General features: G+C 46.4%; 1 protein-coding gene across 1 annotated transcript; it reads left to right on the top strand.

Annotated features, from left to right (window-relative positions):
* The first annotated feature begins 28,386 nt into the window (after positions 1–28,386).
* LOC138282987 (ly6/PLAUR domain-containing protein 2-like) lies at positions 28,387–126,143 on the top strand. The gene is made up of 4 exons (XM_069221079.1): positions 28,387–28,504; positions 45,480–45,599; positions 94,385–94,569; positions 125,960–126,143. The coding sequence occupies exons 1-3, from the start codon at positions 28,453–28,455 to the stop codon at positions 94,522–94,524; spliced, it is 312 nt and encodes a 103-aa protein (XP_069077180.1). The 5' UTR covers positions 28,387–28,452; the 3' UTR covers positions 94,525–94,569; positions 125,960–126,143.
* The last annotated feature ends 18,036 nt before the right edge of the window (positions 126,144–144,179 follow it).

Raw genomic sequence — 144,179 nt, 5'->3', positions numbered from 1 at the left:
AGGGGCAAGGATGAGAGACCACATTCCACCCCCGACCTCGTAAATAACAATGCCGGACCGGTGATTGAGGGAGCTGCATTGGCTTCCACCTTCCTTGCAGTATTTTCAAGGATTTCCAGCTGCAGTACATGCTCACATCAGCGTCTGAGTAAAAGGAGGACAGAATGCTCAGTGTTCCATGTCAGCCCATCCTTAGGCAGGTCAGGAAACAGGAGATGTTTTATCTGGGGGTGGGGGCATTGTTCCTCCATCCATTCCCTGACTTGAGAACAGTCATCGCCCTCTGGCCAATCACAGGCTCTTAGGTATATTTCCACGTGGTTGGGATTTGTCTTTGGAACACTGATTGGCTGGGAACATCAGGCTTCCATAGCTCTTTTTTTTTGGTTTCGCCTGCACATCTCTTACGCTTGTGGAATCTATTGTGTTGAATAAAAATAGCAAAAGGAGCTTACATTCCACCCTTACATTTATTGGTTCATGTGCTTGTTACTTAGTTTTACTCCATTTCTATTGTCTGTTGCACACTATTTCCTGTTGTTGTTCTATGTGTGTTTGCTCTTATCAGTGTCCCGAGGTCCAAGTCAGTGCATAATTTGTAAATAAAAAGGTGCTGGTGCTAAAAGCTCTCCTCTTAAACACGCGGCTGCTGCAATTAAATGTGCGAGCACATAATACCGAGGCAGCGTCATCCTGAAACCATCTCGGGCCTCTTCAATCCATTAACAGCCACTCCCCGCCCTTTCAGCTCTCTCTCGCAGCTTCCTGCTTTTCCCTTTCTGACGCTTCTTCTTTTTTCTCTTCCTCCATCTTTCCCACGTGTCTTTTGCTCGCAGCAAATGCTTGAGGCAGAAAACTAAGCGCCGGCCCTCAGAAATAAGTGCCGGTGCTCAGCACCGGAAACAACAAGCACAAATTAAGCACTGGTCCAAGTACTCCTTTTCATCTGCCAAACTGTTTGTGAGGCTGCTCTCTTAAAAGTGGTTGTACAGGATGTTCAGCTGATGCTGAGACTCAAACCCAGCTCCCAAGTTCCAAGGGGGGCAGTTCTGGCTGTTACGCAACATCTTCTGTCCTGCCCTTTCTGTTCTATTTTTGGTACTCTTGTTAAGCAATCGTGGCCACTTTGCGGCCACTCTTCGCAAACCCCCCTCATTTTGACCCTCCTCTCAGTCTACGGCTCTTGTTCTGACTGCCCCCCTAGAATCCGCTGCTGTTGTTACAGATAAACTATTTTATTTTTTGTTGCAGTCTAAAGCTCTCTTATATCTTAATTTTGGCTTGAGTGCCACACAAAATTGGGAAATATACACATAAATAAATATTGAAGCTCATCGTGTCTTGTTCTCCTTGGAGGAGGTAGAGCCAGCTGCACTTCAGAAACCTCCCTTATTGCAGCCCCCCTTCCTTCAGCATCAGAGCTGGGTCACTTTGCCACTGCTCGTCGTAAACCCCCCTCAAAACAGCCCCCCTCTCAGGCTACAGCTGCTGGAGGTGCTGGAGGTGTCTGGTGCTCCTCGTTGTGATACAGCCAGCCAGTGGGGCAGGGCCCAGAAGTTGTGCTGTGGGACACCAATCATTGCAGTGGTTAAATTTCAGTTTACAGGGCTTGTATGTCTGTGATTGGTGGATTGCTTGGACTATGTTTTCCCTACTATTTGTAGTTTTTCTATGTTGTCTTGTATGCTGCTGTTATACATTTAGCAGGAAAAGAAAGCAGAATGGAAGCCTCCGGCCTTGAAATAAAATTTCTATACCAATGCTAACTCGAGAATACTTCAAAGTTACTCTCTGACCTGGCAGATGAGGCCTATCCTCAGTGGCAGGAAGCTTTTCACATGTTTCTGTTTAACCAGACTGTTAAGCAGCACTTATTTATATGTAACCTTTTGCTGAACCTACTCTAACTCCTGCCCTTGCTAACCTGTGAATATAGTGCTCGCAGGTCTTGAACCAAGACTACCAGAAGTTGCCATTAATAAATACTATAGCTTCTGTTATGGGGCTTCGCATCCCCTACTGTTCCTACAGTTAGGACCATATTTCCATATAAACATAGAAAAAACATTTTTTGACTAGCCTATATCCTTGCCACCATTTCACGAATCTTCCCAAAAGTTTCCAAAGTGGCCCGGTGATCCTTGTTGCGCATGGGAAGTTTTGTGGGATCCATCAAGCGGGGACCAAGAAAAAGGGGGCTCAAAAACATTATGTTTCCCATGTTAATTCCCACAGTACTTATTAACGTGTCTTCAGCCCGAACCGCTGGACGGGATTACACCAAATGTGTCAGAATGCTAGATGCCAGTACACAGATTGTGCTTTTTGTTATTTGGTGTAAATCTATCCTGTAGTTTATGAAATATTTAAGGGCTAATACGTTTCTATATCTCTGGTTGCGAATAATTCACACATTTCATGAATTTTCACAAATACCCATGCGAAAAGAAGCATTGCAACTAGCTGACTGCAACCTGACTAGAAAGTTGCGTGTGCCACTTTATTTCACTGGACAAGGTGGAATTGTGAAAATTCCAATTGAAAGTGGCATAAGTGGTCAGGATGAAGGTAACCTGACCCTATGGCTGTGTTTAGGGGAAAATTATAGGTTTAATATAAATTTGCATCACAGGGCACGATATTCACAAAAATGCACACATTTTCGCAAATGTTGTGAATTATTCGCAAAAATATTCACCATAGCGGAAAACTTTGAAAGAAAAAAACACAGACTCATTCATACACTAATTAATTTGCTCACAGAGACACTCGGACACTCATGCACCCACTCAGACTATAACTCGTATCCTTTCCATGCACAGTTTCTCTCCTTCTATCCAAAATTCTGGAAGCATATATCATCCTGGAGCTGTATAATTATTTCCATGGTTCTAATTTCTTGCACCCGCTTCAATCCAGTTTTTGACCAGGCCACATAAACTGAGAAGTGATGCTGTTGGTAATTGATAATCACCAATTGATGTGGGTCACAGCTTTGCTCCATGCGATTTTGGTGTACCGTGTGGAGGTAGTCAGGCTTTTTAGGACTGGTATTGAAGTGGATATCTTCATTCTTGAGGGGTGTCACATAGGAAGTTCAGCTTGGCCCGTTCACATCCTTCAGTTCTCAACTTACCTTAAGGTTTGTCCCTTTCAACATTGCTGTTTAATATTCACATTTTACCTTTAATTCAAGGTCTCCCCCAGTGCAACTGGAGGCTCCATCATTACACTGATGATTCTTAGCTTCCAAACTGCTATAAAGTTAATTGTGAAGTGGATGGGTAGTTGTAGAAAGTTGGCTCTGTATATACTATCTCAAAGTGAGAGATAGTGTGCACAGAGTCCAAGGGTTCCCTTTAGAGGTTGATAGTGGGAAAATTAGATAATGCTAATAATAATGCTCTATTTTGTGGTAGTGTGGTTGAGCAGTAGGCTTATCAGAGGGTAGTGTTCAGCATTTGTTTTACACACACAGGCAATACATGAGAACACGCACTCAAAGACTTAACTCCAGGCCAATAGGTTTTTATATAGAAAAATATTATTTTCTTAATTTATTTTAGAACCACAAGATTCAGAATTCAAGTAAGTACATAAATTGTAAGGTACTTGGCATAGGTAAATATGGAACTTTGAATTAATACAGTAGTGTACACAGTTTTGGCAAAAATGGCAATAAGTTATTTTAAAAGTGGACACTGCAAAAATCAACAGTTCATGGGGGTGGTAAGCACAAGTTAGTTTATCAGGTAAGTAAAGCACTTACAAGTTCAGTCTCCGGGGTGTAGGCAGCCCACCGTTGGGGTTTCAAGTAAACCCCAAACACCCAGCACCAGCAACACAGGGCTGGTCAGGCGCAGAGGTCAAAATAGGGTCCAAATAACATAGGCGCCTATGGAGACTAGTGGTGCTCCGGTTCCAGTCTGCTAGCAGGTAAGTACCTGCGTCCTCGGGAAGCATACCAGGGGAGTTTTGTAGAGCACAGGGGGGGTCACTAGCAGGCACACAAAATACACTTTCAGTGGCACAAAGGGGGTCCGGGTGCAGTGTGCTAAGTAGGTGTCGGGTTTTAGGTCGAAATCAATGGAGAGACCCAGGGGTCACTCTGGGGATGCAGGCAGGGCACAGGGGTCTTCTCGGGCCAGCCACCAACTGGGCAAGGATGAGGGCTGCCTGCTGGTCACTCCTGCACCGGTAGTTGGTTTCTCTTTCGGGGCTGGTGGCTGCGCTTGCAGTGCTTCTTCCAGGCGTTGGGTTCTTTGTTACCGGGCAGTCGGGTTCAGGGGGAGCCTCTGAATTCTCTCTTCAGGCATCGCTGTGGGGGTGCAGGGAGGTCGTCTCAGGGTGTCCATGTAATTGGAGTCACCTGGGGTCCTCTCTGCAGTGTTGGGTCTTCTGGACACAAGCCTGGGGCGTCGGGTGCCGAGTGCTGAGGACTCATGCTTCCGGAGTGAGGCTGGAGGTCCTTTAAAGATGGTTGCTTCTTTGTTGGTTGAACAGAGCCGCTGCCTCTGGAGTTTCTTGGTCCTTTGGGTTGCAAGGCAGTCTTCTGAGTCGGCAGAGGTCGCTGGTCCCGCTGGATGCGCCCTGTGCAGGTTCTTTGAGTCTGGAGACAGGCAGGTAGGGCTGGGGCCAAGTCTGTTGTCGTCTCCGTCGTCTCGGTGGGGCTTTCAGGTCAGCAGTCCTTCTTATTGTTGTAGGTCATCAGGTATCTGGTTTCCTGGGTTTAGGGTCACCCCTAAATACTCAATTTAGGGGTGTGTTTAGGTCTGGGGGCAGTTGCCAATGGCTACTGTCCTTGAGGGTGGCTACACCGTCTTTTTGCCTCCTCCCTGTGGGGACGGGGGCACATCCCTATTCCTATTGGGGGTAATCCTCCAAAGCAAGATGGAGGATTTCCTAAGGCAGGGGTCACCTCAGCTCAGGACACTTTAGGGGCTGTCCTGGCTGGAGGGGGACTCCTCCATGTTTTTCTCATGATCTCCTCTGGACTTGCCACCAAAAGTGGGGGCTGTGTCCCGGGGGCTGGCATCTCCAGTAGCTGGAGTGCCCAGGGGCGCTGTAACACCAGGCTTGAGCCTTTGAGGCTCACCGCCAGGTGTTACAGTTCCTGCAAGGGGAGGTGTGAAGCACCTCCACCCAGAGCAGGCTTTGCTCCTGGCCACAGAGTGCACAAAGGCACTCACCTCATGTGACCAGAAACCCACCTGGATGTGGCAGGCTGGCAGAAACTAGTCAGCCTAGCACTAGTAGTTGGGCTGGTACACAGGGGGCATCTCTAAGGTGCCTTCTGTGTGCATTTCTCAATAAATCCCACACTGGCATTAGTGTGGGTTTATTGTGCTGAGATGTTTGATACCAAACTTCCCAGTATTCACTGTAGCCATTATGGAACTGTGGAGATCATGTTTGACATACGCCCAGACCATATACTCTTTATGGCTACCCTGCACTGACAATGTCTAAGAATTGGCTTAGACACTGTAGGGGCATAGTGCTCATGCAGCTATGCCCTCACCTGTGGTATAGTGCATCCTGCCTTAGGGCTGTAAGGCCTAATAGAGGGGTGACTTACCTATGCCACAGGCAAGTGGGTTGTGGGCATGGCACTCTGAGGGGAGTGCCATGTCGACTTCGTCTTTTTCTCCCCACCAGCACAAACAAGCTGTGAGGCAGTGTGCATGTGCTGAGTTAGGGGTCCCTAGGGTGGCTTAATACATGCTGCAGCCCTTAGAGACCTTCCCAGGTCACAGGGCCCTTGGTACCAAGGGTATCATTTACAGGGGACTTATCTATGTGCCAGGGCTGTGTCAATTGTGGAGACAAAGGTACTTTTTAGGGAAAGAACACTGGTGCTGGGGTCTGGCTAGCAGGGTCCCAGCACACTTTCACTCATAACTAGCATCAACAAAAAGCAAAAAGTTAGGGGGTAACCATGCCAACAGTGGCATTTTCCGACAGTAGTAACTACCTCAAACTCAATGTGGATAAAACCTGATCTTGACATTCTGAAAAACTAGGCAGACCTCTGGGCAAGTACCTACTGACCTCTAGAGATTGGTGTCCACTTCTCTGAAGTCATTGGCTAACAGGTTGGGGATAGTGAAAGATATTCAGCTTTCCATAGCCTCCAAGATTGAGGCTGTCACTTCTAAGTGTATCAGACTTCTAAAACCCATCAGGAAACTGGCCTCTTTGCTGTCCTTAGAGGCATCAAAGGCCATTATTTCAGAAGTTCTATTGGCTCACCTGGACTACACCAACTCAATATATCTGATTCTCCCAGCGACCCCTCTGCACAAACTACAGGCACATCGGGTACTATATACTGATACGTAGGTTAACTTATGCCAATTGTGGGTGAGCCAATCAGATGTATGTCTTTTAGGGGTCAGAGCAATGGCACTTAGGTGCAATTGGCAGAACTCAGTGCACCTTCAGATAAGAACAAGATGCATTTCCTTACACTTCCCCTTCCACTCAGCCAGTATTTTCTCTGCCTACCTAATTATGTGCCTGATTTAGAACTCGGCGGGTGGGTTACTCTGTCACAATGGTGGGGGATATCCTGTCTGCCGAAATCAAAAATCTATTATATTCAAGGGAATTTAGATTTTGGCGGACGGGATATATGTCACCGTTGTGACAGAGTAACCTGTCCGCTGAGTTCTAAATCAGGCCCCTTGTTGTTATATTTTTAGAAGTGTTGGGGGTCGCACTTATTGACTCTACCTCTGCAATCTACTACTTTTAAAACACTTATTTTACTTCTGTGCAATGTCTTCTTATAATAATGGACACACTTGGATAGAAGGTCTGTTTCAGGAGCACTATGGCTTAGATTCATCAAGGATTCAATATATAACACGCGTCACCCCGATTTATTTGAACACATGCATGCCATCACTATGAGGGATTTGACTTGGGTGAAGGAGCATTTTCTCTTTACCGGGGGCTCAGAAAGTGAGGTGTTGGAACTCTCTAAACCTATGTTTTGGTCATATATTATGTTAAAAATGTGTCGATCCCTGGAGCCTTATCTTTTGTATAGTTAAGTCAGCAATCACATTATAGGCATTAATAATTTTAGAAATGTATAGAAATCCACGTTTTTTTATTGCAATTCTACAAAGGAGATGAGGGAGTTTTGAGGTCCCAAAGCCTCCATTGTTGAAATGCTAGCTTTGTGCCATTTAACCCCAAAGCCACCACATGCATCAGTTCTGATCCTTTTGTTATGGATCAAGGCATTTTAGTGGGTAGATTTTATTACTTTTTAATAATGACTTGGGAGGATCATGTAAGATATGTTTGGAATGGATGATTTAATTGCAGGTGGAATTTGTGTGGTTTACTGTGAGATTTCTTACAATATAACCATTCGACGGTGGAATGGAAACATCGTTTTGGGGTTAGCGAGCTACTTGTTGTATCAGATATAATGTTTGGTATGAGAAAACGTTCCCCATGTTTACACCTCCAGTGCCTTGCCGAGACTTAGTTTGCATAGAGATACACACAGCTTTTACCATTTCCAAAGGAACTTCAAAATGTATTTGTCAATTAATCTGGAAAATGCATTCAGTAGTTGGATCTGTATGACACTGAGGAGGCTCTTGACCATTATAGTGACCATCCTTTTAATAGTTTCCATTCTACCCCAGTAGCATAAACACTAGGGTGACCAAGAGTCCAGAAAAGCAATAATCTTGCCAGTCAGTATAATTTAATTATTAGCGGCTGATTTGTACCTGTCATTGTTGGGCCAAACTCCTAGGTATTTCAGATAGGAGTGTTGCCAGGATGGCTTTTGTGATTTCCAATACATCGAAGTGCTTTTGCAATTGTTGTTTACCTTCACATAAAACCGATTGAAGGCTCACCTTACACAGGTAAGAGGGATCAACTCTGGTTGGCGGTAGATCCAAGTGAGCACAAAGAATCGCAGTGGGCTTGGAATATTGAACTTACATTATCATCTTTCGTGCTCATAGTGACAGACTTAATATTTCATTTATGCACCCTACAATTCGCACGGCTGGCAAGAACCTTGCACTTTTGTTTATTCACATAAGTGTTCAGTTTGTTGAATTTGATTCCAAATCCTGGCAGTAGTGCTGGAACAATTGTCTGAGTGGGGGGTGCTGGTCTTTGGCGACCACGCGAATAGCATAAGCATTATTGCACTGAAGACAGCAACTTGTTAAAAGAGAAGGCGTTCTAGTTCTTCAAAACCATGTAGATCGCAATTACACACATTACTAGATACACAATTGCACAATATTTACCAACAGAAAGTGTGAAACAGAAACATTGTGCAATAACCGAAATATAAACTTTCAAGGTTAACAAACACGTAAAGTATGCTGTGCCCAGCTGAAAGTTGCATATCTTCTCCATTATTTTACCCATAATGCTCTCAAGGATTTTGAGTGATTCTTTCAAGTAGTTTAGTCTGTTTTCTACTTTCACCCTTGTGCACTCTGTGGGTTTTTCTCAAAGTCTATTGACAGTGCAAGAATAAAGAAAGGAAGCAGCTTGTTGTCAGAAGAGAGAGGAAGTTGGGCGAGCTCGTGCATTGTTCAGCCAGAGCAGGGCCCAGAGCAATGCCAATTGGCCAATATTCTAAAGACACGGCTCGTACTTATATGTAACGTCCGATTAAAAAATTGGGGAAATCAGCAAAACATGGTATTATTACCTTTTTCAAATTAAAACTTAAAATATAAAACTCAACAATAAGTTATTTGATTGTATTTTAGAACTTTATGAACTGTATTAAGTAACCCTAACTTTTTACAGACTGGAGGGAAAAAAGTCACAGAAGATTTTAATCACAATATGATTCCAATGACCACTACAGGCAATGACAGAATTCTGAAACAGGAACAAAGGCCCAGTATTATTCTAAGAAGAATGTGCAAATAAAGTTGAAATAAAACTTGAAGTATAAAACCTTTCAACAGATTTATATTTATTCTTGCAATTAATTCTTCCCCCTGACTAAAGCGAGCTTGTACCTTTCTCCACACCCATCGATATAGCCAATTTATCACTGCCTGACATATGTTAAAAGCTCTACCTTCCTCCTGAAAGGCACACAACATTTTTCACTGAAAGGTAATCTAAGAGCCAGAGAACTTGCCTCTCCCAGGTGCCTACAATATGGTAGACCATGCAATTTTGATGTACTGTGTGGAGGTGTCAGGCTTTTTAGGACTGGTTTTGAAGTGAATATCTTCATTCTTGAGGGGTGTCACATAGGAAGTTCAGCTTGGCCTGTTCACATTCTCCAGTTTTCAACTTACCTTAAGGTTTGTCCCTTTCAACATTGCTTTTGCTTTTTAATGTTCACATTTGAACTTTAATTCAAGGTCTCCCCCAGTGCAAATGAAGGCTCCATCATTACACTGATGATTCTTAGCTTCCAAACCGCTATAAAGTTCACTGTGAAGTGGATGGGAGGTTGTAAAAAGCTGGCTCTGTATATACTTTCTCAAAGTGAGAGATAGTGTGCACAGAGTCTAAGGGTTCCCTTTAGAGGTTGATAGTGGGAAAATTAGATAATACTAATACTAATGCTTTATTTTGTGGTAGTGTGGTCAAGCAGTAGGCTTATCAGAGGGTAGTGTTCAGCATTTGTTGTTCACACACAGGCAATAAATGAGAACACGCACTCAAAGACTTAACTCCAGGCCAATAGGTTTTTATATAGAAAAATATTATTTTCTTAATTTATTTTAGAACCACAAGATTCAGAATTCAAGTAAGTGCATAAATTGTAAGGTACTTGGCATAGGTAAATATGTAACTTTGAATTAATACAGTAATGTACACAGTTTGGGCAAAAATGGCAATAAGCTATTTTAAAAGTGGACAATGCAAAAATCAACAGTTCATGGGGGTGGTAAGCACAAGTTAGTTTATCAGGTAAGTAAAGCACTTACAAGTTCAGTCTCCGGGGCGTAGGCAGCCCACCGTTGGGGTTTCAAGTCAACCTCAAACACCCAGCACCAGCAACACAGGTGCAGAGGTCAAAATAGGGTCCAAATAACATAGGCGCCTATGGAGACTAGTGGTGCTCCGGTTCCAGTCTGCTAGCAGGTAAGTACCTGCGTCCTCGGGAAGCATACCAGGGGAGTTTTGTAGAGCACTGGGGGGGTCGCTAACAGGCACACAAAATACACTTTCAGTGGCACAAAAGGGGGCCGGGTGCAGTGTGCTAAGTAGTTGTCGGGTTTTAGGTCGAAATCAATGGAGAGACCCCGGGTCACTTTGGGGATGCAAGCAGGGCACAGGGGTTTTCTCGGGCCAGCCACCAACTGGGCAAGGATAAGGGCCGCCTGTAATTGGTTTCTCTCGGGCTTTAGGGCTGCGCGTGCAGTGCTTCTTCCAGGCGTTGGGTTCTTTGCTACCGGGCAGTCGCGGTCAGGGGGAGCCTTGAATTCTCTCTTCAGGCATTGCTGTGGGGGTGCAGGGAGGTCGTCTCAGGGTGTCCATGTAATTGGAGTCACCTGGGGTACTCTCTGCAGTGTTGGGTCTTCTGGACACAAGCCTGGGGCGTCGGGTGCCTCTTGTTATGGATCAAGGCATTTCAGTGGGTAGACTTTATCAATTGTTAGTAATGGCTTGGGAGGATCTTGTAAGATATGTTTAGAATGGAGGATTTAAGTGCAGGTGGAGTTTATATGGTTTACTATGAGATATCTTACAATTTAGCCATTCGACGGTGGAATGGAAACATCGTTTTGGAGTTAGCGAGCTACTTGTTGTATCAGATATAATGTATGGTATGAGAAAATGTTTACCATGTTTACACCTCCAGTGCATTGCCGAGACTTAGGGGGTCATTACAACCCTAGCGGACGGTGTTAAAGTTGCGGTAAGACCGCCAACAGGCCGGCGGTAAAAATTTTGCAATTACGACCGTGGCGGAAACCGCCAACAAAGACAGCCACTTTAACACTCCGACCGCCACGGCGGTACAAACAGCGTGGCAGTCACCGCCAACAGACAGGCGGGAGACAATGTACCGCCCACACTATTATGACAGGCCAATCCGCCACCTTTTCCGGGGCGGATTCACCGCGGATAAAAACACGGCAGAAACAGGCATTTCGAATGTAAAACGCTCACCTCTACACACTCCACGAGGAAGGAGAACAGCATGGACCAGGAACTTTATATTCTCCCAGCACTAGTCTACGTGCTCTTCTACGAGGAGCACCAACGCCGGCGGCGAGGACCACGGTGAGTACTGCACCTACGACATAGGGGAGGAGGGAGGCAAAAAACAGGGACACACACACTCAACACCCCAGCCCCCACCCCAACCCTCACCCACTACAACACACACACCAATGCATATCTATACATTACAGTAACACCCCCCAACTCCCCTGGAAGAATGCAAAGACAAAAGGAAATGAGTGTAACTATTGTAATATATCAAAAATCAGTAAGCAAAAATATACATTAATATATACACTATAAACAAAATATATACCACAATTAGTAGTCCAGGTTTTGCATCATTCATAGTCCGTGGACCACTGGGCCCAAAATGCATGGGCGAGGCCCACACAAGATACCCGAACATGACGGAGAGAACACTGCAGGGGCATCAGATAGAAATACTACAGGCACCTCAGGGGGAAGGGAAGGGGGGGCACCTCAGCCGGATGAGTGCACGACGCCAGATCCAAGAGGGGGCTCCATGCCCACTGATCAATCCTGGGGAGTGCAAAGCCACAGTCTCTCAAGTCTCTACAGTGGGTGGGTTGCCCACTGTACCATCCTGGGGAGTGCAAAGCCACAGTCTCTCAAGTCTCTACAGTGGGTAGTTTGCCCACTGTACCATCCTGGGGAGTGCAAAGCCACAGTCTCTCAAGTCTCTACAGTGGGTGGTTTGCCCACTGTACCATCCTGGGGAGTGCAAAGCCACAGACTCTCAAGTCTCTACAGTGGGTGGGGTGCCCACTGTACAATCCTGGGGACTGCAAAGCCATAGTCTCTCAAGTGGATAACAGTCTCCACTGGTTCTGGAGGGGGACTGGTGCCCAGAGTGCTTCAGCCTGCGCAGGACAAACGGAGTGGATGCTGTTCTCCACTGGTTCTGGAGGGGGACTGGTGCCCAGAGTGCAGTACTCACCTCGTGATGGTCCCAGTTGCGTCACTGCCCCTGCCGCTAATGGGCTAGCGGTGCATGCCATGGTGGTCTTTGCCCTGTTCAGCGGTGCTTGCCCTGTTCAGCGGTGCTTGCCATGGCGGTCTTTGCCCTGTTCAGTGGTGCTTGCCATGGCGGTCTTTGCCCTGTTCAGCGGTGCTTGAGTTGGCAGTCTCTGACCTGTTCAGCGGTGCTTGCCGTGGCGGTCTTTGCCCTGTTCAGCTGTCCATGCCCTGTTCAAAGGTGCTTGCCATGGCGGTCTTTGCCCTGTTCAGTGGTGCTTGAGTTGGCAGTCTCTGACCTGTTCAGCGGTGCTTGCCCTGTTCAGCACTGCTTGCCATGGCGGTCTTTGCCCTGTTCAGCGGTGCTTGCCATGACGGTCTTTGCCCTGCTCAGCGGTCCTTGCCCTGTTCAGCGGTGCTTGCCATGGCGGTCTTTGCCCTGTTCAGGGGTGCTTGAGTTGGCAGTCTCTGACCTGTTCAGCGGTGCTTGCCCTGTTTAGCGGTGCTTGCTATGGCGGTATTTGCCCTGTTCAGCGGTGCTTGCCCTGTTCAGCGGTGCTTGAGTTGGCAGTCTCTGACCTGTTCAGCGGTGCTTGCCCTGTTCAGCGGTGCTTGCCATGGCGGTCTTTGCCCTGTTCAGCGGTCCTTGCCCTGGCGGTCCGTCATTGCCCAGCTGGGCTGTGGCTGGCGGTCCTTCATGGGTCAGCTGGGATGTGTCTTGCGGGGCCCTCCTGGGCTGCTGGGCTGTGGCTTGCGGGCCCTCCTGGACAGCTGGGTTGTGGCTTGCTGGCCCTCCTGGGCAGCTGGGCTGTGGCTTGCGGGGCCCCCCTGGGCAGCTGGGCTGTGGCTTGCGGGGCCCTCATGGGCAGCTGGGCTGAGGCTTACAGGGCCCTCCTGGGCAGCTGGGCTGTGGCTTGCGGGGCCCTCCTGGGCAGCAACGATAGGGCTGGCGGTGGCCTCCTGGGCAGCGACAATGGGGCTGGCGGTGGCCTCCTGGCCAGCGGGGATGGTGGCGGTCTTCTCCGCCATGCTGCTCCTCACTGACTTTGCAGGTTTGTTCTGCCCCTTTCCCACCTTGGGAGGAGTCACAGCTGAGTCCCCACTCCCCCCGGGACCCCTGTGAGTGGCTTGGCTGGCTGGAGTCTTCCCCCTCTCCCGCTGGGCACTGTCCAACTTCTGGTGCTTCACAGGGGGGGGACTGGTTGTGCTGTGGCTCCGTGACAGACTGGCTGGCCTGGTGGCTGGTGCACTCCACATACCTGTAACAACAGGCACCATTGGTCCCGGAGATTTTTTGGCTGAGGTGCTAGTACGGGCCCTATGAGTAGGAGGGGGGGATGGTGGGAAATAGGTTAAGGGAGGACAGGAAAAGTTGTTTGGACACACTGGGACGGGTAGCTGGAGGAGGTTTGGGAGTGGAGGAAGAGGTGGTGGTTGTAGGAGGTGTAACTTTTGTGGATTTGGGTGCAGGTGCATGCGCTGGAGGCTGTCGTGAGGTGGATGGCTGTTGGGTGGGTGTGTGCCTGCGTTTGTTTATCTTCGGAAGGAGCGTCACAGACACACTGGTAGAGGACACAGGGGATGTGCAAATGGTAGTGGGGGTGGTGACGGCACGTGAGCGGGGTATGGTGGTGGGTGTGCTGGTGCGGGACGTAGTGGCTGTAGTGGTAGTGCATGCAGGTGCAAGTGTAGACGAGACTGGGAGGGAGGAGGGAGACGACAAGGAGGGGGACACAGTGGAGGCAGTGGATGTTGGTGTGTCTGTATGTGTGTGATGCTTGCGTGAGTGCCTGTGGGATGTGTGGTGCTTATGTTTGCCTGAATTTCCCTTGTGTGGTGAGGTGTGTGCAGGCTGGTCTGTAGGTGTGCGTTCGATATGCAGAGGTACAGGGGTTTGGGTCTGGGTGAAGGAAGTTCAAGGGGGGAGGCTAGACACAGGGACAATGGCTGCCATCAGTGCTGAGGCCAGAGTTTGAAGGGTTCGATGAACGGCAGCCTGACCAAAATGAATTCCCTCCAGGAATGCATTTGTGTGTTGCAACTCCCTTTCTACACCCTGGATGGCATTCAAAATGGTAGACTGCCCAACAGTGAGTGACCTGAGGAGGTCAGTGGCCTCCTCACTGAGGGCAGCAGAGGTGACAGGGCAGGGGCTGAGGTGCCTGGGGCGAAGGTGATGCCCACCCTCCTGGGTGAGCGGGCACGGGCGAAGGCTGAGCGGCTGCTGGGAGGGCGGTGCTGGTGGGGGGGGTGGCGGCTGTACCTGTTGAAGTGGGGGGCACAGATGTTGCCGCCACCACAAGGGAGCTCCCATCGGAGGACGAGTCCGTGTCGCTGGTTGCAGATCCTGTGACCGCCGTGGTGCTCCCCTCGCCCTCCGTCCCACTGGTGTATTCAGAGTCCGTAGTGTGGGCCTCCACGCCCATGTGGGATGCAGCTCCCTCGTGCTCCGGTGCCACTGTACCACTGCCTGATGATGCTAATGCACACAAGAACAGGGAGACCGCAAAAAAGGGGGGGGAACAGAAGAAAGACAGGTTGAGTGCATGGCTTTCTGCTACCGTTGGGGGACAATACAGACACAGCAGCCCCCTGCACTACGTCGCGCTTTTGGGCTCTACAGTGCAATTCCTGGGAAATGGCCTACAAGGCTATGGAGGACATCTGCACACATAGATGACCCTGGGGCATGAATTGCTGTACTTGGCACCCTACAGAGGTAGTGTGGGGGGCCACAGGGCACAGCAAGCCATTGTCTCTTTGGCCTACAAGGCTATGGAGGACATCTGCACACATAGATGACCCTGGGGCATGAATTGCTGTACTTGGCACCCTACAGAGGTAGTGTGGGGGGCCACAGGGCACAGCAAGCCATTGTCTCTTCCAGACCGAGGTCACAGCAGCAATTGCAGTGTAGGTCCTCTCCTGTCGAAGATCAGGTATCAAGTGATTAAACAGTTAGAAAATGGCGGTCACGTCCGCGGCCGTCATGTCCGGGGCGGTGTGTACCATCACCGCCAGCGTACATCGTCACTGGCTCCTGGGACCCATAGGGTCCCATGTTAACCAATGCAGCATTGCGCTGCGGTCTTCGACTGCGTACCGCGACGGTGTACAATGCCAGCGCAGTTACCTCACATCCCATTGTCCCGCTTTAGAGGTCAGGCAGCCGCCATTTCAGGGGCCCACATGGCCTAATTACCAACTGCGTCACACATACCTAGGCCTACTCTCAACACACATACAGGCCAGATTTTGTGTATGATTGGTGTTCTGTGTAGACTGTGGGTACATACCTCTGAGTTGTTTGACTCTGTGCTTGCTGTTGTCCTTCATAGGCACCGTCCGCTGGGACATGTGAGGAGATGGCGGAATCCTCCGGTGTACGGACCGCTGGTGGACCTGTCGACATTGGAGGAAAGACATTTGATCATCACCTACAGGTTTGACCATGCCACAATCCAGGAACTGTGTCCCTAGTTGGAGCCAGACCTGATGTCTGCAATCCGCCATCCGACTGGAATCCCCCCTCAAGTGCAGGTGCTATCAGTGCTCCATTTCCTTGCAAGTGGATCTTTTCAAACAACTGTGGCAATGGCATCAGGGATATCCCAGCCGATGTTCTCCAACTTTTGTCCAGAGTGTTGTCTGCCCTGCTGAAACACATGCGGAGCTACATCGTTTTCCCTCAGGTGGAAGACTTGCCTACAGTGAAAGGTGACTTCTATGCCCTTGGACATATCCCCAACATCATAGGTGCCATTGATGGGACGCACGTGGCTTTGGTCCCCCCCACAGGAGTGAACAGGTGTACAGGAACCGGAAGAGTTATCATTCCATGAATGTACAGATGGTATGTTTGGCAGACCAGTACATCTCCCATGTGAATGCCATGTTCCCTGGCTCAGTGCATGACGCCTACATCATGCGGAATAGCAGCATCCCTTATGTGATAGGTCAACTACAGAGGCACCGGGTGTGGCTATTAGGGGACTCTGGTTACCTCAACCTGTCATGGCTACTGACCCCCGTGAGGAATCCCAGGACCAGGGCAGAGGAACGCTACAATGAGGCCCACGGGCGGACTAGGAGGGTGATCGAACGCACCTTCGGCCTCCTGAAGGCCAGGTTTAGGTGCCTCCATATGACAGGTGGATCCCTATTCTACTCACCAAAGAAGGTGGGTCAGATCATCGTGGCCTGCTGTATGCTTCATAATTTGGCTTTGCGACGACAGGTGCCTTTTCTGCAGGAGGATGGTCCAGATGTCGGTGTTGTGGCAGCTGTGGAGCCTGTGGACAGTGATGAGGAGGACGCAGAGGAAGAAGACATTGACAACAGGGACTCAGTCATCCAGCAATATTTCCAGTGAAACACAGGTGAGAATACATTCCTTCCTACTACAAGTACTTTTACACTTCTACCTCTATCCTGTCTGTCGATTTCACCCAGTGTATGGTCACTGAGTTGTCACTTTCCCATATGGTTTCACAGGTGTGGGTTCCAACGTGTGTCATCTGTTTAGATTCCTTATGGACTAGAGCTGTGTGACATAGGTATGTTGACATTACTATTTCCTGGAAATTTTGTCACTGTAATTGTAAATACACTATTTCAAAATCACAGACAGACTCCAGATCTGTTGGTGCTTTAGGTGTGCTTATTTACATACAAATTATTTGAAGGGGAAGTTAAATGGGGAGGGGTGATGGCGGAGGAGTGTCCATGGCAGAGTCCAGTCTATTTGTCTCATAGGTGCATTGCCCATATGGGCATAGGAAGTGGAGCTGGGGCAGTTCCAATATGGACAGGGTGACGAAGTGGGACAGTGGGTTGACAATCAGGGTGGTCTCATTTTTTGGTGGGGATCTTGGCATTGTGCTCTGTCTTGTTCCTGGATCTCAGGGACCGCTTGCGGGTGGTTCTCCATCTGCAGGGGGTGGGGTGCTGGTGCAGTGGTCCTGTGGCGGTGCCTCCTGTCCACTAGCACCGGCGGAGGTGGTGGGCAGTTCATCATCCATGCTAGTGTCAGGGTCCCTTGGAGTGCCACAGTGTCCCTCCTGGTATTGAGTATTTCCTTCAGCACCCCTACGATGGTGCCCAGGGGGGAGCTGATTGTTCTGAGTTCCTCCCTGAACCCCAAATACTGTTCCTCCTGCATGCGCTGGGTCTCCTGAAACTTGGCCAGGACCGTTGCCATCGTCTCCTGGGAGTGGTGGTATGCTCCCATGATGGAGAAGAGGGCCTCGTGGAGAGTGGGTTCCCTTGGCCTGTCCGCCCCCTGTCGCACAGCAGCCCTCCCAGTTCCCCTGTGTTCCTGTGCCTCCGTCCCCTGGACCGTGTGCCCACTGCCACTGCCCCCAGGTCCCTGTTGTTGTTGGGGTGGTGGGTTATCCTGGGTTCCCTGTTTTGGTGGACACACAGCTGATTGACGTGTCCTGGGGATGGAGGTATGGGCCCGCTGGGTGGGTGCTGTGCTGGTGTTACCAGAGGGTGGAAGGCCTGTGGTGGGCTGTGCCTGTGTGAGGGGAACTGACTGTCCCGAGGCCCACGATGGTCCGGGCTGGTCATCTGGATCCAGTTGGACAGAGGTACTGTCATCACTGTGGGCCTCTTCGGTTGGTGGGGTGGACATGTCTGGACCCTCCTGTCTGGTGATGTTGGTTAGTGGTCCTTCAGGGGTGTAAAAGCTTCATTATTGCATCTGTGTGTGTCATGGTGGGCAATGGGTGGGTGACCGTGTACCCCAGTGCTTGCATTCCTATGTGGGGACTTGTGTGATGATGGTTTAGGGGGGTGTATGGGTTTGTGCATTGGGCATGCTTTAGTGATGGGCGTCCATGCGTTAGTGTTGCATGCAGGGCTTAGTGTTGGGATGGGTGGTTTGTGATAGTGGGGTATATGTATATAGGTGGTGGAGTGAGGGTACCGGTAGGAGTTTGTGATGGCATGCAGGAAGGGTGGGGGATATAGTAATAAAGATTTGACTTACCAGAGTCCATTCCTCCACCGACTCCTGCGAGGCCCTCAGGATGCAGAATCGGCAAGACCTGCTACTCCCATGTTGTTAGTTGTGGGGGAGGAAGTGGAGGTCCGCCGCCAGTCCGCTGAACCTCCAGGTGGTGTCTGGAGACCACGGAACGCACCTTCCCCAGTAGGTCGTTCCACCTCTTCCTGATGTTGTCCCGATTTCTTGGGTGCTGTCCCACTGCGTTGACCCTGTCGACTATTCTTCTCCATAGCTCCATCTTCCTTGCAATTGAGGTGTGCTGCACCTGTGCTCCTAATAGCTGTGGCTCTACCCGGACGATTTCCTCCACCATGACCCTGAGCTCCTCCTCCTAGAACCTGGGGTGTCTTTGCCGTGCCATGGGGTGGTGTAGGTGATGTGAGGGGTGGTGTGTGTGGTGATAAGTGGGGTGATATGTAGTGGTGTGTGGTGTTTTGCACGTGGAAGTTGTGTGGGTGATGGTGTTGAGTGCCTGTGGATGCTAGTTTGTGGATGGTGGTGTCTCTCTCTGGCCTTCTTTCAAGATTTATTGTCGTAGGGGTTTGTGGGTGATGTAGGTGTGTGTTTTATATTGTAATGGGTGTGTGGGAGTGGTGTGTGTATGTGTATCAGGTGTGTGTATTTTGAATTGTCCAATGTGGCTGTGTTTTGTAGAAGTGTGTGTATTTTGAGTGCTGCGGTGTGTACCGCAATGGAATACCGCGGTTGAAAGACCGCCGCATGGATTCGTGGGTCGTGATAGCGTGGGCGTATTTCTGTTGGCGTGACGGTGGAGGTTTTGTTTTCGCCAGTTTATCACTGACCTTTGGTGTGGCGGACTTGTGTGGATGTCTGACTTTTGTCGGATTTCGAGATATGGGTCATAATAGCTGTGGCGGAATTCCGCGGCTGCGGCGGTATGTTGGCGGTCTTCTGCGCGGCAGTAAGCGGCTTTTACCGCCAATGTTGTAATGACCACCTTAGTTTGCATAGAGATACACACAGCTTTTACCATTTCCAAAGGAACTTCAAAATGTATTTGTCAATTAATCTGGAAAATGCATTCAGTATTTAGATATGTAAGACACTGAGGAGGCTCTACACCATTATAGTGACCATCCTTTTAATAGTTTCCATTCTACCTCAGTTGCATAAACACTAGGGTGACCAAGAGTCCAGAAAAGCAATACTCTTGCCAGTCTGTATTATTTCATTATTAGTGGCTGATTCGTACCTGTCATTGTTGGGCCAAACTCCTAGGTATTTCAGATAGGAGTGTTGCCAGGATGGCTTTTGTGATTTCCAATACATCGAAGTGCTTTTGCAATTGTTGTTTACCTTCACATAAAACCGATTGAAGGCTCACGTTACACAGGTAAGAGGGATCAATTCTGGTTGGACGGTAGATCCAAGTGAGCACAAAGAATCGCAGTGGGCTTGGAATATTGAACTTACATTATCATTTTTTGTGCTCATAGTGACAGACTTAATATTTCATTTAAGCACCCTACAATTCGCACGGCTGGCAAGAACTTTGCACTTTTGTTTATTCACATAAGTATTCAGTTTGTTGAATTCTATTCCAAATCCTGGCAGTAATGCTGGAACAATTGTCTGAGTGGGGGGTGCTGGTCTTTGGCGACACCACGCGAATAACATATGCATTATTGCACTGAAGACAGCAACTTGTTAAAAGAGAAGGCGTTCTAGTTTTTCAAAACGATGTAGATCGCAATTACACACATTACTAGATACACAATTGCACAATATTTACCAACAGAAAGTGTGAAACAGAAACATTGTGCAATAACCGAGGTATAAACTTTCAAAGTTAACAAACACATAAAGGATGCTGTGCCCAGCTGAAAGTTGCATATCTTCTCCATTATTTTACCCATAATGCTCTCAAGGATTTTGAGTGATTCTTTCAAGTAGTTTAGTCTGTTTTCTACTTTAACCCTTGTGCACTCTGTGGGTTTTTCTCAAAGTCTATTCACAGTGCAAGAATGAAGAAAGGAAGCAGCTTGTTGTCAGAAGGCCATCGGAGAGAGGAAGTTGGGCGAGCTTGTGCATTGTTCAGCCAGAGCAGGGCCCACAGCAATGCCAATTGGCCAATATTCTAAAGACACGACTCGTACTTATATGTAATGGCCGATTAAAGAATTGGGGAAATCAGCAAAACATGGTATTATTCCCTTTTTCAAATTAAAACTTAAAATATAAAACTCAACAATAAGTTATTTGATTGTATTTTAGAACTTTATGAACTTTATTAAGTAACCCTAACTTTTTACAGACTGGAGGGAAAAAAGTCACAGAAGATTTTAATCACAATATGATTCCAATGACCGCTACAGGCAATGACAGAATTCTGAAACAGGAACAAAGGCCCAGTATTATTCTAAGAAGAATGTGCAAATAAGGTTGAAATATAACTTGAAGTATAAAACCTTTCAACAGATTTATATTTATTATTGCAATTTATTGTTCTCCCTGTCTAAAGCGAGCTTGTACCTTTCTCCACGCCCATCGATATAGCCAATTTATCACTGCCTGACATATGTTAAAAGCTCTACCTGCCTCCTGAAAGGCACACAACATTCTTCACTGAAAGGTAATCTAAGAGCCAGAGAACTTGCCTCTCCCAGGTGCCTACCATATGGTAGACCATGCGATTTTGGTGTACCGTGTGGAGGTGTCAGGCTTTTAGGATTGGTTTTGAAGTGGATATCTTCATTCTTGAGGGGTTTTACATAGGAAGTTCAGCTTGGCCTGTTCACATCCTCCAGTTCTCAACTTACCTTACGGTTTGTCCCTTTCAACATTGCTTTTTAATGTTCACATTTGAACTTTAATTCAAGGTCTCCCCCAGTGCAAATGAAGGCTCCATCATTACACTGATGATTCTTAGCTTTCAAACCGCTATAAAGTTCACTGTATAATGGATGGGAGGTTGTAGAAAGTTGGCTCTGTATATACTGTCTCAAAGTGAGAGATAGTGTGCACGGAGTACAACTTTAGAGGTTGATAGTGGGAAAATTAGATAATACCAATACTAATGCTCTATTTTGTGGGAGTGTGGTCAAGCAGTAGGCTTGTCAGAGGGTAGTGTTCAGCATTTGTTGTACACACACAGGCAATAAATGAGAATAAGCACTCAAAGACTTAACTCCAGGCCAATGGGTTTTTATATAGAAAAATATTATTTTCTTAATTTATTTTAGAACCACAAGAATCAGAATTCAAGTAAGTGCATAAATTGTAAGGTACTTGGCATAGGTAAATATGGAACTTTGAATTAATACAGTAATGTACACAGTTTTGGCAAAAATGGCAATAAGCTATTTTAAAAGTGGACACTGCAAAAATCAACAGTTCATGGGGGTGGTAAACACAAGTTAGTTTATCAGGTAAGTAAAGCACTTACAAGTTCAGTCTCCGGGGCGTAGGCAGCCCACCGTTGGGGTTTCAAGTCAACCTCAAACACCCAGCACCAGCAACACATGTGCAGAGGTCAAAATAGGGTCCAAATAACATAGGCGCCTATGGAGACTAGTGGTGCTCCGGTTCCAGTCTGCTAGCAGGTAAGTACCTGCGTCCTCGGGAAGCATACCAGGGGAGTTTTGTAGAGCACTGGGGGGGTCACTAACAGGCACATAAAATACACTTTCAGTGGCAAAAAGGGGGGCCGGGTGCAGTGCGCTAAGAAGGTGTTGGGTTTTAGGTTGAAATCAATGGAGAGACCCGGGGGTCACTCTGGGGATGCAGGCAGGGCACAGGGGTCTTCTCGGGCCAGCCACCAACTGGGCAAGGATGAGGGCTGCCTGCTGGTCACTCCTGCACTGGTAGTTGGTTTCTCTCTGGCTTGGGGGCTGCTTGTGCAGTGCTTCTTCCAGACGTTGGGTTCTTTCTTACCGGGCAGTCGCGGTCAGGGGGAGCCTCTGAATTCTCTCTTCCGGCATCGCTGTGCGTGTGCAGGGAGGCCATCTCAGGGTGTCCATGTAATTGGAGTCACCTGGGGTCCTCTCTGCAGTGTTGGGTCTTCTGGACACAAGCCTGGGGCGTTGGGTGCCAAGTGTTGAGGACTCATGCTTCCGGAGTGAGGCTGGAGGTCCTCAAAAGATGGTTGCTTCTTTGTTGGTTTAACAGAGCCGTTGTCCTCTGGAGTTTCTTTGTCCTTTGGGTTGCAGGGCAGTCCTCTGAGTTGGCAGAGGTCGCTGGTCCCACTGGATGCGTCCTGTGCAGGTTCTTTGAGTCTGGAGACAGGCGGGTAGGGCTAGGGCCAAGTCAGTTGTCGTCTCTGTCATCTCGGGGGGGCTTTCAGGTCATCATCCCTTCTTCTTCTTGTAGGTAATCAGGTATCTGGTTTCCTGGGTTTAGGGTCACCCCTAAATACTCAATTTAGGGGTGTGTTTAGGTCTGGGGGCAGTAGCCAATGGCTACTGTCCTTGAGGGTAGCTACACCCTCTTTTTGCCTCCTCCCTGTGGGGACGGGGGCACATCCTTATTCCTATTGGGGGGAATCCTCCAAAGCAAGATGGAGGATTTCCTAAGGCAGGGGTCACCTCTGCTGGCAGAAACTAGTCAGGGCTGTCCTGGCTGGAGGGGGACTCCTCCTTGTTTTTCTCATGATCTCCTCTGGACTTGCCGCCAAAAGTGGGGGTTGGGTCCGGGGGGCTGGCATCTCCACTAGCTGGAGTGCCTTGTGGCGCTGTAACACCAGGCTTGAGCCTTTGAGGCTCACCGCCAGGTGTTACAGTTCCTGCAAGGGGAGGTGTGAAGCACCTCCACCCAGTGCAGGCTTTGTTCCTGGCCACAGAGTGCACAAAGGCACTCACCTCATGTGACCAGAAACCCGTCTGGATGTGGCGGGCTGGCAGAAACTAGTCAGCCTAGCACTAGTAGTTGGGCTGGTATCTCTAAGGTGCCTTCTGTGTGCATTTCTCAATACTCAACACTGTAGGGGCATAGTGCTCATGCAGCTATGCCCTCACCTGTGGTATAGTGAATCCTGCCTTAGGGCTGTAAGGCCTACTAGAGGGGTGACTTACCTATGCCACAGGCAAGTGGATTGTGGGCATGGCACTCTGAGGGGAGTGCCATGTTGACTTAGTCTTTTTCTCCCCACCAGCACACACAAGCTGTGAGGCAGTGTGCATGTGCTGAGTGAGGGGTCCCTAGGGTGGCATAATACATGCTGCAGCCCTTAGAGACCTTCCCAGGCCACAGGGCCCTTGGTACCAAGGGTATCATTTACAGAGGACTTATCTATGTGCCAGGGCTGTGTCAATTGTGGAGACAAAGGTACTTTTTAGGGAAAGAACACTGGTGCTGGGGTCTGGCTAGCAGGGTCCCAGCACACTTTCACTCATAACTAGCATCAACAAAAAGGCAAAAAGTTAGGGGGTAACCATGCCAACAGTGGCATTTTCCGACAGTAGTAACTACCTCAAACTCAATGTGGATAAAACTGATGTTGACATTCTGAAAAACTAGGCAGACCTATGGGCCAGTACCTACTGACCTCTAGAGATTGGTGTCCACTTCTCGGAAGTCATTGGCTAACAGGTTGGGGATAGTGAAAGATATTCAGCTTTCCATAGCCTCCCAGATTGAGGCTGTCACTTCTAAGTGTATCAGACTTCCAAAGCCCATCAGGAAACTGGCCTCTTTGCTGTCCTTAGAGGCATCAAAGCCCATTATCTCAGAAGTTCTATTGGCTCACCTGGACTACACCAACTCAATATATCTGATTCTCCCAGCAACCCCTCTGCACAAACTGCAGGCACTTCGGGTATTATATACTGATACGTATGTTAACTTATGCCAATTGCGGGTGAGCCAATCAGATTAATGTCTTTTAGGGGTCTGAGCAATGGCACTTAGGTGCAATTGGCAGAACTCAGTGCACCTTCAGATAAGAACAAGATGCATTTCCTTACACTTCACCTTCCACTCAGCCAGTATTTTCTCTATCTACCAAATTATGTGCCTGATTTAGAACTCGGCGGGTGGGTTACTCTGTCACAATGGTGACGGATATCCTGTCTGCCGAAATCAAAAATCAATTATATTCAAGGGAATTTAGATTTTGGCGGATGGGATATCTGTCACCGTTGTGACCGAGTAACCTGTCCGCTGAGTTCTAAATCAGGCACCTTGTTGTTATGTTTTTAGAAGTGTTGGGGGTCATACTTATTGACTCTACCCCTGCAATCTCCTACTTTCTAAACACTTATTTTATTTATGTGCAATGTCTTCTTATAATAATGGACACACTTAGATAGAACGTTTCAGGAGCACTAAGTCTTAGATTCATCAAGGATTCAATATACAACACGCGTCACCCCGATTTATTTGAACACATGCATGCCATCACTATGAGGGATTTGACTTGGGGGAAGGAGCATTTTCTCTATACCGGGGGCTTAGAAAGTGAGGTGTTGGAACTCTCTAAACCTATGTTTCAGTCATATATTATGTTAAAAACGTGTCCATCCCTGGAGCCTTATCTTTTCTATAGTTAAGTCAGCAATCACATTATAGGCATTAATCATTTTAGAAATGTATAGAAATCCACGTTTCTGATTGCAATTCTGCAAAGGAGATGAGGGAGTTTTGAGGTCCCAAAGCCTCCATTATTGAAATGCTAGATTTGTGCCATTTAACCCCAAAGCCACCACATGCATCAGTTCTGATCCTTTTGTTATGGATCAAGGCATTTCAGTGTGTAGATTTTATCAATTTTTAGTAATGACTTGGGAGGATCATGTAAGATATGTTTAGAATGGATGATTTAATTGCAAGTGGAGTTTGTGTGGTTTACTATGAGATTCTTACAATATAGCCATTCGACGGTGGAATGGAAACATCGTTTTGGGGTTAGCGAGCTACTTGTTGTATCAGATATAATGTTTGGTATGAGAAAACGTTCACCATGTTTACACCTCCAGTGCCTTGCCGAGACTTAGGGGCATATTTATACTCTGTTTGCGCCGGATTTGCGTCGTTTTTTTTTTACGCAAATCCGACACAAAGCTAACTCCATATTTATACTTTGGCGTTAGACCCGTCTAGCGCCAAAGATCTTGGAGTTTGCGTCATTTTTTAGCGTGGACACCTACCTTGCGTTAATCATATGCAAGGTAGGAGTTCCCTTGTAAAAAATGACTCTAAGGCATGTGCGCCTTATTTAAACTCCCGTGCAAAAATGACGCACGGGAGTGGGCGGGCCTTAAAAAATTATGTCCAGCCGCTTTTGCGTCATTTTTTAACGCCTGGTCAGGGCAGGCGTTAAGGGACCTGTGGGCTCGGAAGGAGCCCAGAGGTGCCCTCCCATGCCCCCAGGGACACCCCCTGCCACCCTTGCCCACCCCAGGAGGACGCCCAAGGATGGAGGGACCCATCCCAGGGAAGTAGAGGTAAGTTGGGGTAAGTATTTTTTTCGTAATTTTTTTGTGGCATGGGGGGCCTGATTTGTGCCCCCCTACATGCCACTATGCCCAATGACCATGCCCAGTGGACTTAGGTCCCCTGGGCATGGCCATTGGGCAAGGGGGGTTGGGCGTAAAAAAAAATGGCGCAAATCGGGTTGAGGCCAAAATTTTGCCTCAGCCTGACTTGCCCCATTTTTTGACGCCCAAGCTCCATTTTCCCCTACGCCGGCGCTGCCTGGTGTGAGTCTTTTTTTTTTACGCACACCAGTCAGCTGCGCCGGCTAACGTCATTCAATAAATAAGGCGCCCGCATGGTGCTTTGGAATGGCGTTAGCCGGCGTTAAAATTTTTGACGCACAACTGCGTTGGCGCAGTTGTGCGTCAAAAAGTATAAATATGGCCCTTAGTTTGCAGTTAAAAAGGAGCTTCATCCTGTTCCAAAGGAACTTCAAAATATATTTGTCAATTAATCTGGAAAATTAATTCAGTAGTTGGATCTGTAAGACACTAAGGAGGCTCTTGACCATTGAAGTGACCATCCTTTTAATAGTTTTCATTCTACCGCAGTAGCATAAACTCTAGGGTGACCAAGAGTCCAGAAAAGCAATAATTTTGCAAGTCAGTATAACTTCATTATTAGTGGCTGATTCGTACCTGTCATTGATGGGCCAAGCTCCTAGGTAACGTAAATGTCTGAATTTTCTCTATTAAGTACGTGTCCGGATCCTGAGCATATTTTTTGTTGATGGAACTGAAGTATCGGCTTCTGTTGTGAATAGCTCAATTTCATTGGAACAATCCTTTGACCTGTAGACCAGATTCCCACATTGGGCGCCAAGTAAGGAGCCATAACTCCTAATAAAGGCCACCAATAGTGGTTCAGATGACACACGGAACAGCAGGCGTGAGAGTGAGTATCTCTGTCTTCTACCCTGTCCTTGGTCAAATGCTTCCTCATCATTAAATTGGCCTGTGATTGATTGAACATTGCCAAAACCATCCTAGTAGCAAGAACCGTCCCGGCATCCAGTATTATAGCAGTAGAGGGAGTGGGCACTTGGCTTTTAAAATGATGGAGCAAAGCTTCCTTGTGTTGTCTCTAGAGCACCTCTCTCGCAGGAAACGTGTTTACCATGAAGGTATAAGTTTATGTATGACATTTTCCGGTCTACGAGCCAGTATTCTTGCATGAATGTTGCAGTCTAGATTAAGACGTCATATCCACTTGCAGCTCAGCTCTTCTGGGGGGAGGGGGGATAGAGGGTATTTATTGTTTGGATTGTAGAGTGTCCGCTGCAGTACCCTGGACTTTGCCTGACGTCAGGACATTTGTGGAAAGGTCCACAAGGGCAGTGGTCACAATATTGCAGGAGGTTTATAAAAAAATGAGAGGAAACCAATCTGTTTACGGTGCTTTCCATTTGAATGAGGCCAGGATGGCTTTTGTGATTTCCAATACATCGAAGTGCTTTTGCAATTGTTGTTTACCTTCACATAAAACCGATTGAAGGCTCACCTTACACAGGTAAGAGGGATCAACTCTGGTTGGCGGTAGATCCAAGTGAGCACAAAGAATCGCAGTGGGCTTGGAATATTGAACTTACATTATCATCTTTTGTGCTCATAGTGACAGACTTAATATTTCATTTAAGCACCCTACAATTCGCACGGCTGGCAAGAACTTTGCACTTTTGTTTATTCACATAAGTGTTCAGTTTGTTGAATTTGATTCCAAATCCTGGCAGTAGTGCTGGAACAATTGTCTGAGTGGGGGGTGCTGGTCTTTGGCGACCACGCGAATAGCATAAGCATTATTGCACTGAAGACAGCAACTTGTTAAAAGAGAAGGCGTTCTAGTTCTTCAAAACCATGTAGATCACAATGAAACACATTAGGAGATACACAGTTGCACAATATTTACCAACAGAAAGTGTGAAACAGAAACATTGTGCAATAACCGAGGTATAAACTTTCAAGGCTAACAAACACGTAAAGTATGCTGTGCCCAGCTGAAAGTTGCATGTCTTCTCCATTATTTTACCCATAATGCCGTCAAGGATTTTGAGTGATTCTTTCAAGTAGTTTAGTCTGTTTTCTACTTTCACCCTTGTGCACTCTGTGGGTTTTTCTCAAAGTCTATTCACAGTGCAAGAATGAAGAAAGGAGGCAGCTTGTTGTCAGAAGAGAGAGGAAGTTGGGCGAGCTCGTGCATTGTTCAGCCAGAGCAGGGCCCAGAGCAATGCCAATTGGCCAATATTCTAAAGACCCGGCTCGTACTTATATGTAATGGCCGATTAAAAAATTGGGGAAATCAGCAAAACATGGTATTATTCCCTTTTTTAAATGAAAACGTAAAATATAAAACTCCAAGTTATTTGATTGTGTTTTAGAACTTTATGAACTGTATTAAGTAACCCTAACTTTTTACAGACTGGAGGGAAAAAAGTCAAAGAAGATTTTAATCACAATATTATTCCAATGACCGCTACAGGCAATGAACAAATTCTAAAACATGAACAAAGGCCCAGTATTATTCTAAGAAGAATGTGCAAATAAAGTTGAAATACAACTTGAAGTATAAAACCTTTCGACAGATTTATATTTATTCTTGCAATTAATTGTTCTCCCTGTCTAAAGCGAGCTTGTACCTTTCTCCACGCCCATCAATATAGCCAATTTATCACTGCCTGAAATATGTTAAAAGCTCTACCTGCCTCCTGAAAGGCACACAACATTCTTCACTGAAAGGTAATCTAAGAGCCAGAGAACTTGCCTCTCCCAGGTGTCAACACACTGTGATACTATATAAAGTCTTCACACTGGCTTCCATCCGAGCAACTTCATCATATCGAAGACATGAAGGTTATCTGCTGTACTCTTCTGGCTGTAGCCATGCTTTCTGGGATAGGTAAGTTCTCTAACAGGAATTACATTTTTGGTTTAATAACAAGAAGATACCTCAACAATGAAACCCAATCCAACCTGTATCCTGCTGGGCTGGATGACATGTGTGGCCTTGTGTTTTGTAGAATCTGGTATTATGGGTTCAAGTGATAGAGAACTATGTCAGAAGCCAGTTTTTTATTATTACAGCTTCCCAGGGCTGAATCACCTATTTTATTTCTTTACTTATTTTAGCAATTATATATAGTATGTACTACATCACCTGGCAGTAGAGTGCTTTACAGAGTTAACTCAATTTCCGTTTCATAATGACGGACATGTAGTTGAAAGGAGAGTCAGAAGCCATAGATAAAAGGGTAGGGTAGAAGAAAATAAGAAATACAGTAAAATCAGAAGGACCGTCAGATATTTTTCAGATATCAGATATACAAATGGCGTCTGAGCGTTCAATAGACTGAGGGGGTCATTCTGACCCTGGCGGTCATGGACCGCCAGGGCCAACGACCGCGGAAGCACCGCCAAAAGGCTGGCGGTGCTTCTGGGGCCATTCTGACCGTGACGGTACAGCCGCAGTCAGAAAAGGGAAACCGGCGGTTTCCCGCCGGTTTCCCGCGGCCCCAGGGAATCCTCCACGGCGGCGCTGCAAGCAGCGCCGCCATGGGGATTCCGACCCCCTTCCCGCCATCCTGTTTCTGGCGGTTTTCACCGCCAGAAACAGGATGGCAGAAACAGGTGTTATGGGGCCCCTGGGGGCCCCTGCAGTGCCGATGCCACTGGCATGGGCACTGCAGGGGCCCCCTAACAGGGCCCCATTAAGATTTTCAGTGTCTGCTTGGCAGACACTGAAAATCGCGACGGGTGCAACTGCACCCGTCGCACAACAGCAACTCCGCCAGCTCCATTCGGAGCCGGCTTCCTCGTTGCTGGGGCTTTCCCGCTGGGCGGGCGGCCTTTTGGCGGTCGCCCGCCAGCCCAGCGGGAAAGTCAGAATGACCGCCGCGGTCTTTTGACCGCGGTACGGTCTTCTGGCGGTTCCCGCCAGGCGGGCGGCTTCCGACACCCGCGGGGGTCAGAATGACCCCCTGAGTGACGAAGTTCTTTGTTCCACAGAGGGCAGTTGTGAAATTGGCTCTGTCAGTGCTTAATTTGAGTCAGTGGTTCTCGGTGCTCAGCAATGGCATGTAGCTGTCAACTCCAACATTTATGACTGTCTGCCACAGGGTGGTGCTGTTTCTCCGCATAAAGTTCAGCACAACATTTCTTTTTTTTACTAATTCAATCTACATTAAAATGTCTAATGACTGCCACCCATGCCCTTTTTATAACTTTGTGGCCTAGAATAGTGTGAATTGTCACACTTTTAGGGGTGTAGTGGTTAGTAATTGTGTTGGCAGGGGCAGTCGGTGGTGCAAGCTGAGGTAAATTCCTGGCAAAGGCCCTGCACCTTACTTTATTTTTTTATTTATTTTTACAAAGTAGGCGCTAGGTTTAGCTAGATGCCAGTTTGGATGGTGCTCCAGATGTTATAAAGACGTCCTGTAAGGAAATGAGAGAGTGTTTGTTGTTTCCTAAACAGGAGTATTTCCCAGAGAAGAGAATCTATGCTTAGGAAGAATTGGCAAATTCCACTAGGGTAGATTTTTCTCAGTTGGTAGTCGGGTGCGTCTTTGTGGAGAACTTTGTGTACAATAGAGCCTAGCCGTAAGTTGCTTCTTGCTTCAATGTATAGAAACTGCGCAGTGGCACACAGAGAGGTGACGTAGTCAGAATGTTTGATTTCTGAGCCTAGGTAGGTTACCAGTTAAAAAGGAGCTACCGTACCAGAGAGAACTAATGAATTGAAGGCCCTTTGAGGAATGAAGGGCTTGACTCTTTTCAGAAGTCTGAGCTGATGGTGGCCAGTTATTGCTCGAACAGAAACATGGGCTTGTATGTTGACTTTCTTACCCGGACTAAAGCGCAGAGAGTTTGTGCTGTCAACGAGCTGGTTTGCCATCCAGAGTAATTAGTGAGGTGGGCAATGACTGAATTGAGGGCGATTTATGCGGAGGCCTGATCACAAGAAATTCTGTTTCAAGGGGGCTCAGTTTGAGATGATGATCTGTCATCCAAGATAGGATGGTTGTTAGAATTGGGGTTCAGGGAGGAGAGACTGACGTACAGTTGGGTGCCATCTGCGTGAAAGGTATAGGTAATGGAGTGAGTGATGGGTAACGGCTGGAGTGATGTGGAGCAGAAAGATTCAGGAGCAAATTTATCATGATTGTGCGTTGAGGTTGTGTCACTTTTATGATATTTACTAACCCAGGCAAAGACACTTTGCGTGATTTAGTAAATACAAAGTAGTGCACTGCAGCTCACAGCGCTGCCTTGCGTAACCTTGCGTTGGGAATGCATTTCTTGTGGGAGCATGGGAGTTCCCATATATCCACCCATGCATTTTAGTGCATTCCCAGATTTACTAAAGCTAGTAAACCTGGGAGAATGCCTTCCCCAGTGAGGCGTAACAAGGAATAATATGTTTATTTCTCCTAATTACTTCCTCTTTCTTTGTGCGCTGCAAAATGCAAGATGCAAAATGAAAGCGGAATATGTCTCTAAGGATTGTTTTTGAGCAGGAAGGTGTACCTTTCAGCACAAAAATCATCATGCCCGCAATGTAAGCACCCTTGCACAATGGTTCAATGATGCCTGCTTTGATGTTAGTCACTAAACAAATACAAGAGCAGCCTAGAATGTCCATGTGTGAAGCTGGGTAAAATTATCACAAAATATAAATCCACGTGAAACTCATTTACATTCAATTTAAATATTATACAGAAAAATCATGCGAAAAATTCTTAAATGAAGACGAAAATCATCTGTATAGAATCTTTAAAAAAAACTCCACTGAATCCAGTAGTGTTTTTAATGCTTTGAAAGCTGCATCCGCATTTAATGGTGAATCATTTTTATAAGCATACTTTAGGAAAATAAACAAAGAGTGATAGTTGAAACAAGTGATCCCCAAGTGAGAAAAAAGACCCCATACCATTCACCCGTCAACTACTGAAAACATACAAGGCTCCATGTTTTCAGCATGGTTTCTGAACTACTTTTTATTTCCTATGCAGCGCGATCTCACTACACATTTGCTGATACGTTTGACTCCGATTTAACTTCTGTTTAATTTTGTGTGCTCCTTCACGCTCATGGCGTGGTGCTGTAAATCGGTTCGCTTATGTAAAACCGTATTACTTCTCATTTTCATGTGGCAATAAAAGTCCAGTTAAAACTTTACAAAGCTAATAGCTCTAAGTAGAGCAAATGCGAGACCCATTGCATTGCAAATGCTTGTTTTGACAGGTTTCTTTATGTTGAACCAAAGGGCATATTTATAATGCTTCTGTGGCCTCTGCGGCCAATGTCTCTGCGTCACTTTTCTTAAACTCCGGCTTCTCAGTATGCCCACATATATTTACAAGGTCATCTTGTGTGGCTTTTCATGCCTTATAAATATGGCCTCCTTTCATGCATAACTGTGTTAAATGGGCATTCCATGGGTGTTGCTTTGGGTGTTCCCACGCAACACCCATGGACTCTGATGCGTTCCCAGATTAACAAGGAAACTTTTAACTCAAAGAGCGACATCCTCCTAGTGAGCAAAAGAGAGCAGTGGACAGGGGCTGTAGGGGATCCCTAGCATCTGGCAAAAAGATTTAGGAGCATATTTATAGTTTTTGATGCAAAACTGCACTAACAAAGTTTTGCATCAAAAGGTTTAGCACCTGCTTGTGCCATTTCTGAGCAGCAGCCGGGCGTCATATTTATGGAATGGTACAAGCTGGTGCAAAGGGTGGGCTAGAGCAAAACAAAAGCTGCATCACTTTTTTAGATGCACTGGCAGCGCAGGCTGCAGGGCCATATTTACAAGGCCATGCAAAGGCACCTTGCGTGGCTTTCCATGGCCTTCTAAATATGGCCCACTTTCACTCCTTACTCTGTGTAAAAGGGGTGTTCCATGAATGTTGCTCAGATTTACAAGGTTTAGTAAACCTGAGAATGTGTCAATTTCCTACACCACCAGGGTGGTGCAACTGGGAGAAATAACAATATTTTTCCCTGTTAATTTCTGCAGTACATATAGAAGGAGGAAAACATCTCTTATGATTGTTTTTGTCCAGGAAGGTGTTCCTTCCTGCACAAAATCCATCACTCCCGCAACACAGGCATGCTTGCATCATGGTGCAAGGGTGCCTGTGTTGGTACGTAGCAGCAATTTGTGCAGCAGTGCAGACAAAAAGGACAGGAATGTGCTGTATCTTTTAGATATGGCACATTCCTGCCCTTTTCTTTTGCACAGCAAAAAGGCATGCAAAGTTGGCCTGCGCCAAAGCTTTGTAAATGAGGCCCTAAGGGGCATATTTATACTCTGTTTGCGCTGAATGTGCGTGAAGAATTTTGACGCACATTCGGCGCAAACCGTGCACCATATTTAAACTTTGACGCCCGAGCCCGCGGACGTCAAAATTCCTCTGTGTGAGTAAATTTTTGGATGCAGGAAACTGCCTTGCGTTAATGACATGCAAGGTAGGCGTTCCTGCCCAAAAAATGACTCTAAGGCCTGTGCGTCTTATTTATACTCCTGTGTCATTTTGACGCACAGGAGAGGGCGGGCCTTAAAAAATGGCGCACAGCCTGATGTGTGTTGTTTTTTAACGCCTGGGTCAGGGCAGGTGTTAAGGGACCTTTGGGCTCACTTCCATGCTCTCTGACCATCGAAGGAGTCCAGAGGTGCCCTTTCCTGCCCCCAGAGACACCACCTGCCACCCCCGCCCACCCCTGGAGGACAAGTATGGATGGGGGGACCCATCCTAGGTAAGTACAGGTAAGTTGAGGTAAGTATTTTTTTTTTTTTAAAGTGGCATGGGGGGCCTAATTTGGGCCACCCTACATGCCACTGTGCCCAATGACCATGGCCAGGTGACAGCAGTCCCCTGGGCGTGGCCATTGGGCAAGAGGGCATGACTCCTTTCTTTGCTAAGACAGAAGTAATTTCAATGGGGCTTGGGCATAAAAAAATGGCGCAAGTCCGGTTTGAGGCATGATTTTTGCCTCAAACCTGACTTGCACCATTTTTTTACGCACAACCCCCATTTTCCCCTACGCCAGCGCTGCCTGGATTGAGTAATTTTTTTTTACTCAGACCAGTCCGCAGCGCTGGCTAACGTCATTCCTTAAATAAGGCGCCTGCAAGGTGCATAGGAATGGCGTTAGCCGGCGGTAAACTTTTTGACGCAAACCAGCGCCGGCGCTGGTTTGCGTCAAAAAGTTAAAATATGTTCCTAAGTGTCATGGTAGTCAATAGGAGTCCTCTTTATGAAACCCTGCACATACGGTGATCATCTTATACTCAAATTGTGCCTATAAACGTAAATCCATTAAGGAAACTACAAATCTACTGCAATGGTGTCAGTCAAAATACAAGATCTAGGGAGCCATGCTGGATGTTGGCCCCCTATGGGGAGAAGTTACTGACTATATGAAGAATACTCACATACCTCAGCAATATACTACCTTACGAAAATGAAGTCGACAAGGATAGTAACCTGTAGAAATCAGACAAAATAAAAATAAAATAAATAAAATAATACTATTCAAAAATGCTCTTAGGCACAATCCATTCCTCTTCTGTAAATTGTTCTATCACCCTTTGGGGTTGAGTGCACTTGCCAAAAAATTCCAAATAAATAAACTATTTCAGATACCTCTATATTCTTCTTAACAGCTTAGTCTACAACCGATACAGAAATATTGCACTGGAACTGTATTCAAAGGTTTGTTTTGTGGTTGAGAGAGGAGTAACAATATGATAATCATTTTGGTCTCCCTACAAATAGTAGTTCAACCACAGCTGCTATGCCACATCTTCAACACCAAGACTTAACTTCTGCCAATCTGATATACACCAGTTTACAATGCAAAGGTCATTATCACTACTGCATTTTGTCCAAGTGACTCTTTGTCACCTTCTACTGGGTTGTCCTTTTCTACCGAATACTTAACATTGCCTGTAATTATCCTGATTCTCAATGCCAGTGTACATAAAGCCATAAGAACGTTTATGATTTGTTGATGACAAATATCATAAAAGGTAATGCAAAGTATAGCACACATAGAATCAATTACAAACACAGTGCAAAGCAAAAAGCACAAATACCAGAAAGATCACTATAATATTGGTTATATTGGAAATCTGATAAACTTAAAAAATATATGTAAGTAGTGTTGAGTGCAAAAGGTGCCCACATGGTGGATATAATTACAAATAAATGAGATATAGACTGTGCATATCCAAAGGCTGGTACCAGGTTGCAGAATTCACATAAATTGTAGAAAGGACATCCTTTATCAGGAACAAGGAAGCAAGGTGTCTTTGACAGTGTTTCACCCTAGTCATAAGTCTAGTGTCAACATCAGGACACAGGTAGTGAAGACTGAGCACTGCATTGAAAGGACTGCTATTTCATTGGATCTAGGGTCAAGAATGTACAAGCTATTCTGCATGTGGGGTTAGGGTAAAAAATCAGGAAGCATGCAGCTGTACAGAGAAAATAAATAGTGGTCAGGCAGGTCCGAAGTCGTGCCAATGCTGCTATAGTTGTAATATGAGAGGCACGCCAAGATTGTGACCTTGTGACCTCAGTATGCCTGTCATATCATCTGGACATTCCTTCATATCATCATTGCAGCAGCCTTCTATCTAGATCTATAGGTTTTTACTTTATTCTCTTCTGTATGGTCCAATCGTGTAATATCAGCACCTCCATACCATAAGAAGCCACTTTGAGTTCCAATCTTCTGCCATACCTTGCAGTCTCTTGTTTGACATACACGTTACCAATGCCTTTGCTGTCAGTATATCCCCTCTTCCAAGAGCCTGTACTTTAGCAATCCAGGCCTTTTCCAAAAAAAACTCTTACCTGGTAGAATGATCCTACACTTGAACCTGTCCGATGTCTCTTTGTCGCAAAATCTGTGAGTCTCCTTGCCACTACTCCTCAACTCTTCCATTCACTCACCAGTCTCTGAAGCCGCATATCACATCTGTGAACTGAGCCTCTGAATAAATGATGTCTGGTCACTACACCTGACTTTTCCCATTGAGCTCCACAAAGTGCTGCCATTTCCTCTAACATGCTTTTCCATGGCTGCAAATGTCACAGCATCAGACAGATCCATGTTTGAACTGGAAGAGTCACTTTGGCATCTGAGTGCTTCTGTACCTTGATAAGTGCCAAATTATCCTCCAGGTGCCAGACTTTATTCTTTTGTTTTGCATTTCCATGTTACACAGGTGTTTTATACCATCAGAGGAGAGATCCACAAGTGGTCCTTTTTATGCACAGATTCTATCTAGTACTTATTTTGTGCCAGTGGTGTGGGTGGCAGGCATCAGCAATCATTTTTAGGAACTATCATCAGGCATTGACCCAGAGGAAGAGAGAGAATAGCATAAAAAAGAGAATAAAGAAGGAAGAGAGAGATAGGAAACGAGAGGCAAAGCAAGAAAGAAGGGATAAACAAGAACCTGCAAGAGTGAGACAAAGAGACAGGACGTGTAGGCTGGTAGCATAAGGAGTTCTCAGATGGAATTAAGGCTATAAAAACTTGGGGACTCATTTACAAGGAATTTGCGCCACGGTCACCTCATTTTCTTTTACGCAATGGTGGTGCAACAAGTGCTTTACACCCTTCCACAATTACAAACTGACGCATTGGGCTTAATACATCAGTTTATAAAGCCTTGCATCACATTATACCTGCGCAAGGCATAATGTATACAAGGTAGGAGTTCCCTGAGGAAAAGTGATACATTTCACTGCGTCGTTCTGTGACTTCACTGTGTGAGAATTTAACTCCTGCTCAGAGCAGGCGTTAAACTGATTCAGGGCTTTTCTCTATGGGAGCCTTCCTCACATTGCTTGTGACAATAGTCCAGCAATGCATCATTTTAGGGCCACAGATGCGGCAGAATGTCTGACGCATCTGTGAAAAAATGTGCTATGGAGCTCTATAGAATAAATACAGTGCATCCATGGTGTTGTTATGGAATTGTTGGGAAGTGCAAGAAATCTGATGCATTGGGGCCAATCCGTCAGCTTCTTGTAAATGAGGCTCTTGGTATGCAGCAACTTTGGTACTTGACAGCCCTGGAAGCAGTGTCACATTAAAAGCTTCAGACTTTTGCACTTTTTTAACAATTAAGCATTGATGGTATTTAATCATGTCATTTACATATTAATCACATTAACCTTACACAACTAGGGCTGGTCAAACGTCTTACCTCTCCTCGGGACATGGAATAGCAGATGGCACAAACCACCTGATTCAAGCACCCATTCTGTACATATTGGGATTTAACCAGCATTGAAGGAGAAACATTCTTGGTGTCCTGCACCCAGTGCAACATACCCATTGGGATTGTCAAACGTAATGACAATCCAGAAAAACATTAGGGCCCATCTCCTTAACTATGTCATTTCCAAAGAGAATGACTGAAAGCAAGAGTGTAAGAAATGGGGTCTTTGGCTGGCAGTCAGGTAACCCCCTGTCCAAGCAAGGACCCTCACTCTAGTCAGGGTAAGTCACACACAATCCAATTTATCCTGTGCCCAACCTCTGGTAGCTTGGCACTGAGCAGTCAGGCTTAATTTAGAAGGCAATGTGTAAAGTATTTGTGCAATAAATCATTCAATAACCGAGTATAGCACCACAAAAATACCCCACACAGTGTTTAGAAAAGTATATGATATTTATCTGGTTAAATGCAGGTCAAAACCATCAAGATTGGATAAGTACAAGTTTAAATATCGCTTCAGAGAATGATAAAAATAGTATTTAGTCTTTAGAAAGCAACAAGTGTCTCTTGCAAGCACAAAGTACCTGGATTGAGTTAAAATTCTCCACAAGTGACCGTAGAGGAAGAGATGCGTGGAAAACGAGGAGGTATGCGTCGGTTTCTCCAGGCACATACAGACAATGCACCGCAAATTTTCCTTGCAGGGAAGACATTTGCATCGATTTCCAGTGCGCGGACTTGGATCCTCTTTGGGTTGTGGTGTTTTCAGACACCCCGGGGACAGTGCAGAGAAATCCTGGTCGTGAAGGACGAGGTCACAGGAACTTTGTCGATCAGGTGGGCGATGAGTGAAAATTTCTCTCGCACGGCAGGCACTGCGTTGATGCTTGTCGCAGGAAGTTGGGCTGCGCCATTCCAGCTCGGCTTTGCGTCAATCCAGTGGGCCGTGCATCGAAGTGCTATTCGCAATGCTAGCGCTGCGTCAATTTCCTCTTGGGGAGCCAGGCTGCGTCATTCCTCTTTGCCGTGCGGTGATTTTCTCACTGCGAATCAGGTTGTGTGTTGTTTCTGGCAGGTTGTGCTTCAAATTTTCGCTGCACAAGGAATTCTTTGCAGGATGAAGTCTTTTTGGTCCTGAGACTTCAAGGAAGAGGAGGCAAGCTCTATCCAAGCCCTTGGAGAGCACCTCTCAGCAAGGCCAGAGGGCAACAAGGCAGCAGTCCTTTGCAGAAAAGTAGTCAGTTGAGTCCTTTGGACAGCCAGGCAGTTCCTCTTGGCAGGTTGCAGGTTCTGGTTCAGAGTTTCTTCACCAGTGGTATCTTGTCCAGAAGTGTCTGAGTTGGTGGGGTCAGAGGCCCTGTTTAAATACCCAAGTGTGCCTTTGAAGTGGGGGAGACTTCAAAGAGTGGCTTAGAAGTGCACCAGGTCCCCTTTCAATTCCATCCCGTCTGCCAAGGTCCCAGTAGGGGGTTTGGCAGTCCATTGTGTGAGGGCAGGCCACTGTCCTTTGAAATGTGTCAGGCCTTCCACCCTCCCAGCCCAGGAAGACCCATTCAGTATGCAGATGTGTGCAGGTGTGCCTGAGCATCCTGTGTTTGGGGTAGTCTGAGTAAAATGCACATGGGAGCTGCTGAGTAACCTAGCCAGACGTAGAGTGTAAGGCACAGAAGGATTTAAGTGCAGAAAAATGCAAACTTTCCAAAAGTGGCATTTCTAAAATAGTAATATTAAATCCAATCTCACCAGTCAGCAGGATTTTGTTTTACCATTCTGGCCATACTAAATATGACCTTGTTACTCCTTTCAGATCAGAATCTACCACTCAAACAGTATATGAGGGTAGCCCTAATGTTAGCCTATGAAAGGAGCAGGCCTCACAGCAGTGTAAAAACAAATGTAATAGTTTTACACTACCGGGACATATAAACTGCACAGGTACATATCCTGCCTTTTATATACATAGCACCTTGCCCTAGGGGTTACCTAGGGCCTACCTTCGGGGTGACTTATATGTAGAAAAGGGAGAAAAGAAGGTTTGGCAAGTACTTTCAAATGCCAAGTCAAAGTGGCAGTGAAACTACACACACAGGCCTTGCAATGGCAGGCTTAACGCATGGTTAAGGGGCTAGTTAGGTGGGTGGCACAATCAGTGCTGCAGGCCCACTAGTAGCATTTAATCTACAGGCCCTGTGTACATGTAGTGCACTTACAAGTACATTAAATAAGACAATTAGGTATTAAACAATGTCACTATGTTTTAAGGAAGAGAGCATATGCACTTTAGCACTGGTTAGCAGTGGTAAAGTGTGCAGAGTCCTAAAACCAGCAAAAACAGTGTCCAAAAGGTGGAGGGAGGCAGGCAAAAAGTTAGGGGTGACCACATAAGGCTGTCAGGTCTAACAAAGAAAGTTAGAAATTGGGTCTCTAGTTGGCAGAGGTATGCACCCTGTCCAACTAGGGACCACAATCCTAGTCGGGGTAAGTCACAACACAACCCTAATTATTCTGTGCCCACCCTCTGATAGCAGGCTTGACTTAGAAGGCAATTAATAAAGAATTTGTGCAATATCTCATCCAGTAACACAGTGAAAACACCCCAAAAAAAACTCCACACAGAGTTAGTATAAAAGTGAATATTTATCTGAGTAATGTAAAACCAAAATGATGAAAATCCATCCAGTGGAAAGTGAGATATTCATTTTTGAAGATTAAGGGTCTGAATTAGAACTCGTCGGATGGGTTACTCCATCAAAACAGTGATGATATCTCGTCTGTTGAAATCTGAATCCCATTATGTCCTATGGGATTTAGATTTTGGCAGATGGGATATCTGTCATGGTTAGGACAGAGTAACCTGTCCAGCGAGTTCTAGATCAGGCCCTAAATGTGAAGGCAGTGCTTAGAAGTCACTAGCCATCAAAATGTTACTTGAGGTTGTGAGGGGCTGGTTCAAATCCAAAATCTAGACTGACTAAGATGGAGGGTAGGCTGGTGAAAGAACCCACGCAGGGTCAGCTGAAACAGTACCTTTGATGGAGCAAATGACCAATGCTGAGGGCACGATGCGTTGGTATTTTCCATGCAGCCGGGTCACGCCGTCGTCGGTCTCCGCGAAAGTGAATGCGATGCGTGGCCATCAGGCCAAGCAGAGTGATGCCAACTAGCCAATTTGGCTGTGAATCCACTGTCATCGGCCAGCCGCTGCATTGCCGTCAGAGAGTGATGCGACTAGTTTTCTCCTGCACTGGAGAAAATGCATCACTTTTTGCAGAAATTTCACCTGTCCATCTTTAAGTTTCAGTTCTTTTAGACTCATTTCGTGAAACAATAAAAGTTTCTTCTCAGCTAAGGCCCTTCAGCCTCAGCTCATTTGGCCTTCCCCTCAGCCTCTATCTTTAGCTTTGCCATATGCCGCTGCTTAAATTCCCTTTCCTCCCTCCTCTCCCTCATCTCCTCTGGGGATAGGCTATTCCTACTCTTAAAGAAGGCCGGAATCCAGGGTTTCCCCTCAACTGCTGCAGGTAGCTCCTCACAAGAGCCATTCACAGGCTCCTCCAACTCATCATGCTTTATGAGTGGGCCTCTGCCCTACCCAGGCCCAGGCTCCATTTATAACTTCACCTTCTTGGTGGCTTCTTGGGCAGTTACCCCCATCTCCTTGCAGAAGCCTTACAACTGGTTTACTTCATACTCCACCAGATGAGCCAGCTCAAACTCCATGGCTCCACTTCCAAAACTGACAAGAGACACAATGTAGAGGACAGATCAAAATACAAAGGAGAGAAAATTGAAGAAAAAATCAAAACTGTCTTAGTTGTTGGTGGGTGGGTAGTGTACACGTAGCTATTGTGTGCCACTGCACAAACACAAACATAAGTCCTATCCTCACTGCTGATCACCTATGTTCGAAATTGGGCCTCTAGTTGGCAGAGGTATGTACCCTGTTCAAGTAGGGACCACCATCCTAGTAGGGTAAGTCACAACACAATCTAAATTATCCTGTGCTCACCCTCTGGTAGCTTGGCACAGAGCAGGCAGGCTTAACCTAGAAGGTAACGTGTAAAGTATTTATGCAATAACTCAAATTGTAACACAGTGAAACCACCACAAAAAGGTATCTGAGTAAAACAAGACCAAAATGACAAAAATCCATACAGTGGAAGTGGAAATACACATTTTTTAAGATTAAATGTGAAAACAGTTCTTAGAAGTTACTAGCGCTCAAAAGGTTACTTGAGGTCATGAGGGACAGATGCAAATCCAAATTCCAGGACGACTGCGATGGAGAGTAGGCTAGTTACAGAACTCATGCAGGGTCTGCTAAAACAATGCATTTCATGGGGCAAAGCATCAAAGTTGAGGGCACTGCAATCAGGCTCCCTCTAAGGTGAATGCGATGCATCGTAGTCAGGCCGGGCAGAGCATTGTCAGTGAGCTGCGTAGGCTGTGAATCTGCTGTCGTTGAACACCCGCTGCTTAACCATCTGAGAGCGATGCACCAATTTTTTGCCCACAATGGAGGAGATGCGTTGCTTTTTGCAGAAAGCAGCTGCAGAACCCACTTCAGTGGCCCAGAACTTGGAAGGGGAACATCAGTCAAGGGTAGGGCTCAAAGAAGTCAAAGTCCAGCAGCACCAGTAGAGTTGTAGACAGTCTTTGATGTCCCTGAGCCTGCAGGAGAACAGGGGGCAGGCCAGCAAGCCTTTGGAGACCACTCTGGTGGGAAGACAGAGTCCTTCGAGCAGGGTCAGTCAGTGAGCAGCAGGCAGCAAGGCAGCATGCAGAAAAGCAGTCCTTCCAGAAAAGCAGTCCAGTTGAGTCCTTTGAGCAGCACAATAGTTCTTCTGACAAAGGTCCAGTTCCATGTCCAGAAGTGTCTGATTTGAGGAGTTCAGAGACCCAGTACTTATACCCAAAAGTGTCTTTGAATTGGGGAGACTTCAGAGAGCGGCATTGAAGTGCACCAGATCACTTTCAGCCCAGTCCTGTCTGCCGGGCTATCTGTGGGGGGTTAGCAATCCTTTGTGGTCAGGCCACTACCCTTCGAACCGGTGTATAAGCCCCTCCACCCTTCCTGCTCAGGAAGACCGATTAGTGTGCAAATGAATGTAGATGCAGTTGAGTGGCCTGTGTGTATGGCTCTCTGGATGGAATGCACAAATGTAGCTGTCACCCAGCGCAGTCCAGTAGTGTATTGGGAACAGGGAGTTTTTCACTACCAAGACATGTAATACTCAAAAGTACATGTCCTGCCTTTTAAATACTCTGCACCCTGCCCTATGGGTACCTAGGCCTACCTTAGGGGTGACTTATGTGTAGAAAAAGGGGTGTTCAAGGCTTGGCAAAGGGTTTAAAATGCCAAGTCAAAATGTTAGTAAACTGCTCACACAGGCCTTGCAATTGCAGGCCTGAGACATGGTTAAGGGGCTACTTATATGGGTTGTACAATCAGTTCTGCAGGCCCGGTAGTAGCATTTAATTTATAGGCCCTGGGCACATGTACTGCACTTACTAGGGACCAATAAGAAAATTAACTATGTCAATTGGGTAGGAACCAATATTACCATGTTTAGGAGAGAGAGCACAGGCACTTTAGCACTGATCTGCAGTGATAAAGTGTGCAGAGTCCTAAAACCACCAAAAACGAGATCAGAAAAATGGAGGGAGGCAAGCAAAAATTTGGGGGAATACCACCTCAAGGCTGACAAGTCTAACAAAGATCTTCATAACATAAGTTAATGTCTGACCAATCAGAAAGGACAAACTTGTACTCTGAATCCAGCAGGAGCGATGCACTCTCCTATCTCCCACCACCTCCACCAATGGCCACATATATAATAATAAGAGGGCCATTGGTAGGAGCATAGTAAAGGGAATGGAATAGCAAAGACTCCACCTGGACATCCCCGACCACCTGGGTAGGACAATTGGAACCAGCTTGGTGCTTTGGCACTGCCGTGCCAGGATGCGCTCCACAGGGTTTTCTTCTGACATCCATCAGTTTCTAATCGAAATGCCCTTCAATGGCTCTAGGCTATTTGTAGTAAAAGAGAATTCAGCCTTAGAACGATTGAAAGAGAGCAAAGCCACTGCTTGCTCTTTAGGACTAATTCCTTCTGCTCGGCAGCTCCCCAAACAAACTTACCTCTTTTCAGTCTTCAGTAGGGGATGCCATGAGAGGCAATGTCAGTACATACCTCAGCAACAACAGGCTTTCCAGTTCTTTTGAGGTAGAGGGTGGGGAGCATGTCGACAGTGTCCAATTTCCTAGAGGCAACACTATACCCAAACTGCAGCAATCCGTCTCGTGACTGCCACAAAAATGCTTGAATTTGTCCTCAGCAGCCCACAATCACCTGGCAGGAATCCAAATCAGCTTCTACCCCCCCAGGTGGAGGAGCATCACATCTGACCAATGGGTACTTCAGATTGTGAAACACGGTTTCTCCCTACACTTCCTGTCACATGCTCCAGATAAGTCACCTGCAGCTCAAAACCTACAAGAGGACCACTTGTCCATGCTTTAATTAGCAAACAGAGCTCTCTTCGCCAACAGAGCAATAGTAAGAGTGCTGGCATCAGAGATCAGGGACCGTCTGTTACTCCTGTTTTTTTCTCTGCCCCATCATCGGTTTCTGCCCTTTGAACCTCTTTCTCCTGAAGCACAAGTTCATTTTGCTTACATGGGCCCAAGTTCTGTCTGCCCTGGACCCCCAAATCTGGATAGTGGCATTGGATTTTCAGGATGCTGATTCCACAGCCCCATCTTTCACTTCCTGCGGTTTCAGGTAAGCCAAGAGCACTTTCAGTTCACTTTGCTTCCTTTTGGCCTTATCAGCTGACCTCAGTGTTTCACAAGGGTGTTTGTTACAGACATTGTGGGCAGGTTGGGAATACCAACCTTCCCATACCTTGATAATGACTGGCTACTGAAGATGGGCTCCCCTAAAACGGTTATAAACTACCTCCAGACAACAGCTGACCAGTGGACATCAATGGGCTTTTCCAGAAACATGTCAAAGTCACACCTAACTCATTACCAATGGCTCCGCTTTACTGTATCTATCTGGGACACAGTGCTTTCCCGAGCCTTCCCTCCACCTTAGTGAATCCAGGATATTCAGGCTGGGATCCTGATGTTCCAGCATTTGACCTTGGTTGCAATGAGAGTGCTTCTGAGGGTGCTTGGCCTCTTGGCTCACTGGATCCTGCTGGAGGTGGTACATGTGATCTCTCATCCTCTGGATGACGGCAGCATTCCTGCTGAAAATAGTTACGTCCATCCACACTGGACAATCCATCATCTTGCTGCCATTTCCATGGCCTATCCAAGGAAGAAGAATGGCTCCATCAAATTGATCCAAAAAGGGCCCGGAGGTTTTACATTAATTGGACCAGAGGCCACCAATTGAACGATCAACTGTTTGTGGGTTTCTCTGGTGCAAAAATGGGGAAATCAGTGCAAAAGAGAATTATTTCTCCAAGGATTGTTCTATGCATTACAGTCTGCTATGGGCTAGTCATGAAACAGCCCTCAGAAGACTTGTGCACTCACTCCACCAGAGCAAAGGCTTCTATCACTGCACTAGCATGTGTTGTGCCAGCCTTGGAAATCTGTCAGGCTGCTATGTGGATGTGCCTCCGTACATTCACAAAGTACTATTAACTGGTTTGGTGGGCACCTCGCCCAATCTGTCCTGCAGAATTTCCTGGTCTGAGTTATTCCTTAGAGCCACCACCTGGGAAAACACTGATTTGATATTTATTCAGAATGTGGGGAACCTGTGGTTCAGAAGAACATGTTACTTCCCTTTAGTAATCCCTTTTCTGGTAGAGACTTGATATAACTGCAAATCCTTCACTGTCCCACCCACCTCCCCGTTCTATGGAAAGGGCTCATACAATCCGTTAATATGTTTCCAAGCTAGAGATCTGCATACTGCCATATTTTGATTTCTATGAGCTCCACATCTGATGGTACATATATCAGAAAGAAACTGAAGTCAGTGCAAGAAGGTGTTACAGATATAGCGTCCAGAAATCACATTTGGGGCAGGGTTGAATTCAGCATGGAGCCGCACGACACCATGTAGTGACACACAAGGGAATTGCTATTAATAATCTCCCCAACCAGTCTGGTGCTTGGGAGAAATTCCCAAGGTGAGAAATGTGATGTGAAATGGAGTCTCTACCAGAAAAGGAGTTACCGAAGACGTGCAATTTGTTCTTCTTTGCAAAAGAAATCCTGCATCCACTTCGCAAAGTTCTGGCTGTGGTATTATAATTTCTGGCTGAGTTCTATTGTGCTTTACTTGAATTTGCATCCAATCTGATTGAGCACACTGCAACAATACGAATGAAGGTACAGTTCAAGCTGACATTAGTTGCAGCGAGGCCAACGAGCTGTGGTGGTGAAGTAGGTTATAGGTAGCTACAGACAGTGTAGAATCATTTGATTACCCTTCACTCCCTACACGCATAGAGAAATTGACAGGTTTTACTAATTCCACATTTCCACAGATACATTTCGACCACACCACCGTAGGCGAATTTCAAACATATTTCCTTGAAGACATAGGAGCTGAACTGGCATACATGCATATGTCTCATACCGTGTGTGTCTCTTTCCTTTTTTCAGCACACTCGTCTTTGAAGTGCTTCACATGCGTTGACCCGGCGAGCCCCATGGGGTGCATGACGCTCACCACGTGCAACGAAAATGAGACCTTCTGTAAAACAAACATCACTGTTTCAGCAGGTAAGGACAAATAGAAGTGCGTGTGTTGCTCATGACTGCAGGCATGCATTGATGGATGTGGATTCGCTGAAATATTTGGCATATCAGAAATTACGTCATATACACTTTGATTCCCACAACGGCATAAAAAGACCACCTTTTCTGCAATTCATTGACCTTTATCAGCTTCCATTCTGTTGCTAAAGTAAGGCAGGAGGATAGATAGAGCAAAAGAAAATAGACATTGGGTCCAATTCACAAGGGTAAACTTAGACCAAAATTCTAAGGCCCGTATTTATGAGAGCCTAGCGCAATTCCAATGCCACATTAGTGTCATTTTTTTATGCTAAAGTGGTGTGGGAAAGCCAAAAACACTGTGCTATATTTACAAAGTGTCACGATGCTTGCACTGCACCACTTTGTAACCCCTTGTGCCACATTATGCCTGTGCCAGGCATAATGTATGCATGGGGAGCATTCCTGCACTAGGAGGTACGAAAAAATGGCACAAAGAAATCTAAGAGATTTCTTTGCGTCAAATTTATCTGCATTTTTAACGCTTGCTAGAAGCAGACATTAAAATTAAAAAGAGGCTCCCATTGTTTTCAATGGGCCTGTGGGTGCTTTGCAAGATTAGTGTCAAAGTTTTCTTTGACGCTAATACTGCTAAGCACTGGACTAGTGTAAAAAATTATAACGCTAGTCCCCCTGACTACTGCCATGGTGTGCCGTATTTTAAATATGACACACACATGGTGGCGTAAGTGGGAGGCTAAGGGGTGCAAGCAAAGTGGTGCTGCAGAAGTCTAAACTTTTAGACTAAGTTTAGACTTTTGGACTAAATTTAGACTTTTGGTCTAAGTTTACCTTTGTGAATTGGGCCCATTATTTTTACAGTCATGTCTACTTCTTGTTCCTGCCATTTCCACCTTCAGGGCTCATGAAGCAAGGGGTAGACAGTGGCTACCTCTAACTGACATCCATGGATGTATCTTTTTCAGGAATGTAAAATGCTGCCCCCCGAACAAACTCAGAAAATGGTAAACATTCTCCTAAGCCAAGATATTAAGTCTAAAACGTACTAGAACCTGGTGTAGTCTCAGCGGCTGACTGCCGTGCCTTTATCTTGTCTCAAACGTTCTTGGGATAAAATAAATTGAAAAGGTGGCTAGATTAGAGGTATGTATAAACGTAAGGGTTACATTAACCTTTGACTTAAACTGGTATATTTGAGTGTGGGAAGTTGGATTCTACCCCCTTAAGTTTTTTTTTTTTTTTTCCGCTTTTGGACTTTTGGTTGTTGGACTCCTGCTGTCCTGTAGGATCCCTAATAGATTGACACCTACTGAAATGCTCTATGAAAAATGGATTCCAGTTGTATCCTCCATTGCTGATCATTTAAACTAGGGTATTTGCTGTGAAGCTCAGGTAAGGGGTTTTAAGAAACTTGGGTGTGTGGCCTGACACTGCACGATGGTGGACTGAACTAAGAAGAGCTCCGCCACCTGAATCACAACTTAGGGAAATAATGCAGCTCCCTGGAACCGAATGTTGGGGAGAACGATGGCGCAGAGTGGCCAAAACTCAGGGAGCTTGTGAAGCATCCTGAAATGGCTGGGGGGCCTCTCTGAGAGTGGCACTATCAACCGCAATGGGGAGGGGGGCTGCAGAGAGTACTGAGAGGGGTATATCCCCATCTTACACGATCTCCTTACCTGACCTGGAGTTGCTGAATTGGACTGCTCCCCAGACATGACCATCGAGGGGAGCGGTGGAGCTGAGCGCCTGTAGGAGGCTGGACTGGCTTGTAGTGAGTACCAAGGGGTACTTGCACCTTGCACCAGGCCCAGTTATCCCTTATTAGTGTATAGGGTGTCTAGCAGCTTAGGCTGATAGATAATGGTAGCTTAGCAGAGCAGCTTAGGCTGAACTAGGAGACGTGTGAAGCTACTACAGTACCACTTAGTGTCATATGCACAATATCATAAGAAAACACAATACACAGTTATACTAAAAATAAAGGTACTTTATTTTTATGACAATATGCCAAAGTATCTTAGAGTGTACCCTCAGTGAGAGGATAGGAAATATACACAAGATATATATACACAATAGCAAAAATATGCAGTATAGTCTTAGAAAACAGTGCAAACAATGTATAGTTACAATAGGATGCAATGGGGAAACATAGGGATAGGGGCAACACAAACCATATACTCCAAAAGTGGAATGTGAACCACGAATGGACCCCAAACCTATGTGACCTTGTAGAGGGTCGCTGGGACTATTAGAAAATAGTGAGAGTTAGAAAAATAACCCTCCCCAAGACCCTGAAAAGTGAGTGCAAAGTGCACTAAAGTTCCCCTAAGGACAAAGAAGTCGTGTTAGAGGAATAATGCAGGAAAGACACAAACCAACAATGCAACAACTGTGGATTTCCAATCTAGGGTACCTGTGGAACAAGGGGACCAAGTCCAAAAGTCACAAGCAAGTCGGAGATGGGCAGATGCCCAGGAAATGCCAGCTGCGGGTGCAAAGAAGCTTCTACTGAACAGAAGAAGCTGCGGTTTCTGCAGGAACAAAAAGGGCTAGAGACTTCCCCTTTGGTGAACGGATCCCGCTCGCCGTGGAGAGTTGTGCAGAAGTGTTTTCCTGCCAAAAGGACGCCAACAAGCCTTGCTAGCTGCAAATCGTGCAGTTGGTGTTTTTGGACGCTGCTGAGGCCCAGGAGGGACCAGGAGGTCGCAAATTGGACCAGCAGAGAGAAGGGACGTCGAGCAAGACAAGGAGCCCTCTCTAAAGCAGGTAGCACCCGGAGAAGTGCCAGAAACAGGCACTACGAGGATGCGTGAAACGGTGCTCGCCGAAGTTGCACAAAGGAGTCCCACGTCGCCGGAGACCAACTTAGAAAGTCGTGCAATGCAGGTTAGAGTGCCGTGGACCCAGGCTTGGCTGTGCACAAAGGATTTCCACCGGAAGTGCACAGGGGCCGGAGTAGCTGCAAAAGTCGCGGTTCCCAGCAATGCAGCCCAGCGAGGTGAGGCAAGGACTTACCTCCACCAAGCTTGGACTGAAGAGACACTGGACTGTGAGGGTCACTTGGACAGAGTTGCTGGATTCGAGGGACCTCGCTCGTCATGCTGAGAGGAGACCCAAGGGACCGGTAATGCAGCTTTTTGGTGCCTGCGGTTGCAGGGGGAAGATTCCGTCGACCCACGGGAGATTTCTTCGGAGCTTCTGGTGCAGAGAGGAGGCAGACTACCCCCACAGCATGCACAAGCAGGAAAACAGTCGAGAAGGCGGCAGGATCAGCGTTACAGAGTTGCAGTAGTCGTCTTTGCTAATATGTTGCAGTTTTGCAGGCTTCCAGCGCGGTCAGCAGTCGATTCCTTATCAGAAGGTGAAGAGAGAGATGCAGAGGAACTCGGCTGAGCTCTTGCATTCATTATCTAAAGTTTCCCCAGAGACAGAGACCCTAAATAGCCAGAAAAGAGGGTTTGGCTACTTAGGAGAGAGGATAGGCTAGCAACACCTGAAGGAGCCTATCACAAGGAGTCTCTGACGTCACCTGGTGGCACTGGCCACTCAGAGCAGTCCAGTGTGCCAGCAGCACCTCTGTTTCCAAGATGGCAGAGGTCTGGAGCACACTGGAGGAGCTCTGGACACCTCCCAGGGGAGGTGCAGGTCAGGGGAGTGGTCACTCCCCTTTCCTTTGTCCAGTTTCGCGCCAGAGCAGGGCTAAGGGGTCCCCTGAACCGGTGTAGACTGGCTTATGCAGAATTGGGCACATCTGTGCCCAACAAAGCATTTCCAGAGGCTGGGGGAGGCTACTCCTCCCCTGCCTTCACACCATTTTCCAAAGGGAGAGGGTGTCACACCCTCTCTCAGAGGAAGTTCTTTGTTCTGCCATCCTGGGCCAGGCCTGGCTGGACCCCAGGAGGGCAGATGCCTGTCTGAGGGGTTGGCAGCAGCAGCAGCTGCAGTGAAACCCCAGGAAGGGCAGTTTGGCAGTACCAGGGTCTGTGCTACAGACCACAGGGATCATGGAATTGTGCCAACAATGCCAGGATGGCATAGAGGGGGCAATTCCATGATCTTAGACATGTTACATGGCCATATTCGAAGTTACCATTGTGAAGCTACATATAGGTAGTGACCTATATGTAGTGCACACGTGTAATGGTGTCCCCGCACTCACAAAGTTCAGGGAATTGGCTCTGAACAATGTGGGGGCACCTTGGCTAGTGCCAGGGTGCCCTCACACTAAGTAACTTTGCACCTAACCTTTACCAGGTAAAGGTTAGACATATAGGTGACTTATAAGTTACTTAAGTGCAGTGTAAAATGGCTGTGAAATAACGTGGACGTTATTTCACTCAGGCTGCAGTGGCAGGCCTGTGTAAGAATTGTCAGAGCTCCCTATGGGTGGCAAAAGAAATGCAGCAGCCCATAGGGATCTCCTGGAACCCCAATACCCTGGGTACCTCAGTACCATATACTAGGGAATTATAAGGGTGTTCCAGTAAGCCAATGTAAATTGGTAAAATTGGTCACTAGCCTGTTAGTGACAATTTGAAATAAATGAGAGAGCATAACCACTGAGGTTCTGGTTAGCAGAGCCTCAGTGAGACAGTTAGGCACCACACAGGGAACACATACATATAGGCCACAAACTTATGAGCACTGGAGTCCTGACTAGCAGGGTCCCAGTGACACATAACAAACATACTGAAAACATAGGGTTTTCACTATGAGCACTGGGCCCTGGCTAGCAGGATCCCAGTGAGACAGTGAAAACACCCTGACATACACTCACAAACACAGAGCATGATCAGAGAGAAGGCTTGGATGCGGCGTGGGAGAGGGGCCTGCGGGGGACGCACCTACTGCCTCCCTTGCTGTCCTTCTGCTCCTTGGGACCGCAGTAGAGGAGGCGGGAATGACCGGCGAATGCAGATCTGTGGTGAGGAGGAGGGGGAACCATGGGGAGACTTGAGGGAGTGGCGTCTCCCCTACACACGGATCATTTATCTATCCTCTTGGCAGTCCCTGCGGCCTCCATAGCACCCAGAGGAGGTGGAAGGAGAGATGTCGCCTTGGAGGAGGGCCACCCAACTCCCCTACTGGTCCTGGACTCCTGGAATGTGGAGCACCCACTACTAAGCCACAGGTCCCCAGATGAGGGAGGACAGACTGCACCCCGGCATGAGATATGGGTGAGGCCAGGATGGCACTGGAGGTGCTTACGGAGACCCTCTGGTATGACACAACATTGAGATAAAGTAGAAAACTGGCCATGAAGGGCACAAGTAATGTAGGCAGGCAGGTGTAGGATATTGCAGTACTACATGGACAGATTGTCTGTTCACATGCTCGGATGTTCAAGTAGGAACCTGTCCTGATATTGCAGCGATCTACTTAACTACAGGTCAGTGAGGTGGTGCTTGGTCCCTCTTGCCCCCTCCTTGACAGGAAACAGCACCTAGCAAATCAGAACAGACAGCAACAGGCAATGCATCACTGTCAAGCTGCTTCGCTGGTGGTGAGGTGCTGTTGTAGAGGAGCTGTGCCCCCAACCACGAGATTGGCGTTATGGGGAAGAGAGGAAGTTCCAGTGCAAGTGCTCAGGAACGGAGGGCGACTGCACCTCCAAGTCTTATGGAGACGAGGAGTGTAGAGGTGGATCTGGCCGTCACCCTTCATGATGATAAATTGGACAGAATCCTAGAGGCCATAGCGACCACTGGCCAAGACTTGTGCAATAGAGTGGATGCGGTGTCAGTGGAGGCTTACTGTAGGAAGACCAGAGGAAACAATCCACAAGAGTGGCAAACACAGAGAGCGAGCTAAAAGAGTACTACCATTGCTAACAGAAATGGAGGAGAAAGTTAGCACCGTCACTAGTAAGATGAGAGAATTGGAGCACCGGGTGGAGGTTTCAGAAGGACGATCCCGCCAGAACGGGAAACACCCGGAAGAACGAGTCTGGAACCACGAGGTTGTGAAAAATGAAAGCGAAACAACGATTTTGTTTTCCACGACTACCTGGTTTTGGTACCTTAACCACACATGTCTGAACAATGTACATGCGTGGTTAAGGTACAGAAGGGAGTTGGAGTGGACGTGGTGAAGGAGGAGGTAAGTTGGGCTGGGACTGGGGCTGTTTTGGGGGTGGCGGGTGATGGGGTGGGGGGCTGGGGGTAATTTGGGTTTAGGGGGCAGGGTTTAGGTTTTAGGGGTGGGGACTCAGGGTATTTTTAGTTTTTGGGGTGGGGTGGGGGCTGGGGGAGATTAGAGTTTAGGGGGGTCAGGGTTTAGGTTTAAGAGGTGGGGTGGGGTGGGGGGCTGGGGTGGAAGCATGCTGGGTCGTGCATGCTGATTGGTAATGCCTTTACCAGGAATGCGTTTACAATGGTAAAATCTTTGTAAACGCATTCGTGGTAAAGGCATAAGTGTTTAGAACGAGGTCGTTGTTCCGACCTCGTTGTTGAGCCACAGGTGGTTTAGGCACCCGTGGTTCCGACATAGAACCCACCGGAACAACATTAGAATAGTGGGGTTCCCAGAGGGGGCGGAAGGACTAGACCCCATAGCAGTTTTTGAGACCTGGCTGGCTCAAACAGTGGGAATAGAAGCATTGTCTCCACATTACATTGTAGAACTAGCACATAGAGTTTCAACCCATAGACCGCCACCTGGAACACCACCCAGACCGGTGCTGATCTGCCTTCTTAATTATAGGGATAAAGAAGTACAGAAGGCATGCACAGCGCCACCATTTCAATATGAAAACTGACGCATCTACTTGTTTCTGGAATACACAGCTGCCGTTCAGCGACAGCAGGCTTCCTTTGTGGGAGTAAAGAAGTGCCTACACTGGGCAGGACTAACGTACTACTTGCTGTTCCCAGCCAGACTCAAGGTACTAACCAATGGCACCAGCATCTTCTTTACAGAACCTACGGATGCTTGGGACTGGGTGGAACAGCGCCTGTTTGAGGTTTCCAAGTCTTCATCCCCAAATGCACACCTGGACTGGCCGCAGAGAGGGAAGCATAACAGGAAAAGACCCCAAGAGGCTGGAATGGACAGATTGAAAGGAGCGCCTACCCCAGCAAAGGCAAGACTAAAGCAGAAACAGGCATTGACCGCTGCACAGTATTATGGATGGATGAAGGTCTGACAATATCGCAGATAAGAAAAAGGCGGCACACTGAATCGGAGTTGAAGGCCTCGGACAGTGAAACTCTATCTGATGCACTGCCAGAGGTAACCCCGCAAACAGCGGACCTGCTACTCTAGAAACACATTGACTGACAATGCAGGAGCCGGAGGCAGGATTGCTCCCCATCGTCTGCTGGGTCACGGGCGCTGCTGTCAAAGATTGCTAGTATTGCCTGTTTAAACTATGAAGCTGCATTAAGTTACTTAAGATGATATTGTAAATCAGGTGGCGCACACGCTGAAAAACATGCTCACACTGTGCTGTGGGCCAACTAACCCCCTGCCCTGCTCCCGAGCGCCCACAGTTCACACTGCTGGCCAAAATGGAGGCCCCATTGTTTGGGATTTTATGTGTTTGGGCATACCTAATTGTTCAGGGTAGCCCTGGCATGGGAGTTCTGGGGGTCAGTTCAAATCAAAATCAAGTTCAAGGAAGATGCATGAGACACACAGGCGTAGTAAATAGCCTCATTCAGCAACAGACTATGGTCTGGATGCCCTTTTAATAGATAAGATTAAATGGCAGAAACTAAAGTAGTAACATGTAATATTCGGGGTCTTTCCACCACCAGGAAAAGACATGCAATACAACAGTATATAAAGCTCCACTGGGCGCACATAGAGCTCTTTGAGGAGGCACATATGGCAGGCGACGAGTTTGCTAGATTACAGCATAGATGGGGGGACAATGCTACTGCACCACATACACTGGATTTGGGTATGGAGTCTTGGTTTGGATCTGTGCAGGAGTCCTGTTCCAATTCAATAAGAAGGAAATGGACTCCGAAGGTCGTTACATTTTTGTAGAGGGGTCCCTGAGCGGCAGCCCTGTGCTGTTTGGCAGCATTTATGCCCCTAACGTTAACCCAGCTGAGATATTTGCACATATATCCACGGTATTGGTCAAATGGGCACATCTACCATGGATTGTGAGCTGGGATTTTAACAGTGTACTTAGCGTAGAACAGGATCGCTCATATCCACCAACTTCACAGCGGCTCACTTTTCCCAATGGATGCAGTAGTGGGCGTTGTGCGATTGTTGGTGAGTATTACATCCAGAAGGCGGAGAATTCTCACACTATTCTATACCACATGACCTACACGTTCGACTGGATTGTATACTCTGTCAGCTCCCCACACAACTATTGATTAACGCAGCAAAGTATCTTGGGAAAACATTCTCATGTCATCATCCCTTATTAGCACGCTTCAATGGAGGCAGCCTGCAACTCTGGAGGCCCAGGGTTTTTGGGAAAACACAAGTGAAGCCTTAACACACCACTTGATAGATAATCAGGGCATGGCACCTGCACGTGCGTTTGCGTGGGAGGCACTAAAGGTAGTAATACTGGGGCATCGGATCAATAAAACAGTGACGGTCCGTGAGACGATGCACAAGGAATTAACATGCTTTGAAACTACGCTTAGAGAGGTAGAACTCAAGCGTCAGGCATCGCCAGAAGGAAAGCACCAGTTACTTACAGCTACAGAGACACACGCTTAGTGAATAGAACAGCTAAGATGTCTTGACTTTAGAGCGTACCAGTCAAGGATGCTCGGTGAAGGAAGGAAGTTGGGACATTTTCTGGCCTGGCTACTGCATAGCTCGGCCCCCATACCACCGACTAAGGTGATAAGATTATCCCCCACATGTCTGATTACCAGGCAAGTAGATATTCATGATGCTTTTACTGCATACTACCAATACTTATACAACCCCCACGAGTAACAGAACCCAAAGTATACAGGCCTATATGCAGGAAATAGTCCTACGGCACTACGTCCCTCTGATCTAGAAGCAAGATATCTGCGAAGCAGTACGGACCTCAGCTACAGGGAAGATACCACGAATTGATGGGTACCCTACTGAGTTTTATAAAACGTATCTACCAATGTTAGCTCCCAATCTACTAGATGTCTATCAGATGGCATTACAGGTAGGTCAACTCCCACCTTCTCTGAGGGAATCTTTGTTGATATCTCTACCCAAACTGCAGAAAACCCCACAAGAACTAGGTTCTTATCGCCCGATCTCTATGCTTGGGTCTGATTATAAAGTACTGGGTACACTGATAGCCTCAATGTTCCTATCACAGATACCCCAACTAATATATATAGACCAGAAAGGCTTTGTCCCGGGCAGATCCACAACACTTAACATACGTCGACTGTACAGAATAATGGAAAGGGCTCTGGCACAATGGCCATATGCAATGTGTTTGGTCCTACTGCCAATCTGGTGATATGCTGGTCTGGGCTACATGTTTTCCACTATAACTGCCTTTGGCATTACGGGGCACATGAATAAACTTATACAACTATTATATATGGATACTATAGCCTGAGTGAAGACAGGACAGTGTATCTCCCCTACTTTCCCGGTGACAAGAGACACGTGCCAAGGATGCCCTCTGTCCCAATTACTCTTTGCCTTGACGATGAAGCTGTTGGCACAGAAACTCCAACAGAAAGGAGCAGAATGGGGACTTCCTATCGATGGAAGTATGCATATTGCTTCCTTATATGCAGGTGATGTGCTGATTTATATATGCAATATAAGGCAGTGTGTAAGTGCCAGAAATCACTTACTGTCTGACTTTAAAGCAGCGTTGGGTTTTGGGGTTGACTTGGCTAAGTCATGTCTATACCTGTTAAGTCCCCACTGTACCTCTCAGTGTATCCAAGCGGAGGCCAAAGAAATTCATTGGGAGCCCACCACTGTCAGAAAGTAGCCTCTTTCTAGCATGGTTACCCCCATTTTTGCAAAGCAAAAATAGTATACACAGTTCCACTAAAAAAGAGAGAGAGGGAAAGAGATCCCTGTATCTAGTAGAGGAGAGAGAGAAAAGAAAAGGTCCCTGAGAGTCCAAAAATATGGGAACAAGAGCCCTCACTCACCAATTGGTAACATGCTTCATCATCGGGCTATGCTCCTCGTCAGGCCAGCACTGCAATGCCTGAAGGGCCCCACAAGGGAGCTCTTTGCCGGAGATCTTTTAGCAGTAGATGGTTGCCGGTTAGTATACACTATTTGTGTATGATTGGTATGAAAAAAGAGTGCTGTTAAAAATGGCTAGAGGTAAAACATAATTTATTTGAATATCTAACCTCTGTCATGATTAAAAACAAGAGTAAGGGGAGAGAACAAGGTTAGGTCTAGTCTTCCCAAATAAAGTCAAAAATGCCACTGACCCTCTTATCTGGGAGTGTAGTGTATGCAAGTACAGGATCCCCTATACTGCTTCTAAATTGAGGTCAACATGTTTCTCGCTTCTTTAGTCTACAAGAACTAGTGCGATTCTTCAGGACCAATAAACCTACCAAATCCAAAAACTTTATGAAGCCTATAGTAGGAAATTTCATCTTTTGCAGGGACCTATAAAATAAAAGCAGACATTTTGGGCCTGTTTGTCAGTGTGTTTGACTGTGTCACTGGGATCCTGCTAGCCAGGTCCCCAGTGCTTATGGTTTATGGCCTGTTTGTCAGTATGTTTGACTGTTTTTTCAGTATGCTTGACTGTATCACTGGGTTCCTGCTAACCAGCACCCAAGGGCTTATGCTCTCTCTGTTCTCAAATTTGTCACTACATACTGGTAACCCAGTATTTCATCCCAAATTGGCATAATGGTACCCCCTTATATGTTCCTAGTATATGGTACTTAGGTACCCAGGGAATTAGGGTTACAGGGGATCCCTTTGGGCTGCATGTAGGAAAGTGCCATCTTTCTTGGCATGTTACCCCCATTTTTACCTGTATGTCAGTATGTTTTTGCCTCTTTCATTGGGATCCTGCTGGTCAGGACCCTAGTGCGCATAGTTTAGGGCCTAATGTGTGTGTCTGTAGAGTGCTTAACTGTGTCACTGAGGCTGTGCTAATCAGAACCTCAGTGCTTATGCTCTCTCTGGTTTTAAATTTGTCACTATAGGCTAGTGACGTCATTTACCAATTTCAATTGGCACACTGGACCCCCTTATAAGTCCCTAGTATATGGTATCTAGGTACCCAGGTGTAGGAGGCTGGCCTGGCTTATAGTGGGTACCTGATGGTACTTACACCTTATTCCAGGTCCAGTTATCCCTTATTAGTGAAGTAGTAGTGTTCTAGCAGCTTAGGCTGATAGAGGTAGCTATAGCAGAGCAATGTAGGCTGAACTAGGAGACATGCAAAGCTCCTACTATATCACTTATATCATATAGGTGCCATATCATAAGAAACACAATACTCAGGGTTACTAAAAATAAAGGTACTTTATTTTAGTGACAATGTGCCGAAAATATCTCAGAGGATATAGTCCCTTAGGAGCTAAGTAAAATACACAAAATATGCACACAAACCAAAATCAGGTAAGTAAACAGAAAAGTAGCGCAAACACTGTAGAATACAATAGGATGCAATAGGCCTAGGGGCAACACAAACTACATACTAGGAAAGTGGAATGCGAACCACTTAGGGACCCGTGGCCTAGTGTTGTACGTAGCGGGTCACTGGGAGTGCCAGAAAACACTAAGGGTGTTCAAGATACCCCAGCCCAACACCCTAAAAAGTATGAGTAAAGTGACCCTACTTCCCCAGAAACACACTAAAGTCGTGATAGGAGATTCTGCAAAGACCACAACTGACTGCAAAGCACTGAAGACGGATTCCTGGACATGAGGACCTGTAAAGGAAGGGGACCAAGTCCAAGAGCAACAAAAGTGTCGGGGGGCAGGAGCCACTAAACCCCAGATGACGGTACAAAATGGCTGCCTCCGGTGGAAGAAGCTGCAGATTCTGCAACCAGCAACGGAAGGTGCCAGGAACTTCTCCTTTGCATAGAAGATGCCCTACGGAATGCTGGAGGATGCAGAGTTATTTCTTTGAAGAAAGACCGCAAACAAGCCTTGCTAGCTGCAAAGGTTGCAGTTGAAGAAAAAGGGTGCTGCCCGGGCCCAGGAATGACCAGGAGGTCGCCACTTGGAAGAGGAGACAGAGGGGGCCCTCAGCAACATAGAGAGCCCATACACAAGAAGGCAGCACCCGCAGAAGTACTTGAACACAGGTTCAAGAAAACTGATCACAGCGGTCATCTCAAAACAACAAAGAAGGGTCCCACGAAGCCGGTGGTCAACTCAGCGAGTTGAGAAATGCAGGACGGAGTGCTGGGGACCAGGGCTGTGCTTTGCATGAAGGACTCCTTGCAAAAGTGCACAGAAGCCCTAGGAGTTGCAGTTCACGCAGAACACAGGATTACTGTCTGGTGAGGAAAGGCAAAGACTTACCTCTGCCAAATTTGGACAGAAGGGCCACTGGACTGTCAGGGTCACTTGGATCCACAGCCTGTGTTCCAGGGACCATGCTTGTCAAGATGAGAGGGGACCCAGAGGACCGGTGAAGCTGAAGTTTGGTGCCTGCGTTAGCAGGGGGAAGGCTCCGTCAACCCACAGGAGATTTCTTCTTGACTTCCAGGGCAGGGTGAAGGCAGACAGCCCCAAGAGCATGCACCACCAGGAAACAGTGGAGAAAGCTGGCAGGATTAGGTGCTACAATGTCGCTGGTAGTCTTCTTGCTACTTTTTTGCAGTTTTGCAGGCGTCCTGGAGCAGTCAGCGGTTGATCCTTGGCAGAAGTCGAAGAGGGAGATGCAGAGGAACTCTGGTGATTTCTTGCACGTCTTTATCTGAGGAAAAGCCCACAAGAGAGACCCTAAATAGCCCTCAGAGGAAGATTTGCCATCTAGTCAGGTAAGCACTTATCAGGAGGGGTCTCTGACGTCACCTGCTGGCACTGGCCACTCAGAGGCCTTCATTGTGCCCTCACACCTCTGGATTCAAGATCGAAGAGGTCTGGGACACACTGGAGGAGCTCTGGGAACCACCCCTAGGGTGGTGATGGACAGGGGAGTGGTCACTCCCCCTTCCTTTGTCCAATTTTGTGCCAGAGCAGGGACTAGGGGTTCCCTTAACCGGTGTAGACTGGCTTATGCACTGAGGGCACCATCTGTGCCCTTCAAAGCATTTCCAGAGGCTGGGGGAGGCTACTCCTCCCAAGCCCTTAACACCAATGTCCAAAGGGAGAGGGTGTAACACCCTCTCTCAGAGGAAACTCTTTGTTCTGCCTTCCTGGGACTGGGCTGCCCAGAACCCAGGAGGGCAGAAGCCTGTCTGTGGGTTGGCAGCAGCAGTAGCTGCAGAGAATACCCCAGAGAGCTGAGACGTATTTACATATTCAGAAGCCTCAGGACAAAAGCTATGCTGTGTAAAATAATACTCACTACTTATTAGATTCCTATCAAGAGGGTCTGACTTAGGCTGACTATGATGAATAGCTGCTGAAAGTGCAAACAGGAGTCCGATTCCATCATTCCTATGTTTTTGGAGCAGACCCAAGATCACATATTTTAAATAGTAAAGCTCTTGAAAATGATTTTCTGGTTTGAACCCATAAGTTGTGTCGACCCCTGTTATATTGTGCTGGCGCCCGAGGACCACTACAGGGCTATGAGAGGTTACCGTTGTAAAGAAAGAAAAAAACGCAGCCCGATCGCACTATGTAAAATGCAGCGCGATCGCGTTGCGTGGAACATAAACAGACAAAGTAGTCAGGACCTCAGGCTCTAAACATTGAGCCTCGTAGGTTTTTAGTAGTTTACTGGTGCTGTGTAGGTGGGCTAAACACCGGAAAAGGCATGACGTATGCATGCCTTTCACAAATGAAAGCAAGTGGATTTTAAAAGGCAAGCCTACGAACCAATGTAAGTGACTGACGTGACATGGGCGTGGTTTGAAGCCCAAAGAGAGATTACAGAATGAACGGAGTGCTTTGGTTAGAAATGGGGGTAACATGCCAAGAAAGATGGTACTTTCCTACACAACCCCCCCACCAAACGAGGGACAATAAGGCTAACCTTATGAGTCTTCATTGTCTAAGTGGAAATATCTGGAGAGACCATCTGCGTTGGAGTGAGTACTCCCAGGTCTATGTTCCACTGTAAAGTCCATAACCTGTAGGGAAATGGACCACCTCAACAATTTAGGATTTTCACCTTTCATTTGTTTAAGCCATAATAGAGGTTTGTGTTCTTTTTGAACAATGAAGTGAGTCCCAAACAAGTAGGGTCTCAGCTTCTTCAGGGCCCAGACCACAGCAAAGGCCTCCCTCTCTATGGCAGACCAACGCTTTTCTCTAGAGGTCAACCTCCTGCTGGTAAAAGCAACAGGTTGATCCTGGCCCTCTGAATTAAGTTGTGATGGTACAGCCCCTACCCCTAATTCAGAAGCATCTGTTTGGACAATGATTTTTTTCGAGCAGTTTGGGCTCTTCAAGACAAGTGCAGAGCACATTGCCTGCTTAAGCTCCTCAAAAGCTTATGTGACTGCTAGCTGTGCATTATACCTTTTTAGGCATTTTCTTACTGGTGAGGTTATTAAGAGGGGCAACAATGGAGCCATAGTTCTTAATTAACCTCCTGTAATACCCAGTGAGACCTAAGAAGGCTCTGACCTGGGTCTGAGTAGTAGGGGGAGCCCAGTCCATAATGGTCTGAATCTTCCCCTGTAGTGGTTCAATCTGTTCCCCACCTACCAGGTGGCCCAGATAAACCACTTTCCCTGCCCTATCCACCTTTTGCATAGCCTCCAAAACTTTCAAGAGGTGGACCAGGTGTTCATCCCAGGCAGAGCTAAAGACAGCAACATCATTTAAATATGCTGCACTGAAAGCTTCCAAACCTTAGAAGACTGTATTCACCAGCCTCTGAAAAGTGGCAGGTGCATTTTTCAAACCAAAGGGCATACCTGTGAATTGATAATGCCCCTCTATGGTTGAAAATGCAATTTTGGATTAGCATGCTCTGGCAATTTGATCTGCCATTAACCTGCAGTTAAATCTAAGGTGCTTAGATACTTGGCAGATGCCAGTGTATCTATTAGTTCATCTGCTCTGGGTATAAGTGAACATCTGTTTTGGTTACTGTATTAAGACCCCTATAGTCCACAGAAAACCGCATCTCTCTCTTTCCATCTTTACTATGCGCTTTGGGGACAAGCACCACTGGGCTGCTTAGGGCCTATTTGAAGCCTCAATAACTCCAAGTTCTAACATTTTCTGAACTTTTGTTTTTATGCAATCTCTGACATCGTCAGGTTGCCTGTAAATTTTACTTTTGACAGGTAAACTGTCTCCAGTGTCAATTGTATGTTCACACCAAGTAGTTGTACCAAATGTGAGTGAGAAGAGTTCAGAAAACTAACCTAGGAGATTTTACTGTCTTCCTTCTGCTCAGCAGTAAGGCAGTGTGCAAGAACCATTCCTTCCACTAAGCCATCAGCTTCAGTGTTGGAGAAGAGGTCAGGGAGAGCATCACTCTCTTCCTCCTGCCCCTCATCTGTAGCCATGAGCAGGGTTAAGTCAGCCATGTCAGAGTAAGGTTTTAGGCGGTTGACATGAAGCACCCTAAGGGGGCTTCTGGCAGTGCCCCGGTTCTTGGGAACATAAATTACTTTGTCTTCTCACTGGTGGATCTTCTTTTGCACATTCATCCTGGTTAGCAGGGGCACCTGTTCTCCCTGGACTCCTCAGTACTTCTTGGACTTGGTCCCCTTCTTCCAAGAAGACAGATGCAGGTTCCTGGTCAGTGCAGAAGATGTTGCACGCTGGATGAATGATTGCAGTCCGATTTGTGTTGCTGGATTCCACCAACAAGCCTTGGCACATGCAAAACTCACAGTTAGTGGAAAAATGGTGCTGCCCGGGAAGAGGAGGGACCTGGTGGCCTCTACCAAGGAGGAGGAGACAGAGGTGACTCTCAGCAACTCAGAGAGCCCTCAGAAGACCAGGCAGCGTGCACAGGAGTCCCACAGCTTGGTGACAAAGGAGGTGCAAATGGAGGCCCACGCAGCACTACACAAAGGGATTCCAAGCCATCGGAGAACCACTCAGGAAGCTGTGGGTTGCAGGGTGGAGTGCTGGGGATCTAAGCTGTGCTGTGTATGAAGAACTTCTTGGAAGATCACACACAAGCCTTGGCAACTGCAAGTCATGCTGTGCACGAGGGTACTGTCTTGCGTGGGAAGGCAAGCTCTTCCCTTCACCAAAGTTGGACAGCTGGACATTGGGACTGTCAGGGTCACTTTAGTCAACTATCCGTGTTTCTGGATCCACGCTCGACGTCTGGAGAGGGGACCCACACCACCGGTCATCGCTGCAGAGAGGTGCCTGCTGAAGGTCTTCAGGTCCAGGAATCCATGGTTGGTGTCTTGCAGTCTCTTCTGGTTCTTGCATAATCCTCTATCACAACTCCTTGTGTGTTTCAGGAAACTTACTGTGATTTACTCTTGTTTTCCTGGGCTCTGGGGTGAGTTCTATTACTTTCCTTTGGTGTTTTCTGACGCTGCCAGTGCTCCTCTACACTTGTTTACTTGGGAAACCGACCTTGGCATTGAACAGTTTTAGTTAATGGTTTGTGTTCCTCCGAGGCCCATTGCATCCTATTGTGATTTTCACTATTTGCACTGTTTTCTGACTGTTTTTACAGATATTTCTGCATTCTAGTGTACATACTGTGTATATTACTTAACTCCTAAGGGACTATAGTCTCTGAGGTATTTTTGGCATTGTGTCACTACAAATAAAGTACCTTTATTTTTGTAACACTGTGTGATTTCTTTCATATGTTTAAGTGTTGTGTGACTACAGTGGCATGGCATGAGCTTTGCATGTCTCCTAGATAAGCCTTGGCTGCTCATCCACAGCTACCTCTGGAGAGCCTGGCTTCTAGACACTGCCTACACTTCACTGAGAGGGGATTACTGAACCTGGTATAAGGCGAAGTACCATAGGTACCCACCTCATACCAGGCCAGCTTCCTACGCCTGCCCACTAAATTTACTTGTGACGGACCTTAAGTTTGGCCACTGCAAACCCTACTTTCCCTCCACTGTGGCCAACCTTCTCCTATAGCCCTAGGAAGTAAGGGCCGGCAGAGAATTAGCTACATCAATGCCCACCGAATTTATTTGGGTGGACATATAGTCAAATTTTAATGTTCCTTACCGTCAGGTTTTACCTGGCAGTAGGGAACAGTAAAATCATTATAATGCCCCCTCTATAACAGAAGAACACTCCTCAAGTGAAAGGAGCATTATAGTTTTTACTTTGGGCTTTTTTTTTTTAGACAAACATTTTATTGTTTTGAACCATATAACTACCACAGTTGGTACATAGGTACATAGCAAATAGTTGGTTATGTAAAACATAGCTGTGAGAAAAGGTCTCTTTTATCATGGTTAACCCCCACTTTTTGCCTGGTATTTGATGTAGACTCAAAACTGTTAGTGCCCAGGGCCCCTGCTAACGGGATTCCCTGGGCCAGTTCTCTTTCCAAAAAACTGTTGTGATGGATTGGCACAATTGGCAACACCTTTAGCTGCCACTATAATTCCCCAGTGAATGGTAGTTAGGTGCCCAGGGCATGGGGTACTAAAGGTAAGCCCCTGAGGGCAGCAACACAGATAGTGCCACCCTCTCAGGCCATGCATCCAAAAGCTCCCAGCACTGGCATTGCAGGCTGAGTGTTCTGATACAAATCTAAAAGAAAAACTTGACACAGCTCACATTCTGTGTCCCCTGTCCACTACACATTGCATGCACTATAGATAAGTTACCCCTCTGACAGATCTTCGAGCACCAAGGCAGGGTGCACTATATAACATGTGTTTGCATAGATGCATGAGCAATATCCCCCTATTGCGGCCTTGCCAAACCTGGAACATAGTAAGTGAACAGGGCAGCCATTTTTATACATGTGCCGTACACTGGCCAGTACGAGTTTTACAATTACATGATGGCAACTCTGAACCCTGGGTTGCTTGGTATCCAACAACTCAGAATGATAAATCCAAACTGGTACCAGTATTGAATTCATTACAAAATGTATGCCCCCTGCAAAAGCAAATTACACTTGCATGGTTGCTGGTCGGTCACAACCAACCTACCACCACCAGACAAGATTCTGGAACCCTGAGGTGAGAGTCCCTGGGTACCAGAACAAAGCCCTTCCTGGGTGGTGGTGCAAACACCCCCTCCCTCAGGAATGTGCACCGCCCTGTTCCCGTGCTTCAAAGGGCTTGCCGCAATTGAAAGTCCATTTAATTTTCCTCCATCTTGCATGGAAGGGAACTAGCCAATCAGATGTGGGGAATTGACCTCTGCCCACAGGAAGTGGTCACTTAGTGGGTGTAGTCATCCAACGGTAGAAGACCCATTGGTCACTGCCAGGTACTCCCGTCAATGCCCACTAAATACAGTATTCATTGGGCATCTGTAGGAAAATGGCTCCTTGTTGCAGTTATCCCCCTACTTTTGCCTGATATTGATGCTGACTTGACTGAGAAGTGTGCTGGGACCCTGCTAACCAAGCCCCCGCACCAGTGTTGTTTCACTAAAAATGTATCAATGTTTCCACAGTTGGCACACCCCTGGCACACAGATAAGTCCCTTGTAAAATGTACCAGTGGTACCAAGGGCCCTGTGACCAGGGAAGGTCCCTAAGGGTTGCAGCATGTGTTGTGCCACCCTGAGGGACCCCTCACCTAACACATGCACACTGCCATTGCAGATTGTGCGTGTTGGTGGGGAGAAAAAGGCAAAGTCGACATGGCATCCCCCTCAGGTTGCCATACCCACAAAACACTGCCTGTGGCATAGATAAGTCACCCCTCTAGCAGGCCTTAAAGCCCTAAGGCAGGGTACACTATACCACAGGTGAGGGCATAGCTGCTTGTGCAATATGCCCCTACAGTGTCTAAGTCCGTTCTTAGCAACACAAAAGGATGATGAATGGAATGTTGAAACTTTTCAAACACTCACCCTAATCACAGATCTGGGTTTAAACCATTATTCTTTTGCTCACCATGCCACCCCAGTTTGGACCCAGCCATATGCAAATCAGTCTTGACCCTGTACCCCATGGGAACAGACCAGCCTGAACTGGCAGGCCAGGTCTTCTCTGGACTGGAAACAAGCATCCTGGGACCGGTTTCAAGGTATCACCCTTCATCAGCCAGGCTAGCTTGAATCCAGTGGCCCAGTGAGCAAGGGACCCACGTCTGGGCCTTCCGTTCCCACGTAGGGCAACTTTAGCAACACAAAAGGATGCTGGATGGAATGTTGAAACTTTTTAAACACTCACCCCCAGTCACAGAACTGGGTTTAATCCATCGTTCTTTTGTTCAGCATGCCACCCCAGTTTGGACTCAGCCATTTGCAAATCAGTCTTGACCCTGTTCTGGGACCGGTTTCAAGGTATCACCCTTCATCAGCCAGGCTAGCTTGAATCCAGTGGCCCAGTGAGCAAGGGACCCACGTCTGGGCCTTCCGTTCCCACGTAGGGCAACTTTAGCAACACAAAAGGATGCTGGATGGAATGTTGAAACTTTTTAAACACTCACCCCCAGTCACAGAACTGGGTTTAATCCATCGTTCTTTTGTTCAGCATGCCACCCCAGTTTGGACTCAGCCATTTGCAAATCAGTCTTGACCCTGTTCCCCATGGGAACAGTCCAGCCAGAACTGCCAGGCCAGGTCCTCTCTGGACCGGAAACAAGCATCCTGGGACCAGTTTCAAGGTATCACCCTTCATCAGCCAGGCTAACTTGAATCCAGTGGCACAGTGAGCAAGGGACCCATGTCTGGGCATACCCTTCCCACTTAGGGCAACTTTAGCAAAAACAAATGCTTAAAACTACCCTCTGATAAGCCTAACTGCTCGACCACACTACCACAAATAGAGCATTAGTATTATCGATTATTGCCTGTGTCAAGCCTCTTGGGGAACCCCTTGATTCTGTACACACTACATCATCTAATTTTGATATAGGACATACAGAGCCAGCTTCCCACACCATCCTTAGACCAAGAAATCAGATTTCAAGGACAAAAGAATACCAGCAACAAAGAAGACCCAAGGCTTGAGAACTGAAGTCCTACTACACCAAGAAAAGGTTGCCATACCCTGCCTGCTGCACCCAAGACTTTACAATCGCCACTGATTAGTTGCCTGGACATTGGACAGACTCTACAAACCCCCAGAGGACCTTAGAAAATAACCAAAGATCTCCCTCCAGAGTGAAGGCATCACTCTACTGCAACAAGGAACTAAAGACCCAGTGAAGGGCATTTCAATGACCGTCTACTGACCAAGGAACCGGACACCACAGCTTGCCCAAACTCCACCCAACGGACTGTAAGGACAAACCCTGCAAGTGTGCCAAGTATGGCAGCACTGCGCCCTCCAGTGGCCAAAGCGTGCAATAGCCCTTGGTACTGGTCACCTCATGTCCAAGAATAACAATCCATTCCAGACTGTAAAAGGACCGGGAGGAAGCCCCAGTCGAGGGATTTCAGAAACCACTAGGACCCCCCACCAGTGTGCCCCAGCTGACCTGCAAGTGACCCTCAACACGACCTATCTCCTGCTTCCAAGGGCACCTTTGTACACTGCTCCTGACTCACCCTTTCGCTCTACACCTGGCCGCCCTGTGCCCTGCACAGAAGATCCAAGTGTGCTCTAAAGGTCCCCCACCCCTTGTAATCTTGAAACTATAGGAAAGTAGGTAATGCAAGCTGGGGATGACCACTCTTCCTGCCTTTGTGTGGTTTCTTGATGTTGCTCCTGCCAAAAGTAGGGGTTTGCAATGGAGGCTACCATCTGCTGCTAGCAGCAGGCTTGGGGGTTGAGTTTCAAGGGCGGTAAGCCCTTTGAAGCTCGTTAACAGGGCAGTGCACCTTACATGCATTTTCAAAGTATTTTCTCCATTGGCTCCTATGGTGCATAATTATGTACAAAGACTATTTTTATTAAAACCTAAAAAATTCATAACTTAAAAAGTACTTTTACGATTTTGACGATCTTGGTCTTAAACATTTTAGAAAAATCTGAACTATGTAATTTGGTCTTGAGTTATTCTTTTGAGTATGTGGCCTCATTTATTGATATTGTGGGCACAACTAAATGCTTTGCACGTCTCCAAGATTAGCCTAACTGCTCGATCAAGCTATCATACGAATTAGATCATTAGGCAGCCTAGTTTTTACCTCTGTAAGCCAATGTGTGGTTGCCTGGATCGCTTGCACAGTGTTCCTAACTTTGCACACTTCATAGAGGGCCAGCCACCTACAACAGCAAGACATTATAAAATGAGCAGTAAACAGTCATGTCAGCAAATAGAAAGGTGCCGCTAGATTGAGACACAGTGAGGCAAACCCCAGATGACTCGAACTTCTCATATGCAGGAAGCAAGTCTCAGGTATCAGACAAGGGCATGGGTGGATGTGCCTCCAATGTCCTACTCCTACCGTCAGCTTCTGGGGGCATCCCTTTGCTAGGTACATAGGCCTTCCAGACCCATGCAATGATCCATACCCACGACCCATTTATAAATAGACTGAGCCTCCGTGGCCTTCCGTGCCAGAGCTATGTCCCTATTAGCTATCACCAACCCCAACCAAATCAATGCTGTCTGGTACCTGTCCTCCCCCATGTTCTCTGTGACATGTAGTAGGATTAGCCTGGGGTCCCTAGGTACCTTCCATTTTAGAGTCCTTTCTAATGTACTGAGCACCTCACTCCAGAAGTGAAACAGTACAGGACAATGACAAAATGTGTGTAAAAGGCCTTTGAATATGAATGTCGTACCGTATACATGTGCTTGTGGGAATGAGACTAATTTTGAACAACTTGAGCCCTAGTAAGGTAAGTGCAGGGCAAGAGTTTTAGTTGGATCAGACAAAACTGGGATGCTGTCCCCGCCTCCCTACTGGCAGCCATTGCTTCAATCTAGTCCTGATTTTCCAGTAGCCCCAAGTCCTTCTCCCATGCTTCCCTTACTCCCACCATTGGGTCTAGCATGTTACTGAGTAGCATGCTATATATTTGTGAGGGTTTTTGGCAGGGGATGTTAGTATAAAGCTTTTTAGCCTCCAAGGAGGAGGAGTCAGGAATTTCCACTACAGGCTGTACTGTATGTAGGACAGGACTGCATGTCAGAGATAGAGGTAGTGAAAAAACTTATTCCAATGCAATTCAAATTCAAAGTCTGATTGTAAGTCTTGAAAGGACTTAAATGATTCACTGCACATCACGTCCACCAGCACAGAGATCCCAATAGTATCCCAAGCAGAAAAAATATGAAGTGCCACAACCTGCGGAAAAAGGTACCCCTCCATAGTGGGGTCTCCATAGTGAGCTTGCCTGCTCAGTCCAAGGAACTCAGTGTATCCAACCACATTGATAGCACAACTCTTGTGACATTGAGCAGGATGGTCTGGCTTGTCCCTCCATAGAGCAGGTATGGGAGATAATTGCGGCCCGTTACCCAGCCCTTGACAACATTTGCTGGATTATTGAACCCTTCAAACTACCAGTCATTTAGGATGAGGTGGTGTGCTGCCTGGTAGTAACAGGGCATATCTGGGGTAGCCAACCCGCGTTCATTGGGCAGGCGGCATACCCCAAGGGCTATACATGGAAGTCCCCCACCCCATAACAGAGTTCGAATCAGTGTGTTGACCATGGTGAAGAAAGTACGGTGCACCAGGAATGGGTTGTTCAGGAGTTGGTAAAGGAGTCTCAGTAGGGAGACCATCTTCAAAATGCCAGAGCTGCCCAACAGGGTTAGTGGTAGAGCATACCAGAATTATGCTGCTGTAGCAAGTCCGTCAAGCTGTGTCTGCAAGTTGGACTTGTACGTTCGAGCCCTGCCTGAATTTATAAACACCCTCAGATGTTTGAAGCCCATTGGTAGTACCCACTGCCCAGGTGACCACGGCATGAGGAGCATTCAGTGGGCAATAGGAAAGATGGCATACTTTACCTCACTGATGCTGAGACCAGAATGGGACCCAAAAATCTGGAGAATCTTGCGAGCTCTAGGTCCCGACTCATCTGAGTCATCCAAGAACAACAGGACATCATCTATGTAGAGAAATTCTATTGCTCACCTCTGGATACCACTGAAATCTGTGCATCTGGTCATCCATTTCTATACAAACCACTAAAAGCTCAGTAGTTAAGGCAAGCAACAAAGGGTAGATGGGGCAGCCCTAGTGAGTGCCCCGCTTGATTTTAAACCATTCGGAAATGAGCCCCCCGACCTAGAACCCTTGCCCTGAGAATAATGTTGAGAATTGGCACTGATCTGATAAACCATGGGTTGAAGCCACAGCTGTGCATGAGAGCGGACATATAGTCCCAATCGACCAAGTCAAAAGCCTTCCTAAAGTAAACCATAAGCAGGGCTTGATGACCGGGCAAACTGCCACTTAGTGCCACAGCGTTGTGTACTCCACAGATGTTATGCCATGTGGCCTGGTGAGGCATGAACCCGGATTGGCCAGAATAGACAAGGTATGAAATAACTCCTGCAAGCCGATTGGCTAACATCTTGGCCCAGAATTTTACTTCAGAATTAAGAAGAGAAATTGGCTAGTATTCTTCACATTTGGTACCATTCTGGCCTGGTTTCAGGATCACCACTATTTTGGGTGCTCTGAGATTGCAAGGGATCATGCCCAGTTTAAGGGCCTCGTTGAAGGTATTCAGTAGTGGAGGGCCCCCGAGTGGCCAATGTAAATGCCACTACTCAGGCAGGAAGTTGTTAGGTCTAGGATCCTTGCCCGCTTGAAGCAGCCCAAGGGTTGCCCTGTGCTCCTCGTGTGAGACCTCTGCCTCCAAAGACTTGCGGTCCTTGTGGGACAAGCTCAGACCCTGTATGTCGGCCACATATTGGTGAAGATCATCTGAAGGTCTTGCAGGATCAGAACCATAGAAGTCACCATTGTATGACAAAGATGTGGCAGTTTTGTCCTTGCTGCCTGTTATTGGGAGCCATCAGCAACCTCAAGGTGTACCACTGGGGCCCCTCAGCATGAGGAGAGCACAGCCAGTGTAGTATTTTGCTCGCTTTGTTGCCCCACTGGTTTATGAGACTGTGCATGGCCAGCCAAACCTCCTGAGCCTCCTGCACAAGTTTCTGTTTGAGCACAGTTTTAGCATGGATGGAGTTGCAGAGGAGAACGTCCTCCTTTTTATCAATTAAATGACATTTAAGGTGTGGCACCGATGCCTCTAGGTCATCAAACCTCCGCCAAGTGACCCCTACAGAACCTGATAATGTTGCTTCGGAAGGTGGTTGAACCCTAGTTATCTTTCAGGAACCACTGACACATCTGAGAGAAAGAACTCCTCCCCCCAAAGACACCATCAGTTCAGGTGGCAGCCTGCGGCGGACTTGGGGGGGGCCCAACCTTCATCCATCGCCATCTGTGAATGATCGGCGAGGCCCTGCACCAGTAAGCAAACATCGAGGACTCAGTGGCCCCCCGACAGAGCTAGAAGGAATAATCCAAGTGTGGAAAGGACTGATGGATCCTAGAAGGTATAACCCCCACTCTGTTGGGTGGTGTGCCATCCATACATCTATCACAAACAGTTTATGTAGGAAGGTAGATAACCAAACTGGGCTCTGTCCCACAACAGTAGGTGTGGAAGAGCTGTCTAAACCTGTGTCACACACTCCGTTAAGGTCACCTCCCAGGAACTATGGGGCATCAGGCAACTTGCCAAATAGGCTGCCCAGCTTTTTTAGGCATTCAACAGGGAGGGGGGGAGGTTGGTATACGCAGATAATAGAGATTGGGAAAGAAAGCAAAGCCCCCATCACTGCCACGTAACAGCCTAGTTTGTCATGCCACACCCTGGACACCACCAGAGAGGTGTGATTTTGGACCAGCATGACCGCAGCCAGTGACGCGCAGCAGAATCTGGAGTGGTAGGCCTGCGAAAGTCCACATCGGGCCAGGAATGGGCAGTTATTGCCCAGGAGATGGGTTTCCTGGAACAGAAAAATATCTGAGCCAAACCTGAAGGACGCCCTGATCACCACTCAATGTTTCATCCTATCTAGCATACTATTCACATTCCATTATTGCCATCAATTGGGTTAACAGGAACGTTTGCCATCCACTGACTCTACCTCTAGGATATGCAGTGACGTAGATTTTAAATGGAGGGAACAGAACATTTAGTAACTGGGAGTGGACTGTCAACAGATCACAGTTTGCTCTGCAGAGGTATTTACTTTCAACAACTCAGAGTTCATAAAGCCAAAAATGATCAAACGATTGCACTGCTACTTCCCACAATAGGCTGGCCTCTATCGGATTCAGAATGGACCCATCTAGGTTTTCCCAGACCTAATTTCAAATCTGTGCTCTAAACTTCCTAGATCATTCTAACAGCCATACCAAGCATGCTCATTGCTACTTGAGGAAGCATCAGCATTCAGAGTGCAAACAGCAGACTAATTGTGCCAAAATGCACTGTTTATTGATTGTGCTGGCTGAACAATGTTGGTCTGGACAGCGGTAAACACAAAACCCACAGAGGTTCTGACAAAGAGATGCTGCCAGCACATCATCTGCTCTACGAGTATGGCATTGGAGAAGGAGTGAAAGAGATTACACAGGAACGTAAGGTGATGTTCTGAGTGACTCTTCTTTACCTTCACATCTGATCCATGGGACCAACTTACGACAGAATCAATAACAGATGTTTTTGTCTGAAAAGGGTTGCCAATGGCATATGTAGTTCTATGTGTAGGCTTTCCTATTTTTATTTTCCATTTGTTGTGAATTCCAGTGTAATTTCCTCAGTGTTTTCCAGTTTTTGAAATTGTAAATATCAGTGGTAATCAGTGTTTGCTTTTTTCAGTGTTTGCTTTTTCCAGTGTTTATAAATAAAGAATGTTGCTTTAATTTAATTCCTTCACTTGTTCATTCCTACACTCAGGTCTTTACTATGTTCCTGCTTCCCACTCCGTACCTTATAACGTTTCCTGGAATTTGCTCTTTCTTGTAACTTTTTATTATTTATCTCCCTTCCATGCCTGTATCATTGTCCAGCACTTAAACTCCTCTTACCTCAAGGCCAGCCACACTCCATGTCAAGGATGTGCATTGATGGAGAATCAATTACACTTACTTAAGATTTGATAGCACCAGGTCAGTTAATGATGGCCATTTAACATAGCTGCCTGCTGATCAATTCTTTAGACAAATGACAAAGGACCTGACTTAGAACTTGGCCGTCACCCATATATAGATGTTACAATTGGACAAGCAGTGTCCTGCCAGCAATTCGCTGACGGAGGGAGGACATGGCCAGACTCAATGGACATCGGACAATGGCAGTGGGTATGGAACACACGTGCAATACCGTTCACATATGTATCCTTGTGCATCACAGCCAACACAACTACACATTCATCTACACAAGCACATACACACACATGCACAACTACACACATCATGGCAGCAACCACCACACAACAACATGCAGCTGAATGTTGCATGCAGCAACACAACACACAACACAACAGACACAAAAACATCCATGCCATATGCAAGTGGCACACATACTGACACAACAACATCACCCACTCCACCTCCCTCCACCTCATCCAGCCAATTGCGTTGTACACACACATACTGACTCTCACACACAACTAAAAGCACAACATGACAGGTACAGGTCCCCTTGCAATGTGCACACTTTGGCACAGTTGGTAAGTGTGACTGTACTGTCATTGTGGTGCCAGCATTCATTTGGCAATGGATACTGGACCCATAGTGACAGTTGTGTATGTGCGCGATGTGTGTTTTTATCACTGTGTCTCTGTCCATGTCTCACCCACCCATGTTCCCGATATATGCACATCACAGTAATTTTCTAAACATTATTGTGACATGTATATGTCTGCAGTGGCCGGAGCCCAACACATACAGACAATGTGGGGTGCCTACCTTTATGTCCAATGATGCGGGGGTTGTGTTTTCTTTTTGGTCCCATGGCAGACCAAGACAGAGGTTTCTGTTCAGTCGTGTCCAGTCAACAACAGAAGTTGAATCGGGAGAAAAGGTTAGCTTTCACCTCCTTACCCCCACCCCCAATCTGCCAAGTCTGAAGTGTAAGCCTGACCACCATGCTTTGCTTGGCAGTAAGGCACATCCAAATCTGCTTGGTGGTAAGTGTGGCTGGAGTCCCACTGTCAGCCATGCTTTCCTGTGGAGCAGTCGCGGTGGATGGGATTCCTCAGCTGAGTGGGTGGGACTTGGGTGGCATCTCATCGCTGTTTCCACCAACATCTAAATCTGGTGGGTGGTCCTCCATGGTGGCCGATGGGTTTTCAGTCAGAAAACCAACAGCCAGACAGCTACTCCCAATATCTAAATCAGGCCCAAAGATCGGCTGTATTAAGATTTTCTACTTTGGACATAAGATATGTAGTTAGTTATTGCATGCTAGTGTCATATTGCACTGTTCTTTGCCTTGAAGAACCAAAAAATACTTTACCACTACATGTACCAATGTCATTACATCTGGGCAGAGCCCTGCTCTGTAGTAATGAGGGGGAAACTGTAAATGACTTTATGTGCAGACTATAGGGTCTTTGGTGACTTCAAACAGTGATGCGTTATGCTTTATGAAAAAGCAAGAATAATAGAAATATCATGATGATGTACAAGGTCAGAAGGGTTCCATGCACCTCTTTTGGATGAAATTGCTTTGTCTACAACATGCATTGGAAGTGCGTAGTTGTTGCCAGCTCATGCTTCTGAGCTGCACTGTTTTTTTGTTTTTTCCATATCTTTATTTATTTTAAAACATGGAACAATATCAACAGGCAGTCCAGGTCCCAAGCTGGGCTCAGGGGTGAACACAGTGAAGTTACACAAGCAAAATATTGCAAAATTCTCAATAAACAAACAGCCAAGACCAGCAGTGACATACACATAATGAGCACATAACCAAAAGATAACATCCATGTAGTTGAATCCCTATACAGAGGGTATCTGGGGTGGGTGGGTCAGTAGCTTGCTTCCTCCAGTCTGCCATTACCCACTCGGACACAGAGGAGCTCACCACAACAAGAAACTCTGTAGGTAATTTGCACAGGAGGGCTGCAGCACCAACCTTGCCACCCATGCACATCAGGGACAGCACAAGAAAGTCCACAGCAATACAGAGGTTCACAACGTCCATGCTAGGGCTGGAGTTCCCCACATCCTGACACCACAGTTTCATCAGGTCCCCATGTGCAGAACATGGCAATATAGATCAGGAGGTGTATGCAGGGTTAGTAAAGGTGGGTGTAAGCCATCTCCTGCCTCAAGATTCATAATGTATATGCCCCAAAGCGTTCCCCAAGTCCAATCGCTATCACGTCTCTGGGCCTCCACAAGAACATGAGCCTTGGTTCGAGCCCACTTCATTGAAGTGCAGAGTCAACACAGTACATTCATAGCTGCATGTTATTTCAATGACATAGCAATCTGCTGCTTGAACAACACATATGGCAGGTCAAAACATCTATGCAAATATTTATCCCCTTGGCCCTAGGACGAATGCACAATAAGCAGAATTTCAACATTGCAGAGACCGCCCCATCATCCATCTTGGAGGTGGCCCCCACAACCTCTTCCCAGGTCCTCTCAATCACTGGGTAATCCCACACCATGTGGAGGAATCCCACATGCAGTGCCTTGGGAACACTGAAGGAGCCGTTGCGTATATATGTGTGATGCGTCATGGAATGAAATATATTTTGTGGAAATAATTAAACTGTGTAAAGTGAAATCATAGATTACGTGACACCCCTTTAACCTGCTGGATGGCTTGGGACCATTGTCTGTGAATGGTATTCTCAGGTCCAGTATTCAATGCTCATGAACCCTGGTGTCCAGTCTGTAGTGATGGGTCATCAAAGCAGTGAAGAGTGCCATTATGAGTCTGCGCACACCCCTGTGGGATAAAGTTGTATGTAGCAGTATTGCTGTGGCTTGGTCAGTAAAGCCACACCCGGTGTACGTGGCGACCACAAGCTACCCCGCATTCTATGTCAGGAAGTATCCACCGGGATGTGGTAGGCATCCCTACGTTCCTGGAAGGACAAGAATGTTCCCTCCCAAAAAGGTCCCCAATGTGTTCTATTCCTGTGTCCCTATAGCTTGGTGTCTCCTGATTCCGGTAAATCCCCTGACGAACTGCTGTGTGCCAAAAAGGAAGTAATGGTGAATAGAGTGGTCAGGCCCCATTACTGCAAAATTATTTCTGCCAGCTCTGATGCACTGTCTTTATCTGGTGCGTCACTTGTAGGAGCTGCAGCTCAGGGAAGGACAACCAGGTGTATATATGCATCCCCTCAAGGATATGGTAATTGGCGGCCAACCCAACAATCGCACTGGCCATTGTAATTCAGCTGCCTTGAGATAGAGCTTGTAATCATGGGATTCCCTCTTCATGCATTGGTCTGTAGAGCTTAACGAGTGCTAACCAGTGTCTGCCTGTACCCCAGATCAGCTTCACTAGTAGCTTAAGTCTGCAAAGAAGTATGCAGGAAGCACGGAGAGCAAAGTCGCAAAATAGTACAAGCGTGAAAGAATAAGAATCTTAGAAATTGGGAGAGAACTCACTATAATATGGTTTTTAAGGTCCCATATGTCGTGCAACCTGCCACTAGCCAGCCAACCCTGGAAATGCTAGGTCATTTTGTGACAGCCAGCTCCTGCAAGCGGAGGGGGTACACTGGTCCTTAGCAAGGTCTGCGACGCAAATGAAATCCACACCTCCCTTAGTAGAAGTGACCATGCCCCTCACTTTCCAAGTCATCAGGTTAATCTGTGGTATCAGTGCTTGTGGGGATGTAGCCATTAGGTGTGTGTACACCTATCAGACCTGGGTCACCATGTGCGACTCTCTCCTGCGGTGTCCCCCGACTTGAAGCTCTTCGCCTCCCCCCCAAGGAATATATGTGCGTGATGGCACCTGTGGTGACTAGGCTAGTGTATAGGTGCAATTCCAACAATATATAACCCGGTTTGCGTATAATTTGTGTTCCATGGCAGCCGGCACACTATAATACACTGGGTGTCCATATCTGATTCGATACACCCCCACCCAACCCATCCAGTGTTTACCTTGACTTCCAAACCATGCACGGGGCTAACCAACCAGATAATCCTGAGTTATTTAAAGCAAGTCTTTCACCAGCTCTGGACTACGGCATTCCCCACCAGGAAAATCCAGAGTGTCTTTCGTGTCCAATCCAATAGTGGAGGCATGGTCTGGTTGTATAACCACAAACTGGTTACGGCTCTGGTGTAACTCCACTGCCACTGCTTGTACCCATTTCCTGGCTGCCTAGTCAGTAGCAGAACGGTGCTGCAGCCTCCAGAAGTGGCAGCGGTTGGATCTCGGGGTCAACCAGTCATTGGTTGGTTGTTCAGCCGCTAGATGTATCGCTAGGCCCTTTGCAAGTTGTCATGTCCAGACGTTCTTGAGAGTTGATAAGAAGCAGGTATCCTCCCCTTGATTACTATGAAATTTACAGGTAAGAGAAGTGTGCATTTCAATCCAGGACTCCATAACTGTTGCTTCAAAGATGGATAGAAGCTGTGATGCTGTTGCACTTCAACAGTGAAGTCAAGATATGCATTGATGGTAGTCAAATTGCCAGGGGCCCTTCGTCTTAAAAAGTTGGAGGATCAAGTCCCTGCCTCTAAAGACTCTTTTTAATGACAAAATTCATAACTTTGCTTGTGTATGTTGGATTTCTGTTGTTTTGGTCTTGTTTGATTTAGATAAATACTTGCTAATTTTCTAAACTATTGCGGTGTCCATTTTGTAGTGTTTTCACTGTGCTTCTGTGTGTGTTGGTACAGATACTTTAGCCATTGCCTTTGAGATAAGCCTGACTGCTTGTGCCAAACTAACAAGGGGGTGAGCAGAGGCTATCCTAGGTATGTATCTCCATTACTCTGACTAGAGTGAGGGGCCCTGCTTGGACAGAGTGCAAACTGGCTGCCAACCAGAGACCCCATTTCTAACAAGCAAGTTGTGTTGTGAAAATGAATTTAATCTATTTTGGACATTATTCTTAGAACATTTCTAATACTGCAAAGATTGTTGCATTACACCAGGGAGTGATCCTGCTATGGAACAACAAGAACTCTCAGAGTAAATCAGTTACACCACCTGCGTAAGTTATTTTAAGTTCCAAAAATAGTATACGATTTGCTTAGAAAGGGGCCATAGAATAATAATGCCTATTAACTACTTTTTGCTGTGGCACAAAGGTCAAGCAGCTGATATTGCTAATTTGTATGTTGCTAAATTTGAAAAAAAACACAGATACTGACTGCCAAAAATATACATAAGTCGTTACGTTACATTGATGACAACATTGATGATGTACGATTTATTTGGCATGAATCATCTGCCAAATTCAACCATGGATGGTTGAATATTCAAGATAAAAATTTGAAGTTCTCCCTTGAGTATAGCAATAATTTGATTATTTTTTGGATTTGAGAATCAAGGATGATGATGGGTTCTTATTTTTGAGACTCTTCACTAAACCTTCTAGAAATACTTTGTTGAAATACAGAAGGCACCACCTGAGAAATTTGCAGGACAACCTTCCTTTTGGTCAATGTCTAAGAATCAGGCATATTAGTACAAAAAGTAAGACTACTTTGCAGAGGTTAATGTTTTGATGTCCAAATTAGTAATGGGGGTTACTCACACAGATTGGTTAAAAGATCACTCAAGAAGAGCTTGGTATGATCAGGACGCATTACTAACGTTAAGGAAGTAAACCCATCATCCAGACTAACATGTGTGACTACCTCTGCCACTGAATCTAATAGAATGAAGAAGATCACTCTAAAAAATTGGCATTTGCTAGATACAACTCAGAAAAAGAGTGAGAAACCCTCCTTTGTTTTCAAAAGAGGGAGTAACAAATGATCGTCTGGTCATGCTTATGTAGAATCTGAACCTATGTCCCTTAGAAATCTTTGGGGTCTTTCCCCTGTGCTTGGTCATTTTCTGTGTGTTGATTGTACAGCTTGTTCAACTGTGAATAATGTGTCATTAATGAAAGGGTTTGACATTTGAAGCATTTCTCAAATTGTGGAACCAAGAAAGTGATCTATTGTATTAAATTTTCATGTGCACTCCCTATATTGGTAAAACTAGTCAAGATGTACGCAAACGTATCATACAACATCAATTCTGGATATGTTGCAATGTTGACATTGCCCCCTTAGTGGATCATTACAGACAGCATGGGCACACATGAAATGATTCATCTTGTTGTAAATGCTCCAAAAGGAGATATAGGTGGTCTTTGCAACTGAAAAGTTTGTGGTGTGCCTTGTTTACTGGTTATGCACTTGTGTGCTGTCTGTCACTAAAATTTGGTGACTAGGTTGCACAAGTGGTGTTTAATTGTGGGCAAGCGGTAGACTTTCCCATAATCCTTTGGTATACTGGTTTAGTTTTGTTTTTATATTTATTTAGGTGTATCATCCATACTGAGGCCCTCATTACGAGTTTGGCAGTCTTTTGGGAAGACCACCATGGTGGTGGCCACCCAACGACCGTCATATTACAAGTCACATACTGAAGACCGCCAAAAAACAGTCAAAAATCCGAGACCGCCAGGCCGACCGAGTGTGGTAGAGAGGTGGTCCAACCACCAGCACCAGCATGCTGACAACATCCCGCCCTTTATATTATGATTCACAAATCCGCACAATGGTCTTTGCACAGTGGAAAACTATTGGTGGTGCGAACTGCCGCGCACAAATTACCACCTCCACCAGAACCCAACACCACATTGGACAGTATGAACACACCCCATACCTGACACACATACCCACACCCACCACTATAAAACACACCCGCACACAACCCACAATACTTTGCAACTACAACCACAGACAGAGGAGCCACAAACCCATCACCTACCACTTGTACTCCATAGGCACATATACACTGCCCATGCATCACATATCACACGACTGCACCATCAACACCACCAACACATCATAACACACCAGCACACAAAACAAAGCATTCCACTCTTGCCCACGACACCCCCTGCCCCAAACCACATCACAACCATCATGTTCCCTCAAAAAACATCCACAATTCACAGACGGAGAGTTGAGATTCACGATAGATGAAATCGTCAGGGTAGCACACGTTGGGAGCAGACATCCGGCAAACATCCATAGCCAGAAAAATTGAGTTATGGCAGAGGATAGTTGGCAGGGTCAACTCAGTGGGCACCCATCCACTCACAAGGGAGGACCTTAGGGTCAGATTGCCATCAACAAGACTGCTGGTGGACCCCCACCTCCTCCCCCAGAGTTCACATCTTGGGAGGAGAGGGTCTTGTCTTGAACATCATGCATCCAGAGGGCCTGACTGTACTGGACTGGACTCTGGGAAGTCAACAACACTCCCCTGGCACCAACGACTTCTATACAGCATGCGTCCCCACCACCCTATCACTGCCTAATTCACCCCATCTCACACTTCTGCCCCCAATCACCTAATGCCCCATTCTTACATGCCACCCCACCCCACTGCCACTAGCCCCACACAGTCCCTACCTTGTACACAGATAACACTCAAAATGGCAAGCACCACAACTCCCACAATGCATTACACCCTACACATGAAAAGCGTGCAATTCCCACTTAACAGTGATACACCTGCACATAAAGCTAAAGCACCAACTACACTAACTGGATGTGCAGACTGCGTACTTCTACGTGGCAGTGACAGCAATGCTATCCACCATCCACAACTTACAAGGGTACATGGAACCAATGTCACAATCCATGTCCCACAGACAATGCCTGCAGTGCTGCTTCTGTCATTGCCATCACTGGGAAGCAAGTCAAGCCACTGCATGCACCAGACTATAAAACAAAGAGGTACACCTCCTCCACAATGTAACTCTCCCCCTCTCCATCCAAAGGTACCCTTGCCACTACCACCCTGCAGAGGATGCCAGAGACAACCAGCCCTCAACAGGATGAAGGCCCCAGTGGATGTCTGGACTATGATGACTTACCTGGCCTATCTGGGACAACTGGTCAGTCCACCACCACCCTGACCACATCTGAGTCCCCAACCCAAGTGGCAACAACAGCACAGCCAACCCCTCATCCCCAAACCTGTGTACCAAGGACTGGTCAATCAGCAGTGTGCTCCTCAGTACAGAGACCAGAGTCAACCGCTCACACCCAAGATGATGAAGTTCCTGGTGTAACTGGGAGTGGGCACACCGTGCAGGTGCACAGGCACAGGAGGCCCAGGGCAGTTGGAGGGCACCTGTGGCCAAGGGATGGGGCCCGCAAAGGAAACAACTGGCTAGGAGGCCACCACCCAAGTCCTGGGAGCATACTAGGAATCCCAGAACAAGATAGGCCATATCCTCTCAATCTTGCAGGAGAACAAGAGGCTGCAGAGAAGAAAGCCATGCCACCACAGCCTCCATTGCAGGGGTGCTCAAACTTACTACAATCCTGCGTGTGTCCTCCACCCACCAGCAGGCCCCTTCAACTAGCCACATACCAACTGAGCCATCCACTTCTGCTGCAGCTAGTGAAATGGAGGCCTTCCCAGAGGACCCTACAGGCCACTAGCACCCCTCCCTCTGTGGCTGATGAACCCCCACATAAATGAGGTTGTCCAACCAGATATCCTGCAGGACCTGATGCCAAGACCAAAACCACTGCAAGGAAGTGACCCTCGCCTGAACATTCTCCCTTGTGTGCTACTTACACACCCTGTTGACCGTCCACTGTCATATCTCCATTTTCCCATGGTCCTTGACCTGTACCACCTGCAGCTGGGCCAACTGCTCTGCTGATTATAGCCACCATTACCCCACTCTTCACCCATTACACTTGTGTATCACAATAAACAGCACTGAGCACAACTACTGCTTACCTGTCTTTATTGTAACATATAAGCTGCTGTACAAAATGTCATTATAGTTAACACATTGACCATTAAAAGTTTGGAAGATGGACAGAAGGTGGTAGAAGGTGCTGGGAGTATGACAGTAGAACAGACATATACTGAAATCTTGTGCCAAGGGAGCCACCAGTCAAGCACCACCCAACAGACCTGCAAAGAGACCAAGACAGGGACAACCATCACAATAGGAGTCAATGTTGCACAACCAACACAAATGCCGTACATTGTCGAGCTCACTAGTGCGAACACACAAGTGGAATGTAAACACATATTACCATGACAGACCCACTTGTTCCAAACATGCGTTCCCAATGGTACTTCCTTCACAGCTGACGTTACTCCACTATAGGTAAGTCCCATTGCCAGTAAAACTAATGTTCCACAAACGTCCATTGTGTACAGTGAATATAGGTAGCAATACTGTTAACCACTATAAGTGTGGCAGTCCAATTCCAGTTGACAGAGCAGTACAGGGAACATACAACATGTCCAAGTCATTGCAGATGTGATGCCATACTACAGCACTACAGCAATAATAGCTCTGACATCAGAGCAGTACCTCCTCTCCTGATGGCCAACATGTTCTCCCCCAAACCCACACAGTGGGATAGCTGTACTTGCCACCTGCACTGTTGGCAAACATCAGGAGGAGCAATGTCACATGGCAGACAGAAGTACGGTATACATACAACAGAATAAACAGAATAAACACATACCTCCATGTCATAGGAAATATTGTTGCATCAACTCTGTTCTTGTGTCAGTTGATTCCTCATCATCAGCCTCCTCATCACTATCTATGCCACCATCATCATCCACTAGTCCAGCTGCCACCTCCTCAACATCCATTAATGGGATGCAACATCTCAGGACTAGACTGTGTAGCATGCAGCAGGCAACAACTGTCTGACAGACCTTAAGTGGTCTGTGGAGCAAGGCACCTCCTGAGACATGTAGACAACAGAATCTGGCCTTCAGTAGCCCAGGGGTCCTCTTAATGACACACCTCGTCCTGCTGTGGTCCTCATTGAAATGGTTTTCCCCATCTATTGTCGGGTATCTCACTGGTGTCAGCCCCCACGGCAGATTCGAATAGCCAGAGTCACCTGTGTGCACAAAGATTTGACACATCACAATACTGGTAGTGACAGGGGGCAGTATGTGAAGAGAGATGAGACAACAGATGCACACATACAATTGCAGACATACCAATGAGCCAGGCCCTCTCTGTCTGTAGTTGTGCCATCATATGTGGGACATTGTTGTTCCTCAAAATGTAGGAGTCATGCACAGAACCAGAAAACTTGGACATCACTTAGGAGATATACTGGTCAGCGAGACACACCACTTGCACATTTATGGAGTAAACGTTTTTCCTGTTCCTGTACACTTGTTCATTGGCCCTGGGAGGTACCAAAGCAATGTGAGTGCCCTCTATGGCCTCTATCGCATAAGGGATTTGTGCCATATCATAAAAGTCTGCTTTAACAGTGGGCAAATCCACACATTGAGGGAACCTGAAGTAGCTGTCCAGATGTTTGAGTAAAGCACACAGTACATCCTTCAACACATGCCTGAACATGGGCTGTGACATCCTTGCTGCTAAGCCCACTGGAACTAGCCTGAGTCAAGGAAGTGTAGCACTGACCACACCTGCACTGTTGGAGGTATAGCATAGGGATGATGTATGGCAGACAAGAGATCTAGCTCCAACTGGTTACACAGTTCCATGATGGTCTGACGGTTCAGATGATAGTTTTGTATGATGTATCTTTCTTTCAGGGTAGAAAGACTGACATGGTCCTGTACACAGGTGCATGTCTCATTCTCACCATTGCGCGGAATCTAGGAATGGGAGAGAGGAATAGGCACGAGTTGATGTCGTCAGTTCACAAGCCACCAAACACAATACACATAGCATCACAAGAGTAGTGTGGACATAACACTGAAGTACACTGAATCCATATTGCCGTGTTAAGTAACCCTGTATGCCATCATTGATGACATTTCAAGACCCAGACAGACAGTTTGCCAGACATGATGCATTTGACACTCCCATGTTACAACATCCTATCACCACACGTAATGAGTTGTATGTCCAATTTGAACATATAGATATGGTTACCCCGTCTAAGAGGCAGCAAGTGACTGCACATGTCGTGTCATAGTTATCTGTACATCCAACAACACTATGCAAGAATATCAAATGTGTGTACCATGTTGACATGTGTGTACATAGGTCATCCGTGCACATCTCACTAGAATCATCCATGACGCACCTATCATTCACCTACAATACACAACATAAATGTAAAATGGCAGCTGCCCATCCTGCAAGCACAGGACAGTTGGAAGTGACCTAATTCCGCCGACATTTGTCATCATGGCAACTTCTCATTGGCTAACATTGTTGCCTATGGGAGACTGGGGCCACTGATGATCACCGCCAGCATTAACGGCCATTTTTTGTTGCATAGCTCACTTGACTCCTGACAATCGTGCAAACAAGACCTCCACTGCATGTGCTGCTGTGTTCTGACTTTGGAAGCCAATATGCAAACATCCTGCAGGAGATAGGGCCCCAGCCTTCAGCCAGGAGGAGCTGGAAAAGCTAGTAGACAGGCTCCTACCTCTGTATGGACATTGTGATGACGCACACCGAGTGGATGCATGCAGATGGCAAATGATTTGGTCCGTTAGTGGTGTACATGCATGTTTGTGTGGTCATGAGATGTGTCTGATGTGTGAAGCCCACTGCTGTTGTTTTGATGCCACCCTACATGAATTTCTCCTTCTGTCTGTGTAACCTATGCAGATCAGCGCCCATCAGAAGAAGGTGATTTGGCGTGCCAGAGCCAAGCAAGTGTGGATCCTGGAGGTCCATGCCCGGCGGAACACCCACTGCAGAATGTGGTGGAAGGGCCTGAGACACTGGGCCCAGAAGACTGCTGAGGCCCAGCTGGAGACGTCCTCACAATGATGGAGGGGTGCCCATTGAACACTGGCCCACCCCCCACCAATGACCTGCATTTTGGCGGTGGCCTACCCTGAGGTGGATGGGTCCTTGAGGGAAGGACAGCAGCCACAAGGGGGTAAGTACACACTCACAACTGGCTAATGGTACGCATGTATGGGTTTAGGTAGCCTACTAATGGGAAGATGTGGTGTAGATTATTGGTACTTGCACATTGGTGAGTTCTCAATCATCTGCCTCATACTGTATGTGTAGATGGCTGCAGAGGGGCTAGATATTACTGTACATATTGTAAAAGTATGTCATGGCATACAACCTTGCCATGCAGGAATCGAATGAGTAAGGGGTACAGGGTATGTCTATGTAATTGTACATGGTAGTGTGGCAAGTACTGTGCTATTGTGGATTATAGGACTCTTCATGAAGTCAAAGTGTGCCATATGTTTCCGCATCAGTAGGTTTTCACTACATGGCTTCAGTTTGTCCTATGATTTCAGACAGATGTGCATGTGCAGATGTGCATGTCAGTTCAAAGGCATGCAATGGCATGGCATGGCAGCAGATTTTAAGGTTGTTACTCTGTGTGAATGATGGGTAGGTATTCACTCGTTGCACCTTTTTTTCACTCCCACCCTTCCTCCCTTTCCTCCTCTGTCTTTGTGTGCATCAGCATCATCAGGTGAAGGAGAAAGGGCACCGATGAGTGGAGAAGCTGCAGCCCACGGGACCCAAGAGGCTGCAACCAGCAGAGCCGAGGGGACCAGTGGGACAGAGGGTGAGGAAATTGCCACAGGGGGACTGGATCAACAACATCATCTATGGATTCCTTCTCCAATAGATGCTCCCTAGTGGTGGCGGACTCATCTGGGACCAGCCCAGCACCATCCTTGTCTACTACCCCCTTACCAGCACTGCCCTCCCTGTAGCTGCCCACCCATTTGCCCGTGCCCGCTCACCCACTAGGGTGAGTGTCTCCTTCGCCACAGGCACCTCTGCCCCTGCCCCAGTTAGCCCTCCTGCCCTCAATGAGGAGGCTATTGACCTCCTCAGGTCCATCTCTGTGGGACAGTCAACCATCATGAATGCCACCCAGGGACTGGCATCACATATGCAGCAGACAGATGCCTACCTGGAAGGCATTCATGGTACCCTGACTGGCCTGCAGAGATCCTTTCAGGCTCTGGCCTCCTTCATCTTCTGTCCTCCCTCCTACTACCTGTGCCCAACCCCACACCCTTCTCCCCACACCCATCCAAAGCACACAGTCAGACCATCATTCATCCACCTCAACAGACATTGTTCGCAAAGACAAACACAGGCACCACAAGTCCCACCATTGCCATGCACACAGGCAACAGACAAATGCAGAAACAACAATATCCACTCCCTACACAGACTCCCCCACCACCTTCTCCCTCACAGACACTACACCACTCAAACCCGCTATCACCACATCAACACTCCTAGATCCAGCCACCAGTCCCTTCATGCCTACCATCACCACAATAGCAGACACCTATGAATCCACCCCATATACCACATGTACACTCACCAAGACTACCAACACCCCCACATCCAGTACATCTACCTTATCTTTACACACCACCCAAAAAGGCATTTGCAGATTACCCTGACATCTCCCTACATCTCCTCCTCCCCCTCCCAGTACACCTAAACTCCCGCACACATCCACCCAACAGACTCCCAGCACACACATGACATCCACCCACGCATCCACACCCAAGGCACATACACATACACACCTTCAAGCACTCCCTCTCCCTCCACTTCCAAACATTTTTCCCATGACCTCCCTTGTGTTCCCCAACAAATATGTTTGTATACGTTTACACTCTTCCCTCCCACTGACCCAGTCCCTGTTTTCCCCAAGTGCCCTGCTACCCTCCCCAGATCCAGTCCTTCCACCTCCCAGTCCTCCAGTGGCCCTCCTGGTACTGTCCATGTCCCTACCACGCATAAAACATGGACCCCTACAAAAGCTAGGGAGGGCACTCTAAGCCAAAACCAAGGGCCCTCCAACTAAGGCAAAGTCAAAGTACAAACCCTCCCCTCGCCTAAACCAAAGGACCCTCCTTCCAAACCCAAGCCTCGATCACCACTGAGGTGCCTGCTTGCCCCTTTGATGCCCCTGCCATGTGGAGAACACTTTTCAGTGAGGAGTCAAGTTGGGGTGAGAGACATTGTCCATTGTGCCAGGGGCACAGAGGACTATTGGACTGGCCAGTAGGCTCATTGTGTATATAGTTGTATATACATCTATTTATATATTTCAATATATCTGCTCCACTTCACCGTTGGTGTCAATGGTTACAAACTTGTTCTGGCTTCCTTCCACATGTATGTGTTGTACATGTGCGATTGGGTGTGTCTCTTCTGTGTATGTGATGTGTTTGTGTAGCACCATGAGTTGAGTGTGTGAGTTGCGCTATGGACTTGTTGTGATGTGTTGTATTGGTGTTGTGTGGCATTGTGTTGTAGTGGTGTGTGTGTTGTGATGCATCTGTGATGTATTTGTGTGTTGGGTGGACGTGGCGTATGTTCAGACAAGTTGTTTGGCAGTGTCGATGTTTGTATTGGTTCTGTGCTGTTGTTACATGTTGCTGCCAGTATGTGTTTGTAGAGGTGTGCGGTGTGGCTCTCTACCAACGCATTTGTGTGATTACGATGGTGTTGTCATTGTGTGACTCAGTGGTGTTGTGTGTAGATGTGTTTGACAATGGTGGTGGTGTGTGTGTGCGGTGTGGTTTGTGTAAGGCATGTGTATGTTGGCCATGGTGTGTGTTGTTTGTGTCTGGGTGTGTGTATGTGTGTTGTATGGGTGTATGTTTGTGTATGTGTGTGAGGGCGTGTTGTGCCATGCCGGGGTTCTGTGTTGTGTGGTAATGGCCGTCCCTCCAGTGTGTGTTAGTGGGGCGTACTTAAGGTTGTTGTCTTTCTCACTGGTTCTGAAAGAGTATGGCTAGCAGACGCAGTGGGAAGGCTTCAAGTTCAGGTTCCATAGTATCTGCAGACATGTTAGTGTTCTTGGAGGTGAGTGTCTCCTTTTCTGTTGTTTATTTCCGCCATGCTTTTTGTGACAGTGTAACCAGCCCAAAATCCTGGTGGTGAGCAACCTCGTAATATGGTTGATGGCAACATGTCTCTGCAGGCCTGAAGATGCTTCTGCCGGCCGCGGGCATCCATCCGCACTGGCAGTACTGGCGGGAACACCGCCATGCTCATGACATGGTAGACTTCTTTGTCGGGCCACTGGCGGTGCGACTGCCATTGCCACTGCCATTGCCACCATGCCAGTCATGGGACCACCACAAAAGTGGCGGTCCAACCTTCACATTGTGACTGTGCCAAAAGCCACTTTTAGCCAGCTGATGGCCGGCAGTGCTGGTGGTCTTAATCCTCCAAGCAGTGCTGCCCTGGGGATTACGACTCCCATGTCCGCAAGCTTTTGCATGGCGGTTCCACTACCATGCAAAAGCTGGCAGAGACGGGGTACCGGGGGCCAAGTACATGGGCAGTGCAGGGGCCCCCATGGACAACCTTTCACACTTTTCACTGCCTGATTTAGAAGCAGTGAAAAGAACCACGGGTGCTGTCACACGTGACACACCGGAACATTGTCACAAGCTCGATTATGACGTGCCGTCAATATTGTAGTAGGGTTCCCGCTGGGCCATTGGGAAACTCATAATAGGGCCAGCGGGCGGAAGATCAGAGTGGTGGTCTTCTGACCCAAAGAGTTTGGCATGCGGCCTCCGCCGCCCGCCAAACTCATAATGAGGCCCTGAGTCCTGATGATGGCCTCTCAGACTGGTTGGCCACTTTTGACACTGAAACGTCAACATTTTCTCCTCCTTAAACACATTGGTCAATTATACTGCTGCTATGTCCTTGACATTTTGATGAGAGTTTCCTGGGACTATAATTGATGTGATGAATGCACATTTTCAGCTAAGAGGAGTTTGTGCCTCCACACGATCCCTGGATTTGGACCTATTATGAACTGATTGTCATTGGATCCTGAGTATGAGGGTGTGAGTGTTGAATATCAGAACTTTGATTTCATTTATGCTCTCCATTAGCTTGATGTTTGATATCTATAATCTAATACATTAATGGTTGTATACCAATACACTTTGTGCTTTGTTTGCAGTTGGATTGCAATACCAACATTTAAAGAAATTTAAAATAATTCCTTCAGCAACACCTTATTGTTTGCAATTATCCTACCCAGTTCCTTGGAGAGTATAGGGTTGCTCTGTTTTTGTAAGATGCAGGCCCACTAGTAGCATTAGATTTACAGACCCTGGGCACACATAGTGCACTTTTCGAGGGGCCTAATAGTAAATCAAATATGCCAATATTGGATAAATCAATCACTAATACATTTTAGACAGGAAGCATTTGCATTTTAGCAGTGTTTAGCAGTGTTAAAGCGCATAGAGTCCTGAAGCCAACAAAAACAGTGCTGCAAAAATAGGAGGAAGGCGGCAAAACGTTGGGGATAACCCAGCAAAAAGGGCCAGGTCCAACAACACATACATATGATTCTTGCAGTTTCTCCAATATGTTTAGTGACATGTGTAGCATTAGTGGTCAAGAGTGGACAGTGAACTAGTTTAATACACTGGTGAAGGGTGGACATTGGACAACTCCAATGTGTGTATAAACAGGAGCACACACAATGTTACTCCCAGTCTACCTAAAGCCCTCTAGCTGGCTGGAGTAGAACTGTGCCTGCTATGGGGGGAATGGAAAGAATATTTTTTTATTATTTATGTGCCATTGACAAGGCAGTGTTTCCCAAGCAGAGGATGTTGTTACATTCTCTAGGTCCACTGGGATTAAAGATGTACAATCAAATGACTAAGATAGCTACTGTGGGTGGTGTTTTTGTTCACAATTCTGCCATATTGTATCATTATTCTGCACTAATAGCATGTATTTGCATTACCAGGTACATCTTTTAAACACAAGTCAATTGATCAATATGGTTCTGAAGTAAAACCTCTGGCAATTGTTTGTAAATTCAGCACCTTGCATTGCTGCTTAATTAAGGGTCACAAAATGTCCTGATTTACAGGATCTCTTATGGGTAAATGGTGTTCTGTCTTACATAAGGAGGAAATATTTTGAAGGTGTGCTAGTGCCTTAAAATTGGATGTCAGAGTTGGTGAGGTTGTCAGTAAAATGAAATGCACAATGGAGTGTACACCCACCATAAAGTATATCAAACGAAAAATGGAATACTATCATGGTATCAAGTAATATTTGACTTATAGAAAAACATGTCCAGCAGTGAAGCAAATATGCAGTGCATTTGGTGTTGTTGGCCATTTTACTAAAAGGGTGGTGAAGAAATGAATTAAGTGTGTGAGGGCTCAATAAAAAAGAAATGGTATATCAGACAATGACAGAACTGGTATGAGTAAGAATGTTATGAGCTTGAGAGGCAATTTTGTCTTAAATGTGGACTACAGTGACAGATGCAAACACAAATCAGAGTTTTAGATGACCATTGGTGATATCATCCTAAACACTTTCACTGACTCCGGGTCTCCCTACACTACTATTAAGCATGAGGTTTGAAGGGATAAATTTGTTGGTAAGGTAGGCAACAAATTTGAAATATAAATTCAACCTAAAGGTAATTGGAGCTGAGATGATGGATATGCTTGGTTTTAGATTATTGAACTTCAAAATTAAGGACAGGCAAATATATCGGAAATTGTATTTTGAGTAATTTACACTTTTGAGTAAGTTTACGTTTTGGCTATTCAGAAGTAATTTTACTCCAAAAATGTAACATACACGTCACCACCAAATTCAAGGGCATGGGGGCTATACACCATAAGGTATTTTACACTTTTGAATAAGTATACTTTTTGGCTATTCACAAAACCTGAGTATAAGTTACATGTTTGGAGTAACGTTAGACTCATATTTTGTGAATAACCAAAAAGTATTCATCTTACTCAAATGTGTGCATTACTCTAAAGTGTACATAACATTTGCAAATCAGGCCCAAATTTAGATCCTAATAGCAAGGATCAAGTTTTGGTAATTGACCAGGTGGTCACCATAAGTAATGCAATGTTGCAAAAATTTCTCAACATTTTTAGCAGGTATTTAGGGAAATTGTGTGGGTTTCAACACATACTTGTTTTAAAGAAATATGCGTGTCCAAAGATTCACAAAGTCAGGGATATTCCAATATTGCTAAGTAATTAAGTATTAAAGGAACTGGAGAAGTTAGTATCTTTGGATGTAATTAAGCCTATTGTAGCAGCTGAATGATTTCCCCCTTTTTAACTTAATAGCAATATTATCACTGACAGGTTTCCCTATCTAAAATTAATGAAATGATAACCTTGGTTAGTGGTGCCAAGTGGCTTTCTATGATGAATTTAACCTCTGCCTTTCTCTTGTTAATATTTCAATTCATTGTATCAGATTTCTCTTATTTTTATTATTATTATTACTATTTAGAATTTTATGGAGCACAACTATTATCCAAAGGGATTTCTGGTGCTAAACATTTCAAGTAGAAAGAAAAGCATGACCCTGGCAACCTATAGAATGTAGAGTCAAGATCTTAGACCCTTACCAAACTGTAATAAATTGGGACCACAGCAAAGGATTATTGGTAGAATTTTCCATAACCAAGCAGTCTGGACTGAGAATACTCTGCCTCCCATTTGAGTGAGTTTACACTTTAGTATGTTCATCAACCTTGCATCAGCAGATCATAGTTATCTGCAAGGGTTGTAGTGAGAACATTTGTTTTAAAGATAAATAGGTCGGGTCCAATGGAAGGCTCTGCATACAAATAGAGAGAATGAAAAAAAAATCCTCTTAGGAAGCAGGGGTCAATGTAATCTGTCCAGCGCAGCAGACACAGAGGACCTGTAAGGAAGAGACAGATATAGTCTAGCAGTCGCTGTCTGAATTGAGGACCAGCGTTTCAGAATGTGGTTAGGAGCACCGACTGCATCAAAATACCATAGTCCAGTCTGCTTGGGATTTTGACCTGACCAATTTGATGACTTTAATGTTGTGGCAAGAGTGGAAGTATTTTACACCATAATGTTAAAAGTGAAAAGCAGGTAGAAGACAATTCATTAGCCGGAGCAGCCAAGGAAAGGCCCACATCTGATTGGAAACCGAAATTCCTGACTGCTGATGCAATTTCAGATAAGTTTCCTCAGGCCAGTGGCAGAAGAAACTGACCTAGGTACTCCACTTGTAGAGCAGCACATTACCTCAGTTTTATTATCATTAAATTTGAGTGGTTTCTGAGTACGCCAGTCAGTTATGCTGTGCATACAGTTATGAAATGCCTTAAAAGATCCTGGGAGGGGATGATACAATGAGATGATAAACTATGTACCATTCACATAATTCATGAAAATTATGCCCAGACTATGGCTCAGTATGGCCAGTGGTCTCAAGATTAAATTAAACAACATGGGGCTCAGGGAAGAACCTTGAGGAACCCCAAACCTGCAGGACCTACACTCAGGATGCAAAGGAGTACCTTGCCTTTGCCACTGAAGGTTGAAAGCCTGACTGAGCTGGATCAAGCAACAGGTTTTTCTCCAGATGATCTGAGATTATTCTTTTAACATGATTTTCCACAATTTATTCTGGGAAAGGTAGCAGAGATATTGATCTGATGTAGGCTTTCTCAAAAGAGGGATGACTAAGGTTTTTTCCGTTTGCATAGCACCTACCCGGTAGCCAAAGAAAGATTGCAGATTGAATGTAGTGGGTCTGCTAGTGGCTACACCTTTGGTGCTAATCATGAAAAGTGCAACAATAGCGTAACAATTGATGATGCTATTGTCCCTAACCTGCGCCATGGTGCGCCCTATGTTAAATAGGGTGCACACATTGTGGCATTAGGGGAGCACAAGAAAAGTGGCGCAACATGCAATGTAGCGCCACTTTTCTAAAATCTGGGCCACAGTCTCTAAAATATGATATTAACTTTACATGTGAAGGAAATGTTATTCACCCCAAACAACATAAAACTCTGGGCTAGGGAAAATCAGCCAAATAAATAAAACTGAGATCATAAATGTGACAGGACTGCTAGTGGGACTGGACTGAGCTCGACATGTCACCTCCCCTACCGAAGAGTGAAGCCTTTTGCTGGTGTTCGAGCAACAGGAGAAGGAAGAGCAGTGCAGGCATCAGTGGGGTTGCATTTCTATTTATGCATATGACTAAAACCCACAGATGGAGCAACAGCACATTAAGTTTAAAAGATTATGCAAGTGGGTGGAACAGATCATTTGAACAGAGCAAATGGACACAGGTCAAAAGACAAATAGTGACATATTTATAAGATGCTTGCTCTGCTGGAACGTCACTTTTTTTGATGCTTCTAGAGTGCAAGCCTCTTAACCATATCTATGAGGCCACGCAAAGCCACTAGTTACGCCATCACCCAGACTATGTACTAATATTTTTGGATTAGGTATGAATTCTTCTGCCTTTATCTCATTGCCCTGACCGCTGGTGATCTATATTATTGTGTGGCTTTAATTGCCATGGAAAGCTTTCCTTAATTCTTAATGTAAATGCAATAAACTATGGGGCATATTTAAGAGGTCCTAATGCCATTCCATCACCACATTACCATCATTGTTTACGCTAATGTGGCGTTAGAAGCCAAAAAACACTGCACCATATTTACAAATGGTGCAATGCATGCATTGCTGCACTTTGTAACCCTTTGTTTTACATTATGCCTGCTCCAGGCATAATGTATGCAAACAGGGCATTTCTGCATTACGGGGGGTCCAAAAAATGGTGCAAGGAAATCTAAGAGACTTCGGCACTTTTAATGCTTGCTCAGAGCAGGTTTTTAAAAGGGGGCATACCATTATTTTCAATGGGCCACTATGTAGCACCAAAATGTTGGTGCTACTCCTACAGAGTACATCAATAGCGTCCAAAAAAATTATGCTATTGCCCCCTACCCTACGCCATTGTGTGCCATATTTTAAATACGGCGCACAGATGGTGGTGGTAGGGGGCACTAAAGGGTGCATGGAAAGTGGTGCTGTACTGGCTGCAGCGGCACTTTCTTTAAATATGCCCCTTAGTCTTTTTGTTAACGATTTGTCTCACTGCGACAAAGTCACCAATCCGATCCAACCTCCCTGGAGCCCTCTTCGGACACTTGGTAACTCTTTGTGCTATATAATGCCTGCGCCAGGCATAATATGTGCAAAGAGGGCATTTCCCCATTAGGGGGGGCCAAAAAAATGGCGCAGGTAAATTTAAGAGATTTCATTGCGCCATTGTTTTGGCACTTTTATTGCCTCCTCATGAAGGGCGTTAAAAGGAGGCTTCCATTGGTTACAATGGGCCTCTGGTTGCTTTGCAGGATTAGCGTCAGAATTTTTTATGCTAATCCTGCAAAGCTCCGGACTAGCATCAAAAATTCTGATGCTAGTCCCCTGTCTACCGACATGGTGCACCATATTTTATGTACGGCACACACATGGTGGTGTTAGGGGGGCGCTAAGATTTTCTTAAATACTCCCCAATTTTTAAATAAAATAATTGGAGATAACACTTAATGTTGCTATACAGTACTTTGCGTCATGAGGGCATGCTTTGGGTAATACTTTGACATTCCAATGCTGCCACCCATGGATTTTATTCGAAAGACATATCTACAAATATTTCCAGACTTGGCTTTGCCTCAAAAAATAACACCTCATGGTGGCTATAGTTAGGTAGGCGAAATATGTAGTTTTCCTAATATTTAACTCATTGTGTTTGTGCTGCACTGTATAGCACACATCAAATGTGTGAAATGCATTTAAGTGTGTCTAGGCATAGGGATTTGTTCTCAAATACTTCCTGTACTAAACCTATGTGAGGCACTACCTCTGCACAAAGGTGTGAAAAGATGTGTGCATGGCACTAGGCAGCCTATTTGTGAAGCAGCACAGAGGAAGACAGCAGCCGGAGACCATAATTAGTAACAATTGCTCTGTGCTGCTCTTTTCCCCTAGATTAACTTGCTGCAGCAACTTTGGTTGCTGCTGTGTGTTGCTCCATTTTTAGGTCACACGCACAAGTGCTTTGACCTGTTCTAAGTATTGTGGGCTTTTAAGCAGGCCCACCGCACACCCACCGCACGACCATCAGTTTCACTCGTTCGTGGGCTTGCCTTTCAAAAATCCTTTGTTCTAGTTGGTAAATGCTTTACGTATGTTCCTCCTTGGGGCAGCTTTGTTACTGCCTTAGACACCAGCCCTGTTACATGGATAGTTGCACATTTGTTGATATGTTTGACTGCGAGTGAGTGTGTTTTTCCTTTTGTTTCTCTCCTTTGTGCTCATGCTCATGGCAGCCGTGATGCTTTGAATCGGCTCGCTTATGTCAACTGTTTTCATTTTCAATTTATGTGGCAAGAAAAGTCCTGTTAGGAATGTACAATGCCTATAGCTCTAACTCCAGCAAACTCAAGACCAATTGTATTGCAAACGCTTGTTTAATAAACCTACCGCCTCTGGGTTACAAACAAGACCAGCATTGCTTGAAAAGTAAGGAGAGACATCAATGAGTAAAAATAAAATAAAGAAGGCACATTTAACAGACAAATAGTTTCACTTGCTAACTCACGATATAGAACAGAGACTGAGAAACAATACTTATTTTCATTAAAAAATTATTTTCTTTTTTTTAAAGGATTTTTGATAGCCAGCAAGAAGTGCGCATCTACCTGTTCACCAGTCGACGTCCCTGGTGTTTCGATCAAGTGTTGCAGCAGTTCTTTATGTAACATGTTGCCCATCAATGTGCTTGGGAACAAGAAGGTTATTGCCTAAACCAGGAGGACTTGTTATGCACCGACTCGAAGCTGAGCATACGAGGTAAGGAGGGAACTGCGGCCTCTTCTCTCCTCTGAACTTTTAGGGGCCTCTTCATGAAGGTAAATCTCGTGTATATCTATTCCTGCACCTTGGTGCAAGTCTCCTCTGGTCACACAGGGCTCATATCAAGGTGAAAATAGCAAATCTACACTTGAAGTTTTACAAACTGCATGGGCATAGATTTATTACTGTTTATAATTCATGAAATCTTCCAGAACTATGCCCCCAAAGCTGCATTAGTCACAGAATTTTGGAATACCCTCTTCAATCTTTTGAGATTTTTTGGGTAGTACCGAGGCAAACATTATACTTGATGGCTGCCTTTGTGCAATGGCACATGCTTTCATTTAAAAAAAAAAAAAATCCTCCTCCGGGATCATCCTCCTGCGACCAGTTTTGGTGGGGAGGGGTCCTTAAGCTTTCCTCCCAATGAATGATAATGAGCCTAAATCACAAAGGTGAACTTAGACTTAAGTGTGAGTTTACTACTTTTGTGATTCACAGAGGTATTTCCTAGTATTACCTTTGCTACTAATAAGTTTACTAGTGAATACCAAAAAGTAATATAACTAGACTTAAGTAGTGAATTTAGACTTAAATCTCAGTTACTTCTGTTTGGAATTCACCAAGGTAAATTGCTACTAATAACTTTACTGCTAGTAAGCATACCAGCAGTAACTTTATTACTAGTGTTGTGTGGCCATTTTAGCCAAAGTTTTAGACATTTATTTTAGCAAACTAGGCCTATCGCTGTGCACTTTAGCCTAGATATGTTTTATTCTAGCTTTGTTATATTATTTTAACAATAGCCACATTTGCGGTCCTGTTTTATTTTCTCTATCTAGCTGTTCTTCGCCTAGGTCAGCACTGCATTCTTAAACAAGACATTTCTTTCACTCTGTGCTCTTCTCAAGGCTGCAGTAAGATAGGTTGCTGGCAAAAATGATACGCTTTGTCTCCTATGTTCACAGAAACATACACACTCTTACGTGGGGATCCTTTCTTGGAACATCAGCTGTTTTATTATAAAAACACTACTTTAACCCATATACGTTAGAGGGAGATTCCGGCCAGATGACCACAACTTTATGCTGTATGCTGAGTGCTTCTCTGCAGCTGCTTATGTAGACTACAGGCCTTTTGCTCAGGTATGAGGGATGATGTCTTCCCAGGGGGAACTTGAAGGGCAGAATTAGAGCTTAACATGCTGTGCCCTAACCTAGCCTAGGTAGGAACTATTCTTAACATTTGTAGAAACAACATGGTAACGTTATTTTTGTGTTTTACTCTCCTGGTCACAATTTTACATCTGTTGTGCTCCATCAGCCTAGTTATTACAATACCTGTGTTATTGTCTAGAATGCAGTTACTTCAATAAAACCATATTGAACTTTACTCTGCCTCTGATTGTCCTTACATAAGTGAAACTAATGTAACTGAGAGAAACAGATGACATCTGAGTGACCACGATTTCCCTGAGGAGTCATTTATGTCATGCGCCTGGCTGCCCAATCATCCCTACTCTTGGTAGAGATGAGGCACTGCTAGTTAGCTGGAACAAACCCGGATTAGGCCGACAAGCATCACCTGGAAAGGGTTCAGATCACAGTCCAGGCGATTCTGCAGCTCAAATCCAGTAGTCTCATTAGGATAGTGAGAAAGCGACACCAGTACCTTTACTAGCAGTAAAGTTACTAGTAACTCACCTTTGGGAATACCAGAAACTAGCAAACTTAGAGTTAAGTCTATTGTTACCTTTGTGAATCAGCCCAATTTCTTCTGCTTCCAGAGAGTAAAGACAGACAAGTAAAATAAGTACAGAAGAGAGGGTGAAAGAGCAGAGGGGGAGTTGACAAAGGGAGGGACGGGCAAGTGGATTTTACAGAAGGGTTTCCTCCAGACAGCATGTAATGAGTTGGAGCAGATGGCTGACCAGGAGAAAGACATTGAATAGAGGTTAGGCAGCAAGAGGTGGTTTTCTCTTGTACTTCTATATACCCAGTCATTTTAGCTGATGACAACGTTTCCCTTAGCTCCTTCCTTGGAAGTTTTTATGAGGGATGACAAGCATAGCAGTTGCAAAAGTGAAAAATCAGAAGGCCTTCCCTACAAGCTGTACATGTATTGGTATTACATATATGTGTATCATAGCCAAACTTAGTGGCTGACAGTAGTTTAGGGGACAGAAACACCCGTCTGACAAACTCCTGACGGGGTTGTCGCTGCTGTGCTCGCAACCTCTCCACCGGCCTCATTAAAACTTTGCCACTGGGCTGACTGGTGGAAACCAAGGTTTCTGCCAGTCAGCCCAGTGGGAAAGATGCAGCAGCACAATGCTGCCGCACGCAGTGGGCACCAGCAGCCATTTTGTGGGTGCTGGGCAGGGGGACTCCTGCACAGCCCATACTGCATTCCAATGGCAGATTTGCACTTTACAATTACCAATAAAATAGTATAACATGATGTTAAAATAAGTAAAGACAAATAGTCTCATCACAAGTTTGGCAGTCCCACAGCAGGGACATTGCAATAGAGCATTTCCGTTGGTCAGACTGGCAGGAACAGTTAAAGGAGCCAAGTTCTATCTCGTAGCACAGAGGGGGCACCCTCAGAATGCACACTGTCTGCTTCACTACCAGCCTTTCCATGTCTGTGAAACCTCCATTGGAAAGGCTGCGGGTGAGGGGATTTATAATCATCCAGGAAGGGCTGAATTCAGTGCTGCCCTGGCTAAGTACAACTCTGACCACCACCATGCCATTAGGAACCATGTTCTTGGAAGGGACGGTTGTCCCCTGGTGCCCGCCAGGGTCATACTTAGGCGGTCGGACTACCCTGAGTGCGGCAGTACAACCGTCAATGCAAGTGTGGCAGTCCTTGGTCTGCCAAACCCGTAATGAGGTGCAACATTGTAAGCACGGTGTTAGTACCTAGATGGGGAAGTCAGTGTTCTCTTAATGTTGCCAGCTTGTCTGTATCTGGAGGTGCAGTCTTTAAGATCTCTTAGTCTATTGATGGAAGGCCCCCAGGAAGCTGGAGCCTCTCTCCGTTGAAAGAGATGAGATAAACTGCCACTGATCCTAAACATTGTGGACATTGCTAAATCATTTGTCCTTTACAGGTAGATCCTGTCGTGCTGGGTTCAGTCAAATATTGGAGCTTCAAATAGCATCTATCTGACCAATGTTTATTATCAGAATGCAAAGTGGTATAGTTTTCTATTCAAAACTTCTATTGAAACCTTGGGAGTGCGTGGAAGGGTGTAGAATGTTTTTGGGTAATTTATGTGCAGTCGGTGGAAATCTTTTCCCTTTGCTTAATTCATAATAAATCATGATTGTTGAAACTATGTATGGTTATGTATTGTATTAGAACAGAAGCTCTAAATATACACAGATTAAAAAATAATCTAAAAAAGCTCTGTGATTTTGATGAATGCAAATGCATGTATATGCTTTACACATATATGCATGCCAAAGTATGTAGATAACACATATCTACAAAGGTTGCTCTAATGGGGGTTTATGCCTCTTTGTATGATAATACATGAGATTACGTAAAGATAATTATCTGCCAGATACCTATATCAATGCATATTAGTCTTCACGCTTTCTAAATGGATATAACCATATATTTAGTTATATGAGAAATATAGTTTAACAGGGCAATCACTTATATCTGGATATGTAGACGAGGTTGTCTATTTGTATTTTGGTATGTAAATTAGTGTATGCTTCCCTTTATGGGGATATGCCCATATCTAGAAAAGTAAAAAAGAAAGTCTCTGTATATTTATGCGCAAAATACATGTGTATATCTAACCATGTCCAATTTTATCTATAAATATTACAATATCCATCTATCTATCTATCTATCTATCTATCTATCTATCTATCTATCTATCTATCTATCTATACATACCTTATACGGAGATATGATGCCATGATTTTCTATTTTCTCTATATATGTTTGTATACATTTAATACACGTATATATTAATTATATATAGTGTGTGTGTAAAAAGCCTTCAACGTCTTCCCTTCCTTTTATAAGTCAGTCATCATCTTGATAAAGGGAGATACACTATCTCATAGCAAATTGAAAACCATGAATACTGGCCAAGTGGCCTTTCATTTCTGGCTAGAATGAACAAACATCTTCTCCCATAACATCTAACCAATATGAATGCAGGAGTTTACAGGTTCCATGTGTTTGCAATGTAAACTTTCCATATCCAGCTGTACCTGTAGCCATGTTATTTCCAATCGCAATGTGCTCTAGTCCCCCATATAAAAAGTGCAAATAAATAAAAATGAAAACATAAAAACAGGTCAGTGGCAGATTCTAATAACCATACATCCTGCTTATTCTACACAGTTGGTACACTATGAGATAAGAATAATTCTGACATAACACTTTTAAACAAAGAAAGGCAAGAAAAACATATCAAGCAAGGCTGCGGTAATAATCAGAAGATATAGTCAAAATGTTCCCACACTAGACTCCAGTTTCCACAATTGTATCTCTGTATCTCTGCCCCTCGGAGAGACATCAATCCTGTCAATTCCGGAAAAGTAGTGTATCAGGGTTTTGGTTATGTTTGGTTTGCCAGTGCCTTGCTATTGAAATAAAGTATGTAAATAAGTATTAAAATGGAAATATACATTTCACATAAAAAAATATATATACCGTCCCCCAGTGGGCCTCCAGTTCTTAAAGTGCAGGGTGTACCTGCTCTGGTGCTAGAAGACCATTACTACCGTACGAGTCTAATATGAAATAAAAACACTGTCAGGCGGACACTCAAGTCCTAAAGTGCATGTGTGCCAAAACATTTAAACTGTCAATTAGTTTAATATTATTAAGACACAGAGAGCCTCCATTGTTATTTAGTGCCATGGAAAGGAGCAGAGGCCTATGTCTTTCGGTCTTAAGTGGTTGTACCAGTCAAAGCACGCTCCACTCCCTATAGGGATCTCACTGATTGGGTGATGAGTTTTTGATTATTAGAATAAAGGCAGCTGAGGACTGCATGTCTGCATTTGCAAACCCCTAATTGTACTCATAATGGGCGCAGAAGACTGCGACGATCCCTCAGAGTGCTGTTGCATAAGCAGAACATGTGAGACACAGTTTTGGGCACTAGCCTGCAGAGCCAACAAATCTCATCTTTTACGGGCCGATGCCATGGGCTCTCGTGTTTGCCCACTGGGAGGGCCCCTTGTAGCCGGGTGTCGGAAACCCCGGCTACATACGATACCGATCTCCAGTCCGGCAAATGCCCCGGGTGTCCCACGGAAGAGGAAATCGCAGAAGCCCATATATCCAGGTTTCCAAAGACATGAAAAGAGAAGTAAAACAACGCGCTCGCATCGCCGGAACAGAGGAAGACTAGGAGGAGAAGGAGGCCAGATCGGAGGAGGAGGAGAGCGCGACGGGAGACAACGCGAACACAGAGGGAGGAGAGGACGCAGGAAAAAGCATTCTGGATGCCGGGGAAGAAGAACCCCACAAAGGAAGACTCTTGAGCTCCAGAGGCGATACCACAGAGGGACAAGGTGGTCCCGAAAGGCAGCAGCTCCGCCACGTCATTGGAGGGGCGTGCCTCCAGCAGGTACGGTCCTGCCTGAAGAATAGAATAAGGGCTATAGTGGGAAGGGAAGAGGGTGGAAAGTGCGAGTAGAGGGAGGTTGGGAAGGGATATTTGGGAAAGAAAACACCAGCATGAGGGGAGCACTAATCACTTAATACGGAGCGAAGGTCGTTCTATTAGTGAAAGAAAGGAGTTTTGGGTTCCACCGAGGTGCAAACAGGACGGGACCCTGTGAACTACACCCCTCCTTTTTTTTTCATTTTTCACTCGGGTCTGGAGTCCTACACCAGACCATCACCACTCACTCTATCTCTCTCTCTCTCTCTCTCTCTCTCTCTCTCTTTCTCTCTCTCTCTCTCTCTCTCTCTCTCTCTCTCTCTCTCTCTCTCTCTCTCTCTCTCTCCACACCCTCTCCCCTCACTAAAATCATCCAAATAAACCCACCAGACTTGCGACTTACCTACCTTTTGTTCCTTTTTCCAGTCGACCTGACGACACCACTACCGGGAGAGATATCACCAACCACCAGGAACCCTGAGGAAGAAGAGAACAAAGGAAGTCACCAACACATAACGATAAAAGACAGTGACTGTTACGAAGGCACCTGTACTCTAAAATAAAACCACTCATAGTCAATCACCCACCTGAGTGTCTCATTAATCCCTATCGCTATACCCACTGCCACACCCCTAAACGATAAAGCAAGTACTTACTCTTAATGCTGTAGTTTAAGACTCATCCCAGATATGGCTGAGGGACTAGGTTCTTATAGCTGTTTAAGACTAGCCAGGCGTAATGCCTTTTCTCAAGTGTTGTCTTGTCTTCAATTTCCGATAGGTGTTTTGTTACTTTTTTGTTAAGGATTAAAATAGCTTGTGGTTGAGCTCCGAAAACCTTAAACGCTTCACACCTAGCTGCTTTTTTGAGGTATCAAGATATTTTCGAGCCGGCGAATGGGCCTTCATTGTTATTTCCTCCCATATGTTGCGATTTATGGTGTTTCCAGCTGCACTTCTCATTTTATGAGAGCAGTTAATATAGGCTACATGCCTTACAAGAGACTGTTTATGTAGGCCGGACTCCAGCCTTATCTGTGCTGGCGAGGTGTAACTTGGAAGCATGAACATTTGCCTGTATATGCTTGATATGATATCATCCAAGATCTTAGAGTCTCTACCACAGAGGACAACACTTCTATAGGCTAGCATGGGGACCACCATAGTACTGGCTACTTCCAACAGTGGGCTGAGCGTATATTTTGTTCAATTTTGCAGGCAGCGTTCGAAGCCCCAAGGAGAGTACAGTCCCTTTCTGTCATATTTCTTCTTTATGTTTGGAAAAGGAGCCATGACAGTCAAACAAGAAACCCAGGTATTCATAAGTAGCGTTTTCTTCAAGCTTTTTCCCACTTAATCCCCAGGTTGCGATCCCCTTCATGATCAAGATTTTAGCAGTTTTATTATTAATTTTTAGCCCATTCTTAAGGGAGTAATCTTCCTTGGCTTTCAAGAGACATCGCATGCCTACCTTAGTTTTACTGAGTAGTACGACGTCATCAGCATATAAGAGGTTCGACGGTTGCATCGTCCCCAGTTGTGGTGCATGGGAGTTGATGAAGAAAGTGTTTTTGAGAAGTCGGCCAGGAAAAGGTTGAATAGAGTTGAGGCCAGAACACAGCCTTGTTTTAGGCCTCTAGTCGTTGGGATCCTTCTGGTGAGGTTTGATCCATTGCCCAGTTTGAGCCTGACCCATGTACTAGAGTACAGGTTCTCAATGGCTTTCAAGAGTTGCTGGGGCATTTGCCAGCTGTTGAGTTTCCCCCAAAGCCTCTTTTGAGTGATACTATCAAATGCTGCTTTAAAGTCTATAAAACAGAGATATAGTGGAAGATTTGCAGCCATTGAAGAGTCAAGTGTGTGAGATAATGCCATGATGTTGGCTTCCGTGCCTGTATTACTACTAAACCCAGTTTGGTTTGGGGGAATTATAGATTTTCGGCCAGCCCAGTAAATGAGATGTTCAAGGAGGACCCCAGGAAAAATATTTTGTTTAGTTGTCGATCAGCGTAATCAGTCGGTAGTTTCTAGGGTCTGATTTATCCCCACTTTTGTGTATTGGTGAGATGATGGATCCCCTCCAAGATTTTGGTATTCATTCTCCAGCCAGGACTTGGTTGAAAAGGGGGATCAAAGCTTCTGCCCACTTGGGTGGGTCTGATTTATAGATGGCTCGAGGGACCCCATTTGGACCGGGTTCCCCGTCTTTCTTCCTCTCACTATTTGTCATTGGGTTTCTGCTGGAGTGACATCGTATTCACTAACCTCACTCCTGTCTTTGTGAGGGTGTAAGTCATTGGATTGGGTGAGCCAACCTAAAACTCTGGTGGGAGCGTAGTCCTTTTCACTTTTGTTTGATGAAAATGATCTTTCAAGAAGGACGCCAGTCAGCCTTCAGGAAGCTTGATTCAAATTTAGGGTCATGTGGATTAATTAGGGCCTTTACCATGTTCCAGAATTTACTTTCATTTTTGTGTTTCATGTCCCAGATGAGTTTGGCCCAGAATTTATAAGTATGTTGCCTCTTTATTCCCCAAACAGCCTGCTTTAAGTTTTGTTTTGCTTATCTCAGGTTGGTGTTTTTCTGGAACCCGACAAACTATCCGAAGTGCTTTGTTGACATTCGTCTTTAGCCTGTTTTAGGCTGTGTGACGCATGCAGCTTCTATGTGACAAGTGGGATTGTGCTCCTAGTAGTTTTGACGTTCTTGTCAAATTGCTGGGTGCCTTGCTACTGGTAACTATTGCCACAATGATTAATGGCCCTGAGTTGTTCTAATACCCTTTTCTTCTACCTATTGTAGGCCACAACGACCTTTCAGGAATTAACATAATTGTCACTGCTGCATGAAGTGAAGCTCCTAATATTAACAATCTTTCCAGTTGATAATTTTTTAGTTTTTTCTATTGGTATTCTATGTACCAAAGTGTCTCTGATTGGTTTAGGCATATTCTATGGCCCATAGAGAAACTATACAATAATTGTAAAAATATGTCTGTAATAAATGTATAGATATATGTGTGTGTGTGTGTGTGTGTGTGTAAAAAAAACCTCAACATCTTCCCTTCACTCTCTAACCCCTCCCAATTCTTTCTGTCTACTATCAACTCCCAAACATGGTTTCCAGAATCTTAATTTTTTTTTTGATCCGATTTATTTCAATAACAGGCACACGTCCACCACTCCCACTAACGTCTCCAGCCAGTGATGGACAGGAAGGATGCAGCTTGTGCTGAGTTGAAGAAATGAGTGAGGCAGTGAAGACTGTAGGAAGTAGAGACAGAAGTCAGGTGTTAACTGAAAGATAGGCGTAGAGGACAGGTGCCTAATGCAAGTAACTCTGATTTGAGTTACCCCGGCCTCTCTCAGGCCTATTCCTGAGAGGTCCCAAGTTTCTGATTCTACTGGGCTTTAATGAACAAATCTGCCTCCAGCAGTAAAATAGCTGCAGGATGAGAGTGGGTGCCTAGGGTAATTACTGCCTCATGTAAATGCCAACATTATAGAGTTTAAGCAGCATTTGGGGGCAGGGGGTGGCTGGGGTGTCACAACCCTCTAATAAAGAAGTTGGGTGCAGGTGCTTTAAGTAGGGCGCTGTGAGATGTTTGTCGGATTTCACTTGATATTTTTACACACACACACAGACAAAAACACTGACAAACACACTTGTCTCAGATTATTTACAAAATATTGAGTTTTAAGTACCCTTAACAATCCTCTCTCCTCTACCTTTCTACTGCTCCATAAAACCCCCTTCAGAGAAGCGCGTTATAAACAGAACATGTTTGAGCGTAATTCACACGCAAATGCAATGAACATATCAGACCGAGGACCCAGCACGAAGGGTTGTATGTCACCACCTAAAATACAACAGGGTTCATATACCACTATGTAGAGTCTACTACATTGAAATGAACCCCTCTGAGATTACCACTGCAGGGGTCACCACTCCTAATGTTACTACTAATGTGATTACTAAATCTGAGATTACCAGTGCAAAGATTACCTCTGCTGAGATTACCATCTTTGAAATTACCAGTGCAGCGATTACCACTGCTGAGATTACCACTGCTGTGATTACTATTTTTGAGATTACCACTGCAGGGATTACCACTGCTGAATTACCACTACTGTGATTACTACCTCTGAGATTACCCTTGCAGGGATTACCACTGCTGAGATTACCTCTACTGTGATTACTACCTCTGAGATTACCACTGCAGTGATTACCACTGCCGAATTACCACTACTGTGATTACTACCTCTGAGAGTACAACTGCAGGGATTACCACTGCTGAGATTACCACTGCTGAGATTACCACTGTTGAAATTATCACTGCAGGGATTACCACTGCTGAGCCTATCACTACTTCAATTACTACCTTTGAGATTACCACTACTGTGATTACTACCACTGAGGTTACCACTGCAGGGATTACCACTGTTGAGATTACCACTTCTGAGATTACCACTACATTGAGTAAAATAGATTCAAGAATAAGTGCACTGACCCTATGCTAACCTACACCTTAAAATGAAACCTTACTTTATAACTACCCACCACCCTATCTTTATGGCCATACAGCGCCCTCTCCTTAACCCAGTGGTTATATTGCGCCGGGCGTGCCAGTGGGCCCACCAGTACACATTTTGGAGGACCAGGATTCTTCCATGGTGTCCCATGGTGGTCCTATTGGTCTTTACAATGCATGGCTCTGCCCTGTCCATTAGTCTCACCCAGGCCTAGGCATAGACATGACTGTAGCATTCTCAAATCCCATGGACACCAAGCGCTTCATTTTCCTGCATCCATTCTTATGTTAAACCATTCTGTGCCCAGGTAAAGACGTGCTTTAATTTTCATAAAATAATATTTTGTACCCTGTAACAAGTCCAGCATTTCAGGATTTGTAATGAGTATTTCCTTGTTCTTTGTCCATGTACACAGGCATGCTATCAGTTTTAGGTGGACCAGCCCCTTTGATATTTTAGTAGATGCTGCTTTGTTTCACTCCTTTCCTTTTTTTTCGGTAGAACACAAAAAATGTGTCCCGTGCTAGACCTTCTGCTTCATGAAGGGTGTTTGGGAAAAGGCAGCTGCGTTTACTTCTTCACTTCTTGTCTCTCTGCAGTTCTAAATTGCTGTGTCCCTCACTCACTGTAACTCACATTCTCTCAGTTACTCATCCTCACTCCCATTCAGGGGCGTAGCTTCAGGGGGTATTTGGGGCATTGCACCCCCACTAATAAATGTATATTCTGATGAATTGTTGGATACAGGTGCTCTCAGTTGGGTATGGAGAGTTACTCACCTGGGATTTATGCTCACGCACACTGACAAAGCACACACATTCTCTCTCATCTCTGTTTTGAAAGCCCAAAAAATGTTAATTATTTTACAAAATATACATTATAATTTTACAAATAAGTGTTTTACTCACCTATTAATCATACCAATCTGCACTGCTCTCTCTTTCCATTGCTGCTTAAGCCACTCTCATGCGATCTGCTTGTCGTATGCTGTATTTTAACAATATATGCCAACCCGGGGCGGCTCCTATAGGGGCAAAGCTGTGTGGCGGGGGCAAAAAAATTTCAGTGATTCTTGGAATTTGCATGAATGGGTAGGATGGAAAATGAAATGCATACATACGTTTGATGAACTATGCGCCATGCGAAATTGCATAATGTTATTATCTGTCTGAACAACATAGGCCCTCATTCTGACCCTGGCGGTCGGTGATAAAGCGGCGGCCAAGCCGCCAACAGGCCGGCGGTCTAAAATATGCAATTCTGACCCTGGCGGGAACCGCCAACACAGCCCGCCAACTTAACACTCCGACCGCCACAGCGGTACAAACAAACAGCGCGGCGGTTCCCGCCAACAGCCCGGCGGCAGACAAAGTACCGCCCACCCTATTACGACCCACCAATCTGCCACCTTTTCCGGGGCGGGAGCACCGCCGATAAGAACACGGCGGAAACAGACTACGAACGGGAAAACGCTCACCTCTACGCACTCCACGCGAGATTCTGGCAGTATGGAGCCAGAGTTGCAGGTCATCCCCGCACTCCTATTCCTGCTCATATACCAGGAGCACGCCCGGCGGCGCGGAAGACATCGGTGAGTACGGCACCTACGACACAGGGGAGGGAAAAGATTACCGGCACACACCCACCCACCCACACCCACTACAACACACACATCAATGCATTCCCACAGATCACTGTCACAACCCACAAACCACCCCCCTCCGAAATAATGCAAAGACCAAAAGAAGAGATCATAAACGGGCAGATATATTGAAATATGTACACCATTAATCCCAATAAATAAATAAACTATGTACAAAATATATACAGCTACTAAATGTAGTCCAACCACTGTCCGTGGATCACAGGGGTCCTGTGCAAAGGGGCAAGGCCCAGTCCCACGACAAGAACTCCACGGAGAGAACACTGCAGGGGCATCAGAAAGAAAATAGGACAGGCACCTCAGGGGGAAGGGAAGGGGGGGCACCTCAGCCACTTGAGTACACGACGCCAGATCCACGAGGGGACTCCATGACCACTGGCCCATCCTGGGGAGAGCAAAGCCACAGTCCAAACAGTCCATACAGTGGGTGGCCTGCCCACTGGGCCATCCTGGGGAGAGCAAAGCCACAGTCCATACAGTCCATACAGTGGGTGGCCTGCCCACTGGGCCATCCTGGGGAGAGCAAAGCCACAGTCCATACAGTCCATACAGTGGGTGGCCTGCCCACTGGGCCATCCTGGGGAGAGCAAAGCCCCAGTCCATACAGTCCATACAGTGGGTGGCCTGCCCACTGGGCCATCCTGGGGAGAGCAAAGCCACAGTCCATACAGTCCATCCAGTGGGTGGCCTGCCCACTGGGCCATCCTGGGGAGAGCAAAGCCACAGTCCATACAGTCCATACAGTGGGTGGCCTGCCCACTGGGCCATCCTGGGGAGAGCAAAGCCACAGTCCATACAGTCCATACAGTGGGTGGCCTGCCCACTGGGCCATCCTGGGGAGAGCAAAGCCACAGTCCATACAGTCCATAACAGACCCCACTGCCACTGGAGGAGGCAAGTTGGCCAGAGGACATCCTGCAGCCCTGCCCGAGATAGATCCTGCCCTGCCACGTCTGCCAAAGGGCCAGCGGTTCTTGCCCTGAAGGGCCCAGTTCAGCGGTTCTTGAGACGGCGGGGCCCAGTTCAGCGGTTCTTGAGACGGCGGGGCCCAGTTCAGCGGTTCTTGAGACGGCGGGGCCCAGTTCAGCGCTCCTTGCCCTGAAGGGCCCAGTTCAGCGGTTCTTGAGACGGCGGGGCCCAGTTCAGCGGTTCTTGAGACGGCGGGGCCCAGTTCAGCGCTTCTTGCCTTGAAGGGCCCAGTTCAGCGGTTCTTGAGACGGCGGGGCCCAGTTCAGCGGTTCTTGAGACGGCGGGGCCCAGTTCAGCGCTCCTTGCCTTGAAGGGCCCAGTTCAGCGGTTCTTGAGACGGCGGGGCCCAGTTCAGCGCTCCTTGCCCTGAAGGGCCCAGTTCAGCGGTTCTTGAGACGGCGGGGCCCAGTTCAGCGGTTCTTGAGACGGCGGGGCCCAGTTCAGCGGTTCTGGAGACGGCGGGGCCCAGTTCAGCGGTTCTGGAGACGGCGGGGCCCAGTTCAGCGGTTCTTGAGACGGCGGGGCCCAGTTCAGCGCTTCTTGCCTTGAAGGGCCCAGTTCAGCGGTTCTTGAGACGGCGGGGCCCAGTTCAGCGCTCCTTGCCTTGAAGGGCCCAGTTCAGCGGTTCTTGAGACGGCGGGGCCCAGTTCAGCGCTCCTTGCCCTGAAGGGCCCAGTTCAGCGGTTCTTGAGACGGCGGGGCCCAGTTCAGCGGTTCTTGAGACGGCGGGGCCCAGTTCAGCGGTTCTGGAGACGGCGGGGCCCAGTTCCACGGTTCTGGAGACGGCGGCCGGTCTATGGCCAACTGCTAATTGCCTGGTGGTGCCCTCCTGGCCAGCGGGGATGGTGCTCCTTCACTGCCCACCTGGGCTGTGAGTGGTGGGGCCCTCCTGGCCAGCTGGGCTGGGTCCTCCCTGGGCAGCGGCTATGGGGGTGGTGGGCTCTCCCGGGGCAGCTGTGCCGGTTCCTCCCGGGGCAGCGGCTATGGGGGTTGTGGGCTCCTCCTGGGCAGCAGGCCTGCTGCCTGACCTCTCCGACTTGCTGCCCTTGCCCTCCTTAGTCGTGGGCCTGTGGCCCTTTCCTCCCTTTGGAGCTGTGGCTGGTGACTGTCTCTGGGTGGTGTCCGGGGGGGATGTAGAAGGCGGGCTCCTGCGGCGCCCCTTCCGCCTTCTGCTCCTCTTCCCAGGGGGTGGGCTGGCTGTCCCCTTGCTGCTGGGCGAAGATCCAGACATGCGGGCTGGCGGGCTCCAATACCCCTGCACCCTTGTCAAGGGGGCTGCAGGGCTGGTGGTGGCTGAGGTGCTCTTCTTACCCCGACGAGAAGGAGGGGGGGGCTCAGGGTCAGGAAAGAAGTTAGTAGTGGCGAGGAAGAGCTTCTTGGGACAATGGAGAGTGGTAGGTACAGTGGGAATGGGAGTGGAGGGAGAGGATGTGGTTGTAGGTGAGTCACGTTTGCTGTCTTTGGGTGCAGGTGCAGGAGGGATAGGCTGTCGTGAGGTGGATGGCTGTTGGGTGGGTGGGTGGCTGCGTTTGTGTGGTGTGGAAGAGGGGGTGACAGACACAGTGGGAGAGGACACAGGGGACGTGTAAATGGCAGTGGGGGTGGTGACTGCACGTGTGCGGACTGGAGTGGAGGGTGTGCTGGTGATGGAAACATTGGCTGATGGTGAGGTGAATGGAGGTGTGAGTGTAGACGTCACAGGGAGGGAGGAGGGAGACGAGGAGGTGGGGGTCACAGAGGTGGTAGTGACTGTTGGCATGTCTGCATCGGAATGTTGCGTGTGTGAATGTCTGCGTGATCTGTGGTGCTTATGTTTGGATGAGCTTCTCTTGGGTGTTGAGGTGTGTGCAGGCTGGTCTTATGGTGTGGGTGGGACAGGCAGAGGAACAGGAGACTGGGAGGAGGGAGTTAGTAGAGGCAGGCAGGAGACAGGGACAATGGCTGCCGTCAGTGCTGAGGCCAGAGCCTGGAACGATCGCTGATGGGCAGCCTGACCCGAATGAATGCCCTCCAGGTACGCATTGCTGCGATGAACCTCCCTCTCCACCCCCTGGATGGCATTCAAAAGGGTAGTCTGCCCAACAATGAGCGTTCGGAGGAGGTCAATGACCTCCTCACTGAGGGCAGCGGGGGTAACAGGGGCAGGGCCTGAGGTGCCTGGGGCGAAGGAGATACCCGGCTTCCTGGCAGAGCGGGCACGGGGCGAACGCTGAGGGGCTGCTGGGAGGGCGGAGATGGTGCGCTGGGTGGCGGCTGTACCTGTAATGGCGGGGGGCACGGATGGTGCCACCCCCGCAAGGGAGCCCCCTTCCGAGGACGTGTCCGTGTCGCTGCAGGGTCCAGTCGTCCCCGTCGTGGAGCTCCCTCGCCCTCCGTCTCACTGGTCCAGTCTGACTCTGTGGCATGGCCCTCCTGGGCCATGTGAGATGCAGCTCCCTCCTGCCCCGATGCCACTTCTCCTCCGCCTGATGATGCTGATGCACACAAGCACAGAAAGACAAACAAAAAGGGGGGGGGAGAGAGAAATAAAGGGATATTGAGTACATGGATCTCCGGTACAGTTAGCGGACATGACAGACACAGATGCCCCTTGCACTAAGTTGCACACTTGGGGTACGCTACGCATTCCGTGGAACATGGCCTACACGCCTAGAGTTGACAACTGCACCCATGGATGACACGGCCCAGGGATGGCTGTACTGACAAACTACTGAGGGTGGTGGCTGGGGACACAGGGGCTTACGGGGGTGCCCAGCCTACAGATATCGCCCTGGCCTAGGGGGACCCCCAGCCCTCCTCCCCCACCCAGACACCTCCACTGCGCGACAACAGAGTAGATAATGCTTGTACTCACCCCCTTGTGTCTGCTGTGCTGCCCTCACGCGCCCATCCAATTCAGGGTAGGCCACCGCCAGGATCCGGAACATCAGGGGGCTCAGTTGACGGCAGGCACCCCGCCTACGTTGGGAGGCCATCCCCAGCAGAGACTCGGCGGTCTTCTTGGTCCCGCGGCGGATGTCCTCCCACCTCTTGCGGCAGTGGGTGCCCCGTCGATGGTGGACCCCCAGGGCCCGGACTTCCTTGGCGATGGCACGCCAAATCCCGATCTTCTCATGGGCGCGGACCTATGTGACACGTACAGGGAGGGAGAAATACCACGTTCAAGTTTCTCAGCATTTTCCTTTCCAGTGGCCCAACGCCCCCCATCCCCGCCAGGCCCCCCGCCATGCCCAACATGCCCCCCATCCCCGCCAGGCCCCCCGCCATGCCCAACATGCCCCCCATCCCCGCCAGGCCCCCCGCCATGCCCAACATGCCCCCCATCGGCGCCAGGCCCCCCGCCATGCCCAACATGCCCCCCATCGGCGCCAGGCCCCCCGCCATGCCCAACATGCCCCCCATCCCGCCAGGCCCCCCGCCATGCCCAACATGCCCCCCATCCCCGCCATGCCCCCCGCCATGCCCAACATGCCCCCCATCCCCGCCAGGCCCCCCGCCATGCCCAACATGCCCCCCATCCCCGCCAGGCCCCCCGCCATGCCCAACATGCCCCCCATCCCCGCCATGCCCCCCGCCATGCCCAACATGCCCCCCATCCCCGCCAGGCCCCCCGCCATGCCCCCCGCCATGCCCAACATGCCCCCCATCCCCGCCAGGCCCCCCGCCAGGCCCCCCGCCAGCCCCAACATGCCCCCCATCCCCGCCAGGCCCCCAAGCCAGCCAGTGGCCCCAAATCCATATTGAATTAAACTCACTTGTTGGTCTGGAGGACCGTAGAGTAGCGCATACTGGGGGAGGACCCCATCCACAAGTTTCTCCAACTCCTCTCCAGTGAAGGCAGGGGCCCTTTCCCCAGTCGCAGCAGCCATTGTCCCTTCCAGACCGAGGTCACAGCAACACTTGCAGTATAGGTCCTCTCCTGTGAAAGTTCAAGTCGCAAGTGGATAAGTAGATAGAAAATGGCGGTCACGTCCGCGGCGGTGCGTACCGCGGCGGTGCGTCCCGCCACCGCCGGCGCCCTTCGCCATTGGCTCCTGAAACCCATAGGCTTCAATGTTAACCAATGCGGCTTCGTGCCGCGGTCTTCGCCCGCCGCCCGCCGCGGTGTGCCACGCCAGCGCATTGACCTCACATCCCATTGTCACACTTCACAGGTCAGGCAGCCGCCATTTCCAGGGCCCACATGTCTCAATTTCAACTGCGTCACACAGGCCTAGGCCTTGCATAGCCACTCAGACACGCCATTCACTGCATAGAGAATCGTATACTGTGCTAGCTGTGAGTACGTACCTGTGGGTTGCTTGACTGTGTGCTCCATGTTGTCCTTCCTAGGCACCGTCCGCTGGGTTGGGCGAGGAGACGGATGAATCCTCCCGTGTACCGACCGCTGGTGGACCTGTCGACAATGGAAGAACGCCACATTATCCTGACCTACCGTCTTAACCGTGCCACTATCCATGAACTGTGTGCCCAGCTGGAGCCCGACCTGATGTCCCCCATCCGCCAACCCACAGGGATTCCCCCTCTGGTGCAGGTCATGTCAGTACTACATTTCTTGGCAAGTGGGTCATTTCAGACAACCGTGGGAATTGCTTCCGGGATGTCTCAGCTCATGTTTTCGAAGGTGTTATCCAGAGTGTTGTCTGCCCTGATGAAATCCGTGAGGAACTACATCATTTTCCCTGAGGTGGGCGAATTGGCTACAGTGAAGGGTGATTTCTACGCCCTTGGACATATTCCCAACGTAATTGGTGCCATTGATGGGACCCATGTGGCTTTGGTTCCCCCAAGAGACAGGGAGCAGGTGTACAGGAACAGAACAAATTACCATTCAATGAACATCCAGGTGGTGTGTTTGGCTGACCAGTACATCTCGCATGTAAATGCCAAATTCCCAGGGTCAGTGCATGACGCCTACATCCTCAGGAATAGCAGCATCCCTTACGTGATGGAACAGCTACAGAGACACCGTGTATGGCTAGTGGGGGACTCTGGGTACCCCAACCTGTCGTGGCTACTGACCCCAGTAAGGAATCCCCAGACCAGGGCAGAGGAACGGTACAATGAGGCCCATGGGCGTACTAGGAGGGTGATCGAACGCACCTTTGGCCTCCTAAAGGCCAGGTTTCGCTGCCTGCATATGACAGGTGGATCCCTAATGTACTCACCTAAGAAGGTGTGTCACATCATCGTGGCCTGCTGCATGCTTCACAACCTGGCTTTGCGCCGCCAGGTGCCTTTCCTGCAGGAGGATGGTCGAGACGGTGGTGTTGTGGCAGCGGTGGAACCTGAGGAGAGTGACGAGGAGGAAGACGACGGGGCTGAAACAGACAACAGGGACAGAATCATTGAACAGTACTTCCAATAGGACACAGGTAACATTTCAAAGATAATTTAGTAAATGTTAACTACTCTCCAGCATCTCTGCTGCCTGTCTATTTGCCCCAGTGTATGATGACTGAGTTTTGGCTTTTCCCTCCCTATTTCAGATCTGGGGTCCCCACTACGAGTCCTGTGCTTCGTTTCCCCATGGACTACAGCTTTGTGGCAGCTGTTTGTTGACTTCACCATGTACAAGGACATATTTGCACTGTCATGTCAATTACAATCTATTGAAATCACAGCCAGACTCCTGATATTTTGGTGCAAAATAGGTGTTTATTGAAGTGCTCAAAATGGGATGGGTGGTTTCAAGTGGGTGGGGGCTATGGTGAAGGAATGTCCATGGCAGAGTCCAGAGTAACAGTCACACAGGTGCATTGTCCAGAGGCCTGTGGAGAGATGGAGCATGGGCAGTTCAAGGATGGACAGGGTGACAATGTGGGACAGTGGGATGACATCAGGTGGTATCCTTTGCTGGCGGGGGTCTTGACATCCTACTCTGTCTTCTTGCGAGATCTCAGGGCCCTCTTGCGGGGTGGTTCTTCTCCTGCAGGAGGTGGGGGTCTGGTGGGCTGCTGCTGTGCGGGGGCCTCCTGTCCACTAGCGCCGGCGGAGGTGGATGGCTGTTCTTGGTCCAGGCTAGTGGCAGGGGCCCTTGGGTGTTGTTCAGTATCCGCCCTGCTGTTTACGAGGTCCTGCAGCAGCCCTACCATGGTAACCAGGGTGGTGTTGATGGCTCTGATGTCCTCCCTGTACCCCCGATAGTGTTCCTCCTGCAGCACCTGGATCTCCTGGAACCGGGCCAGTACCGTCGCCATCGTCTCCTGGGAGCGGTTGTATGCTCCCATGATGGTGGTGAGGACCTCGTGGAGAGTGGGTTCCCTGGGCCTCTCCTCCCCCCCCTGTCGCACAGCTGCCCGCCGAGTTGCCCTGTTTCCCTGGGCCTCTGCCCCCTGGCCGGTGTGCCCACTACCACTGCCCCCAGGTCCCTGTTGTTGTTGGGGTGGTGGGTTATCCTGGGTGCCCTGTAGTGGTAGACACACCGCAGATTGACGCGCCCTGGAGACAGAGGCATGGGCCCGCTGGGTGGGAGCTGTGCTGGTGTTCCCAGAGGGGTTTGGGTCTGTAGTGGCCTGGGCCTGTGTGAGGGGAACCGACTGTCCAGAGGTCCCCGATGGTCCGGGCTGGTCATCGGTGTCCAGGTCGACAGAGCTGCTGTCATCGCTGACGGCCTCTTGGGTGGGGGGTGTGGATAATTCTGGCCCCTCCGCCGCGGTGTGTTGACGGTCGGGTCCTGCAGGGGTATAGAGGTATGGTTATAGTTTAAATGTGTCGCATATGGGTGTATCTGTGGGTTCTCGTGTCCCCAAGTGCTGGCATTCGTGTGTGGGGGCTTTGGTGAGGGTGGCTTGTGGGGGGGATGTGTATATGCATTGGGCATGCTTTGGTGATGGGTGTCCATGCTTAGTGGACGCATGCAGGCCTAGGTTTTGGGATGTGTGGGTTGTGATGGTGAGACATTGGCGGGGAATAGGTGTGCTGGGGGTGGGGGTGAGGATGGTGGTGGGGGTGAGGATGGTGGTGGGGGTGAGGGTGGGGGTGAGGATGGGGGTGGGGGTGAGGGTGGGGTTCGAGGATGGGGGTGAGGGTTGGGGTCTGATTTGGCATGCAGGTGGGGGGGAAGCAGTATTGAAGCTTCAACTTACCAGTATCCATTCCTCCGCCGACTCCTGCGAGGCCGTCAGGATGCAGGATGTTCAAGACTTTCTCCTCCCATGATGTGAATTGTGGGGGTTGAGGTGGGGGTCCTCCGCCAGTCTTCTGCACGGCGATGTTGTGCCTGGATACCATGGAACACACCTTCCCCCGTAGGTCGTTCCATTGCTTCCTGATGTCTTCCCGATTTCTGGGGTGCTGTCCCACTGCGTTCACCCTGTCGACAATCCTCTGCCATAGCTCCGTCCTCCGGGCAATGCTGGTGTATTGTATCTGTGTGCCGAACAGCTGGGGCTCTACCCGAACGATTTCCTCCACCATGACCCTGAGTTCTTCGTCTGTGAAGCGGGGTTGTCTTTGGGGTGCCATGGGGTGGTGTGTATGATGTGTGGGGTGGAGTATGTGTATTTAAGTGAGTTGAGTGTGGTGGTGTGTGTTGTTTTGTGTGTGGATAGTGTGTGGGTGATGGTGTTGAGTGGCTGTGGCTGTTATGTTTTGGATGCTGGTGTCTCGCTCTTGCCTTCTTTCCGAATTTTTAAGCGTAGGGGTTTGTGGGTGATGTGGGTGTGTGTTTTATATTGTATTGTGTGTGTGGGAGTGGTGTGTGTATGTGTATCAGGTGTGTGGGATTCAAATCGTCCAATGTGGCTGAGTTTTGTTCGTTTGTGTGTATTCTGACCGCGCCGGTGTGTCCCGCCAATGGAATACCGCGTTTGAATGACCGCCGCGTGGATTCGTGGGTCGTAATGGGATGGGCGTATTTCTGTTGGCGTGGCGGTGGAGGTTTGGTCACCTCCACCTTTCCGCCGACCGCTGGTCTGGCGGTCTGTTGTGGCGGTCGGATTTTCGGAGGTTTGCCTTCTGCGGGTCAGAATGACCGTGGCGGGTTTCCGCGACCGCGGCGGGATTATGGAGGATTTCTGACCGGCGGTAGGCGCCTTTTACCGCCGAGGTCAGAATGACCACCATAGTATCCTTTAGTGAATTTTTATCGACATTTTAATGTAAAACCTGCTTTGTTACCACTATATTTTAAAGACCTCTTGGGGAGGGAGAGTCATGCATAGCACACAATATAAAATTGTTAGAATGTTTCAATAGCGCACATATATAAACTCTGGATTTTCAGTCAACAAAGTACAAAAAACTTTGCGGTCAAATTCACCATTTTAACCACGCCTTTGTCAAGCCCAGGAGTTTGGTTGGTTCGTGGGCTTGCCTTTTAAAATCCGCTTGCTTTTATTAGTGAAAGGCATGCATATGTCATGCCTTTTCCGGTGTTTAGCCCTACTTGAGTGCACCGGCCAACTATGGAAACATACGAAGCTCCATGTTTTCCCTATGGTTTCTGCACTATTTTTTCTCTCCATTTGTAGGCAGTAGTAGAGCGCTTTGCATAAGATCGACTCTGTTATATGCATATTTGCACTTTTTTCAGGTTACATGGATAATTGCACTTTTGTCGATACGTTTCACTGTTTCCTTTTAAGTGTTTGCTTTGTGCTCATGGTGGCCGTCGGGTCGCTTATGTAAAACGGTTTCACTTTTCAGTTTATGTGGCAAGTTAGGAGTTTACAGCGCTAAGAGCTTTAACTCGAGTAAACGCGAGACCCATTGCATTGCAAATGCTTGTTTAAATTATGAGGGATGAGGGTCTCGCAAATAAAGATGGATCTGGAATGCATTTGCGTTTCACCACCGCCATCAGGAGATGAGCAGTGACAAGCAATGCCTCACAATAGTGTAAGGTAATGGTGTAACACAATGAGGTAAAACAATATTGTGTGCACCGATGGAGGTCATTTAGAGGTCGCAGCTGCGACTCCCTGGCTCTGCATTTGCCATCACTGGCCTCAGAGGTGGCAAATTCAGTGGCAGGAACACAGGAGCAGCTCATCCAGGGGCGTAGGAGACAATAAAGTTCTGGGGGGGAGAGGGACAGCCTTGAGGACTTTCAATCAACCCTATACAAATCGCTCGTTGTTTACGAACTGCAGGCTCTGATAAATGTACACAATCATATATATTGGAAGTGAAATTGGGAGAAAGGAAGGCATGTTTTCACAGTCTGAAAGTATCTTTTATTGTTATTTATATTCACAAAGTAATTAGCTCAAATGTGAAAATAACATGTTGATTAACCTTGCATCTTCATGCACCAAGCAAATCAAGGTAGGAGGGTAAAAAGGAAGAACATACCCTTTGCGCCCCACACCCATCATGCCCTTCGCCTCATGCCAATTGGAACCGCACTGGAGAGATTAAAAGCGATTAGGTACAATAGTTGTAAACTGTGCTCGGAAACCATAGTTCTAATAACACTTCTACTCACTCTTGGGAAGCTCAGCTCCACATCAGTCATAACTAGAAGCATTTCAACTGAAGAAGCTCTTGGAGTTACAGGCTAAAAAAACATGGATTCTCTAATCTCTGTATAAACTGCAGTCACTAATTTGTTTAGAAACAGCTGTTTGTGATGCACCAAGTCACAGCGTGTAAAGAAAAGACATTCACTGATTTTAAAGAAAATACATCAGAAAATACATCAGAAATAGGGTTATTACAGTCGATTTCTGACATTACAATGCCTTCTGCCAGAGCTAGCAGCCAAGGTAAAAGGTAGATCAGGTCACAGAGCATAATTAATGCAGCTGTTTAAAGTAAAAAATTGAATGCTGCTTTTCTTTGTTCTGCTCTACTTTAATAGCTTGGAATGACAGAAGCTATGCACTAAGGTTTTAAGTGGTTTGTGGGAAAGTTGGTGGTGTGACCATGTATTATATGGGGTAAAATACCCCCTGTGTACATAAGGATATTGCAAGTCACCTTAAAGTTCATACCTTATAAACAAGCATTGGCAAAGCCAATAGGTCTCGCCTATGCAAGTTCTATTGCCTTTGGCAATGTGTTTTAGCCATGCTGTACATTAGTGAGACTACTATTCAGCATGGCTCAAAGTTAATGGCATAAAGGAGAATGATGTGTCTTCGACTGGTGTGGCATAGTATCATGGAGTAAGTAGAGTGTCCTAGAATGGAGCAGTAAACTTAACTTTAAAGGAACAGGGGTCCCTTGAAAAACTGCAACACAACTCCCATAAACAATGATATTAAAGTAGTATGCAAATGGAATGTTTTATGCATTTATTCAATCAAAATATAAAAGATCAAATGTAGTGGGAAAACATCAACAGGGGAAATCGAGAAAGACTGGTATTCGGGCATTACACAAGTTATCTGGATGACCCAATGTCGCCAATTACAAGAAAAATGTAAAAAGTAACCTATATAGTACAGTGGTTTGGAGGAGGCTGGCCTGGTTTGTAGTGGGTACCCATGGTACTTACACCTTATACCACGTCCAGTTATCCCTTATTAGTGAAATGTAGGCAGTGTCTAGACACCAGGCTCTATAGGGGTGGCTGTAGCCAAGGCTTATCTGGGAGACATGCAAAGCTCATGCAATACCACTGTAGCCACACAATACTCACACACATGAAAGAAAATACTCACTGTTACAAAAATAAAGGTACTTTATTTTAGTGACACAAATGCCAAAAATACCGTAGAGACTATACTCCCTTAGGAGGTAAGTAATACACCAATTATATACACTATTATGCAGCAATAGCAATAAAAACAGTTAGAAAACCGTGCAATTAGTGAAAATTACAATGGTTAGAAATGGGCCTAGGGGAAACACAAACTATGTACTAAGAAAGTGGAATGCGAATGTTGGTTTCCCACCTAGGCAATTGTGGTGTGTAGAGGGGCGCTGGGAGTATTAGAAAACACCAAAGGTAAGTAATAGAACCCACCTCAGAGCCCAGGAAAGCAGGAGTAAATCACAGTAACTTTCCTAGAACACACAAGAACACGAGAAAGAAGATAATGCAAGAACCAGAAGATACTTCAAGACCCAAAGGGTGGATTCCTGGACCTAAAGACCTGTGGAATAATGGGACTAAGTCCAAGAAGCACAGAAGAGTCCAGGGAAGACAATCAAGGTGCAAAAGAAGAACCACTGGTGAAGAACAACAGTCAGTACCGCACCCATGAAGATGGATGCGGGTTTGTGTTTGGTGCAGTGATATCCCACACCGGATGGATGATTGCAGTCTGGTTTGCATCGCTGGATTCCACCAACAAGCCTTGGCACAGGCAAAGCTCATGGTTAGCGGAAAATGGCACTCCCCGGGACCAGGAAGGGACTCTACCCAGGAGGAGGATTCAGAGGGGGGCTCTCAGCAACTCAGAGAGCCCACAGAATACCAGCCAGCACACACAGGAGTCCCCCATCACGGGGACAAAGGAGTTGCAAAAGGAGGCACACGTAGCACAAAAACAAAGGATCCCACACCGCCAGAGAACCACTCAGGAAGCTGTGCATCTCAGGAAGGAGTGCTGGGGGCCGGAGCTACATTGTGCACAAAGAATTTCATACAAGGATGCCACACGCCTTGGCAACTGAAAAACACGTGGTGCACGGGGTACTGTCTTGCGTGAGAAGGCAAGCTCTCACCTCCACCAAAGTTGGACAGTAGGACGTCAGGACCATCGGGACCACTTCAGTCTACCACCTGTGATGCAGGATCCATGCAACTCGTCAGAAGAGGGGACCCATGCAGATGGTCATAATTGCAGAGAGGTGCCTGCTGAAGCTGGGGAGTGACTCCTTCACTCCAAGGGAGATTTGTTAATTTTTCTGGTGCAGACTGAAGACAGGCTGTCCTCTGAGGATGCACGATCGGGAAAAAGCTGCAGTTGCTGGCAGGAACTGAAGTTACAATGTTGCAGAAGTCGTCTTTGCTTCGTTGTTGCAGTTTGTGGAGTTCCTGGACAGTCCAGATGCAGTTTCTTCGGTGAGAAGGTGAAGTAAAGGATGCAGAGGATTCCTGCTGGAGTCTTGCAATCTGAAATTGAAGAACCTCCCAAAGGAGGGTCCCTAAATAGCCCTGAAAGGGGGATTAGTCAGCTAAACAGGTAAGCACCTATCAGGGGACGGCTCTGATACCACCTGCTGGCACTGGCCACTCAGATGCTCCCAGAGTTCGCTGCCAACTTGGAATCCAAGATGGCAAAACCCAGGGCCCCTCTGGAGGAGCTCTGAGCACCACACCTGGGGTGGTGATGGACAGGGGAGTGGTCACTCCCCTTTCCTTTGTCCAGTTTCGTGCCAGAGAGGGGACTGGGGGTACTTGAACCGGTGTAGACTGGATTATTTAAGGAGGGCACCAAATTTGCCCTTCAAAGCATTTCCAGTGGCCTGGGGAAGGAAGCTACCCCTTTCAAACCTATTTCCAAAGGGACAGGGTGTAACACCCCTCCCCCAAAGGAAATCCTTTGTTCTGCCTTCCTGGGCTTGAGCTTCTCAAGCAACAGGAGGGCAGAAACCTGTCTGAGAGGTGGCAGCAGCTGGGGCTGCCTGGAAAACCTCAGAAGGCTGGAATGGCAACACTGGGGGTCCTCTAAGGAGCCCCCAGAGTGCATGAAATCATACAACCAATGCTTGCAAAAGCCTTGGGGTTTGATTCCAACATGTTTGATACCAAACATACCTATGTTCGGAGTTACCATTATGTAGCTGGGAATAGGGAGTGACCTATTTCCAGTACACGTGTAAAATGGCATCTCCGCACTCCTGAAATCTGGGGAAATGATCCTGGAGGTCGTGGGGGCACCTCTGCTAGTGCAGGGGTGCCCTCACACACAGGTACTCTGCACCCTGCCCTCAGGGCTGGAGGGCCTGCTATAGGGGTGACTTATAAGTGACCTGGTGCAGTGTATCTGGCAGTGGAAGGGTGCATGCACCTTTTCACGCAGGCTGCAATGGCAGTCCTGCAGAAGCCTTTGCATGGGCTCCCTATGGATGGCAAAATAAATGCTGCAGCCCATAGGGATCTCCTGGAACCCCAATGCTCTGGGTACCCAAGTACCATATAATAGGGACTTATAAGGGGGCACCAGTATGCCAATCTTGGGTGAAATACTGGGTTACCAGTATGCAACAACCATAATTTAAGGGAGAGACCATAACTACTGGGGTCCTGATTAGCAGGATACCAGTAGACACACTCAAACACACTGGCAAACAAGCCAAATGTGGGGGTAGCCAAGCTAGAAAAAGGCTACTTTCCTACAAGGTTAGCATCCACAATAATGATTTACAAGCTTTTATACACCGACTTTTACATGAATGACTCAAATAGTGAATCAAGAAGTCATTAGCTCATAGTACCCATGCTTATGCCAACTTATGTACAATATCACAAAGTCAAGTCAAGGTACTTTAACAACGATATTTCAATCACTTAGACAATCAGGATCATCCTACGCCTTCGTTAAGCTTGAGTTAAAAGGGTTACAGAGTGCTTGTAACCAAAACGGCAAAGATAAATCTGACTCACGTTTCATATGAGTGACAAGGCAATCAATGGAGATCTGAATCTCTAATCAAGCACCAATGCCATAAAGTAGTAGTAGAGTGGAGTAGTGTCACAGTGTAATAGAGTGACAGAGTGGAGTGGCAGAGTGTCGTAGAGTGCAAAGGCATAAATAAGAGTGAACTGGAGTAGAGTAAAGTAACGTGAACTAGCATAGAGAAAGTTGGGTAGAGTGTTGTTGAGCATAGTACATTGTTGTATAGAGGAGTGGCATAGAAGGTTGTGCAGTGGCGTTGAGTAGAGTATCGTAGATTGAAATGGCATAGAGTGGGGTGGAGTGGCTTAGAGTGGAGCAAAGTGGAATAGAGTGGCGTATAGGGAGTTGTGTAGGGAGTTACAGAGTGGAGAAAGTGTTAGAGTTTAATGGAACGGAGTGTCAGAGTCTAGTATCATGGAGTGTAATGTCAGAATGAAGTGTCATAGAGTGGAGTTGGGTGGTCTAGAGTGAAGTGGCATAGAGTACAGTGGTGCAAAGTAGATTGGTGTAGAGTGTGGTGGTATAGAGTGCATTGGTTTTGAGTAAAGTGGTGTAGAGTGCATTGACGAAGACTGCACTGGTTTAGCGTACAGTGCCGTAGCATAGAGTGGTGAAGAGTAGAGGGGAGCAGAGTGGAGTGGCACAACATAGATTGCAGTGGTTCAGAGTGATGTGTCATAGAGTGATGCAGTGCATGGTAGAGTGGAGTGGTGCAAGGTAGAGTAGACTGGTGTAGAGTGCAGTGGTGGAGTGCAGTGATGCAGAGTAGAATGGCATAGAGTGTAGTGGCATATAGTACGTTGGTGTAGAGTGCAATAGAGTGGCATATTGCGGAGCAGTGCAGAGTAGAGTGCCGTGGTGCAGAGTAGAGAGGAGTATAGTTCAGTGGCAGAGTGCAGTGTTGCAGACTAGAGTGCCATAAAGGGCAGTGGTGTAGAGTAGAGTGGCATAGAATGCATTGGTGTAGAGTGCAGTGATGTAGAGTGATGCAGAGTAGAGAAGAGTGGCTTAGAGTACAATGGTGCAGAGTAGAATAGAGTTGTATAGAGTGCCATGGCATAGAGTAGATTGCGGCAGAGTACAGTATAGTGGTGAAGAGTAGATTGTTGCAGAGTGGAGCATAGTGATGTAGAGTGCAGTAGCATAGAGCGGTGCAGAGTGGAGTGGCGCAGGGTACATTGGAGTGGTCCAGGGTAGATTAGACTGGCATAGCATAGAGTGGAGTTACGTAGATTGCAGTGGCATAGAGGAGATGATTTCAAAGTAGAGTGAAGTGCCTACAGTGGAGTGGTGTAGAATAGAGTAGATTAGAGTGCAGTGGTGCAGAAAAGAGTGCAGTGGGACAGAGTAAAGTGGCATTGAATGCAGTGGTGCAGAGTAGAGTGGCATGGAGTTCAGTGGCAGAGTGCAATGTTGCAGATTAGAGGGTCGCAGAGTACAGTGGTGTATTGTAGAGTGGCATAGAGTGCAGTCGCCTAGAGTGCTGTGGCGCAGAGTACAGTGGCATTGAAAGCAGTGGAATAGAGTGCTGTAGTGCAGAGGAGATTGGCATAGAGTGCATTGGTTTTGAGTAAAGAGGTGAAGAGTGCACTGGCAGAGTGCAGGGGTGTAGTGTACAATAGTTAGAGTAGAATAACATAGATTGCAGTGGCGTAGTGTAGAGTGCTGCAGAGTAGAGTGATGTAGAGTGGAGTGGTACAGCATAGATTGCAGTGGCGTAGAGTAGCACAGAGTGGAGAAAACTGGTGTAGGGGGCAGTGGCATAGGGTAGATTGTTTCAGAGTACAGTGAAGAAAAGATAGAGAAAAGATAATATACTTCAATATGTCGAAGTATGTAATGATAACAACATAAATATTAAAGCTAGGCATAACGGCCCCAAATGAAATATGGCTTCTCCCTGTTAGCCACGCTATAATCAAGCCCTTCATTACCTAGATAAAAAAGCATTAAACATAAATCTTAGAAAAATATACCCTTCTAATAGCTAAATTGTTGTGTGCGAATGTAAAATCTGGGCTCAATCTCAACTTTACTGTTTCACCAACTGGTGTGATCTTAGGCAAATACAAATATTGTGTTTCACAGAGTCTCCTTTCTAGCCTGCAGGCATCAGGCTGAGTGGGACGCTGTTTCCTCCTTAGATCTTCCTCATTGTCCTGCAGCTCCTCCTGAAGGCATCCTACAGCGCTCCTCTTCAAGGCGGCAGGTGATGCAGACAGTAATTATCCAAAACTCTTTTCCTCGTGCCCTTTGTTCTTCTGAGCACCCTTAATGCCCAGAGCTGTATACAGGACAAACAAAAGGGCAGAGGGTGTAGGGGGCCTCCGGACTCACCTTCATTCTGTTGCCATCAGATTGGAAGATGGTCCCTACAGGGCTATTATAAGTAGCGCTTTTGTGCGCTAATGGCCCTCTGAATAATAGATGTAAAAGGGGAAATTATTTTGTCCCCTTGTCCCCCCCACCTTCGTCCCCCGTGTCCCCCACCCTCCAAAATCTGGGGGGATACATCCCCACGTCCCCCACACTTCCTACGCCCATGAGCTCATCCTCGGATGTTCCTTTCAAGCCATGAATCAATGTCCGATGTGAGCACTCACCAGAATATGTGTTTGTGTTTTTAGAGTCTCCATGTGAGTTAGAAAACTGAGAAGAAGAAATTATCAGGAACAAGTTAGGGGACAGAACAAGTCTAGTTCGACTTCGTGAAAGCTATGGATATTGCTAGCTGCATAAAAAGTCCAATCTCGTACATGGAGGAAATGTCCTCGCAGCACATAGCGCCAACAGTTGAGACTGTTTAATATAGGAACAAAATACAATGGGAAAATACAATGCTAGTGCAGAAAAAAGCCAACGACAAGAATGTTACAGACTTGATAAAGCTCATATTGATAACCTGCAGAAAAAATGCCTGTCTAGCAGGAGCGAAACAAACATTTTTAGAGGTTTCTCTCAAAGCTGAGAAACTAAAGCTAGTGATGAGACGTGTTGTGGGTGGATTCTGAAAGCCTACACGGAAGTACAAACACATGGCAATACAATGTTGCCATGAGTGTGAATACATTAGATGTGAGAAGATCTTTTTGTCGAAGTGAAGTTTCTTGTGAGAAGGATGGCTGACTCAAGGTCGTTTTTCACTTTGAATGATATTAGTAGTTGGAAAACTTGAATGCGGCGCTATGTAATCTGGCCAGTGTATGTTGCAAAAATCCCTTTGAGGTTTTGAGCGAATATGATATGCGAAGGAAAATATGGTTTCTGTTTGTTGGGATTGGGATAGTTTGAACAAAGACATTTGGGAACTGTATTAGACCATAAGAATCATGAGTAAGTAGTCTTGAGAAAATAATGAATGGCTGGATGTTTGGTGGACATTCGAGTACAAACGTTCTCACAGGTATTCTCAGCCAAGGTATGAAAACCTAGGGGTTTACTCATTGCATTCAGCTAAAAAGCGGTGCAAACGTAGTTTATTATCTCTTTATGGTGAAAGGGTTGCAGCTTCTGCTGTTGGCGGGGGGCAACGCTCCTCCGCCCTAATGGAGGAGCCGCCCCTGGTGAAAGAGCCCCATCTCGAAAGTTGCCGCGGTTTAAGGTGCTTTCTAAAGGTGAGAAATTTGGAGGTCAACTGAAGGAGGTTGGGCGCTCCAGTGGGCCACACCCATGCCCGAAAAGGACCTACCACCAAACCTTGGCTTCTTCCATACAGATTATTATCCAAAACCTCAAATGTCTCTACTGGTTAAAGCAGATACATCACTAGTTGCTGAGTTACAATGCGTTAAATGAAAAGAGATGAACAGTACCATATCCACGAAGACATGTACGCCCTCCGAGGGCCCACTTTAGGCTGCGATGCTTCAATGCACCATACGACAGGTTTATGCATTGCATAAGGAATTGTTTTTGTATTAGAATGGCACCCTTCTAGTATAAAATCTATCCTTTAACATGTTTTCTGTGTGCTATACAATGCAGCAGGCATGCAAAGTAGGAACATTTCTTCTTGGTAGGACTACCTCTAGGAGATGTCAGAGTTTTTGAAAATTCCTGTCTATGAATGTTTGTAGATAGTTTTTTTTTTTATCAAAACCAATGGGTGTTTGCCTGGAAACACCCATGTACCACCCATGGAACTCCAGTTTGATGTAAAATAATGCAAATCGGTGCGTATCATTACTTTGGGAAAATATGCAATGCAAATCCTGATTTGCGTTGGATAGTAAATCCCAGCATAATACTTTCCTTCAGGTTTGCTTTACAAAAGTAACGTAAATCCAGAGCAAAGCATTAGTAAGTTGGTACTACGGGGCATAACTAAGAAAAGTGGTGCTGCACATAGTGCAGCGCCACTTTTCTTGAGCTTCTTAGCGCCCCAACACCATCATGTGTGCGCCATATTTAAAATACAGTGCACCATGGTGGTAGTTAGGGGACTAGCATCAGAATTTTTTACGCTAGTCTGATGCTTTGCTCTGAGCAAGCGATAAAAGTGCTGAAAAAAATAAGGCTAGGAAATCTCTTAGATTTCTTTGCGCCATTTTTTCACCCCCCCTTACGGGGAACGCCCCCTTTGCATACATTATGCCTGGTACAGCCATAATGTAATGCAAAGGTTTACAAAGTGGCGCAATGCATTCATTGCACCACTTTGGAAATATGGCGCAGGGATTTTGGCCTTGTTGGACCACATTAGCGTAAATAAAATGATGCTAATGTGGCGCAAGGAGGCGCTAGGGGCTCTTAACTATGCCCCTTCAAGTTTATAATTTGTAAATCATGTTGCCCATCGTTGAAGCCTTGTTTTTAAAATCAGGAAGCAAAATGGCTCCAGAGGTCTATTTTAAGGGTATGTAAACAATTACAAACAACTAGCTATTCTCTTTGCATAAGGACAAGCTGATAGTAGAAGATGATCAATATTTGGGACATACACCAGAAAATGGCAGGAGAAAACACAATACATCTAGCCATCTAAAAAATGTTTATTTCTTTGAAATCCTAAATAGTAATTTTCTGTTATACTAAATGTCCTTGTCTCATTTCTCTTTAGGATGAGCTCGATAGCAGGTTTTTGCAACGTCCTGTTTCCTCACCCTAGACCATGGATGACTACAGATATCTGAAGTGTATCCTGATTGACCTTGAAAGAAAATAGTATACTTCCAAAGGAAATTAATAAAGATGCATATAAATAACTATTAGCTTTGAAATACGTTAATAAAAGGTTTATTTGACTCTTGTGTTTTTCACTTTTATGCAGGGTTGCTTACATGTCACTTTCAATCAGTTTTTTGTAGAGTGCAGCTACTCACCTGTGAGGGTCTCAAGGCGCTGGGGGGAGGAGAGAGGCTTCATTTGAAGAACCATGTCTTGAGGTTCTTCCTGAAGATGGTGAGCAACGGGCTTTGTCTGAGTTGCAGGGGGAGGTTGTTCCAGCTCTTTGCTGCAATGTAGGTGAAGAATCTTCCTCCAGCAGTAGTTTTGCGGATGCGAGGGGTGGTGGCCAGGGCCATCTGGGTGGAGCAGAGGGATCTCGCAGGGGAGTGTAAGGAGATGCGGTGGTTCAAGTAGGCTGGCCCTGCGTTGTGTATGGCCTTGTACATGTGGGTGAGTGCTAGAAATGGGGTCTTTGGTTGACAGTCAGGTTACCCCCTGTTCAAGCAAGGACCCTCACTCTAGTCAGGGTAAAAAAGAATCACCCTCAGCTAACCCCTGCTTACCCCTTTGGTAGCTTGGCAGAGCAGTAGGCTTAACTTCAGAGTTCTAGGTGTAAAGTATTTGTACCAACACACACAGTAACTTAATGAAAACACTACAAAATGCCACAACACAGGTTTAGATAAAATAGGAAATATTTATCTAAATAAAACAAGAGCAAAATGACAAAAATCCACTATACACAAGTCAAGTTATCAATTAAAAATCAAAAAGAGTCTTTAAGTAGTTTTAAAAACACACTAGCGCTGCTAGAGTTAAAATGTACCTGGTGTGCGTCAAAAATAACCCCGCACGGGCGGGTGTGCGTCAAAAATAACTCTGCACGGTGGTACGCAAGTCGAAAATTCAGCCGCACGATGATCCGAAAATCCCACAGCGCAGGTTGTGATCTCCCAGCCTCCATCAGCGATGCTGTGCGTCGTTTTTCCTGCTCCGTGCGTCGATTCTTCGGCCGCGTTTCCTGCGAGCGTCGTTTCTCAGCTGCGGAGCCGGCGGCGCGTCGTTTTTCTCAGCCGCAGAACGGAGTTGGGTCAATCTTTTCCCCGCACGGCGCTCTGTGCGTGTTTTTTCTTGTCTTTAGGCTGCCAGCTTCTCCTTTCAGAGTCCCAGGAACTGGATGGGAACCACAGGGCAGAGTAGGAGTCTCTCCAGAGACTCCAGGTGCTGGCAGAGAGAAGTCTTTGCTGTCCCTGAGACTTCAAACAACAGGAGGCAACTCTTGATCAAGCCCTTGGAGATTTCTTCTCAAGATGGAAGGCACACAAAGTCCAGTCTTTGCCCTCTTACTCTGGCAGAAGCAGCAACTGCAGGAGAGCTCCACAAAGCACAGTTACAGGCAGGGCAGCTCTTCTTCCTCAGCTATTCAGCTCTTCTCCAGGCAGAGGGTCCTCTTGTTTCCAGAAGTGTTTCTAAAGTCTGTGGTTTGGGTGCCCTTTTTATACCCAATTTCTCCTTTGAAGTAGGCTTACTTCAAAGTAAAGTCTCTTTGGAATGTGAAATCCTGCCTTGCCAGGCCAGACCCCAGACACTAACCAGGGGGTTGGAGACTGCATTGTGTGAGGGCAGGCACAGCCCTTTCAGGTGTGAATTACCACTCCTCCCCTCCCTCCTAGCACAGATGGCTCATCAGGATATGCAGGCTACACCCCAGCTCTCTTTGCGTCACTGTCTAGTGTGAGGTGCAACCAGCCCAACTGTCAAACTGACCCAGACAGGGAATCCACAAACAGGCAGAGTCACAGAAATGGTATAAGCAAGAAAATGCTCACTTTCTAAAAGTGGCATTTTCAAACACACAATCTCAAAATCAACTTTACTAAAAGATGTATTTTTAAATTGTGAGCTCAGAGACCCCAAACTCCACATGTCCATCCACTCCCAAAGGGAATCTACACTTTAATCAGATTTAAAGGTAGCCCCCATGTTAACCAATGGGAGGGACAGGCCTTGCAACAGTGAAAAACTAATTTAGCAATATTTCACTGTCAGGACATATAAAACACATTACTATATGTCCTACCTTAACCATACACTGCACCCTGCCCTTGGGGCTACCTAGCGCCTACCTTAGGGGTGTCTTACATGTAAGAAAAGGGAAGGTTTAGGCCTGGCAAGTGGGTACACTTGCCAAGTCGAATTTACAGTTAAAACTGCACACACAGACACTGCAGTGGCTATTACAAAGCTACTTATGTGGGTGGCACAATCAGTACTGCAGGCCCACTAGTGGCATTTGATTTACAGGCCCTCGAACCTCTAGTGTACTTTACTAGGGACTTACTAGTAAATCAAATATGCCAATCATGGATAAACCAATTACATACAATTTTACATAGAAAGCATTTGCACTTTAGCACTGGTTAGCAGTGGTAAAGTGCTCAGAGTTCCAAAGCAAACAGCAACAGGTCAGAAAAAATAGGAGGCAGGATGCAAAAAGATGGGGGATGACCCTGCATACGCAAAAAAGTCCAACAGTGAGTAGCTTGAAAGTGATTTGCTTCCCGCCTGGTAGGCAGTGGAGGGTCCTCAGGTGTAGGGAGATGTGCTCTCAGCGAGGGAAGTCCAGAATGAGCCTGGCGGTGAAGTTCTGGATGAGTTGTAGTGTTTTGATGGTCCTAGTTGAGGTGCCGGCATAGAGGGTGTTGCTGCAGTCAAGCTTGGTAGTGACTAAGGGTTGTGTCACTGTCCTGCGACAGTCTGCTGGGACCCATCTGAAGATCTTCTCAAGTTTTCAGAGTGTGTGTCAGCAGGAGGAGGCAAATGAGTTTACCTGGCGGGTCATGGATAGGGAGGAGTGACACATTCAAGAGTTAGAACAGGACAATTAGGCCCAGATTTAAGAGGGCCTAGCGCCATTCCAACACCATATTAGTGTCATTTTTTACACTAATGTGGCATTGGAAGGCCAAAAAGCAGCACTATATTTACAAAGTGATGCAATGCTTGCATTGTGCCACTTTGTAACCCTTTGCGCCACATTATGCCTGCACCAGGCACAATGTATGCAAGGGGGATGTTCCGGTGCTAGGGGGGCCAAAAAAATGTCCCAAAGAAATCTAAGAGATTTCTTTGCGTCATTTTTATTGGCATTTTTAATGCCTGCTAAGAGCCGGCATTAAACAGAGGCTCCCATTGTTTTCAATGGGCCTCTGTGTACTTCGCAGGATTAGCATCAACATTTCTGACGCTAATCCTGTGAAGCACCGGACTAGTGTAAAAAATGATGATACTAATACCCCTGACTACTGCCATAATGCGCCGTATTTTAAATATGGCGCACACATGGTGGTGTTAGGGGGGCACTAAAGGATGCAAGTAAAGTGGCGCTGCACTAGATGAAGCACCATGTTTCATAAATCTGCACCTATGTCAATGCTTTACCATCCTTTAATTAGCAAGTTGTAGAGTTACACAGGGGAGAAGCCAACAGCAACTGAACTCCTTGAAGTTCCTCAGAAAATTATGCAAGCCATGATAATTGAGTGGCCCATACCACAACAGCCATGTTGTGTGAAGTTTTGGAACTGTGTTTGAGGTGAGCGTATGCACGCTGCTAGATGAAGTCACCTGACGCACATGCTGCTAAAAGGCCAAACGTGTGGAGTTGGCAGCTCTATCAACTTCATGGTTTGCCTGCAAGCCATATCACTACAATGGTAGAGGGACAAAACTGAGGAGACCACATACTTGAGTATAACTGACAAATCCCATTTATGAACAGGTCGAGATTTATTTTCGCTGGGGGCCACATATGACTAGGAGAAGGCTGGTTGGCATTTAGGAAGCATTGTGCAGTTTCTTAACAATGCTCATCTGGTGGCCTCTATTTGTGTGGCACATACAGTTGTGTCTGTGGTGAAGGATTGTTGTTGCAGGGTTGTTTTGCAGTGTGAGGGCAGGGCCACACCCCAGTTTTTCTCATACAGTTGCTACTGCAGCTGTCACTGATGTTTTCAATGTACAGCTAATCAGAAGCAGGCATTTGCAAGATGCCCTGTACTACTCTAGCCACTTTACTGTGAGAGATGTATTGTAGGGGAGATATCACTGAAAATTTTGAGTGTGGGCCAATAACTCCCTATAACTCACCTCTCCCAAAAATAACCCTCCTAAAAAACCTTGTGTGAAGTGTCCAGTAGACAGTAAGCCAGTTGGTCCTACCGTTAAGATCTAAAGGCTCATATTCATGAAATATCAAAAGAATTAGCGCAAGTCAATGTCATTCCTTAGAGTCATCTGTGTGACATATGTATAAAATGATGCACAATGGCGCTAAGGAATGGATAGCTTCATGAAAAATGACACTAGCCGGGGCTTGACAGTGGTAGAAAAAATTATGCTAGGCAGATTAGCTGCAAAATATCAGCAGCTAGTCAGTGTAATTTTTTCACACACTAGCCGCCAAAAAATGACTCCTTTCTATGTATAGACAGGAGTCATTACCACAACCCCACTGCCCACCACTGGAAACCAATGTCCCCAGGACAACCCCAACATACCTATTGTTAAGTGGCCAGCAGTGTTACATAGTATTAAAACATATATACTTACCTTAACTTACCTGGGATGGGCTCACTCCACCTGTAGTGTCCCTGTGGTGTAGGTGGGGGTGATGCTGGAAGCTGAGGTGGGCATCTATGTGCCCAAAATAGGGACACCATGGTGGAATCCATGGTGTTTCCCAAAGGAAATGTGCCTAACTTCACTTTAACGCCTAAAAGTGTTACATTTTGAAGCTAATCAGCCTTAGCTTCATTTTTTGGGTCCCCTTTCCAGGTGTGTGGTTTTGGCATAGGCAGCTAAATATGGCACTAGGGGGCTAGCATCATTTTTAGGAAGGGAAGGCATACCTTGCATTTCATTGTCGCAATGAGACACAAGGTGACATGGCACTCCCTAAAAATGGCGCTACCTCCGATTTTTTTACGCTAGACGGGTCTAGCGTCAAAATATAAATATAGAGTTAGGTTTGTGCCACTTTAACGTAAACCAAAAATGATGATACGGTGGCACAAACATTTCATAAATATGGGCCATAATGTTTTGCCAATGCCTTCAGGTGATGCAATATTGCTTCAGTCCAAAACATTTTTGAGTAATGATGTGTAGCATAGCCAAAAGGGAAATAAAAAAGAAAATAAAAGGTGCACCTATGTAGGCAGGTGTTTGCAGAATCACAGGGCACAACTTTTTTTTTCACTGATCTGAGATGTATCGGTAAATGTTTAAAAAATGAAGTAGTAAAAAGTCATTCTGAAATTCTTAGCACTCCAAATAAGCTATTCCTGTATTACCTGGTGAAGTCATTCCAAACTATCCAGAAGGATTTGTATAAGGTGAAATATTTTAATGGGACTACTCTAGAGTCATCACAGTAACTTCTCTAGGATGGTGCTTGATTAATTAAATTGACAAAACAGGATGATCTTTTACAACTCAAGGAATGCTAACTGACAACTTCATGATGAGCAGTAATTACTCCAGGAGGATTTCAATACAACATGAGGAAGGGTGTGGATTACTCCAGGATTTTATTACAACTCCAGAATGAGTTTGAAATACTGCTGGATGATTGCATAGCAACTGCGCATTACTCCTGGATGAATCTAAGAACGGTTTTGGACTAATGTGGATTACACCTGAGGTTCTCTAATGTGAATAGGTTCTCCAGCTGCCACTTTGCCCCTTTACAAAATAGAACTGTGTTGGGTTTTAATAAATATTTCCTCCTTACACAATATTATGACTTCCAATTAACTTATGATCAAATCAAATAATGCATGGGTTCTGGCAGATGACTCTATGGCCCAGATTTATGACAAAGTGGTGCAAAGCGGTGCTGTGCCAAAAGTAGCAATGCTACACTGCACCACTTTTGAAATGCAGGTATGCACTATAGTTACAGAAATATGGTGCACTCCTGTGTTTCAGCTGGCGCTGAATTAAGCTGCCTGCGCAAAAGCAAGCATCCTTGCACCATAGTGCAAGAGTGTCTGCATTGAGGGGATAGATTGTTTATGTGCAGGAAGGTGTCCCTCCCTGTGCATAAACAATTTATAAAGGCAATTTGACACTTCTATGTGTGCTGCAAAATGCAGCACACATAGAAGTACCGAAGCATCATTTTGGAATGATTGTTCGTGTGCAGGAAGGGACACCTTCCTGCACATAAACAATAATTCATGGCCTATTGCAGAATGCAGCGCACATAGAAAGAGCAAAATAAAAATGAGGAAGAATAAAAGTATTCTTCCTCACTGTGCCATGCTAGCACCACTCCTGGGGTGGCATTAGTTTTTGGTGCTGCCTCAGATTTATGACTTCTTGTTAATCTGGGGCAGCGTCAAAAGCAATGGGTGTTGTGGTGGAACACTCACAGCAACACCCATTGCACACAGAAAAGTGCGTCAGAGGGGCTCATATTTACAAGGGGGCACTATGCCTTGTAAATATGGTGCAGTGAAAAGTGCTAGGGCCTTGTAAATCTGGCCCCATGTATCTTGACTGTAAAAAAGAAGACCATAGTATTAAATGAATCTGTAAGTAAAATTATGAGTCTGCAAGAATGTCACATAGGTGGTATCCAAAAACAGGCTTGCAGCTTGTGATGCTTTCCCATGCCCGATATGGCTTACCTTCGTTTGAGGGACACAACGTTAACTCAAGATTTATTTGAATAAGATGACCCTCTGTGCCAAATCATTGACAAAGATTTTGTTAAATGAAAATTGATCCTGAATCAATGTAAATATTTAGCTTTAATTAACTAAAGCATGCACTTGGCCTTATTGGGAACCATATACTGTAAAATATACTATTAAAGGGTTAATAATAACAATCAACTTTATTGTTGTCTTCTAATATAGCCTTCTGGTGCTGCATATCTTTGGGGTAAGCTTCCTTCTCATGCTACTGTTGGTCAGATGTTAGTTTCGCAAAAACGTTGCAAAAACTCTGAAAAGATAACAAAAGCATAGATACATATCTTTCACCCAGTTTATTTAGTTCTTTTAACCCCTTAGGTGCCCAACAGTTACATCCTCTGCTGCACTGTTCGAGCGCCGAGGACGTAACCTTTAAATCCAGCACTCTAGCGCTCCCCCTGCGGGCCTCCCACCCCCCTCCCCTGGGCAGGGATGGAAGGGGAATCGTTTCCCCTTCCACCCCCAACCTACCACCCCCCACTCAAGTGACGTCTGATGATGTTAGCGCGCGATTGTGCACTGACCTCATCAGAGGTTGCCCCCATTGTGCTGGAAGCTCAGCTTCCAGTGCTATCGGAAGAGAAATGCTTGCATTTCTCTTCCGATCAGGGGGTGGGGGAGATAAGAGAGGCATAAAAAGAAAGGAAAGGCTTTTCCTTTCCTTTGATGTCTTTCTGAGCATTCCTGCAGCATAGCGATCATGCTGCAGGAATGCCCACTAGACACCAGGGAGTTTGTTTACTTTGTGTAAACAAACAAGAGGAGCGGCCCCTTGGGCAAGGGTTGCTCTCCTAGGGTTTTTTTTTTTTATTAGGCTATTTATTTTAGGACATTTCCGCCCCCTTAGGGGGCAGATCAACCTATTTTATTAGGCAAATTTTCCCCCACAGGGGGCAGAAACCACTGGACACCAGGGATTTTTTATTAACATCAATTTCTCGCAAGGGGAGTGACCCCTAAGGCAAGGGTCACTCCTCTGGGGGCAATTTTATTTTAGGCCATTTCTGTCCCCCTTGGGGGCAGACCGGCCTATTTCTATTAGGATCATCTGCCCCCAAGGGGGGCAGAAACCACTTAGGCCCAGAGATTGGTGTGTGTTTTGTTTTGGGTGCAGCCCCTTGGGCAAGCGTCGCTCCCCATGGGGGCAAATTACTGTTGTCCATTTCTCTGCCTATTTTTGTAAGGCCCATCTGACCCCAAGGGGGACGAAAGTCCACTAGACACCAGAGAAGACATTTATTTTTTTTAAAAGAGGGTGGGGTATGCCCATACCCCCAGCCCAAATAAATGGGGACAGAGTTGTTCTGCCCACCGATGGGCAGATGGGGCAATTACCCCCAATCCTCTCCCCTAGGGGAAGAAAGCCTACTAGATGCCAGCAAATTAAAAAAAAAAGTGGGGTGGTGGCTACCCACCCCAACTGAAGGAGGTAACAGTCTTTCAACTCTCCCCTCCCCCACACACTAAAAGATCTTATCCCAACGGCAAGCAAGAGGACATTTGATTATTTTGGTTTTTGGTTTTACATTTGGGCCATGAGAGCTTGGCTAACTCTCAAAATATGCCCACTTGGAATGGTGAGGTCTGCACTTTTTGGACTTTGGGATGCTGCCATCTAGAAAAATCTACGAGACCTAGACACATCTGAAAACTAAACATCTGGGTGAGTACAGGGCGGTGTGCTTCACATGTACCCCACACCATTTTCTTACCCACAATGCCCTGCAAACCTCCAACTTTGCTTGAAATCACACATTTTACCCACATTTTTGTGATGGAACCTTCCAGAATCTGCAGGAATCCACAAAATTCCTATCACCCAGTATTGTCAGATCCATACCGATAGGAATTCTGCCTCACTTGTCAGCCTAAACATTTTTTTTTCAAACTGCCCTTTTGGCACCGCTTGGGTTCCTTTTAACATGTTTTTGGCTCCTCCCTGTCGCAGGCACTTGGCCCACCTGCACAAGTAAAGTATAATTTTTATCAGGAGACTGAGGGGAACGCTGGTTGGTAGGAAATTTGTGTCGGTGCAGTGATCCCACACAGAAATGTGGCGAAAATGTGATTTTATTTCCCTAAATTTGAGGTTTGCTGAGGATTCTGGGTAAGGAAACATTGGGGGATCCATGCAAGTCACACCTTCCTGGACTCCCTTGGGTGTCTAGTTTTCAGAAATGTCTGGCTTTGGTAGGTTTCCCTAGATGGCTGCTGAGCCCAAGACCAAAAACTCAGGTGCCTCCCCCCTGCAAAAACAGGTCGTTTTGTAATTGATAATTTTGACGTGTCCACGTAGTGTTTTGGGGCATTTCCTGCAGCGGGCACTAGGCCTACCCACACATGTGAGGTATAATTCTTATCGGGAGATGTGGGGGAATTCTAGGTAGAAGGGAGTTTGTGGCTCCTCTCAGATTCCAGAACTCTGCAGCACCAAAATGTGAGGAAAAAGTTTTTTTTTTGCCAAATTTTGAGTTTTGCAAATGATTCTGGGTAACAGAACCTGGTGAAAGCACCACAAGTCACCCCATCTTAGATTCCCCAAGGTGACGAGTTTTCAGAAATGTCCTGGTTTGCTAGGTTTTCCTAGGTGCTGGATGAGCTAGAGGCCAAAATCCACAGCTGGTCACGTTGCAAAAAACAGGTCAGTTTTCTAAAGAAAAATTTGATGTATCCATCTTGTGTTTTGGGGCATTTCCTGTCATGGGCACTAGGCCTACAAACACAAGCGAGGTACCATTTTTATTGGGAGACTTGGGGAAATGCTGGATGGAAGGACATTTGTGGCTCCCCCCAGTTTACAGAAATTTCTGTCACCGAAATGTGGGGAAAAAGTGTTTGTTTGCCACATTTTGAGGTTTGCAAAGGATTCTGGGTAACAGAACTTGGTGAGAGCCCCACAAATTACCTCATCTTGGATTCCCCTAGGTATGTAGTTATTAAAAATGCACAGGTTTGGTAGGTTTCCTTAGATTCCGGCTGAGCTAGAGGCCAAAATCCACAACTATGTACTTTCCAACAAACTTGTCAGATTTCAATGTAAAAATGTGATGTGTCCATGTTGCGTTTCCTGTTGCAGGCACGAGGCCTACCCACACAAGTGAGATACCATTTTTAATGGGAGACTTTTGGGAACGCAGAATTGAAGAATAAGTGTTATTGTCTCTGGTCTTTCTTGACATTTTTTCCTTCCAAATGTAAGACAGTGTGTAAAAAAGAAGTCTATTTGAGAAATACAGTGTAATTCACATGCTAGTATGGGCACCCCGGAATTCAGAGATGTGCAAATAACCACTGCTTATCAATATCTTATCTTGTGCCCATTTCGGAAATACAAAGGTTTCCTTGATACCTTTTTTTCACTCTTCATATTTCACCAAATGAATTGCTATATACCCGGTATATAATAAAAACCCATTGCAAGGTGCAGCTCATTTATTGGCTCTGGGTACCTTGTGTTCTTTATGAACCTACAAGCCCAATATATCCCCGCGACTAGAAGGGTCCAGCAGTTGTAAATGTATATGCTTTCAACAATCTGCCATAGCTGGAAAAAGTTATGGAAGAAAACTTGGACAGAAATGGCTCTTTGTTTCACCTCAATTTCAATATTTTTTTATTTTAGTTGTTACTTTCTGTAGGAAAACCTTGAAGGATCTACACAAATGACCCCTTGCTAAATTCACAATTTTGTCTACATTTCAGAAATGTTTAGCTGTACAGGCACCAGCATTGGTTTCACACCCATTTCTGTCACTAACTAGAAGGAGGCTGAAAGCACAAAAATAGTAAAAATGGGTTATGTCCCAGTAAAATGCCAAAATTGTGTTGTAAAATGTGGTTTTCTGATTGAAGTCTGCCTGTTCCTGGAAGCCGGGAAGATGGTGATTTTAGCACCGCAAACCCTTTGTAGATGCCATTTTGAGGGGGAAAAAACACATGCTGTCTTCTGCAGCACTTTTTCCCACTAAAAAAAATAAAAAATAAAAAATTGTAGCTGTATTTTGGCTAATTTCTTGGTCTCCTCCAGGGAAACCCATAAACTCTGGGTACCTCTAGAATCCCAATGATGTTGCAAAAAAATGAGGCACATTTGGTGTGGGTAGCTTATGTGGACAAAAGGTTATGAGGGCCTAAGCACGAACTACCCCAAATAGCCAAAAAAAGGCTTGGCACATGAGGGGAAAAAGGCCTGGCAGTGAAGGGGTTAATAGACTTAACGCACCTCCAAAATGCTCTGGAGTCCTCTTCATGAGATACCAGGGTTGTGGTTACAATGATTCATAAGGAGCAGGGGTGAGGATTTGTCATTGGTCAGATGGGAAATGGGGAAAGAATTAATTAATTTCTTAAACATGAGAATGGTAGAGCATGTTGAAGATATCAGGGTCAGAATTCCAAAGTATAAACGCAGTCCAACTGTTTTTAAATAAAAGGAAGGGTGTTATTTTGTTAGGTTTGGTTCTTATGAACCATTGTCATTACTTAGCTATGTGGAGTTCTGGAGTGCTTAGAGGTGAACAATAAAGACCAATTCACTTCAACTTGATGTTGGGGTTATCCCTCGTACACTTTAGAAAAAATGGAGATAGAGTATGAGAGAGAGGGCTGAGATAGAAGAGGTGAGGTGAAGTAAGTAGGGAGTAATGATGCACAAATATATTTCAGTCGTATTGCCCCCAACTGCCTGAAAGTGTAAGAGTTAAGGTAGGTGACAGGTTAAGGATTTGTGGGGACCAGGGGACCAGGGCAGGATATATTTTAGGTCCCCTGTTTGGAGCAACTTTGAATTTATTATGCTTTGTGGTTCATTCAATTCAAACTATATGATTTATATTTTAAATCTTCAAAAATGGGAGACACCCCAGAACAGACAAAAGACCAAGGTGCCTTGTGTCCGCTAGCCCAGTAGTACAAAAAGAAACCTTGAACAAGCATGATAAAGTAATTTCAATGTTAACTTTAAAAATAGATTTATTTACTTACAACAACAGTATTTTAGGATGGATTCCAATGTCTAATCAACTTTTTACTCAGATTATACAAAAAACGTGTTAGGGAGTCATTAATGGTGTTCTTGTTGTAAGAGTAAAAATTAAAGTGCTGTTCTGAGGAGTTTCATCATTCCATCAATTAAAACCTGACAGCTTTCTTCTAATTCCTTTTACCCTGCTTGTCCCTCTTCCCTTCTTTATATGTTTTCACCTTTCTGGCTAGACAGTTACCCCTGGCCCTAATGAGTAAGATTCTTTCTGAAAGGGAAATGGATGGGACAGGATACAAGAGATGGAAAGAAAGCATAAAATAGGGGGAAGCGAAGTAGAGGGACTGAGAAAATGACACATGGTGTAGAAAGATGTGAGGAAGGGAGAGAAATAAAGCATATAGTGAAAAAGGAGGTAGCCTGATGGAATTACATGGAGAGTCAGAAAGTGGAAGATGTAGGTAGAGAAAGAAAGTCAGAGAAATGGGTAACATTTTAGTAGTGGCGGTTCCTCCATGGGAGCATCACCCCCCTGCATTACTGTGCAGAAAGCGTCAAAGATAAAATGGAAATAAAATGATTTGAGTACCATTTTATTTATGATACTTTCTGCCAGCAAACAAAGTGTGAGAGCAGGGCGGGGTCAGTGCGTCACTGATGCCACTGATTGGCAGCAGTAGGGAGTGGCCCCTTTGTTTGAAGTGCGCATGATGTTTTGGCTAGCTACCTTGCTACAGCCAAACCGACACGTGCATTTCAAACCTCTCCAATTCGTCTGTCCTAGACAGGGAGTTCACTGTGGGCTTTACGCTCCAAGGACATGCTGCAGAATGAGGAAGAGCTGCAGGACATCGAGTAAGGTAAGTGTTTTTTTTTAAATATTTATATTGGTGTGCATGTTATGTGAGTATGTTATGTATGTATGCTATGTTGTTTGTGTATGTTGTCGTTTTTTGCACGCCCCCAATTTATTTGGCTGCCAGCCGTCACTGGAGTTTAGAGTTCTCTAGAAAGAGAGACAGAGAGAGGGAGTAGAAATTTAGAGAGAGGCAGCGGAGGTCAGTACAAAGGGTGCAGTTAAGAGAAAGGTTATGTAGAAAAAAGGTGAATTAGACAGAGTTGAATGCAGGTGGAGGAAGATATAGACAGAAAGCTAAAGACAAATCAAGAAATGAAACGTAGAGAGAGCAAAATGGGAAAACGTATTGATAAACTGGTCAGATAGAGTAGTGAGGAATAGAGGGGTGAAGGGCAGAGAAAAATGTGGTGGAGTGTGAAAAGTGAATTTAAGAGTCATATAAAATAAAAGAAGGGAGGTGAGGTCTAAACAGAGGTAGAGAGTTGTGAGAAAGAAAAAGAGAGTGCCAGGATCAGGGCACCCTATAGGATAATCAGGCAATGCCCATTGGGCTGGTTTGAGAGTGAGGGCTGTTTTTGTTGCAGTTGGGGGCTGGTTTTAGGACCAATTGGGACAACTTTTTACAATTGATTTCTCTGATATTACTACATTTTTAGCTACCTGCTTCGATCATAGGGGCACTTTTATTTTGGTGTCTCAGATTATTTGTTGTCCCAGTCCGAACCTGTAGGAAGGTATAAAGAAAGAGATTGAGAAAGACAGCTGAGGTGGAAGGAGTGAGTCAAAATTAACAAGGAGGTCAAGAGAGAGGTGTGTGTCTGTGTGTATGGGAGAGGGAGATAGAGCAAGAGACAGTGGAGTTGTAGATAGTAAAAAGTGGTAGAGATATCAAAACATTGGTAGCCAGAAAAAGTAAGATATTTGGAGAGGTGAAGACAATGCATCAGAAGTAAAAAGAGAAGGTGGAAAGGGTGAGCTATTAAAGTCGTTTTGGGGTAAATTCAGAGGTTAGGTAGTGATTGAAAGATCAGTGGGGTGTAGAGAGGCATGGTAATAAGTAGAGAGAGAAATGAGAGAGAGATGAGGGAGTGGTTGGTGAGCTAGGGGAAAGGCTGAGCAAGAGGTAGAGAGAGATAAGATAGAGGAAGCATGGAGGGAGTAATGGAGAGGTGAGGTATAGATGGGGTTGAGATGGTGTGAGAAGTAGTTATGACCTAGTTATGTAAGCGGTATACTCCAAATGCTGAATTTGTGTATGGCATGATTGAATGGAAACTGTGCTTTTTATGAGTCTACCAACAGTTTTTCCAAGTACAAGTTTTGCTGCATACCATGATTCCCTAGTCTTGATTCAAACCGATATGTCTTTCTATCACTAGCCTATAAGTGTGTCTCTTTATATCAGTCTTCTAGGTTCTTTTTCATCCCTGCCTTATATCTGTGCCACTAGTTTCTTTTCACTCTCTTGCTTCCTCTTTCCCTCAATCAATCAAGACATTTCAATTCAGCAACAACTGCCATAAAACAATCAACCAAAAATTTAACCATGTGAGTATGTAATTAAAAATGTTGAGCTAAAAAGACATTCCTTCTAAGTAACCAATGTAAGTAACCAAAGGTAGTAGTATACCGCTGTGTATAATTCACTCATGGTGTGCCCCTTCAATATCAAACCCATAATATTGGTGAACAGAGTACCAAGGACAAAATATTTTAAAATACATGCCAAGTGATAAGTCTAGATTTTCTATTTCTAACTCTACATATATGTACATATGGAGTATAAATATCTTCAAGGTAGTTAGATGTGTAAGTTAGCAATACTGAATATATTCATTACTATATGCACTTACCTTCTGATGTTCAGTAGTACAACTGTGTTAAGTTGTGCAATGATGAGAAAGCAGCTCAGAGCAATATTGTTTACAATCCTTGTGCAGGCGCATAAACAAGCTGCCTAGCTCCATGCACAGCCTTTGCACCATGATGCACAGTTGTATGTGTGGGCTGTCTAACAAAAAATTTGGACTGGAAGCAAATGTAAGGAACCACAGAGGATAGGTATGAGTTTGTAGGTTCTTTATTAGGAGGACTCCACCCGCACAACTAGACAAGGCTTAAATGACCTAGAATGGAACACCAGGTCAGATCATTACAAATTTCAAATATCCACACCACCATTCTAAACATCAACAATCAGCAGCTAACTACACATAATCACATACATCTATCCCCTTACAAACAGAAAGAAAAGTGACTAACATATCAAATAGTAACAATAAGCATTATGGAACAAGAAATATGGTGAACCAGAATCCTACCAACAAACTACAAATTCAACAAATTCAGGAGCATAGATATACACAGTCAAACATTATGATACTCAGCAAAGGTTTTATGATACACAATCTCTGCAGGATACAACTCTATTTAGATTTCTATGCTTCCATCATCCACCTCAATGGCAGAACAGAATACTTTAACAACCTTATGTGGACCAGAGAACTTTGCAACACCCCTTGATCTTACAGGTCACTTAATTTTGACCATGTCAAACACACTGAAATCATGATGTGCGCCAGCATTCAACAAGCCATAATTGAACTTAAACAGTTGACTACACATCTTAATCTTGTGGGAAAACCATTCTCAGACTCTCACTGAACACTACTTGATTTCTCCCAACACATTCAATCAGGAGACAATTCAGTATTAGCGTTCCTCCCCTGAACAACTCAAACTGTACTTTCCCCATTGTAGAATGCAGAGAAAATCTGTCAGCATACAGGGAGGGAGCAACTCCTGTGTTTTGTACCTTTTTTGATTAGAACATCTTCCATTTCCTTTGAGACAAATTGTAGTCAATTATCAGTAAGAATTGAATTAGGTGAACCTTTCCTACAAGAAATATCACCAAGAAATTATGTTATTTTCCTCATTTCAATCTCTCCTAGCACTCCTTTCTCAGCCCAACGTAACACTGATCTTCAAAGACTAGAAGATAGCTACATGATCCCTTACAATGTAAAGGTCCCACAGTGTCCACAACGAACATCTCCCAAGGTTTACTGGGGATATCCATACCACACCATTGGAGGACACCTCACTGTGTACACCTTATCACTCCTCAAACAATCAGCACACTCTTACTAACCTCTCACTCTCAATATCCATTCTCGACTAACAAACCCATATTTATGGACAGTTAGAGTCACCTAAGCCACATTTATGTTGACGCTAAAGCAGTGCTAACTTAACTCCATAATTATATTTTGACGCTAGACCTATCTAACATCAAAATAGTGGAGTTAGCGCCATTTCTAGGAAGTGCCAACCCACCTTGCGTCAATGAGATGCAAGATAGGCAGTCCCTTCATAGAAATTACGCTAGCCCCCCATTACCATATTGAACACCTGACGCAGTAACAGTGGGCAACTAGGAGGCAGGCCTAAATAATGACGCTAAGATTGATTAGTGTAATTATTGAATGCCTGGTTAGACCAGGCTTTAATGTGCTGGTAGGCCCATTTCCATTGGGAAATACCATGGAATAGGTACAAAGATACCCACCCTAACCCACAGCATCACCACCACCCACACCACAGGGACACTACAGGAGGAGGGAGCCCATCTCAGGTAAATTGTAGGTAAGTGTATGTGTGTGGTGTACCACTGGGGGCCCCTGGCTGGCACTAGGTATATTGGGTTTGCTATGGGGACACTGGTCCCCTGTGGTTGGCATTAGGGTAGTGGTAATGGCTCCTGTCCACACTTAGACAGGAGACATTTTTTGTCTGCTTGTGCATCAAAATATGACACTAGACTGACTAGCGGCACATATTTTGCCGCTAATCAGCCTAACTTTTGACCCACTAGCGCCTTTTCACCTAATGCCATCCATCACCGGTTAGCATCTTTTTTTGAGACTCCAGCCATTCATTAGCGGCATCGTATGTCATTTTATAAATATGGCACAAGTTTTGTGTTGGGGAATGGTGGGAACAGCGTAAGCTTGCGTTAAAAATAATGACTCACAACTGCGCTAGCGCAGTTGTGCTGCGTTTTTCATAAATCTGGGCCTAAGTCTCAAGACTCAATCTGCAACTCTGTTAAGAGAACCTGGAACACTGCAAATCTCAAACCAATAATCCTGCAAGCCTACTATCCATCTGCTAATAGGCATGGACACAGCATCTAGATCTTTTTAGTTCAAAACCTCAACCAAATGTTTGTTATCTGTCTATAAAGTAAAAGGTTCCCCACACAAAACTTGTGGATCTCTTTATGGCCGAGAAAACACTCAAGGCTTCCCTTCATATGTTTGAAATTTAGCTCCCTGCAAATATCTAGGTACATGAGCTATAGTCTCAAATTCACCTTCATCGTTCTCTTTCTGCAGTAACATACCATTGAGTGCCACTGCACTACCATCAGTCACAGTAAAGCAAGGTTTACAGAGATCAAAACATTGCAACTTATTAGCACACTCAAGACTTCTCTTCACATCAACACATTCCTTCCCACTCTCTACCCTTCAAAAGACCTTTTTTTTCTTCTTGAGTAATTCCCACGTGTTTTTGAAACCAAATTTGGAACAAACTTTGCATGAAATTCTACCATACCCAGGAAAAACATCAACTCCTCCTCTTTTGATGGACTATGTAAAGATAACAGGTTAGAAATCAACTACTCCTTGGAACAAATACTATCATATTTAGTGATGTGTTCCAAATACTCATTTTCTTTGCACCCAAATTTACACTCACTGAGCTTGATGGTCAAGCCATTCTTTCTCAGAATTTCCAATACCTGTCTTACTCTCAAATCATGATCTTCCAAAGTTTCTCCAAAGATGAGCATGTCGTCTTGAATATCGTCCCTCCATGTCTCCAAATAACGTATACATCATTCTTTGAAAAACAGGCACAGCTGCCACTAGACCAAAAGGCATGTGCACAAATCAGTACATGCCAAAGAGAGTTATAAAGGTAGTCAGATCCTTCGAATCAGGATATATTCTTACGTGGTAGTACACTGTTGTTAAGTCAAGTGTACAGAATAATCTAACTCCATGCAACATAGACTCCCACCATTTCAATAATATTCGGTAGTAGAAAATGGTCAGTGATCACGCATTTATTCAAGGCTCTTATGTCTAGACATAACCTGATCTCTCCTGATTGTTTGCACACCACCACTATGGAGAAACCCATTCTTGGCTGTTCACTGGCTCTATGACCCCTTCATCACACAATTGTTTCAACTTCATTTCTACATACCCTCTCATAGAACTTGTTACAGATCTACTTTTGTGAGCTACAGATGTGGAACTTTGATGCACGTGGCCTTTCACACATCCCATTTCCTTCTTAAAAACTTCAGGAAAACCATCTAGAAACTTCACTGTGCATCATTCTTTGCTTTCACCACTTCTACGCTTTGTATATAGGTCATTTAATATAGTCCTTTCTTATTCTGACAGAGGGAGAAGTATTCCAAGATCTCTTT

Source organism: Pleurodeles waltl, chromosome 2_2 (assembly GCF_031143425.1).
Source record: "Pleurodeles waltl isolate 20211129_DDA chromosome 2_2, aPleWal1.hap1.20221129, whole genome shotgun sequence".
Taxonomy (NCBI): domain Eukaryota; kingdom Metazoa; phylum Chordata; class Amphibia; order Caudata; family Salamandridae; genus Pleurodeles; species Pleurodeles waltl.
Note: the sequence above shows the minus strand (reverse complement) of the source record. Positions and strands in the feature narration are given on the sequence as shown.

Coding starts and splice junctions, on each gene's coding strand:
- LOC138282987 (XM_069221079.1), top strand. CDS start 28,453: ATGAAGGTTATCTGCTGTACTCTTCTGGCTGTAGCCATGCTTTCTGGG. Junction 28,505..45,479: donor AGCCATGCTTTCTGGGATAG/GTAAGTTCTCTA, acceptor TCCTTTTTTCAG/CACACTCGTCTTTGAAGTGC. Junction 45,600..94,384: donor AAACATCACTGTTTCAGCAG/GTAAGGACAAAT, acceptor TTTTTTTTAAAG/GATTTTTGATAGCCAGCAAG.